At 40.2% G+C, this 134685-nt stretch overlaps 2 protein-coding genes across 4 annotated transcripts; one reads left to right on the top strand and one right to left on the bottom strand.

Annotated features, from left to right (window-relative positions):
• Positions 1 to 15262: 15262 nt before the first annotated feature.
• Positions 15263 to 24835, top strand: LOC123354468 (CCAAT/enhancer-binding protein gamma). Of its 3 annotated transcripts, XM_044996573.1 has the most exons (3): positions 15263 to 15387; positions 16960 to 17026; positions 23601 to 24835. In XM_044996573.1, the coding sequence occupies exon 3, from the start codon at positions 23718 to 23720 to the stop codon at positions 24168 to 24170; it is 453 nt and encodes a 150-aa protein (XP_044852508.1). In that variant the 5' UTR covers positions 15263 to 15387; positions 16960 to 17026; positions 23601 to 23717; the 3' UTR covers positions 24171 to 24835. The 3 variants fall into 3 exon arrangements, with proteins under 3 accessions (XP_044852508.1, XP_044852510.1, XP_044852509.1); XM_044996575.1 differs by lacking the exon at positions 16960 to 17026 and having other exon boundaries at positions 15265 to 15387; XM_044996574.1 differs by lacking the exon at positions 15263 to 15387 and having other exon boundaries at positions 16588 to 17026.
• An 11277-nt stretch (positions 24836 to 36112) lies between these two features.
• On the bottom strand, positions 36113 to 128628 carry LOC123354471 (xaa-Pro dipeptidase-like). Its single transcript, XM_044996581.1, has 8 exons — positions 128611 to 128628; positions 127840 to 127856; positions 121688 to 121756; positions 110956 to 111033; positions 83399 to 83547; positions 61354 to 61538; positions 45937 to 46128; positions 36113 to 36803 (listed from the first exon to the last, which is right to left on the bottom strand). The coding sequence occupies exons 3-8, from the start codon at positions 121720 to 121722 to the stop codon at positions 36657 to 36659; spliced, it is 786 nt and encodes a 261-aa protein (XP_044852516.1). The 5' UTR covers positions 121723 to 121756; positions 127840 to 127856; positions 128611 to 128628; the 3' UTR covers positions 36113 to 36656.
• Positions 128629 to 134685: the final 6057 nt, after the last annotated feature.

The following is a 134685-nucleotide window of genomic DNA, read 5'->3' as shown; positions in this document are numbered from 1 at the left end:
GAAAAGAGTAACAGCTTGATGGACCGCCCTTCCCTGGTGATCCCAGTGGCTTTTGGGCCCCCCCCCCAAGCCAGGGATGGTGCCTGCTTCATGTGACTCAGCTGAAAGCAGCACTTCCAGTGAGCCAGGGGAGCAGCCAGAAAGCACAGGGGTCTTCATTCATTAATGAAGGACCTCGGGTATGCAGCAGATTGGCGGCAGGCCATGTTGCCTACTTCATATTAGCCTGACCCAATAGTAAAAGAGAAGTTTTCCTTGTGGATAACCCCCTTCCCCCAGAGGTGCTCTTCTGGGGGATTATCGGTGGTGGGATGATCTGGATCACATTCTCTAACATCAGTGGACAGGAAACTCCCCTCCATACTCCCCACCACCACAGATGATGGAGATCCTCAGAGGAATGGGTCTCTAAAGCGAGACCCCAATCCCATTCCCATGGAAGCCAGCGAACTAGCATTATCTGAGCACTTGGTTAACCCAATAGTAAACAAGAATCACTTATAACAACATCACACAGATGTCAAACCTCCACTATCTTTCCCCATTCCAACTTCAGAATCAATTCTCTCCCTTATGTTACACTCACTGTACCAAGCTATCCCCTGGAAACATTTACCCAGTTCCCTCTCGCCTTGATTACTACTCATCTCTTCAAAATTGTAGCTTCAAAACCCACCATGTTTGCAATATGTTAGTCTGCAGTCCTGCAAAAATCTGGCCCTAAAACCATAAGCCTGTTGACCAGTTCATCAAAAACACTTTTTATCATTACCAATCCTTTACTTACACAATGCCTCTTTTATTAAAATCTTATTTGATTTACCATTTAAATAGTGCCCAAGATGTGTGGAGGGCTTTACAGACATAGAGTAAGACAAGTCCTTGCTCCAAAGAAATGACAGTGTAAACAAACAAAACTCAAAGGTGTGTGAGAAAATGTGTGACAGTTTTTTCTCCCTCCGCTTTCTTTCCTTCCCCAGCTACCTCTATTACATTTTCATGGGTCTCTCAGACTTCACCCTGTAATTCTTTACAATTTTATTATCAGTCTCTATCCATTATCAATTTTGTTCCATAGTTCCCCCACCTCCACCCATTCATCCATCCATTCATTCATTGCCTTTCAACCTTTACTACAATCTACCCACTAACTCTCCCATCTCCTGCCTGAACTTACTCTTCAACCTTCTATCTTGGCTACTTATGTAGTTCCCATTACCATAGTACCTGACTGCCTTACAAGCTTTAATGGATTTATCTTCACAACAGCCTTCTGAGGTACAAAAGTGCTATTATCCCCCATTTTACAGGTGGGGAGCTGAAGCACAGAAAGAGGGAGTGACTTGCCCAAGGTCACATAGGATGTCTGTGACAGAGCAGAGAACTGAGCCCAGGTGTCCCAAGTCCTAAGCTAGCTTGCTAACCATGGCACCATCTAACAATTGCACTGGTGCAACTTCTTAAAACCTCTTCTCTCCCTCTTTCCCCACAGCTGTAGCATCTGTTTATTTCCCCCCAAAGATTTGCTGAACTATGCAAATAAGCCAAAGGAAAAGTTAAATTGACTTATCTTAAAAGCCATTTCCTTTAAAATAAACGATCACAGAAAACGACATTGCTTTCTTTTTTGTTTAATGGCACTTTATGGATTAACAGAATATATAGGAAAGTAGACTTTGTTCTTCTGTATCCCAATCCACCCTCCATTGAAATCAGTAGGAAGACTCTCATTGACTTGAGTAGGTGCTAAATTGGGACCTTAAATAGCATCAGAACATGCTAGCAATTATAATACAACAGAACAGCGCCAGGAGAACGTACACTCCTCACTGAGTCTTACTCTGCTCTCAAAAGCATTCCGTCCCCCACAGTCCAAAGGCTAGAACCCCTGATATCTGATTGGCTGCATTTTGTGGTGCCACCTGAATTTAGTCCATCAGAAATTTATTTGGCCTACAAATAAATCCAGCAAGCAAATAGCCTAGAATGTTACATGTTTAACTGACACTGTCATGGATAAAATCAATCTGGACTCTAAATCTATCTGCTTCACACTATCCCCAGTTCATAGGTGCTGGAACTAGAGGTGTTGGTGGTGTGGCCGCACACCCTGTCTTGAAGTGGTTTCCATCATACGCAGAGTTTATAGTTTGGATCAATGGCTCTCAGCACCCCAAACACACAAAACAGTTCCCACACAGTTTTTAGAAATTCCAGTTAGTTGAAGGAATAGTGTCCCCTGAAGTATACATATAATTTCACCCTGATACCATGAGAATTCTTATGATTACCAGCTCCCCTCATAAATTCTAATTTGCAATGTAAACAGGGGAAATAGCTCTATACTTGTTACAAATAGCTCATAATACAGAATGTGTGAACATTCTAACATAAAATTAAATTGCATTAAAAAATTGGGAAAAAAACCCCTGCATCTTTTCATTTTATTTGCTGTAGTATATTTAGGCATACAAAACTATTCTTGCAGTAAGCCTGCAGCAGAGATATTTGAATTTGCTGTCCTTATACAATATTTAGATGACTGGGCTATCCATAAAATTGATGTTAGATTACCAGCAGGGACACTGGGATTGAATAAATCGAACCCAAAACAATTCTGTACTTTTTAAAAAGCATATTTACAAAAAAATGGGTTAATGTTTTACATTTTGGGAAGGCCTGTTAAGTAAACAGGAACCTATTACTGGTTTAGGTACAACTTCTTATTGATGTCATTGGGGACTTAAAATAAAAAAAAGACCAATACAACAGGGCCCTGGATTATCTCAATATCCACCATGGACCTGAACTTTCAGCATTTGCAAAACCAAATTATTATTGTTATTAGTTATATGCTCAAATGTGCTAGGCACTGTACAGAAATATAGGAAGGCACAGTCTTTGTCACAAAGTATTTACAATCCAATAGTGGACATGACACAATAAGTCAGAGCTATAGCAATAGATAGGGAAATGGAAGGATGGACAGACAAGGCTTAAAAAAATAAGCTCATGCAATCAGGGCTGTCCCTATGGGGGAGCGGGGCCCGGGACAACCCCCCCGCTCTGGCCCAGGCCCTGCCTCTTCCTGCCCCTGCCCTGCCCCCATTCCACCCCTTCCCCAAGCCCCCACCCCGCCTCTTTCTGGCTTCCGCCCCCTCCCACGAGCAAAGCCAGGAGCTAACCTGCTACCCCCCACAGGCCACCCTGGACCCTGCATCCCGAAGCATGGGGCCCCAGGGGGGTTGCCCTGGTCCATCCTATGGATGGGACAGCTCTGCCTGCAATTATTTAATTATGCACATGTCCTTTCACAAAATATATTCCCTAACGTGTAGCCAAAACTCTCCTCTCTATACCCACTAAAATCCCCTTTCCAGGGAGGAGGTTGTTACAGGAAACCAAATGGCAGATTACAGTTTACCAGAAAGTGACTGTAAACTCTCCAATCAGGATGCCTTTCCCATTCCTCTGGTGCAGTGTGTCTGGCTGCTAACTTCAGTGGGAGTTTGGCTGAGTGAGGACTGTAGGATCAGGCCCATGATATAGTCAGGTCAAGAATCTGATCACACTGCATTTTTGTACATTTTTGTACATTGTGTTTTCTATTTATTTTACATGCTTTCCTGAATTACTGTAGCATGTTAGCACTCTCCCATAGCTGATATTTTTAAGTCCTGATCCTGCAAACACTGCATGTAAGAATGCTTCTGGGATTTGACTTTTAGTCACAGTAAGATAAAGACAACACAGCTATGGTCTAATCCTGCTTCTATTAAAGCCATAAAGAATATGCCATTGACCTTAGTGGCAGCAAGATCAGGCCCTGACTTGTCGCAAGTTAAAAAAAAATCAGGTTTTAATCACTCTAGATACTAACAACTATAGAATAAATTGTTAAAGTCAGATGACATTTTACATCTAAAAGCTTAACCTCAATGCTGCACCAAATTCTGCTTACTTTACCTTAGGCAAATTATCTTATTGACTTCAGAGGGATTACCAACAGGAATAAAGTAAACAGGATTTGACCCCCTAAGTGTAATGAAAAGTTTGACGGAATCCAGAGAAAGTAGGAGCCAATAGGGTGTTTTCTAAAATTCGTAGGTGTGTCTATGCATGAAATCACATCCCAAATGTTGATGGTCAAAGTAATAGTGTGTTGTAATATATTTAGCAAGTGTAAGGGAAACAACAGAAAAATACATAAATAAAAAAGAAGAAGTACATTCTCTGGCTTGAAAGCCATTGGAGATTTGGAGCTAAGCAACAGACACTGGTACTTTTGAGGAAGGAATTTCCTTGACTCTCTCCTACAAATAATTCCTTACACTTACATCGATGAGACTGCTGAAACACAGTTCTTACATTAAGCATTATGCTGAAATTTTCATTCATGTTAATGTAGCAACATCATGGCTGTACTCAAGACTGACCAGGGAACCAGACAGCAAGCCAAGGAGGATAGCATCCTCTCCCACCAGAAACATTTTCTAGTTGTGTAGGAAAGTCCGCTTCCATTTTTCAATTTAAATTCAAAAGGCCAGAAAACATAACAAACCAACCTGACACTCCCAAGCAGCAGACCTCCTCCCCTTCCTCCAAGTCTTCCCAAGGCATATTAAATATGCACAGTAATGTTCCGCATTGACCTTTGTTAATAAAAATACAGAGAAGTTACAAACCAAGCAGTAAGTCCATAAGAAATCTTTACATTTACATTTTTTTATTTGAACTGGAATATTATGCTCTAACTAACACCAAATCTTTATCTTATTTTGGGTGCAGTAACAGTTAATCACAAACCAGGCTGAGTCAGATGACCATTAATTTCTCCTGAATGAATCATGGTTCCATAGAAGTGCAGAAACTAAGGCAGAGATGCAAAGAAGAAATTCCAGAATGTTGTTGTAAAATATAAATTAACATATCAAATGGAGTAACTTGGACCAGCACACAATTTCCATTTCTTTTTATTAGTAGCATTGAGTGAATGCTCCAAAAAAGTATTTTCCATCACACATTAAACAAGTTCCATTTTTATCTAGAGGCAATTCACAACCATTTTGTTTGTTTTCCAGGAACATTCATGAGTGGTTTTTGCTTGCAAGAATGTTTCAGAAAGTAAAAATCTAATGAATTGTTGTACTAATGTGTTTATATAAAGTCTCATGTTGGAAGGGCTCACAAAGCAATATTGAAATCGCTCTGATAAAACATTCAATCGTCCGACCAAGGAGTAGAAACAATAACATGTGACTGAGGTGATCAATTAACATGCTGAATAGTGAACAACCAAATACATAGCTGAAGCAAATAGTTTATGGATAGCCCATGAGCTGAAATATGTTCTTAATTTTAAACAAATAAACACTTGTAAAAATCAGTCTGTTTATAAGTCAAAAAGCCTACATTCACAGAATACAGTTCCCATCCTGCATAAAAAAACCCTCCAAATAAATCTGTTAGTCTTTAAGGTGCCATCAAACTCCTTGTTGTTTTTGTGGATACAGGCTACCCCTCTAATATTTTATGCAGAAAAAATTCCTAATCAGACATAGATATAATAATATGTGTGTTTGAGTTGCACTGTTATAAAAAGAATCAATGTAACATGTTTTAAGTTCTGTGTGCTGTATCTGAACCATTTAAATCCCTCTTAAGTAGTTAAGATAGGGCTTAACTAGGACTTAAATGGTGCATAGACCTTTTCTGGACCCACTGCATAGGAATGAATTTAATCATTTATGAACGGATAAAAATAAATACACAGATGTTTGGTTAACCAAGCTTGGAATTTCTATAATACTGTAGTCTGAGGCCAAGATTCCTATCTTAGTTATGCAGGTGCACATCACTGTGCATTTCATAACAATGGATGCCACACATGCAAGCCCATGCAAGCTCAGCAGATGATTCTAGTAGATAAGCAACATGTGTCCATGCATCCTGGAAAAGAATCAAGCCGCAAAGTTCTTTGGGTGCCCAGGGTGTTAGGACAAGTATTACAATGGTTTACAATGTAACTAGATAATTATAATATTATCCTAAAGGAAAACAATTTATTACAGATTTTGACACACACTTAGGAATGACCTGGAGAGCAAAAGTTGTTGCTGCCTACCCCAAATCTGGCTTGCAAAGAACACAGAAAATAACTGTGTAGCACAAGCAGGGTGCAAACCTTGTATTATCTCCTAAAGCTCAAGCAGCTGCACTGCAATGAAACAACTTTGAGCTGGAAGAGGATTCTGGGCAGTGACATGCAAATGTGCATCTGTGACATTATTGATATAATCTGGGACCATATAGAACATGGTTGGAACCAAAGTCCTGTAGTGGCCTAGAATCTTGCATAAAGGGGGTCAAATGAGGTGTCTAAGACCAGGTTATGGGTTGCTGGTTATGATTATGCTGTCTGTATGCATGTGTCATTTTGTAGTTGAAGTTATGAATATTGGCTCTGTACTGTCTGTATTTCAAACTTGTGCTGTGCTTCTGGGTGACACCCCAGACAAGTTGGTGTTAGTCTGCCTAGCCTGCTTGATGGCCCATTAAGGACCATCAGCTATTCAGTTGACCCATTGAGAAGCCCTGTAACTCAGCAAAGTATGCAGGAACTTGTCCATGGGACTGCAGACTCCATTTTGCTGTAATTTTCCACAGTAAGAACAAAGAAGTGTTCCTACACCTGGACAAGACTATAAAAGGCTGATGCCTCATCTCCATCTTGTCTTCAATCCTGCTTCTTACCTCTGGAGGGACTTTGCTACAAACTGAAGCTCTGAACAAAGGACTGAATGACCCATCCCAGCAGGGGATGTACTCCAGACACTTGATTTGAACCTGCAGTTTATTCCATCACTGCTACAAGCCTGAACTAAGAACTTTGCCATTACTGTATGTAATTGATTCCATTTAACCAAGTCTAGCTCTCATCTATATCTTTTTCCTTTTATGAATAAACCTTTAGATTTTAGATTCTAAAGGATTGGCAACAGCGTGATTTTGTGGGTAAGATCTGATTTGTATATTGACCTGGGTCTGGGGCTTGATTCTTTGGGATCGAGAAAACCCTTTTTTCTTTATTGGGGTGTTGGTTTTCATAACCATTTGTCCCCATAACGAGTGGCACTGGTGGTGACACTGGGAAACTGAAGTGTCTAAGGGAATTGCTTGTGTGATTCGTGGTTAGCCAGTGGGCTGAGACCAAAGTCCTCTTTGGCTGGCTGGTTTGGTGCCTTAGAGGTGGAAAAACCCCAGCCTTGGGCTGTAACTGCCCTGTGTTAAGCAATTTATCCTGAATTGGCACTCTCAGTTGGGTCCCGCCAGAACCGCATCGTTACAGCATCCTAAGCATTTCACTTTACAGCAGAACTACTTGAACTCTTTCTGATCTTGAAATTAATTTACCCAGGCCAGATACAGTCCAAGATTAGAGCTTGGTGAAATCTTTCATCCAAAACATTTTTTTTTTGGCGGGGCAGTGGGCGGAATGCAGATTTGGCAATATGAAAAAGTTTTGTGAATTTGTGTCTATTCTGCCAAATTGTTTGTGTCAGAAGAAAAAAATTCTGAAAAAAGTCTAAACTTTTAGTTTTGAAATGATTTGTTTTTTATTCAAAATGACTTTTTAAAATTTAGTTGAATTTTATTATTTTTAAAAAATATTTAAAATGCTCAAAATTGAAATAAAACAGGGATGGGAATTAAATATTTTAACTTTTTGGTTCACCAAAAATTAAAAAAAGATTAATTTTGGGTCAATAAAAATGATAATTTCTTAGCTTCCAGAAACCAAAAATATCAGTTATTTGCGTGGATCTTGAGGGGTGTCTTCTGAAGTTTCTATGTTGAGGACCTGGTATCTATTTGAAATTTCTAGTGTGTGGAATTCAGTGCATCTAAAAGCACAAACACATATGCTATAGCTTTTCCCAGAGCTCAGATACCAATACTGCTATGGCATGGATTATCTGAGAGCTTTCTGGGTATTTCCATACTATTGAGAATATCACGCCTAGAAATAAAGCCATTGCTAACGGATGGCCATAGTATGTATGTACTGATGACTCTGATCAACTGTCCTTTAATATGATTAAGCAACATAAATCAGGACACACATGGATGGCAGCTTGGCCCAACCTGTAAGAAAATCAAGCTTTCCCGCAAAGAGTTTGCCAATCATCTAAGGAAGACAGATGATCCCTGTTGTAGAGTCACTACTCAGAGAAATCAAAAGAACATTCTTCAAGGGACAGGAAGACAACAGAAAGGTATGCTGTCTTCCTGGAACCAAGACACACGATGTCACTCTAAGATTGGATAGGCTTCTAAAGCTGATGCACAAGGACCTTTGGTGATTGTTCATATTGGCACTAATGACACTACAGCGCAGATAGTAGTTAACTTCAGGGAACTCAGAAGTGTGCTGAAGAAGAAGACTGTCCAAGTCTCTGAGCTATTTCCTGTCCCACATGCAAAGGAAGACAAAAAGCAGAAGATTCTAGAAATGAACCCACTGTCTAGGTAAGCAGTCTAAGATGAAGGGATTTGGTTTAGTGAAACATTGGGGCTAGGGTGACCAGATGTCCCGATTTTATAGGGACTATCCCGATTTTTGGGTCTTTTTCTTATATAGGCTCCTATTACCCCCCAGCCCCTGTCCCGATTTTTTACACTTGCGTCTGGTTACCCTAATTGGGCCACTTTCCCTGGGGAGAGGGAACTGTATAGGTTGGATGCCTCCACCTTGGTAGAAGGGGTGGGACTGATCTCCTCGGGAACAGTTTGGCTAGAGTAATCAGGAGGGAGCTAAACTAATACAAAATAGGAGGGTAAAAAAAAGAGGGAAGATAGGAGCACTCAGCACAAAACTGAGATGCTGAGAACAAAATTAATCAAGGAACCAAAGGACATGAAGAGAAGAAACTCTTGAATTTCCTATACTCCAACACTAGGAGTCTGGGTAACAAACAAGAGGAACTGAAATTTCTCATTTATGACCATAAATTCAATCTACTAGGTATTATTGAAACTTGGTGGGATGATGTGTATGATTAAAATGTTAAAAATCAATGGTCATAACCTATTTACGAAGGATTGAGTAAGCAAAAGGAAAGGGGGATTGGCACTAGGTCAAAAACAGCATTACCTCTTTCTGAGTCACTGATAACTTAGAAGAAAATGATCTTGAATGCTTATGGATCAATGTCCTACAGATAAAGCACAAGATGGGGTAATAGTTGGTGTCTGCTACAGATCACAAAATCAGACTAGGGACCATCTGCCTCCTTATGCACCCATCTATAACGTGTAGGAAAAACAGATGAGTACTCATGGGGGACACTTACTTGTGTGACAGAGACATTCAAATGGCTGCATGTTTTAGTGTACTAGCCTCATTTTACTGAGGAAAGCGTTGGCGTGCAGGGGCAGCTCTATGTTTTTTGCCGCCCCAAGCATGGCAGTCAGGCGGCCTTCGGCGGCATCTGCTGGTCACTTGGATTTGGTGGCATTTCTGTGGGTGATCTGCTGGTCCCGCGCCTTTGGCATACCCGCCACCAAATTGCTGCCAAAGCCGCGGGACCGGCGGACCTCCTGCAGAAACGCCGCCGAAGGCTGCCTAACTGCCGTCCTCACAGCGACCGCCGGGCCACTCACCACGACTTGCCGCCTCAGGCACGCACTTGCTGCGCTGGTGCCTGGAGCCGCCCCAATGGCATGACAGACAGCACACAAAATCAAGGGAGTCACACGTAGTTGCATTCCTCAGTCATTTTAGAACTTGTTTCCATTTCAAAAGGCTCAAAAATGGGGACCTGGCTCCTAATTAAATCAATGAGTTTTGATATTTACTTCGGTTGGAACAGGACTGAACTCTTGCGCTCCCTCTCGTTCTTATATAAAGATATGAAGTTACTTACATTTTCTTTGCTGGAGAGGAAACGTACCATGTGGTTAACAAAAGTCCTGATCTTGCTCCCACTGAAATCAAAAGCAAAACTCCGGTTGACATTAGCAACAGCAGCGGGACTGAGCACAATCACAGATTTTCTACTATTCACAATACGCTTTCTCAAATTTCCCTCCTGTATAATTTGTATCAGTCAAGTATAAATAACTAATTTTCCTGTTTGGGGGGGCTAAACAATCAGGCAGGCTACCCCCGGGGGTGACTAGATTGTGATTTCTTTTTCCCCTCTTTTAAGTAGCTGAATATTGGGGTTGTGTGTTATTTTAAAGATCATTGCAGGGGTACAATAAAACCATTGATGCTATGGAGAATAGTAATCAAGAATTAAGGAGTATTTGCCCTCCTCCTTCCTACAGCAAGGGACTGAACCAGAATAAACTGATCTAGGCCTCTCATATTTCATTACTGTTTTTATAGCTACCTTGTTCAAGTTGTTCTGATCCACCAAGAAGCTTTTAAACCGACTGAAGATTTATCCCTAAAACCATTAACACTGTTTTATATCAGGTGTATATGAATCAAAAAAATTCTTCATTAAAATACTCCCCATGACAAATACTATGAATGCCCTAGTAATTATGGGTGGGGATTTTCGTGCAGTGGCTAATCACACCTTGGAAAAGAGCCATGGCCCTATGGATTCAAATACTAAGCTATCTCAATCCTTGCAGCCCTGCTTTTGGGAATATAGGACAGGTGTGGCAGTTACTAAGCCTGGGTACTTGAGAATTCACCTTTTATTCTCAGGTGCCTGGCACTTATTCTTGTTCAGACTTGTTTTGGGTCTACTGAGTCTCATTTAAATCACGTGTACCTGTGATACATAGTATTTTTCTTTCAGGCCATGTAGCTACTTCATTTTTTCCCCATATGTAGCTCTTCAGCCTCGCCTCTCCTGTCACATTGTAGGAATGGGAACATAACAGATGGCAGTGAGAAACCTATTATTTATCCCTGTCCACTTAAAAAAACCACCCTTTTTATTTGCCTTAGATAACTAAAAAGCCTTATATTAAGCATAGTGCACACTATAAATACTGAGGTAAAATTAGCTAGGGCTGAAGTCAACAGCAAAACCGCCAATGATTTTAATAGGAGCAGAATCGGGCCCCTAGTTATCTAAGGCAAAACTGGAAAGAGTTTAAAGGCAGCCACAGTTTGATATTCAGTTTAAAACCTTGCTAGAACATGGCAGTCTTCTCCTCTTTAGATAAGGCAGTCTCAGAATGGCCTAGAAATTTAGGCACCTATGAGCAATGTGATGCACATATATCTTTCTTCCAGATCAAGCTGTTCTTAGAGAATATGGAAGAAGGGGATACAGAGGAACTTGATTCAAATTTTTCAAAGCCGAGTGCTCCAAATTAGACTCCTGTATCAATATTCAGCTGTTTAAATATAAGTTCCCTGATATTCATAGGTGTTGAGCATCTATAGCCTCGGTTGACGTCAGTGGGATTTATGCTTGCTCAGCACTCCTGAAAAATCAGGCCAGATATTAGGTACCTAACTTTAGGCACCCAGGTTTGAACATATTGACTCTTATATAATAAATTTCACAATAATATCAAAATCACGTGTCCTAACTGCATTCTTGTCTTATCTCAAGAAAGTGTGTGTTAGACTAGAGAAAAAAATATGCATCTTGTGACCTGGCATTAGAATTCTATTTATGAAAAAGCCAGCATGAAAGTAAAATTTTAACAGAAATATGCAAGACTAAAGACAAATTGCTAAATGCAGATTCATTAGATCTGAAAATGTAAGGAAAAATTAAGGCACATACTGTTTTTCTTTATGAACAAAAACATTTGCAGAAGAAAGTACAAATAATGAGCATAAAACTGGGATCACACAAAAAATCAAAATTATTAAAATAAGGACAAAATAGTTTTCACACTCTAGGTGATAGGTGGTGAACCTTCTTACAAGTGTTTGTAAGGCTTAAGGGAGAGTATGGCACTTTAAGTAATGGTACCTGCACTTTAATATAATTATATATATTATTACAATATGCACAATATTATAACTGGAACATTGCTATGGGAGCCCACCTAGAACCAAACAAATTGGAAAGGATTCTATCCTAGCAGGGATTTGGTAGTTTTGGTGACACTTGAATTCAAGAATTATTGCACATGGACCAGTTACCTGGCGGTAAGTTGTTAAGGTGTGCACATAAGCGGCATATCTAGACAGCATTCATCAATTTTCTTTCACTATTAGTTGGAAGGTTTCTTCAGTTTTCTCTATTTCCTGAAGGCTCAGTCTTGTTCTCACTAAAATGAGGAGTTTATCTTGCAAACGCTTAAGCATGCATGTAACTTTATTCATGAGTAGTTCCATTGAGTTGTTAGCATTGTACACTACTCATATGAATATGGTTATGTATGTGGTTAAATGTTGGCAGGACTGGATCCTAAAATGATGAGTTTAGTCTAAATTTTACTTACCTCAAATTTCCCTTATGAGGATTAATGAATGTAAGGCACAATTTGAGGTCCCAGGAAGGCATATTAGAAGCACACATTATTCAAGTATTATTAGGGCATGGCTAATGCTCCATATTTACCTTGAATTGTTGTTTATACCGTTGGTGTAATATGAATTAAATCACTAGTGAAAAGCTGCAGGCTGAAGATACCATTAGAGAAAAACATCAAACAGTTTCAACTGGGGAAAGAACAAAATTGAAGTTGAAGATGTTAAAACAAATGTTTGGCGATTGGTGAGGAAATAGTCCCAGGTAGCAGTGAACTGAGTAATTTTCCCAGACTAATCCTTAGAATTCTTCCTCAAGATATGTTTTCTTTCTACAAAGCTTAAAAAAAGACACATAAGACCAGAGGCCCAAAATCTTTTATTTATCTGGCAAAACCAAATTATTATATTTGTGCCAATTAATATTGCAATTGTGGATACAAATGCTATTACTAGCACATTTCCTTTGTGTATATCAAAACACTGTGCAGGCAGGAATAGGGACAATAAATCGTATTACACAGATTTTTGCATGCAGGAAAGTTCTTGGTTTACACGTGCACTTGAACACCTAAATTTGGTCAAAACTCATTGTTTCATAGATGCAAGAAACATAAAAAAATTAACATATAGACCTACGTTTTCAGAATTGCTGCATGCATTGCCTATGACTGTGGATACAAATAGCCAGAATTACAATAATGCATATGCAAATTAGATACACAAATAAGCACATATATATTTGTGTGCACAGTATTCAGGATATCTGGGCTGTTTCTGGGGGTATAAAAGCTGTTACCCCTATAGCCCCCACACACTGTCTGAGGCTTTGTGTGTGTGTGTGTGTGTGTGAGAAAAATCAGTTAACCCAATAGCCCTGTGCACTCAGCCTGGGACTGAGTGTGTGTGTGTGTGTGTGTGTGTGTGCGTGCACGCACACGCGCGCAGGGAGGGTAAAAGCTATTATGCCAATAGTCTCCCTCCACCCACCCACACTACCTGGAATTGGAGGAGATGGTAAAAATGCTTACCCCGATAGACCCCCCCCACCTCTGAGGTTGGGGTAGTGGTTAAACAGAAATCTTACTGTTTGGTCATGGGATTTTGATAGGAACATGGGTAAGAACGCCATCTTTCTTTGACACAAGAGGCTGTTAGTGGGAAGGACATTTCCAGAGAGGCGCTGGATGACATTTTTTCACTTTCAGCCCAAGAAGTTGAATCTACATTTGAGAAGTAACCAAGTTCCTCTTATACAGTGCTAAGAGGGAGCTCACCTGTTGCCCAGTTCAGAAGAGCAATAATGTTAGCTTGGTTTCCTCTCATTGTTGTCACTAAAATTTCTCCTGACTGAGGCCAGACCAGTTTGCTTTCAGGAAAGCAGTGTGGCAGATATGAATTACTCCTGGGGCAAATCTGCACCACTGCGCAAGGCAGAATTTTGCAGAAATTAACGTGTGTGCAGAATTTCCTTTCCTTCACAGAAATGGGCTGCAGTGCTGCTAGCTGCCACTAGGGACCATTGGACTCTGCAGAGACCAGCTTACACATGGAAGACTGCCGGGGGGAGGGACAGCTATAGGGTTCCTGGCAGCTGCAGTTCCCATTACACCCTGAGGGAAGGAGAGGGTGGCGTGTAGGAAACTCAGTCTGTGCAGGCCTGGGATAGAGCATCAAGCTGTTTCTCCCTCTGGATCCCTGGGCTCGGAGGAGGGGGAGACACGCGTGTCTGGGCAAGGGGGAGCGGGGGCCTGCGGTTGGGCTCTGGTGGGGGGGGGGAGGAAGGCAGAGAAACAGGAACTGGGTTGTCATAGGGGTTTCTCTACTCCTGGGGAAATTTTTATGTCCCTATTGTTACAGACATACTTGATGACATGTATTTTGAAATAAATTACCAAAATAATTGAAACTGGTGTGATTATATAGTGTTATTTTGACAAATAAAATTTGCAGAATTTTAAAATATTGTGCACAGAATTTTTATTTTTTTGGCACAGAATGCCCCAGGAGTAATGCATGTAGGCAGACATGGCATGTACACCAAAACATACAATTCATTTCCTTTGGGGGTGGGGGTAATATTTTTTGCTTTATGTTGATTAGAATGTTCCCCAGGCCTTTAATTAACATCTTACAATCTTATCTAACTGCAGCTGCTGAGTGGGAAATGACATGCAGCTCTCCGAGATCGTGGAGATACTGCAGGAAGGGTGCAACAAAGAAACTGGGATTTAATATCAAATAGATTGTCCAATATCTACTGATACTTTTGGTTGATAAATATGAGATCAGAACCTAAAACTGACGCTAGAAACAGCCACAGAAGGATCTTCAAGAAATGGGGGCTGCTGGCTTGCCCATTTCCCCTGGTCCATGGCTTCTTTAGGCCAGTTTGTTATATAAACATAGCTTATCTTTGTAAGGATCGAGTTTTCTGCTAGGATCACCTTCTAGACACCCCCCACCCAGACTCAGGCAGTTGGGGGGGTATTGGGGTAACAGCCCCCCGTGTCAGGCAGCGTGTGGGTGAGGGGCTATTGGGGTAATAGGGTTTTCCTCCCAGTGTCGGGGGGGGCTATTGGGGTATCAGCTCGCCCCCACCCGAGGGAAAAGCGCTCCCCAGGGTATGGGCGGGATGGGAGTGGGGAGGGAGCGCGCAGTGCCCAGCTCCAGGGGGTTTACCAACCCCACAAAAACAGCACCTCTCTCTTTAAGAGAAGCGGGTGTCTGATTGGCTCTGGGGACTGCCAATCGGGGCGGCTATTGCATCATCCCTGCGGCAGGCCGGCCTCTGATTGGCTAGGACGCTGGGCCGAAGGAGAAGGGTTTCGCAATCGCCGCTCGCCTTCACTCACCAGTTTAAAGAAAGAGACTCGGGCCCAGCCCGCGCCCCCCTCCCTGATCGATACCGGTCTCGATCCCCGGGCCAGGTGAGGCGCGGGGCCGCCCCGCCGCGCGCACAGACCCCTCCTCCCGGCCCTGGTGAGGGGGAGCCGGCCAGGCGCGGTACCCCGGGGTGGGTGGGGGGTTACACCGGCCACAGGCCGAAGCGGCGCGGGAGGAAGCGGTGGCTGCTGTAGAGGAAGGGGGCGGGGGGGGCTATAGGAGAGTTGTGGGAGGTTACGGGGGTCTGGGGAGAGTTGGCGGGTGGGGGTGGGGTCTGCTGGAGATGTGGGGTGGGTATGTGGGGCGGGGTCTGTAGGGTCGGTATGGGGTGGAGGCGGGGTCGGTGTGGGGTGGGTACGTGGGGGGTCTCCATGGGGCGGGCGCTGTAGGGGTGGTACGGGTTGGCTGGGAGTTCTGGTCGGTGGGGGGGGTCTCCATGGGGCGGGCGCTGGAGGGGTGGCTGGGAGTTCTGGTCGGTGGGGGGGGGTCTCCATGTGTCGGGCTCGGTGGAGGTGGTACGGGGTGGCTGGGAGTTCTGGTCGGTGGGGGGGTCTCCATGGGGCGGGCGCTGGAGGGTGGCTGGGAGTTCTGGTCGGTGGGGGGGGGGGGGTCTCCATGGGGCGGGCTCGGTGGAGGTGGTACGGGGTGGCTGGGAGTTCTGGTCGGTGGGGGGGTCTCCATGGGGCGGGCGCTGGAGGGGTGGATGGGAGTTCTGGTCGGTGGGGGGGGGTCTCCATGGGGCGGGCTCGGTGGAGGTGGTACGGGGTGGCTGGGAGTTCTGGTCGGTGGGGGGGGTCTCCATGGGGCGGGCTCGGTGGAGGTGGTACGGGGTGGCTGGGAGTTCTGGTCGGTGGGGGGGGGGACTCCATGGGGCGGGCGCTGGAGGGGTGGCTGGGAGTTCTGGTCGGTGGGGGGGGGTCTCCATGGGGCGGGCGCGGCGGAGGTGGTACGGGGTGGCTGGGAGTTCTGGTCGGTGGGGGAGGTCTCCATGGGGCGGGCTCGGTGGAGGTGGTACGGGGTGGCTGGGAGTTCTGGTCGGTGGGGGGGGGGTCTCCATGGGGCGGGCGCTGGAGGGGTGGCTGGGAGTTCTGGTCGGTGGGGGGGGGTCTCCATGGGGCGGGCTCGGTGGAGGTGGTACGGGGTGGCTGGGAGTTCTGGTCGGTGGGGTGGGGGTCTCCATGGGGCGGGCTCTGTAGGGGGTCGTGGAGAGGTAGGCAGAGAAGGGCGAGTGAGGGGTGTGGGGGGCCGGGACTTTCCTCGGTGTTGCGCGTGGAGAGCGTATGATGCAATCTCCAGGCAACTCTCCTCCCCGCTGGGATGAAGTCATGCTTGGCACGGAGGAGGGAGCCCGGCTCTGCTCCCCGAGTCCCCCACCACACCTGCTTCCTGATGGGGGAGGGACAGACACACACACAGCGCCCATCTCCCTCCCAACCCCGTGGGGCAGCAGTAAGAGAAGGGTGGGGGGAGAGCGAGGGAAAGCCACAGACACACACCCTCATGCTAGGACAAGAGTAAATACCGGCATAGGGATCAACAGTAAGAGGATGATTGGGGCCTAGAGCACAAAGTCGAATATTTTCTCCAGAAAGTTTATTTGTTTGCAAAATTTATAGTTGCTGTACACAAGCTTTTATTGCACCTTTGGAAATGGAAGATCCAGTCACTCAAAGACATCACAAGGTGGGCTAGGAGCACAGCATGTTAATAAAAATATTTACTATCCATATTTATGCATAACTGGCTATATTAGCTACTATGTTAAGTGATTCCTTCAGCTTTCTTTTAATACCTTAGAGATCAAAATAGTTTCTGAATAAGAATATAATCCTCAGGGTTCAGAATGAAACCCTCCTTTCCTGTTGGGTACTGTACTAGTCTAACTTCCTGGCAGGAACCAGTGTTGTAAAACAGCACTATGCAGGTCAAAAGGGAAGTCAAAGATAACCTTAAAAACAAAAAAGCAATTTAAAAAAAGTATCTTATATGTGGGGGGAAAAAGGTACTTTTAAAATTCTATTATGTTTTTAAGGTTTTCATAGTTTAAAATGGTAGTAGAGACTTGGGAATTAAAGGTGAAGAGCGATGGTTTTGTCAAAACATTACAACTTTTTTTGTAGGGTTCCCAAAGGGGGAAACTGTATATAGCTATTTGAAAACGTATGTACTGCTGTATTTCAGCAAAATTACCTCCTTAAGATCCTGAGAATTCTGAGCTTCAGACTTCTGGTTTTTCTTCATCAACATCACAAGTAACATGGATAAAAGGGATGAAAATATGGTGTTAGAATAGGGTAGTTCTTTTGAGGGACACTTTTACAGGGGCATGAGTCATGTAGCTAGAAATTTAGATCATTGGAAGCTTTTTAAATGTTTTTGTAAGTTGAAAAAAATTTCAAAGTGTGTAAACTAAAGAGTAAATTTTTTTAAAAAGTCCCCTGTATTGTTTACAACTTGCATGTTGGGAACTTGAAAATGAAACTGACTGTAAATGAAAATGAAATTGACTATTGACTGAGCCAGAGGAAAATATTGAAAATTAAACTGAATTTTAATCTTATGAAGTTGTTGGTAAGTATGTACACACCTTCATTTGACATTGTCCTTTGTTTATGGTACGTGTGATGTCCTCCTCTTTGCCAAAAGAACCCAGGAAATCTGCAGTTCAGATTTTTCAAGATTTTAGGGAGCTAATAATGATCTTGAATTAAAATACGGAGCCTTTTAAAAATGGGTATACATTTTTCCTCTTTTGGACTCTTCACATTTTGAGTATTTTCATAAAATCTTTGTTGTTCCCAGACAAACCTTCATATCCCCACATAAATATTTTAAAAAATAACTTATTTGCATTGAATATACCTGACTTTGCTTTAGGTGTTCAATTCTGAAAGGTGTCAGGAAATGCCTTATCAAAATTCCTTAAAACTTTTAAATGCAAAATTATTCCATATTGGTTGGAACAACAATTAGACACAATTTAAAAAAAAATGGGTCAAAGATGAAGTATTAGACTTGTTTTAAAATTGGTTAACTATTAAAGTAATCAATATATTTTAAAACCAGAGGTGAAATTACTTTGCAAGTTTGAAACTTTGTGCCTTTCCCATAACTTCTGAGAATCAGACTAATTCCTGTATCTTGTCCTACACCACAAAACTGATAAGATGACAGCTCCTGTATGATTTTTATTTTATTATATTTAAGACATTTGAAGTACTTAATTACATTTCTTCATAATTAGATGTTGTCATTATATTTTTATTACACTGTTTTCTTATGACACACACACAAAGTTGAGCTATCGAGGAAAGCATGGAAGAGGAATATTTTCTTTTGATCTTTTTTGTGACAGCAGTTAGTGGGTAGTGGATTTAGGGCCCTGTTCTGAGCAGTATTGGTTCTGTGAGTTGAGAGTGCTTAGCACCTTGCAGGATTGAGCCTTTAACTGAGGTGTACAGGAAATGTAGGTTGGAGCTTTATTCTGTTGTCATTTATACACCATTATCGGGACTGAGTACAATCCTGCGGTTTTAGCTCAAGAACAGTCCCACTGAAGTCAGAAGGAAATTAGAAATACTCAGCACCTTTCAGGTTCAGTTACTATTTGGGTAGTATAAACAAGAGAGCTGATGTAAAATTATACACTAAAGGCATTCTACCTAGATGATCATAGTCAACTCTGTCTCACCTCTCAGAAAATAGGCAAGGAACAAAACTAATATATGAAGTGCTGAACAAGTGGTAAGAATTGTTACTCAAAAAATGAGCCAAATTAACATTTTGTTTGTTATCTCATAAAATCTAAACAGCCATAATAGAATCTTCCAAAACAGTATATATTGACTTATAAAGGGACATTCTTAAGGACTTTGAAAGGGTTAATGTATTACCCTCCACTATTTATAACAGTATCTTATAAGCTTAGGCGAAGGGAGGAATATTTGTTCTCTAGTGTGACAAATATAATTTACCCCTTTTCCTCTGCTTCTAAGAAAATTAATATGACTAGGATCATTGAAGTCAGATCTTTGTATTCTAGTTGAATGCTTATTGGGAGTTAGAAGAGTGAGCACCTGTTTTATTATTTTTTTAAAGTCTCATTCTTTATCTGATTTAAGTACCGTATATACTCATTCATAAGCTGAATATTTTTGGTAACAAAGTGACGCATCAAAGAGCGAGAGTCAGCTTATAAACGGGTCTACACCAAAATTTGATGATTTTAAACTTTATGGAATCATTGAATTGAATATATAATACATTGTCGTTTTGTTTACCTGGAGCATCTGCAAATGGCACCACTTCCTGCAGCTCCCATTGGCTGGAAACGGAAAACTGCGGCCACTGAGAGCTGAGGGGCTCCGTGCCTGTGAATGCTCCTGGTAAACAAAACGTCCCAACCCGCCAGCGGCTTACCCTGATGGGCCCGGGAGCCAAAGTTTTCCAACCCCGGAAATACAGGGTTGGCTTATGAAAGGGTCATACAGTTTTTGCTATTTTTACCTATCCATTTTGCGGGGTCGGCTTATAAACGAATGGGCTAATGAACGAGTATATACGGTAATTCATATTTAGAGCCTAAACTGTTTACAATCAGTACTTAATGTACTCCTTAGTATCACTGAGTGTAGTTGGATCCTCACAAACACCAAACAATCTCTTACACTTAAAGCAATATACACATTCACATACCCTGCTGGTAACTGGAAAAATGATTACAGTTTGCTAGGGGATTTGCTTAAACTGCAGGCATTTGCATTGTGGTCTCCACTGGATAATGTTCAGGGTTCTACTGAAATTGGGTGCTTACTAGCTGATGCCTGTGGACCTACAACAACGCTCACTGAGCTATTACTACATATCTACTACACAGTTGTTCAAATTGCTTATTAAAGAGTTATTTCCTGTGAAATCTCTGCTTGTAGAAAATGGTAGAGAGACAGCCTGGGAGATCAGAGTCCTCTGTTTCAGAATAGGTGCAGTACAGGCAGCAGCAGTGCAGACTTCCCAGCACTGCCAGCCAACAGTGCTGCACTCTGAACTGGACAGATCTTTTGGGACAAAACAGTTGGTTTGATAGTCTTCGCAGAGAAGTAAAGGGCTGCAAGGACAATTGGTGCCAACTAAGGTGGAGTTTTTTGTGATGTGGACATCTCTCTGGCAAGAGTTGCACTTAAACCACTAAACAGCCATCAGCTGGTGGTAACCTACGATTACTATCTGAAGTTGGAAGGTGCCACAGTCTAAGAACATTTAAAAAACCATTTGAATAGGGAGGAAAATTGGTCTTTTCCTCCTTCCCCCAAGCTAATGCTAAAATCACATTAAATACTTACAGTAGGAAAACAAAAACACATGAGATCTGGCAACATGAAGAGACTTGTCAAGGGTGGGGTGCTTGTTGGGCATGGGCTGTCTGGGTCCTACCTCCTCTTCAGAATCCTGAAAAGTACAAAAAGCAGTTTCTGAAATTTCTGTTACTAACATGTTATCTAACTAGACTTGCCCAAACATAGTTAATGAGGGTCTTGGAGTAATGTACCTGGGTGCTAGGATAGGCTATGTCCCAAACGAGCAACATGACAAAAGTTACATAAATTGACTGTAATTAGAAGGTTCACATGGGGTCTGTTTGAGAGAGATAAAATTCTGAGAGTGTTAGAGCTTCAGAATATTATTTGGGAAGGTAACTTAGGAGACCTGGGATACCTTAGGCATGTCATTTCCCTTTTCTGTGCTTCAGTTCCCCCACCTGTAAAATGGGGATAATAATACTGACATCCTTTTATAAAGTGCTTTGAGATCAATGGATGAGAAGTACCGTACAAGAGCTAAATATTATAATTATTATCCGAGTCAGTAAAAGACAGGAATTCTCAAATGACTCCTTCCTTTATATTGGTGTGAAGTTGCATGTCACCTTCATTTCCTTATGGGAAAATTGACATATATGAATTGCTAGTGACTGAATGAAGCCAGCTAAGAAAAAAACAGGGACCCCACAATAGGAATTGTCCTCCGTATACACTGACCATAACCCTGAAGATACACATTTGTCTTTGCTCTTGCAGCAGACATTAATAAGCTCAGTGTCTCGTTTACAACCATCTGTGTTGATCTGTTATCTGTGTGCAGGAGTCAGATAATCCATCTATTGTGCTATGCTCTAAACAATCAGGTCTTGTCAGTGCAGAGTCATTTTATGCAAATTAGGTATTTTCCCTTAATCCAACATGAAGCGAAATCAATCCTGTTTTTGACCTGTCAGTACTTGTGGGTCCCATCTGTTTTTTAAATATACAACTTGTGTTTGCAGGCTCAGTTGCCTCAGTTTGTCTGTGGTTGAGGTAGTTCTCTTAATGTGACTATCTGTCACAGCCTTCACATGGTATGTGTGCAGCTTGTACATTCCTGGTTTGCCTGGATTTCTCACGCATCGGCTATACATCCTGCCTCTTTGCTGGGTACAACTGATTGTGATACTTATCTCTTACTTGCTTTCACTTTTCATGTCCTGGGTTGTTTTATGAAGGGTCTAGAGGATACAGTAGAGAAATTTGCAACTTTTTGTGAATAGAGTTTTGATTTGGAAACAGTAGAATTCATACGTACATTTAAAAACAATGCTTGAAAATGTAGTGTAGTTGTAACCCTGTCCGCCCCAGGATATTGGAGAGACTAGATGAGTGAGGTGGTAAATTATGTGTGAGATTGTATATGCGGTGACTTACAGATTTTTCAGGCATCTGTGCTGGTCTGTCTAAAGTGGAAGTCAGAGAACAGGAAGTAGGACAGAATTTTCTTAATGGAACCATTTAATAAAAGAAGACAGTATCGATTAGGAAACCAGTACTTTAATACTGTCTAAGTTTCTGGTGACATCACAGTCTTCAAGCTCTGGCCTCACTGTACAGACTGTTACCTTAATGCTACTTGCATTTATTTGAATGCATAATCATTCAACTAAATGCAGCTGTGTATTTCAATGCACGATGCTCCAGTTACACACAGTGCATTGTTATAAAGTTGGTTTTCTTTTAGGCTAACTTTGCTCTGATTGAAGTTAATGGTGTATACACTTAAGCACCTTGTTAACTATTTGCAGAATCAGGGCCCTAAGTTATTGACAAGCTTGAAAGTTTTTTCATCTTTATTTATAGTAACTTGATTCATTGCTAAAAGACCATCTTACACATTTCTTATATATAAAAAAATCACTTTTGTTCTGAGGAGAAGCAGAGAAATTCTAGCTCAAAGGGTAATTTGTTTGGAAAGTTATAAAAGTGTCAGAAAATAGGGACTTTGGACCTTCTTGGCCATAACTACTATAAATACAATTATACCCTTCATGATGACAGTTTGTGATCAAGAATATATTGTAAGTATTTCTTTGCAGGGCTACTTAGTCTCCTTAAAAAGAACAATTAGCATGTTAAGCTAACACTTTCTCATTAATCATTTTGGCTGCTACTTCATTTTGTCACAGTATTGTGAACTGAAATGGGAACACTTTATATCGGAAAGCATACATTCAGACAGAACAAACATGAACCAACTTTGTAGTTTAGACACATAGAAAATATTTTTCATTTACCTTAAATGAAGTAGTTATTCCACTCTATTTAGCATTGTTAGGCCTTAATTGGGGCATCATAGCTTCAAAAAACCAAACCTAAGTGAAACAAGTTAAAAAGAGGGCAGATAAAAGGTTTGGAAAATACTGTAAGACTTATTCAGCCTAGAGAAAAGGAGATTAATTCGAAACTTGTCTACATGTATGTACAGGAAGGGGTAGTATAAAGAGGTCAAGGATCAACAATTACTGTTAGGTCAAGAGTCAGACTATTAATAGGTTTAAGCTGCAGCAGTGAAAATTCAGTCTGAAAATTAAGAGGAACTATATAATTGGAGGAAAAGTTAGACAGTAAAACGCGTTGCCAAGATTGGGGTTATGAAACTGGAGCTATTCAAGGGTGGCTAGACATCAGGGATGGTTTTGGAATAACTGAATTCATCCAAGCATAATATCGGGAGGTTGACTAGATGACCCACTAACAATCCCTTCCAACCCAAATGATTCAATGAGACTTCTGAAATAGCTCAATAATGGCAGTTTCTCTGTTTTCAGCATAATAAACTGTTACTACCAGATAGATGTGCCAGCAGTAGTGTACCAGCACTAATGCTAGTGAGGTATAAGATCATAGCTGAACATGGCATTTTAAATGTTTCACAGAATTTATTTTTCTGTTAGGTTCAACTTGCCCTTAATCCATGTGAAGATTTGCTGGCAACATATTATAGAAGTTATTAACAGTTTTTCACCATCTCTAACAAATCATATTGTGGTGTTAAAGGAGAGTCTGTCCAAATGAGCAAAACATCACAGCAGAACACCACTACAGAAGCAAACGGTATAAGTGTGATTCACACACAAGCACACACAAGTGGTTTGCAACAGGTTCCTCAGCTGGTGCCAGTTAGTCCTGGTGGTGGAGGCAAAGCCGTGGCTCCAAGCAAACAGGGCAAAAAGAATTCCTCTGTGGATAGAAACAGTGATGAATATCGCCAACGCAGAGAGCGCAACAACATGGCGGTGAAAAAGAGCCGGTTAAAAAGCAAGCAGAAAGCACAAGATACGCTGCAAAGGGTCAACCAGCTGAAAGAAGAAAATGAACGTTTGGAGGCAAAAATTAAGCTCTTGACAAAGGAGCTTAGTGTACTTAAAGACTTGTTTCTTGAGCATGCACACAATCTTGCAGACAATGTGCAACCTATTGGCACTGAAAACACCACCACAAACCCAGATAACACCGGACAGTAGACACAATCTTCAAACTTCATAACCTCGTGGACTGAACATTAGAGGTGCAGCCCTCTCTGCACTACTCATTCAGTACAGAGAAGGAATGCTGTTCTAACTTTTTAAAGATCATTTTGTGGGTATTTTTTCTCCTTTTAGGTTTAACACTGAAGATTTGATACAAATAAAATGTAAACTGTTTTGAGTATGTTTTAAAGTGTTCAATATTTTCTGCTCTGAAAGGTTTGGTTAAACAAGTAAAAATGATCTAAATGGACAAAACGAGGAGCCTAATGTCAGTGAATTGGATTTCTACAGCAATGTACATTCACCATCTTATATTTTGCATATTGTAAGGAGTACAGCTGGGAGGTTTTACTGCAATACTGATGGATAAATAGATGAAATATCTGTTCAGTACCCTTTAAAATGTATTTCTTAAGCAATCTTTTCTACATTGTGTATTACAAAACTTCAAAGGCCAGGGCAGAAATTTGTTTTCTAATTTGGTGGGCTACTTCAAATGTGTAGCACAAGCCCTATCCAAGATAATGTAGATCTCTCTTAGGGTACGTCTACACTACGGGATTATTCCGATTTTACATAAACCGGTTTAGTAAAACAGATTGTATAAAGTCGAGTGCACGCGGCCACACTAAGCACATTAATTTGGTGGTGTGCGTCCACGGTCCGAGGCTAGCATCGATTTCTGGAGCATTGCACTGTGGGTAGCTATTCCGTAGCTATCCCATAGTTCCTGCAGTCTCCCCCGCCCCTTGGAATTCTGGGTTAAGATCCCAGTGCCTGATGGGGCAAAAATCATTGTCACGGGTGGTTCTGGGTAAATGTCGTCAGTCATTCCTTCCTCTGGGAAAGCAACGGCAGACAATCATTTTGCGCCCTTTTCCCCTGGATTGCCCTGGCAGACGCCATAGCATGGCAACCATGGAGCCTGTTTTGCCTTTTGTCACTGTCACCGTATGTGTACTGGATGCTGCTGACAGAGGCGATACAGCAGCATTCATTTGCTTTTGCATGATAGCAGAGACGGTTGTCAGTTGTTCTGTACCGTCTGCTGCCATTGTAAATTGGCAATGAGATGACGGTTATCAGTCCTTCTGTACTGTACTGTCTGCTGCTGTCAGGGTGCCCTTGGCTGAGGTCGGCCGGGGTCGCAAAAGACAAAAATGGGAATGACTCCCCAAGTCAATCCCTCCTTTATGGTATCTAAAAATAGAATCAGTCCTGTCTAGAATATGGGGCAAGTGTACTAGAGAACCAGTGTATCAGAGAACCAGAGAGCACAGCCGCTCCGTGTCAGATCCCGCAGAAATGATGAGCTGTATGCCATTCACAGGGGGTGCCCCTGCAACAACCCCACCTGTTGCTTCCCTCCTCCCCCAGCCTTCCTGGGCTACCGTTGCAGTGTCCCCCCATTTGTGTGATGAAGTAATAAAGAATGCAGGAATAAGAAACAGTGATTTGTTAGTGAGATAAAATGAGGGGAAGGCAACCTCCAGCTGCTATGATAGTCCAGACAGGACATTAAGCAGTGTGGGGGAGAGGAGCCCAGCATCCCGCTGCTATGATAGTCCAGGCAGTACAGAATCTTTTCTTTACACATGAAGGGCGGGGGCTGATGGAGCTCAGCCCCCAGTTGCTATGATGAAGACGGTTACCAGCCATTCTCTACCATCTACTGGGAATGACCGGGAGTCATTCCTATTTTTACCCAGGCGCCCCCAGCCAACCTCACCTGAGGCCAGCCAGGAGCACTCATGGGCTGACGACGAGGACGGATACCAGTCCTTCTGCACTGTACCGTCTGCCACCAGGTTGATGATGACGATGGATAGCAGTCATATTGTACCATCTGCCACCAGGGAGGGGGTGGAGAGGATGCTGCAGTTCACTGCCGCAGCATCGCGTCTACCAGCAGCATTCAGTAGACATAGGGTGACATTTAAAAAAGTCAAGAGACGATTTTTTTCCCTTTTCCTTCTGGGGGTGGGGGTAAATTAACGAGCTATGCCCTGAACCACCCCGGACAATGTGTTTGACCCTACAGGCATTGGGAACTCGTCCAAGAATGCAAATGCTTTTCTGAGACTGCAGGAACTCCCTCCATGAGCGTCCATTTGATTCTTTGGCTTTCCGTTACGCTTGTCACGCAGCAGTGTGTGGAGTCCCTGCTGTGGCCTCTGTCTGGAGATTTTTTTAAAATGCTTTGGAATTTCGTCTTCTGTAACGGAGCTCTGATAGAACAGATTTGTCTGCCCATACAGCGGTCACATCCGTACGGTCCATGCTGGAGCTCTTTTTGATTTGGGACTGCATCGCCACCCGTGCTGATCGGAGCTCCACGCTGGGCAAACAGGAAATGATATTCAAAAGTTCGCGGGGTTTTTCCTGTCTACCTGGCCACTGCATCCGAGTTCAGATTGCTGTCCAGAGCGGTCACAGTGGTGCACTGTGGGATACCGCCCGGAGGCCAATACCGTCGATTTGCGGCCACACTAACCCTAATCCGATACGCTAATACCGATATTAGCGCTACTCCTCTCGTTGGGGAGGAGTACAGAAACCGGTTTAAAGAGCCCTTTATATCGATATAAAGGGCCTCTTAGTGTGGACGGGTGTGGTGTTAAATCGGTTTAACGCTCCTAAAATCGGTTTAAACGCGTAGTGTAGACCAGGCCATAGTCATAGTTAACGGGGAGTGCCTACTAACAGTGCCTAGTAATGGTGAGCCAGGGTGCTTACTAATGTTTTCTAAAGACTACTACATTCTTTGTGAGAAATTGTAATGTATTATGACTGACATACACAGAAAATTGGCTCACAACCTGTAAATGGCTGTCTGGAAGCATCATGTATAGGAGGTAAAGTAGAACGACATTTTATTTTTATAACCCCTTTAAGCCTGTGTTCAACATGCTAGCATTATTCATATGGTGACTTTGGGTCCTTATAGCATCATGTTTTGGTCTCCTGAAAATGTTTAAGTTCTGTAAAATAATTGCTTATTAGAATCACGCTGCTGCCAAGATGCAGGTATCAGGATGAGAGTAACACGCGCACCTTGACTAATGAAAGGGCTAATGCAGAACATCTGTTCAATCACAATGTAGATTACTTGATCCTTACTATCAAACAATACCAGTTATATGGCTGTTGAGTTTAGCAACTGATATCCTGCAGAAATCCAAAGTAATTTTAAAAAGAAATGCCCTTAGTTTGAATAACTGATGCAGCAGACTTTCCTATAGACACCATTGCCATGCAAAGGAGTATCTTGAATCTTGTTTTATTTTTTTGAAACAGTTTCTCTCTAACAATGTTTTTTTCTTAAATTTGATAAGTCCCTTACTGTGACCCATAATGCAGCAGTATGTATTATACTGAGGAGTTAAACTAGAAAAGTGAAGCAGGAACTTTGATGTAACCTTAATTTATTTTCATTTTTAAATGTTCCATTTATGGTATGTGCGTTACATATAACCCGTGTGTCTGGCTAGTGAACTATTACCTTATTTTTATTTCCCTCCTACACTACGTGTTTCCATACTTGACTTTGTAGTATGATTATGTGTATTGCGTATGTATTTAGGAGGAGAACTTGGGTAAGATCTTGGTTAGATGCTAAGTTAGAAAATAAAACTTGCAAAAAATCCATGTTGAGTTTAAACTTTTACTGCAAAGGTCATCAACCAAGAGAGACTTTTACAGCTTGTCCTAGTTCACGGAAGTCTTTTACAGAAAGAAATTTTCTGGTTCTAGTCACAGCTTAAGTAGGTAGGGCTGAAATAACAGAAGCTAATAAAAATGTTTTGCCTCAGAGCCTAGATCATGCTGCCTCTTCTTTGCCCTCATGCTTAATAGAAGCAACAGCATATTGGGGCCCAGGTGGAGCCTCTACCTTATACCCATGACTTCCTTGCGTATTCCAATGAGGATCACTGCCGGCAGGGACAGGCTAGGCCACGGACAGTCTGAGTAGAATCCTTTTCAGCTAACCTTATTTGTACATTAGTAGCTCATTATGGTGACCTTGGAGCAGTTTAGCCACATTTTCACCTTTTATCTTTTCCTGAATGTATTCAAGAAACTGGCCGACTTATTTTCATATAATCTAAATGTAAAGACAACATCCATAGTTGGAAGGAGTCTGTAATGGAGCTTTTAAGGGAATCCAAAGCTATTTACAAAGGTGGATCAGTATCCCTTGCTATAAATTAGGAGAGTGAGGCAGAGAGATTCAGGGCCTGTTTTTTTTTAATAGGTGTTGATCAGCTCCATTCCCATTGGCTTCCACCACATGAACTTTACATGACCCACAGATGCTCAATACTTGTGGAGAGAACGCTAGGATTATTAGCCTGTTGTCCTGCAGCAAGTCAGCGTCAGACTAGGAATAGAATGGTAGCGATTTACATAAAATAGGGTTGTTCAACTCAAACTGCTGGCAAGGCGGCCATTGGAGGTCTCTGCTGTAGTGGGAGCTGGACTTATTTCTGGTATATATTTAGAACATCAGCTCTCCACTGGTGATTAGCAGTAATTTTCTGAAGAGTCACAGGGAGCCTGTCCCCATTTCTCATCTATCTTCTATTAAAAACCCTTTTATTCAGTCAATTAAGGCATGTCCAACAATTGTCCAAAAACCAGCTTGGTCTGAAGTCTCACTCAGAAAAGCTTCTAGAGTTTAAGTTCAACATCCACATTCCTGGAAACTGCACTGGAGCCAGCATATTAATGCTATTATGAAAACAAATCAGTGGGAAAAGGTGCCTTGGGAGTATTTCCTGGTTATTTGTGCCTACGCAATGGAAAAGCCACAAATGCTGAAGTTATTCACTTTAGTTGTATTTTCTGAGAAATGGTTCAGGCAGAAAAGCCTCCCCCCCCCCCCCGCCCACATTGCTATGGCTGACCTGTGGAACATCCCATTAAACATCAAATCATTGGACCTGTTTAGGCTCTGTATTGGCCCTAATTTCCCTACAGGGAATTGGTGGCATTCTCTTGCCAGCTTCTAACTACCTGAGGCCTGATTCTCAATGACAGTAAGTCCACTTTACGTTGCTCTGGCAGTGTAATGTAAGTGGGCTTACATTACATTTACACTTTATATTCACTTTTTGTAAAATGCATCCCCAGGGACCTTTGAGTACTACTCTGCTATAAATGATAATCTGTAAAAACATGTAAATCCTTGTATTCTTGTGAATGAAATCTAGCTTTTTATTTCAGAACTGAACATTGAATACTTTTGCACAACCCAGAATTCAGTCCAATTGCACACTAAGTTTAAGAAAGATATACAGTATGATTCTTCAAAGCTATATTTGCTATTTTTACTTCTGTGAATCTGTAACTTATTTTCCATTTCTTTAGTATGGAACAACCAGGTTTAAAAAAAAGTGGAGTTTTGCCAAGGCAAGTGTTGTGAGTTATTAAATCCATTGGGCATTAAGTTTTTCGGGAGTGGAATGTCTTATATTTAAGTTAACTATTGTAGCAAGCACCAAAAACTTCTACAAATGAAATTTGGTTCTGTTGCTATAGATGTGCTTCCTCTTACTTTGTTAATCAAGGCAACCTTGCAGTAATTACCCAAAAGTCCATTGTATTGCGTTGAATGTGCTGACACAGAATTGCTTTTTTACTACAGAATTTTTTAAAGGTCTCAAAAGTGCATGTGTTTTGAGGACAATTGTGTGGCCTTCAAAATGGCTGAGCCCTTAAAAGAGAAAACAATCTTAAGGATGCCACTCTTCCTCTGCTTATACGGAGGGTGAAATTTCCATCTTTTTTAACATTAATGCTCATTACAGTATTGTTGACACAACTCTTCTCAAGATGTGGGTGGCATAGAATAACCACTGTACTGTGTATCCTGCATAATTGCAGCAAACAGATAAGACACATAGCCAGGTATCTGAGGCAAGTATACTACAGCCCTCATTACACATTTTCATAGTTGTAGTTGGCCTCAGTAAGTTTTGGAAACATGTTCCATATCTCAAGTAAAGCTATAGCCAAATCATGGAAGGGCAGTTTCCCCTGCAGAATGCCATGATTTGTGCAAAGATTCCGGACTCTTAGCATTTACTGGAAAATTATAGAGTCTGTTTCCAATTTGTGTAATTTCCTTTTAACGCTACACTCGGTGGTTCTGATTCTAAGCCAGTGTAAATCAGTACTAACCCTATTGAAGTCAACTGAATTACACTGATGTAAAATGAGAAATAGGCCTTTTATAGTCATGTTGGTTGTGAAACTCATTACTCTAATTCTGAAGACAATTGCAAGGCAAAGTTCCCTCCTCTCCCCACTGCCCACCTTTAAAAAGCAGTATTATGATATCGTTTGTATTGCAGAAGCACTTAGGAGCTCCAGTCATGGACCAGGAAGGATCACATATTTAATCTATGTAGAATCCTTGTTCGATGATTCCCATCATTACTAAAAAGAGCTCTGTCTGCGTTACATACATAGACAAAGGCATACTCCATTCTTTTTGCCTGAGGTTCTTATATCATATCATGCCTTTTCCCATCCAAGCTGATGATCTAACATGTGACTCAGAAAGGAATTAAGCACAAGACCTGGCAGTCTAGCTATAATTACTCCCCACACCCAAAAATGTTTATTTTTGTCCTTTTCCTTTTCCACCATCTGCCATTGTTCTCTGTATCACAAAAACTGGAGCCTAAGCATCTGAGTGGTCTCTTACCTGTGCATTGCCTGCCAACTCTCCTCCAGTAAGCAAGGCTGGACAGCGTTTCATTAATTCTGTGTGGTGTTCATCACAGGCCTTGGTACTTCGAGATACGCACCCTCTTTCCTGGCAGCTGAAGATTCTGCTGCTAGGACACAGCACTTGGAGGTTCATGAGCTGGTCACTCATCTAGCTATTTAAATTATAGTGCCAAAAAGTTAGTATTTCAGACTTAAAAAAACCCCAACCACACACTCCAAACTCAGGCAAGACAATATCATGAGTTGTGCACTTATGCTCTAACAATGTGCTCTCCAATTTCTTCTAGTTTAAAATAATTAAACCCACTATGAAAGGGTTGAAAAGTGATTTGTTTGCATAGGGAACTTTCTAACAGCAGTCAATGCGCTTGCTTTACTCGACTAGAGAAGTGCCCAGACTGCAGTGTGTCCCTTTAAATACACAAATCCATTGACACAAGAGACTAAAGGCTCATTATTTTAAGTGACATGTAATTGGGGGATCAGTTTCAAGAGAGTTTGTGCTGAATCTATTGTTAGTTAAATAATACACAGCTATTGTCAAAGGAATAGTAGCATGGATCTTAAATCCACCAAAGGCTAGTCAGAGACAAGGGTTTCCTTACCTGGCTCCCAGCTGTTCCAGCACACACTGGCTATTTAACATAATACATCAATCTTACTTCTCTTCCTTGGAAACCTGCAGTTCCATGGGGTAATGAAGGGGCACAGTGGATTACTTCTATTCTTAACTGTACAACTCCGACACATACTGGTACTTTTCTCTTCTTCCTCAGTAATTGGTGGGATAAAGAGTCTTCTAAACTGGAGATTTCAGCGTGTACCTATTTCAATGGGGTTTTTCAAGTTCATTTTGGATTTTATGCATTAGTTATTCATGCTGATTATACAGGACAAGCATATCCCACATGCATATATAGAGATCTGTAAGCAAGTTTCCATGCACTCTGAGGCAAGCTTGACATAAATTTTGTGGCAAAATCCTCTGCATTTCTCTGTTTGTACAGCACCTAGCACAGTGGGGTGTTTAGGTAATACTGCAGTATAACAGATTTCAACATTTACGCCCCACTGATACGGTTGGGGCAATGCACTCCTCCCTTTAGGTGCTTTTTTCAGGCTGGTTGCAGACTCAGGTGTGTTACCAAGTTATTAAGACCTGCTAATGTAAGGTCTGATCTGCACACAGCTTTTGTAGCACTATAACTATGTCTGGTTAGAGGTGAGATCTTTTACCATAATAGTTATACTGGCAACCCCTAGTGTGGCTGCAGGTATTCCCCTTCCTGCATGGGAACAGCTATCCTGGTATAAGTATGCACATTAGAGGGACTTGTACCACTTTAACTCTCCCAGGAAAGCTAGTGTGATACAATCTGTATGTTTAGATGAGGTCTAACGTTCACACAAGTGCATTGCACCAATTTAACTAAATCAGTTCAGGCCTTGGCTACACAAACTTGCATCAAAGTAACGAATTAATTCACTCCCTTACTTATTTCAGTGAAAGTCTGTGTGGACTTGTCCATCCTAGGGGGAAAATGTGTTTGTAAAAACATGATAGCTAACACACTTGAAAACCCTAGAAGAAATGAGCAAGCTGCAGGTATAACCTATTCGCTTGACCAGCTAACATATTTAAAACGGTAGCTCTCACATCTAACAAACCAAACAAATCTTTCATACCCCTAGTGTGAAGACTTTTTAGAAAAAAACTGCCCTATTTTCATAGTTTTTAAGTTGGAAAAAAATTACTTTAGGCTAAATCAAAATAGGGAACTTATTCCTACAGAAGAGCGGCCACACACTCACTAGGTGTGAGTTAGTGCAGCAGTGAGATCTTTCAGGTGTATAGCCGCCCTTTGTTAAATCAGTACAGTGTGTGTAGACCAGGCCTTGGGCAGACATCTTTGCATGGGCTAGACTTGACTCATCCTTGGAAGGGTTTTTTCCCCGCAATCACAAGGCACAGATACCGTACTTAGTTTTTTATAAACAAAAGCTGAGATTCTAGAGCAGAGTTCTGCAGAAGGAGGTAGATTTTATAGTGACAAAATTAATGGGGCCCTGACTACAAAGAAAAATTTGAGAAAACAAAACTAGATTTAGAGAAACATCTGGGACATGTTTAATGGAAGAGGTATAAATATGTCAGTTGTGTGACATTTATTTTGTTCTTTCTCCTTTCAGAACATTTGTTCTTTGGTACATGTTGAAGCACAACCAGCTTTGCCTTCTACAGTATTATTTGCTCAACCTGTTCTACAGCAACAGGGAACAATGTCTGCCAAGATTAATCACGGAGGAAGGGGGAAGCCTATTAACTAGACACAGGTTATATTCTAGTTGAAACAAATCCAAAACTGTATTTTCTAAAACCTGTAAAAAGTTACTTTCAAATAATCAAAGCTATCCAACCAAAGCAAATGACAGTTTCAAAGTGCCCAGAGCAGCAGAGGCGTGAACTAATGGGTGTGTTCAGAGTATGATTACACTTTGACTTATTCAGGAATATAAATCCTGACCGAGGCCAGGAAGTGGTGACACAGGCACAGTCTTGCACTGGGTAAACTGGTCAGGGGGTTTTGGATGGAGGAGAGTCTAGAATGTTGTTAGACTCTCTCTCGGTATCTGTTCTTGTAGCTGCAAAGTTATTGCAGTAAAAACTGGAGTCCTTTTCATTAGGACGTTTCAATAGCTAGCAGCTTGTTAGGGGGCATAAAAAGCAGGGGAAGGATTAATGCAGTTACAGACAAGCCTGCCAATAGTTACAAGAAGCCCCGTCATCTCACCCCACTTCTCAGTGACTATTTATAAGAGCAGAAACCTCATTCTAGAGCTCATGAGACTTACCTTTTACAAGCCATATTATAGTGGAGTTACCACTACAAGATGAAATAGTCCCCACTTTTGTAAAACAAATTTACATCAAAACTAACTGAGCCAAGTATTCTAGACTAGAATATTTAAATGTATGTGTTTGATTAATCACTATTTAGCACAATTTTGTATTTGTCAATGGGTCACCCATTGACTAATCACAATGAGTGTGTTTGGGGTGCATAGAGGAACCCAATTAACATTTTCAGAAGAAATTATTCCAGACCAAGACCCAGTTCCAGCTGCTGATGAGAGCAGCAAAATGCAGTGCAGTAAGCAAGGGACCAAAAGTGGTTTGAAGTTGTATTCTGTGATCCTAGGCTGCACTGTGCCGGGCTAGTGCCCTGATACAAGTTAGGGTCTTTTTACAGAAGCTGCAGATTGCTGAGCTGTATCAAGGGCTCCCTGTCCCCTATGCCAGTCACAGGGAGTTTGGCACCGATGTCAAGAGCTGCCATTCTGGCTCCATGCCACCTGTTGATCCATCCACTTTGGGATCATCTTGTGGCAATGGTCTGGCGCACGGTGGCTCTAACACAGGAGTGGGCAAACTACAGCCTGTGGGCTGGATCCAGGCCGCGGGATTGCCAGCCCCATGGTGCACCGGGGCTAAGGCAGGCTCCCTGCCTGCCCTGGCCCTGTGCTGCTCCCAGAAGCAGCCGGCACCACGTCCCTGTGGCCCCTGGGGAGGGAGGGGGCAGAGGGCTTGGTGCGCTGCCCTTGCTTGCAGGTACCACCCCCCGCAGCTCCTATTGGCTGGAAACAGGGAACTGTGTCCAATGGGAGCTTCGGGGGAGGTACCTGATGGTGAGGGCAGTGCGCAGCGCCCTCTGCCCCCCCCTTCCCCAGGGGCCGCAGGGACGTGGTGCCGGCCGCTTCCGGGAGCGGCGCGGAGCCAGGGCAGGCAGGGAGCCTGCCTTAGGCCTGCTGTGCACTGCTGCCATCCCGGAGCTGCTCCAGGTAAGCGGCGCCAGGCCGGAGCCCGCACCCTGAACCCCTCCTGCACCCCAACCCCCTGCCCTGAGCCCCCTGCTGCACCCAACCCCCTTCCCTGAGCCCCCAATCCCCTGCCTCACCCCAACCCCCTTCCCTGAGTTCCCTGCCACACCCTAACCCCTTGCCCTGAGCTCCCAACCTCCTGCCCTGAGTCCTCTGCCACATCCCACAAACCAACCCCTGCCCTGAGCCCCCAACCCCTTGCCGACTCCCCTGCCGCACCCTGCATCCCAACCCCCTGCCCTGAGCCCCCAACCGCATTCCACACCCCCTCTCACACCCCAATCCCTTGACCCACATTCATGGCCCTACATGTAATTTTCCCACCCAGATGTGGCCCTCGGGCCAATAAATTTGCCCAGCCCTGCTCTAACACAAGAAATAATCTGGGCCCAGAAGTCTGGAAGTTGTATCAATGAAATTGAGCACTTGATGGTTATAAGATGATGCTGGGAAAGTTCTGAAGAGTATCAATAGGTTCTACCATTACTGTAGCTAACATCTGTACAAATTGAGTTTCTGAACAGATTAAGGTTATTGGGATGAATGATTTGGTTTTTAAGATTTTTACAATATACTTTGGACCTAACCCCCCTTTTTGGGCTAAAATAAATATTTAACGTGTTGTTTATACAACAGAAGAATTGTTTTGGTGACGCTTTGTAGTCAGACTACATGCAAGGTCACTACCCAGATGAGCCGACAGTCTAAACTGTGTTTTAGTGTATTCACAAAACAAGGAAACATGATCTGGATTTATTTGTTATTTGTAAGTAATGCCATTCTGTCATTGCGAGAAATGTACTTATTCCTTGCAGGCAATCTCATAAATATAAATGTACTGTATGGTAAGGAAATGTTCCTCTAGAAAATGCATATCTTGCATGCAGGGAAACTCAGTTTATAATTACACATTTACAGAGCATCAAAGCAAATTTTAAATGGATCCTTTACTATTATCAGATAGCTTTGAAAATCCCACCTGTTCTATAGGGTGTAGTCCATTGCATAACACTGAATTCCTGTAACATAAGACTCTCTCTCTATGCTGTTCAGGTGGAATTTGTAAGACTCCAGATCTGTAAACCATGGTACCCGAGATTTTAAAGGACAGAGCCAGAAACCGACATCTCTCCCTGCCTCTCTGAGCGAAGGGGACATGGCCTGTGTATGAAAATTCAGTGCTCTCAGTACATGGCGAATAAAACCTAGTTAATGAAGTGCCTGAATTTCCAATGCACACAATGGGTAGAAAGCTCAGATAAAGATACGGTAATGGACGACGGACGTAATGGGAGATGGAAAAAGTGATCTACACAAAGTTATGAACAACTTTCAGGGAGGATTTTTATTAGACATTTACTTCTGTCCATTCCATCAATATCAAGAAAAATGTAGGTGTGTCACTTTTTCAGCCACTCTCAATCAACAAAAAGACTTTGTAATAGTTGTGGTATAAGTTTCCAAAATAGGATTTCTAAGAATTTTCTTATGATTACAGGCAACATTCAGATAATACAGCTGTTATTTAAAAAAAAATCACTGCTATCAAAATGCAGATCTGATTGGAAAGATACAGATGAGCAGAGATGTTAAAGCTTTATAATTTCAGCTGTTCATGCTGTAATATTTTCCAGTTGGCACTTAGTAATATAAATTGTTGATTGCAAGCATAAAGACTTAGAGCTACCTCAAGGTATAGTGCTGAATCCTTCTAACTTCATTTCTAATAAAGTAATCATTCCAGCCTAATGACTTGCCTGATTCAATTTGCTGTGCAGAATTGATACATTTTATTTTCTAAGCAGTAGTGTAAAATCAGAACAATGGCTGGTTAGTGGAAGGCAGAAACCACTGTGGAGTTTACTACTTTTGGCTGGCCAAGGAGTCAAATGACTTGGTGCTGCCTTGGGCTTCTGCCATGAAAGCCTCTATTTCTTCCACAGTGCGTGGGACACACGTTAGTAGCTCCATTCCATTGGCTGCCACTGCAATGTCATCCTCAATTCGGACCTGTTACAGAGAACACACAGTTACCAGTATATTCTAGCGTGTTGCAAGAGACACACTAGTAAGCAATGGCAATTGGAGAGTAAAGTGCACGTTAAACCTAGCTTGGTTTAGATGAACAAGACTTCGTGAGCACCAGAACTTCCCACTGCTAGGAGAGAGGCACAGAAGTCCATTAGGGTGGAAATTGCCCCTTTGCAGGTGCCCATGCTAGTCTCTCAGGTTCACTTAAAGCCAGCAGGCAAAAGGAGGGAGTCTATCTGCACCAGGGCTGGTGCAACCATTTAGGCGTCCGCACTAGGATTTGGGGGGCACCATTTTCTTCAGCAGCAACCACGGTGGCCGGATCTTCGGCCGCCCCGGTCACCACCGGCATTTAGGCGGAGGGAGCTGGGGCAGGGGAGCGTGAGGAGGGCCGCCTGCAGCAAGTAAGGGTGGGGGGCGGCACGCAGGGGAACTCCCTGCCCCACCTCCTCCCCGAGCACGCCGTGGCTGCTTCACTTTCCCCGCCTCCCAGGCTTGCGGCGCCAATCAGTTTAGGCGCCGCAAGCCCGGGAGGCGGGAAAAGTGAAGCAGCGACGACGTGCTCGGGGAGGAGGCGGGGCAGGGGTGAGCTGCTTCACTTCTCCTGCCTCCCAGGCTTGCGGCACCAATCAGCTTAGGCGCCACAAGCCTGGGAGGCGGGAGAAGTGAAGCAGCGATGGCGTGCTCGGGGTGCTCATGCGCGGAGCAGGGGTGCCTCAAGGGGGGCACCTCAGGGCAGAGGGGGAGAGCTGCCGTGGGGGGGCGCAAGGTGGAAGTTTCGCCTAGGGTGCCAAACATCCTTGCATTGGCCCTGATCTGCACTTGGTGTGCCAGGAAGAGGCCTTATATGTATCCAAGAAACCCAAACCCTCAGGCACAGGGGGCAGCAAGGGAATCAGGCAAACCCTTTCCCTGGTTCCTCTGGCACTTCTCCAGCACACAATCCATTTACTCTAACTATGCTGGGGACAGATTTGCCCCTGAGTATGGTGCCATTCAAATGCTGACCCATTTGTATCTAGAGCAGCCATGTTGTTGTGCTGGATCTAGTCGTCTTTTTCACTTTACATCACGTTGTCTTTTTTTTTTTTTAAAGTATAATTAGCTCCACAATAAATTACACGTACCTGACAGTGTTTCTACCAAACCACTGAACTTTGACCTGACAAAGTCTTCCAGCAGCTTTTACTCCAACATTACTTTTAAAAACACGATCATTTACACTTTAAGGTTGGGTAAGAAAGTAGCAGGGGTTTTTCCTTAGCATTTCCAGCCCTTGTTCTGCTAAAATGAAAAGCTTGTACCATTTTCTATGCAGCTTTAATTTCCCATATCTCTTTTTACCAGGAAATATGCCTACCCAGTCATTCCTGTTATCTTATCAGAAAAATGCTAGTAAATCACTAAGCTGCAATAAAAGCAATTTTAGTAAGGTGTCAATCCAAGAGAACACAAACCAGGGTGACTCCCACCTTACAGTGGCTTTAATTGTTTCTGACCTCTTGACATTTTAAACTAAAAATAAAGCTGGTTAACATTTGTACTTCTGCTTGCAAAATAATCCATTTGTTCAAACAAAATGAGTCATCTAGACGTATTAAACCGTTTAATGATTCTTTGCCAGATTATTTCTTTTACATGGTATCAAGTAAAGTGTATTATAAAGCAGAATTAAATAAACTGTTGAGTTCACACAGCTGTAAAATGAAAGGATGTGACTCTCCTCTGTTTTCTCTGTATTTTCTGAAAAGCACGCATTTGGAACTCCACAAGACAAGTAGATGACATGGCATGAGCAAGTGCATGCACCTGAGAGAGATTTTTATTTTATTGTTCTTGAACTCATCAGTGGATCAGAAGACTAAAATGCAAGCAAAAGAATCCTAAACATTGCCATGTGATCTTTGAAGAAGCTGGCTGGTCAAGGAGACTAGGATTGGGTGATGGTAAAACTGGGAACCAGTGAAGGAAATGGGAGTGGGGACTTGGAGCCAGTTGCCAAGGATGTGGAGGGTAGAACAGGGACTGACTGAACACAGAGACTTGGACAAAGAATCAGGGTGGGGGGAGGAGAGACTGAGCTAGGATGAGGTGCCAGGGAGGAAGACTAGGTCTGGGACCCGTAGTGGGAGAGGGGAAGAAAGAAGGGATGGGGAGAGAAGATTGGATGAGGAGCCAGAAGGGGAAGACAAGAACTGGCTGGGCAAGGAGATTGGGACAAGAAGCCTGAGGAGTGGAGACTGGGACTGGGCTAGGCAAGGAGAATGAGATAGGGACAAGGAACCAGGACTAGGACAACAAGGATAGGATAGGTTTGAGGGGACAGGGTAGAACAGGTCAAACTTGCCCCCCCACTTCTTTTTTTTGAGGGGGGAGGGAGAGAAAACAGGCAGAAGAGCCTATATGCACTAGAGAACACTCCCCTCCAGAACCTGGAACAGAACCCAAGATTCCTGAGTCTCACCATTCCTCTGCTGTCCGCAAATATCAGTGAAATCTACAACAAAATGTGTGTTTCATCCTACTCTAGTGATAGTCCACACAGAGGATGACAACCTACTACTACAATCACTTACTTTATTGGCTCATGTGGCAGAGGTCTGAGTGGTGGATCTAAAGGTTGCAATGCTACTGATGACCCATGTGGGTTTCAATATGCTGCCACAGGATGGAATTTGGTTTTTTAGTTTTCTTTTTTAAAAACCTAGGAAATTATACACATACACATACACACACACACTATGTCGAGGACATTAAGATTGCAAAATCAAACACTCAAAAATTAGTTGCTTGTGCAACCTTAATTCAGCTTCTTTGTCACATGTACAGTAAATTGCAGGTGACTGGCTTTCAGCTACAAGTCTAGCTTTCGGATACATTGTACAACATATCCTCTAAGCATCTTTGGGTTTTATACACAAAATGACTTGTTTCAGAAATATTTCTGGAGAGGCAAAGTGACCAGTAATGTAGGCATTGTCCTTCAAACACCACTCTCCTATCAAGTGTGGTGGCATGACCTATTTAAATAGATAAGATTGCACAATTGTGTAACTCCAGCAGCAGACCTTCACGGGGTTGACTCAATGGACCAAATCCTGCCCGCAACAGCAGTCTCATGGGTAAAGCCAAGGACACGATGTGGGTTAAATAGTTTTCATCAGCTAAATATGTAACCAGCCTAATACACTGTTTTCCAGACTCACTAATATAGTGAGGTGCTCTGGCTGGATGTCCTGTGTTGTCTGCCAAGTGAAGGGTGCTGTCACACACATCTAGTTCTTATCGCTATAATATGTTAAAGCTTCTGAGGGTCTAAAAACACAGTTCTGATTCACACATACAGTTAAACAAACAGTTCAGGTTAACATTATGTCAGAACCCAGACATGGTTAGAAAAGTCACATGGGATACAGCTGCTGGGAGTCCCACCTGTGAAACAATGGAAAAATATGGCCCATAGAAGCTACTATGCAAATTAAATTAGCATAAACACTGCACTCAGATTAAAGGAACTGAGTGTCTGCCTTGAGAAGTTTGAGATAGCACTCTGGAGAAGCAGATGGACAGAGGTAAGGGGAGGGATTCTGATGCTTTCCACTGACACACACCAGCATATTTGTTATTTTTAAGGTTACAAGTTTATCACACAAGAAATGTGTATGTTTACACCAAATGGCAACAGAGCATTGAATAGTCTGCAGTAGTTATTTCTTATAGATAGTACAGTCTAGTATAAAATCCTACCTGCTGAAAATCCAAAGATTAAGACTGCCACATTACTACATTCCAGCATTACTACAGAGTGACACTTCCTCATTATCTCAGCCTGACCAGTCTTCCCCTTCCTGCACACAGCATGTTCTCCTTTCAGCCACACTTTCTATCAATGGTCCATTCCTAATTTATAGACAGTTAATAAATTAGTAGCTATCTTCTATGCAAAACCTTTATAAACATGTTTTTGGACACTATTAAACTTGCATGATGTGAAATATTAAGAAGCAGACAAGCATGTTTGTGATGATAATGAATCATTTTTCAATCATTACTAGTAATCTGTTTCATTCTGTAACATCCATTTACCACAAACACAGGAAGTGAGCTCAGCCTTATGTAAATTAAAAGTAAGTAGAACTACTACTACATTGCTCTGTGAACCAAATAAAAAAGCAATTCAATGCCCCTGTATAGGTGCAAAAAGGAAATTTTTCTGCTTTTTAATTGCGCTTAATGTTTATTTCTGAATTAAACAGTGACATTTTGAAAAATAATACCATAACATTAGCGTGTTTTCAAGGTCTTGGAATATGTAAAGCAATTTGCTTTTAAATGAGAACAATTTGCAAATCTAAGCAGGAAATAAATTTAAAAATCCATTTAAAATTCAGTTGTGATTCCGTGTTTTTACAGACAGACATACAGAGTTTACACATATTAATTTGGTTGCTAGCTCAATGAACAACTAATGCTATGGGGCAATATGAAGCCTGAGAAGAGACTGAACATAATAGGTCAAAATCAGATTGGATGGTTTTGCCGGGTTTTAGAGAAAACATCACATGAACAGCCTAGATCAGTAATCAGCTTATGAGAAATGGAAATCTCAAACCCCAATACATGTGAAAGATAAGCTCAGAGGGTACTGTTTAGAGCTAGGGTATCAGCCTTCCACTTTCCCTTGGGGAAACCAGCCACTTTTCCTGCACGATAAATAAAACCACAGTGGACTTTCTAAATTGGACAATCATTTGTATGATGGAAGCATCTAGAGGACCCAGATGAGACTGGTGCCACGTTGTATTATACACTGTACAAATATCTGATAAGACACAGTCCTTGCCCCACATAACTTACAATCCAAATAGACAGGACAAAGGACATGAGAAAGAAAAATCATCTTAATTTTACAGGTAGGGAACTAAGGAACAAAGAGAGAAAGTGACTTGCCTAAATTCACACTGGAAATCTGTGGCAGAACAAGGAATTGAACCCAGGTTTCCTGAGTCCCAGTCTAGTATTTTACACTCAGGACCATCCTTACTCTCCGAAGTGGCACAATTAATAATATAGACTTTAACTTCTTGCCTACTTCCAGGAAAACAGTGATGCAAATAAATCAATTTTTGACCCCAAATCAAATCATTAAGTCTGAGCACATTAGTTGCACCCATAAAGTGTGCATGAACCTGTCACACACATGGGTCATTTGGACATCTATGTATAGGACTTGCACTTGTTTTGCAGGTGCAGTTTAGGCTCCCAGGGCTGGATTAAATTTTGTGGGCCTGGCGCCGAACATATTTGTGGGCCCCCTTGGAGGCAATGGAGCATGGCACGGGGAGGTCAGTCCCCGGAGCAAGGGGCCAGCCAGAGGCAATGGGGTGGGGCATGGCAGGGGAGGCCCCGCCCAGCGCGAGGGCACTATTTACAAACCGGCAGTTGCCAGATGCACAGTGGCCCTGTGCTGCCAGCGTGCCCCTTCCCCTCATGCTGCCTGACCTCACAGCCCCTCCCCCCCAACTCCCTATGGCCAGAGGCCTCTTGGACCCACTATTCCCAGCGCCCCCCCAGACCCACCTACAAATGCACAGTGCCGTACACACCACCACCCTCCACAGAACCCCCACTCCCTAGTGCCCCAACACACACACAGATCTTCCCTGCCCCTTCACAGCCCAGCACCCCCCAGACCCACTCCCCCACGCCCTGCATCCTGGCCGCATTCACCAGCCTTGCTGGGAGGCGACTGTGTCTGCCTGGCTGAGTCGGCAGCGCAGCCAGGGCTGGTCCCAGGACCGGAAATCGCTCCGGCCCCTTGGGAGTGGCGCAATCAGCCAGGCTAGGACCTGCCCCAGCTGGGGTCCCTCAAGACGCACTTGCCTGGAGGGGCCCAGGGAAGCCCTCCACACTGTTCCTCCCCCACACACACCTGGGGCCCCACAGGTGGGGGGCAGCAGAGACTGCCCAGAGCTGGAGGTGCACTGGGGTCCGGCCGGGGGGCTGAGAAGAGCAGGGGGTGTGGCCAGGGGGCAGACAGGAGCCCTCGGCCAGCCGGTGGGCAGGCTGAGAGGAGCAAGTGGTGGGCCGGGGGAGCCAGCGGGGTCTCGGGGCACAGTGCAAGTGGAGCAGGCCGGGGCCCCTTCTGAGCATGGTCCCAGTTCCATGGAGCCACTGTAAACTCGGCACCGGGCACCCACATTGGAGCTCTGTGTTGTCTCTTCTTTCTTGCTTTCTCCTGGAGCTTTACTTGCATTCTGCTTCCTCTCTTTGGCCAACTCTAAGCATTAGTGGTTAGAAAAAAGGCCACAAGCCTTCCTCTCTAATTCTTTCTGTTCTCAACAGTGAAAAGACTAACAAAGGCTCAGGTTCTCTACTGATTGGGATGGGTGGGGATGAGAAAGAGGTCGTTCCTGCATGTCTATGCTCCACCATGCTACCTGGGAGACAAGAATTCCCAGTGGTGGGTCCTCTTCTATGGAAATTGCTCCTGCCAGAAATATGTCTAAGCCTTCTACTGACCACATTTAGAGTGTGATGAAGCATGCATGAGAGCTGTTCAACAGTTTCACTACCTAAAATCTCCCACAGAAAACAGTGCTGGGTGCTGAACAGTTTTGAAAGTCTGGCCACTTATTTACGTGCTCACTGCCGGTTCTGGAATCTCCTGTCTCGTACTGGCTAAGTTACGCTTTGCAGCATTAAATTAGGGAATTTGCTTCCTTTTTTGAAATCCTTTTTTTGCTATTCAATTTAATTTTTGTAAAGTAAAGCCAGACACTATAGTGATGAGCCTCATACATTATCATCAATTATTGGTACTGCAGACAACTTTCTGAGATCTTTTTAGTTTGTAGAGGATAATTCTCCTGAAATGTGTTTGGAAGCGGTATTAACTCAGCCTGTATAAATGAAAATAAACTAGAATGCAGTTACTAAGATCTAAGTAACATTCACTGGAGAGTATCTTTCATCTCCCAGTTTTCAATCACATTAAGAGCTAGAGTTAGAAGGACCATCAAGGTATTTTTATTGTATTACTTTTAAACTTTGCTGTAAAATTTAGACGTATTTTAGACGTATTTAGAAACTTATTTGGACAGACTTAAATGACACCAGCTAGCTGTGTTTGTTTTGTTATCTTAAATAATAAGTGAGGATTGGAAACTGAGGTTGGTGCTCAATCCTTTCCTGTGCACCAATCCCCTTGGCAAATTCAGAGGCCCAATCCAGTTCTTCTTAGATGGAAACAGCAGTCATCATTAAGGGAAATAAAAGCAAATATTAGGGAAGGGATTGGATTTGGGGGGCTCATGGAACCCCCTGGAGGGAAACATTTACAGTTCAACACATGAAGAGTGAGTTAGTTGGGCCACAACTTAGAAATGCTGGGCTCATGGATACAAGCAGAAAATGGACTGTTCTACTCCAAACACACCCAATGGGAGTCCATGTATCCCCCCACATGCTCTGTCCTGCAGAGTTAAAACACAAACATGTGTTTCTCCTTTGGGGTGTTTGCACCAATACAGTGAATAATGGGGGTTTTAGTTGAATATTTCCAAGATAAGAGAGCCAGGATTCAATCCAATTACTAAATGGTTCCCAAAGTCTGTTCTTGGGATAAGTAACAAAAACCCAGCCTACTTTCATGGTGGTGTTTAACTGGGAAAGGGCGTCTACATTGTCCCTTTAAAACAGGTTTAAGGGTCAAATACAATATGACACGCTCAAAGTTAGAAAATGCAGAGTTAAACATAACACACTCCTTTCATTCATCAGGATCATGACTGGCTGGCAAGTACTGACAAAAGAAATAACAAGGTAAGATAACATCCCAATTACACACCAGAGGGTAAAGTCCCACATCGTGTGATAAGATTATATACTTTGGATATAGTACTTTTAAAGCTAGTTGTATAGTAGAGTGGATGACTCAGAGGATTGGTAATGGAATATGGAACCTTTTGTTTCTAGGTTGGCGGTTCAAAGCCAGCTCAGATCAACAGCGGTGAAGCTGTTACTAGCAGATGACTGTTTGGTGGATTATGATAAATTAGTTGGTGATAGCAATACAGACAATTCCTAAATCACCACCACAATTGCCACTAACTGTTGTCCTTGCTGAGAGTCTCAGCAGATAAGCCAAGGAGCGCCCGGCTGAACTAGAAGCCTCTCCACCAATTAAGGGATATACTGACAAGGGGAAGCTCCAATTCCTACTGCTTGTGTTGTTTCTTGACTGTGGAAGAACACAGAATTTACAGTCTTCAGAGTGTCAATCTGACACCTTTCAAAAATGCTAAATTTGCTAACAAGAAAAGTATCTGAAGGCATCTAACCGGTTAAACGGGTTCTAGAGTGAAGTTAGTGAGGTGAGAAGTGTCACAGACAGCATGATGCTTATTTACATTCACACCAGTCATTAGGATATAAATGATAATTTGAGGTCATTAGTGGTGCAAGACTCATACCCCATAGCCTCTATTCTGAGACAGCCATCCTCCCCCATGCACAATCTGCCAGGTAGGCCTTGCAATATGGAGCCTGAGCAGCCAAGGTCAAACTTACATGCTCATGAAAACCCTGAACTTCCCTACATAGCATCTCACCATTCTTGGTGCACAAGTTTCAGGACAACTATAATCCTGCTCAAGTATTTTTTCAGTTCTTTACTAATGCCACGCTGGATTAAGGAACACAAGGCTTTCCTTCCACAGCAGAAGTGAACACTTCTCTTTGTGTTGCTGGCGTGAGGAGAAACTAAGTCAGCAATATGAACCTTAGTATCTTGTTTCATAATGTACAAGTTTCTTTGCCTCGCCCTGTAGACATGCCACCTATTTAACATGCAGCCAGTTAGTGATGGAGGAGAGTACTTCTATCAGTGAAGAAAATGGGCCTCCAGTTAATCTGAGGTGAATGAGTTCAAGAACGAATTAAGAAAGCATGCAGTTGGGCTGAGGGATTCAACTGACAAAGTGCCCTCTACAGAAGTAGTTTCCTTCATAATGTATTACATTTTCTAAAACAAATTTCTTCCTGCACATGCATGAAAAGACAAAGCCAAAAATCTGCCAGAACCATTATCTAACCCAGTGAAGTTACTCACCCCACCAAATCTTCGAAAACGCTGCAGCACTTCATTATTGATGAAACAAGACTGTGAAGGATCATTGAGTGCTTGGTCCAACAGGTGGTCAATAAAGTAAATGCCTGGTTCCACGGTCAGCACCATGCCTTCCTTAAGAATGCGGGCAGTTCTCAAACTTTTGAGGCCTGGCAGGTCAATGCGGTCAACTCCCTAGGAAAGAAGCATTTGTTTTAAATGACAGAAAAATAAACCCACAGTTAGCCTTTTATTATAACTCTTCTGTGTTGAGTCCTCTAAGGACATATGAAAACCCAGAAAGGCTAGAAATGGAGTTGGAAGCAGAGGACTGAAATAACACAATACAACCATCTCTATCTTAACTTTCACATCCATTTGCACTTCAAACAAATAGATTCACAGCTTTAAATTCAGCTGTGTAAATGGAGCTTTTTTTCCCACTGTGTAAATGCTGGCTCACCATTTTACTTGGTATTGAACTCCCACCTTGTTTACCCCTTTAGAAAAATAAAAACTATTTGTATTATTTCTTTCCCCTGCACCCATTCTAAAGCATTTCCAATGTAACATTTTAAAATAAGTTATAAATCTTAAAAAATGGGCCCATTTTATTGCTGAAGGAATTGAATTATGGAGCATGAGACAATTCTCTAAGGTTATGCAAATCAATATCCTTATTGAATGTTATTAAAATGCATTATGACTGTGATTCAAAAAGCAGTGAGTCTACAACAGTTCTCATCTTGAGTGACTTCACAATGGCTGTCCATTTGGAACTAGATTTTTTCAGATTCAGACTTTCAGGCAACATGGGGCTGACTGATTTTACTGAAAACATAGTCGAAGCAATCAAGTTCTGACAAGTAAAACATTCTCTTCTTTCCAAGAGTTGGTGAAGTACAATGATATATGAAGACATGCTTAATCAAGAAATTAGAAGCATTGCAGAGACTGGTTGAGGATATTAATAATCTTCCCCAAAATGTGCCAGGTATTGCAACACCTGAATAAAAATAAATCTCACTCACTTCAATTAAAACATCAAAATCCTTTGTGTCTTCAGCACAGTCTCAGCAGCAAAATATTGTGATGACCAATATATGGATGATAGGGCTGCAACCCTGCTATCACTTACATATGTAAAGTTAAGAACCTGTATTTCCACTGAAGCCAATGGGACTACTCATGTGAGTAGAGTCAAGCATGAATGGAAGTGTTTGCAGGATAAGGATATTCTCCTCTCTGGTCTTCACAGAGCTTTGCTAATTCATCCCTTAAAGCTAACATCCTTGTCCACAGTGTGCTTAGAACTGTTAGTACAGCTATTCATAATGGTGAAGTGAACACTTCCTTTCTCCAGGGATTAAGCAGGTTTCCTCTCCAGTACCCTCAGCCTTTGTCAGCTGAGGGGCAGAGGCTAGGCATAAAAGTGAAGCAAGGTATGTCAGGTGGCAGAATGAGGGGCCCAAATCAGCCATATTTTAGTTTTCAGTGAACTGTCTCCTTTCAAAGTGTATAATACTCACATTACCTCTATTTGCTCAAAAGCTCTGATTTTCAGTTCCGAGAAAGCTTATTTCTCATCAATACTAAATGGCAATTTCAAGCAATAAAGTCTATTTTATTTTTGCCAGTCACCTAAATTGTATTTGGGGTTTCCCGTTTGGGGTATTTAGTCTCTTCTCATGTATGATGTCTACCCTGGCCAATATTTTCAAAGGTGGGTGCGTAATCCATATTTAAGTAGCTAAAAGAATGGCCTGATTTTCAGATATGATTTTCACTTCTATCACTGACTTCAGTGGCAATTGTGGGTACTGCAGCCTCTGAAAATAAGGCCACTGTTATTTAGGAATCGTGTTTTGAACATTTCCAGTGTATAGCTGATAAACCCAGTCTCATTTGTTTGCTTTCGTGGGTTTTGATCAGGATTTTATGATTATTATTCACCAGGTTTAATCTAAAACAGGGCAGCTCAGATGTAATCATCTTGCTGAGCTATGATTGGGAGACAATCACTATTTAGAATTTGTATATGTCTTAAATGCTGAAATGATCAATACGTTACTTATTTAAGATCTATTTATAATTGAACAGAGATGGAGCATCTTTCCTTCATTGCTGTCCCGTGAGCTATGTCAACTTGGTCTCATTTTGTAATGCTTAAAGCCAAGGAAATAAAGGCATCCAGTTTTGTGGATTAATCTTTTTCATGAGCTGTAAAGAATTAGATTAGTAGAAGGGCCTTTTGGAGTTTTTACAAATATATCTAAGCAGCTTTATACAAACTTCCCCCAAACTAACAAACCATATTTGACTTTTATCTCCCCAATTTTGGTTTTAAATTCCTTTTTGCAAATCATTCCAAGCCATTTGCTAGATAAATTGATATACAATGAAAATAACCAAGATGCCAAAAAAACTCTGAAGGCATCATTGACACTGTTTTTGTAATTATTACTTTCCACTTAAAACAAATGAGATGAGACACGACACATTTTCTTATAAAAAAGTATTGGTGCTCGCTGTTAAGATCTCTAAGTTCAGCTTTTAGAACGAGGCACAGATGCTTTATCTGTCCTGCTTGCAGTCAAATATTGCATTTAATACTTCCTCCCAAGAGATGACAAATGTTTGCTATCAATACACACAGAGTAATTTACAACTGCTCTGTGGCAATCTGCTGTTTCTGACAGCAAAGTATTTTTGCTCTAAGTTCCAATCCCAGGTTCTTTGGATTTTAGTAGCGGCTGGGGACGTGGTTATGGGGTAAGGCTAAATTTGTGCACCAAAATGTCACGGGAGACAACCTCCAGCAGAGAGTAAAGATTGGGGAGATCAGATTTTCAAAGTTACAAATCAAGAACCCTGTTGCTGGGGCTGAAGTGGGGGAGTTAAAGGCACTCTTTGAGGGGGGTGGGGGGGCAGCAAAGTGTGCACTGGAGGGTTTGGCAATGTGTGCAAGAAAAAGGAAATAAGGCCAGTTCCTCCTCTTCCTCGCTCAACCCAAGAGCACCCTCCTCTTCCCATGTGTAAGGCAGAACTAGTTAGTAGCTTATTAGAGGCCTTGTGCGTGGGGAAGGAAAAGGGGCAGGGTATCAATATGTGACAGGCTAGGGTGGAAGAGATCTCTCTCTCTAGGTACATTCAGGGTATGTCTACATTACAACTGGAAGTGTGATTGCAGCTGGGTAGACATGCCCACACTAGCCGTAATCTAGCTAATGAGTTAAAAAAGGCAGCGAAGACATGGTGGCACAGAGCTTGGCCTGGGCTAGCAACATGGTAAGTACTCTGGGTTCCAGGTGCGCTTGTACAACCCATGCCACCATATCTTCACTGATATTTTTAGCCACATTAAGCTAGATTACAATTAGCACAGGTATGCCTACCTAAACTGCAATCCCCATTAATTGCAGTGTAGACATATCCTTATCATGCTCACCACTCTGATATTTGAGTACCTTACACGGTACCTGTTTTTTTAGACATACTAGCACTCATCTCATTGGTTATCAAATTAACCAGCCCAGGTGGCTGACAGCTTCTCTGAGCGTGTCTACACTGCAATTAAAAACCCACAGCTGGTCTGTGCTTGCCGGGCTTGTGGGGCCCAGGCTAAGGGACTGTTTAATTGCAGTGTAGACGTTCAGGCTTGGACTGAAGCCCGAGCTCTGGGACCCTCCTCGCAGGGGTCTTATAGCCCGGGCTCCAGCCCAAGATCTACACCACAATTAAACAGACCTTTAGCCCAACCCTGGTCTTTAATTGCAGTGTAGACATATCCTTTAAGTGCGGAGTCTGTTCAGGCTATTTACAAAAACTGGGCTAAACCAACTTTTTTCTGTAAAGCTGGCAGGGTCCCTGGGGCAGGCCTGAAAATAGGAACACTGCTGTTTCCAGGGCCACCCTACTAAAGACCATACTGTATTGGGTGTATAACCCGGCGGGCAAAATGTCCCATTGACCCCAGAATCCTCTGTTAGATTTTCTCCCTTTTATAACTGAAGTTTCCATATAGCATTCTCACCCAAATAACTAACACCTTGAATCAAGCACTGAATACTCTATAGCATTGCTGCTTGTTGAGAGCTGAAATGGAGGATCAAAATGAGAGTGCTGCATCACTAGACTTTATTATTTGTATTGCAGTAGTGCCTAGGAGCCCCAGTCATGGCCCAAGACCCCATTGTGCTAGGTGCTGTACAAGCAACAAAAAGGCAATCCCTGCCCCAAAGAGAAATGTAGAACAACAGTACAGTAAACATCTTAGCACCATGCACCTAAAAAGGTACATTCAGTGGTATCTTGGGAAGCCTTGCTTTTGAAGAACTGTTTATCTTATTGTACACATCAAGCAACAAACAGTATCCAAAACCATAGTCTAGCCCTGTGATTTTATTTTGAAGTTCTATTTGCATTTGAAAATTGGTTCAGGCCCACGGTAAGCACAGATGTATGACACTGTCATTTGCAAGCGTTCTCCTGCCAAGAACATTGGATTCCAATTAATGGTTCATGTAAGGTAACAAAAAACAGCAAGTCTAGGCAACAAGCACTGTCAAGGGAACAACAGAATTATTATGTAAACTGTGTATTCTACTATGTGATCAAAATAAAAGTTCAAATTAAGATAAGTGGGCAGTAATATGAAATACAGATTTCTTTTGGAATAAAAAGGAAATTCGGAGGTGAAAAAAGACATTGATTCTCTCTTAGTAAAAGGATCCAATTAAAACTAAAGGGCTGCCTCAGTACATGGACATCTTGCCATCATCAGGAGTTGATAAGAATAAAAATAACAATAATACAATATGTTATAAGTACTTTTTCCACTAAGGGATCCAAAGTGTTTTATTAACTTAGGGTCCAGTCCTGGTAACATTACCAGATGTAATGCTTATATGTAATTGGGTAGTTCCAGTGAGGTTAGTGTCCCCAGTCCGCGGGTCCTCAAGTTGTGCTTGGCACAGGACCTAAGAGGGAGCCCCAGGCATGTGCTAGCTGTATCAGCTGCTAATGGCTCCCCAGGGATTGCCTGAGTGTAGAGATGCTCTGGTCACATCCTTCCACAGCCCTCACAGAGAATCCATATCAGCCTGATTAGGATAGCTCAAAGTGGCTGTAGCAGGGACCAAGATCTGGTCCAATATCACTATTTGTAGTGAACTCTGGGCAATATTCACAGGGCTAGGCTCTTAGACTGTTTCAAACTATACATTGGTACTTTTTCTTATTAAGTTGCCATGGGATCTTTAGCTAGCACAAGTTGTTGGGATCTCAGTTTTAGATCACATCCAGTGCACTGCAGTCATGACTATGTTCTCTAATTAAAAATCAAATATTATTTAAATAATCATACTAACAACATTTCTATTATACTAAATCTATATTAAAAATAAGAGTTAAGTTGTTCTATCGGTCACACATTGTTCACATCTATGTCTAATGAGCTCATTTATTGTAGGGGAAAAAAAAGAGTCCTGAATGGCTAACAATAAAATAAAACCTTGAATTTCATACAATTTGTCTCTTGGTCCCTTCTCCCTAAATCCTTGGTTCTCTTGCTCAGTGAATTAAGTAATCTCCAGTTACCTGGGGATCTGTCTGGGTTTTATCGACAGCCCTAGCAGACTCCAGCCAGCTAAAGGAGCTGCTAGTCAATTGAGTTTGAAACTGACAGCAGGTTAGATGAGTACCTGCTTCAAGCACGATACAATTCTCCTGGAATTTGGGAGAGACAGTTTCCTTTTCTGGAGGATAATCTAATTACTTGTCAGAGCTTTTGGGATGCAACTAGAAGTTAACACTGGCGAAACTGAGACCACAATGTAATTTAGCTATTTTTATGTTAAAAAGTTTTTCTTCTTTTCATAGGCACCAAGTTCAAACTGCACTCTAAACTTTCCCTGCAATGACTGGAAGAGCATCAGGAAGCAGAATTATCTGTCATTTATTACAAGTAGCACTGGATGTTTGGAGTCAGGTACAGTGGGATTTTAATCTACTCCTGTAACTTGGTTCTGATCTCAACTTCCCATGTCATTTTTGCTTCCCCATTCTCAGATGTCACTAGGTTCCCCTGCTGCCATTATGAAAGTACTGGGAAATACTGAATGTTTTTCCTATTTCAACAGATTTAATACAACTCAGGAATGAGAGTAAGTGGCAGATACTGAATGGTAAAATCACCATGTTGGCAGCTACAATATAATCAGAAAGAATAGGAGAACATTAATACTCAATGTTTTAATACTCAAATGACTTTTTTGTGTTACAGACAGAGAACATCTGTAGGATATTCTGGGCTTTTTCTTTTGTGGGCCTTTTGTCATTAACATTGATAGGAATTGCCTTTGTAAGAACCCAAAGGCACAAAACTGGAAACTCACCCCATAGTAATACTTTTTACAGCTTATTTTCTGTATATTGTTTAAAAGATAACTACACCTCTACCCCGATACAACGCTGTCCTCGGGAGCCAAAAAATCTTACCGCGTTATAGGTGAAACCGCGTTATATTGAACTTGCTTTGATTCGCCGGAGTGTGCAGCCCCGTCCCCCCGGAGCACTGTTTTACCGTGTTATATCCAAATTTGTGTTATATCAAGTCACGTTATATTGGGGTAGAGATGTATATTATCACAATCTTTTACATAAAAATCATAACCTGCACATACAGTAAATTGTTCTGAATACACCCACCTATATGTATGTTAGTCCTTGTTAAAAAACAGAGATGGACTGACACTGCAAAATTCAGATCTAAACTCCCCCTCCCAAATGTAAAGGTTTTTTAACTGAGTATTAATTAAAAAGAAACACAAAACAAAATCAGTTTCCTGATATTCAAATGAAGGGGTAAAGATCCTGAGAAGTCAAAGTTTCATAACTCGGTTGGTAAGGGGCTGCACTGTATCATGAACGAGCTTTCTTCCTTTTCTGTTCATGTTAAAAACCGTTTTTTCTACTACAACCTGTAAATCCAAAAACTTTAGAATAAGCCCTCGCAGAAACGGCCCTTTGGGACTTGATAGAGAATGATAACTTTTCTCCACATCTGTAAAATTACATAGCCAGGGTATAATACTCCATTAAATTATATAGGTTGCTTTAAAAGTCTTATAGAAAGGACCTATTCTGTACTAAACACCTTGGTTTTTCAGGCTAATTTCTGTAGAACCTGATTGGTTTCATCCCTATTAAAGTCTATAGGATTTTTCCACATGGGAAGCCTTTGCAAATTTTCTTCTTGGCAATACTTTTCCTGCTCATTGCCAAGGTGGCCCACATGGCAGTATACTGCAGAAAAGGGGCTGAATTAAAATGAAAAGATAAAGAAAGAGAAGCAAGTACCTCCTTATCTTCACTCCAGATACACAATTTATTACAGTGATAAGGATGAACTCAGAACTAACCCTACACAAGTGATTGTCAAAGGGGAATCATCTTCAAACGAGTGAGCTGCTAGTGGCGTTCCACACGGATCAGTTCTTGGCCCTATGCTATTTTAACATTTTTATTAATGACCAGAAAGAAAACAAAATCATTACTGATATAAAGTTTGCCCATGACACACAAATTGTGGGAGTGATCAATAATGAGGAGGACAGGTCCCTGGTACAGAACAATCTGGATCATTTGGTAAGCAGGGTTCATGCAAACAATATGCATTTTAGTATGGCTAATTGTAAATGTATAATCTAAGAACAAGGAACATAGGCAATTAAGACTAGAGATGTTCAAAGTAAAGATACATTCTACAACTTTTTTTTATAACTTGAGATGTCCAAGGGACAGCTGTTAACCCAATTTAAATTAACTGATTTGTTATTGCAGAAAGCCTTAAAATATACTTAGCGTTTTACAGAGCCTTACAGTCAATCAATACAACATGAAATTGAAACACCTCAAGAATCAAGAGATTGGGATTTAAAAGAAAATTTCAACCATATCTTCTGATGTAAAATGTTTAACATTTTTCAACTGAACAGGCTCAAATCCTCATTTATATCCCATAAAGAATTTACTCAGAAAACAAATGAAAGTGTGTGGGAAAACTGTATCCATGATTAAATGCTACGGTTGACGCCAAACCCAATGCCGATTTCGTACTCTGAAGTTAGCTTTTTCTCACTAAGGGCCAGATTTTCCTGAAGTACTTAGCATATACCACTAGGCCCAGATATTCAAGCCTGCTCAACTCCCATTTAGGACCCTAAATGAAGCAGCCAAATTTTCAAAAGTGTTCAGTATCCCGCAGCTCCCATCAAGAAGAACGCTATTTAGGGCAAGGTTTTCCATGAGAGCGGCTCACTGCAGAGAACTTCGTAAAACCAGGGCACTTATTTAGGTCCTTAAATGGGAGCTGTTGGGTGTTAAATTCTTTTGAAAATCTGGCCATAAATGTAGTTTATATACCACCAACATTGTTTGCCAAAACTAAAAGCTTTTACAAAGCAACAAAAGAAAGATATTATATATATTTTGAACAAAACATTATCTTTATAGGATATTTGCATACATTTTGCAGTGTTGCTGTCAGGGTAAGAAAGTGCTTACTGAATGCTGCATGTGAAAGCTGCTTACTGGAAAAAAATATTACTGCCAATTTTGCAAAAACCTGATTACTAATGAATAACTAATCTAAGATAACAATGTCTGGAATCAGTTTTTGGAACACAGCATACTTTGTGAGGGATAGAAATTAGGAAATGAAAAACTTACTGTATTATTCCAAATTTAGCTGCTTATACTTGAAAAATAGTTGAATAATAAGTACTTGGAAAGTTTTTCTTTTTTAAAATAATTTGTAATGCTTTCAAAAATTCTCTCAGTCAAAAGCAAGTAACTTCTTAGCTAATTAGAAAATAGGACAGGATACGGCAAGCATGTGCATAGAGTGTAATAAGCACAGAAACAGCATTGTGAAATTCCTCATAAAAGCAGCCTACTTGGTAAATGTTAAACATACCAAAAGAACTTCACAATCTATAAAATATATTTAAAATGTATCATCTCCTCATAAGAAAATGAAACATAGCCAAGACCCTTCTTTTAGTTAACATGGACAAGCGCTGTGTTCATGCTGCAGTGTCCAACTGTGTATATTTATAATTTAATCAAGAAAAATACTGTAGAAAGGTTGATGGTTAATTCAGATGCGTGCAGAATTACTTGCATTGATTTCCTGATTCAACATTGGTAGTATTATAGCCTAAACTCTGCACAGAATTCACAGAGGCAGACGTTAAAGTGCCTCAGAGACCAAAATTTTAAAAGTTTTCTTCCTTTCCTCAAACCCCCAATCCATCATATTTTCAAAACCAAACTAATTTTGGACCTGTAATTTTACATGCTCAATCATTTGTAGATAGAGTTATCTAGTCATCTGAAAGGTGAACATAATATAAGAATAGCCATACTGGGTCAGAGCAATGGCCCATCTAGCCCAATATCCTTTCTTCCAACAACGGACAGTGCCAGATTTTTCAGAGGGAACAAATAGAATAGAGCAATTATTGAGTGATCCATCCCGTCATTCAGTCCCAGCTTCTGGCAGTGAGAGGTTTAGGGACACAGCGCACAGGATTGCATCCCTGACCATCTTGCTGGACCTATCCTCCAGGAACGTATCTAATTCTTTTTGGAACCCAGTTATATTTTTGGCCTTCACAACATCCCCTGGCAATGAGTTCCACAGGTTGACTGTACATAGCATGAAGAAGTACTTCCTTGTTTTTGTTTTAAACTTGCTGCCTCTGAATTTCATTGGGCGACCTCTGCTTCTTATGTTATATTCCTTATTCACTTTCTCCACACCGTTCATGATTTTATAAGTCTCTACCATATCCCCCACCTTAGGAGTCTCTTTTCTAAGTGCTAGTCTATACTACCGCAGTAAATCGATCTAAGTTACGCGAATAACTTACGTGGCTACATTGCGCTGTGTCGACAGGAGAGTGTCTCGTCAACTTCTCTTATGCTTCTCAGGGAGATGGAGTACACAAATCGATGGGAGAGTGCTCACCCAGTGATTTAGTGTGTCTTCACCAAACCCGCTAAATTGACATTGATTGGCACGACATGCATTGATTGCAGCAGTGCCAATGTACCGGTGCAGTAAAATGAATAGTCCTAGTCCTTTTAATCTCTCCTTATATGAAACCTGCTCCATATTCCTCCATACCTCAGTTTTGTTGCCCTTCTCTGTACTTTTTCCAATACTAATATCTCTTTTTTGAGCTGGGCTGTTCAGAACTGTATGCAGTATTCAAGGTGTGAGTGTACCATGGATTTATATAGTGCCATTATAATATTTTCTGTCCCTTTCCTAATGGTTCATAACAGTGTTAACTTTTTTGACTGCTGCTGCACACTGAACGGGTTAGGTATGCAAATGTTTAATTTGAGAATGAAATTCCATGACTATATGCACTCAATCTATATTCAACTTCAGTGTTTGTTCATAAAGTTAGCATACAATTATACTCATTTTACAAACATGCAACCGAGCGCTTAATGTATTTGAAATCTTTTCCCTAAATTCCTATGCACTCACAACTGATTGCATCTGCAAAACTGCAGACACAGATTAGTCAGAATTTGAATATACAGCCCTTAAAATAGATTGTACAATGTACAAGAGAACTAACATTTGTTAATTTTGATTTATGTATATAAACAACTCCTTTCCCGAAACACATAAGGGAAAAGAAAGCAACTCTGTATGCTATATGAGCGTTTGTAGAAACTGGATCACTGCAACTGAATGTGGTGGGTCCTTGTCCAGCTGGTTGGAAGTATAGGGGTTGTTTGCCCTTATATGGGGTCCCTTCTCCAAATGGAGGTGGCGAGCAGAATCTACCTGGACAGAGCAGGGAGGAACAGGAAGTGGCTGGATCAGGTGGTGGGGGCACTCCTTGTGGAAGATGTCTAGTGGAGGTACTTCTCACAGAGGGGATATGGTTCTCAAATGAAATGGATTGGAAGGGGATTTAGAAGAAAGCATCCCTTTAAAGAAGCTGGAGAAGTGGGGGTTCGGGGCTCCTAACATCTGGTGCAGGTGGGAGCCAATTCCCCATCCTTTTTCCAGACCCATTCATCCTCATATGAGGGGGCCCAGAAACAGGCTGGCTGGGACCAGGTTGGGTTGTAAGAGGGCTGACAGCAACTCTTCCAAGTAGAGGGGGAAACAATTAAGGAACTAATGATGACCTGCTCAAAACAATTTATTCCCAGATGTTCTACATGAATAAAGTTGCAGTCTAATTAAATCACATCCATTGCATCTTGTCTTTCTTCTGGTGCAGCTGGAACAACTACTGATTTGTAATGAAGAAAGGTCTGTGATGGAGCAGAAGGATCTGTTGCTTTATATCTAATTGAAGAACAATTCTGGGTTTTCCCGCTATATGTGAGGCTCTGGCCTTAGAAAATGTATATCCTGTAGTTAATTTTAAAAGTGCAAGAGATATCCTACTTTACTAATTCCTCTCACCTGTTCTAAAACTTACTTGGCTCTCAGGCCTGCAAAAGATTACACAAACATTCAACTATAAGTGGAAGTAGTTTCACTACTCATATTCTTAAAGTCAAAACTACTCACATGCTTAAAGTTAAGTATGGGCATAAGTATATGAAGCATAAGAATGGCCATCCTGGGTCAGACCAATGGTCCATCTAGCCCAGCATACTGTCTTCCAATGGTGGCCAATGCCATGTGCTTCAGAGGGAATGAACAGACCAGGGCAAATACTGAGTGATCCATCCCATTTGTCACTCCCAGCTTCTGTTAGAAGCTTATGACACCCAGAGCATGGAGTTGTGTCCCTGATCATCTTGGCTAATAGCCATTGATGGACCTATCCTCCATGAACTTATCTAATGCTTTTTTGAACCCAATTATAGTTTTGGCCTTTACAACATTCCCTGGCAATGAGTTCCAAAGGTTGACTGTGCGTTGACTGGGGTCTTAGATTCTGGAGTCCACTAGCAGATCTCCCTTGAGTCTGACAAGTTGCTCCTGCGATGAGTGTTCAATGCCAACATGAGGTGAGAGAACAGCATGGAGAGAGGGCACTAACTGTCTGTGCCATATAAGTTAGTGATGAAGCTTTGCACACAGCAAAGGGTTCAATTTAATTTTTGTTTCTTTTTCATTAAATTAAAACTGAAAAGCCCATTCCAGTACACTCGCATTTCTGTAATTTTGTGTCAGTCATTAACTATACACCGTAATGTTTAAAATAAAACATAGCTTCAAATGTTTATGTATGATTTCTTCCCTCGCCTTAAAAAGGCAATCCTCAAAGAGCAGCCATTATGTGGCATAACTAAGATAATGTGAAACCCTGTGGTTTATTGGGGAGAAATCTAACACAGCTTTCAAATGACATCTCCATCAGTATTTAACATCATAACTGTGAAATGTAGCTTTTAAAAAAGAAACATCCAATAGGATCGTGGTACATGAATGACCCCCCCACCCCAACATAAACATGATCCTAAATATATTAATATCATGCCTAAAAAGCTCCTGTAACTGATTTCTAACATTTCTAATAATGTATGATACATTATTGAAAATACTTTTTTCTTAAAATCTTGTGATACTAAAAAAATAAAAAACAAGGAAAAATCTTTCCGAAAATATTGAAACTAGCTTTATTTATTATCATATCAGCCAAACTCCTTGGCAGTTACAGTTTGTTTTTTAGACTGTTGCGAGCGTCTCATTGTTGAGTGTAGAATTATAGTATCTCTTCTTTCAGGCACTATTAATGAACCATCATATTAATTTTGGGGGAAATGATAACTACTGTCAAATTCACATAGCACTCAGAGAATGCATTTAATACACAAAAATAGTTCTTCTAATTCTAGGAAATGATGTTATTAATGCTCTGAAAAGCCTATCAGTCATTCTTCTATATTAGGGCTTGTCTACACTTAAAATGCTGCAGTAGTGTAGCTGCATTGCTAAAGCTGCACTGCTGTAGCACTTCAGTGAAGACACTACCTACACTGATAGAAGGTGTTCTCCCTTGGCATAGGTACTCCACCTCCTTGAGAGGCAGTAGCAAGGTCAATGAGAGAATTCTCCTGTCAACCTAGCACTGCCTACACAGGGGGTTACGGTCGATTTAATTGCATTGCTCTGGGGTGTGGATTTTTCATATCCCTGAATACTGACCTAATTTCCTTACATAGACCAGGCCTTAATCAGACTTTGCATTGACACACACATTACATCATTATTTAGTATATTTTATCATGGTTATTTTCTGTTATTATTCTGTTATTATTCTAGTCAGGCTTTAAGACATTTGTCACCCATCTTTTAAGAACAAGAGAAGTTGCATATCGTGCTTGTACTTGAGAAAGAAAACTTTTCAGTGCTCTTCAACTAAGTGGCCAGAATATGATTACATGTAAAGATCAACTAGTGACTGGAGAAAGCAATTCTTTCTGCATAGGTATGTGTGTACACTCACACCAGAGCCTTATGTTCTTCTCCTGTGTAGCCTAAACCAATTATTATGCAGTAGCAGCAGTTGTGGACTAAGAACTGATGCAAGAATCCCACTCAAGCTGACTCTCACACTAACAAACCACATTCACTTTTAAACTCTTTTTCCTTTTCAGAAAAATATACATTTTAAAATTCAACCGAAGAGAGAAAAATGTATGAGCCACACAGTGTTGTTTAAAATTAGCAATAAAAGGATAGAGAAAAACATTTTAATAGCAACCAGATTGCCTCAGGAGACTCTCCTTCTGCAACGTGTGTAGTATAAACACAACAGTCATGCTCTTAGGTTTGAAAAGATTGCAAAGGGTTGTGGAGAGACCTAACAGTCCAGTTCTTTCTACGCCTACTGCTGATCAATACACTGAGTGACACACTACAGCCAATGAATATATGGTGACCCATGTTGGAACTAGACTTCAATGTAGGAAGATGGGTAGCCAGGGAAAAGCCCATGGGCAGGTGTTTGGGAGGGACCGCCTCCTCCCTTCAAGAGATGTTTCTCCGTTTCGCAAAGTATCTTTCCTCTAAAAATCCCCATGAAAGAACTGCAGGGATGTGCATTATGTATTGACAAGGTGTGCGCACCTCGCAGGTGTGTGTTTTATTTTTTCAGGCATATCTGCATCTACTCTGGCAAGAGTTTGTCATCAGTCCCATTTAGGGCCTTATCCTGCATTGCTGCCAGAGGGTGGGCTCTGTCACCTCCAACACATTCAGACTTGAAGACACTCAGCTTCTCGCAGGAACCGTGCAGGTTCAGAATAAATGTAGACTTTAAAATGGCATTTCCTAGGAGGTAAATGTTTTTTGAAGCATGTGTCAAGGCTGGGAGTGTTGATACTGAGCCTACTCATAGGTAAAAAAACATTTTGTTTGAAATGTTGCATATTCTCAAATGTGTATTTTTGCATCAATCCCTCTAAAATTGCTCAGACCACAATAGAGGTGCTGGCTAATGATCAGAAGTATTAGCAATTATTGTTGGAAATGAAGGGAAACAGGGATATTGTGTCTTATGGGATTTCACAAGACGCAGGTTGACTATTGCTTCAGAGTACATTTTAAATTTTGCAGTGGAAAAATCAGAGGCCTTCATAGGTCTCACTGCTGCGTTACCATTGGGTGTTAGTCACATCTTTATCATACCCCTCTTCTACAACGGCAGCACCCCAGCTACCCAACCTCATGCTCTCACTAACAGAAGTTGGTCCAATAGAAGATATTACCTCTCCCACCTTGCCAACTTAACTCTGTCCATTGCTTTTACTCCCTCCACCTCCATTTCCACCCCTCACCCATGCAGTTTCTGTCCCCACTCCCTTCCCTTACTCCAACAATTTCTTCCTTTTCTCCATTAACAAATGTCCTCCTGCAAACTAAATTTTTAACATAAAATACATACACACGCAAAATGATGGCTCTACCAAGCGGTGTGCCAACTGTTACCCTGATAACCCTGCTTCAAAGTTGTTAATCCTTTCCCTCATCCTTAAAACGTTGGAGGTTTTTTTTTGGTGTGGTCTTTTTAGATCATAAACTCTTTGAGGCAGGGAACACATCCTGCTGCATGAGCACACTGCTGATCACGCAGCTGCTATTGAATAAATAGATGCAACAAATGGACCAACTGAAAATAAAACACACTCTTGGCCTTATTCATAGGAGCATTAGGAATGCTAAGAATCCCCGCAGCATGAGTAGGCATTTCATGTGTTGATGAAATTATCATTTAATTTCAGGAAAACCACATGAAATACCACACCAGCAAAGAAAAACTTCAGTGCACATTAATTCCTAACCAGAGAAGACACTACTCACTGTGAAACTAAAAGAAATGCCTACTTAAGTCAGAAGGGTTAATCTGCAAATCAGCTAGCACTAACCTCTGGGTAGCCTCCAACATCGTGCACATCAATTCCAAGTAGATGTCCAAGTCCGTGTGGCATAAATATTGCACCCAGATGAACCTTCACCATGTCATCTACATTGCCTTTCAGGATGCCAATTTTAGTCAGCTCTTCCAGATGGACTCTGTCTGCCAGACGGTGCATATCAGGCCAGCCGACCCCTTAGAGAGCAGAAAAAAGCAGTTGTGTTAACTATTTCTAGATATTTTAAAATAAAATATTCAGAAAAGCAGAAGAAATATACCCAGTGCCCTTCACATCTTTTTTTTTTTTTTTTTTTTAAAGGAAGTAGGTAGAGTATCCATTTTAGCAGGAAAACATTTCAAATAGAAACAAACAGCTAACATGGGTATGCAAAAATGGCTGATGGTCAACAAGAAACCAATGAAATATAACCGGATTTGAATAAGATTTTTTTGCTAAATTGTATGTGTTTGCTCATGTCTGTGCAAACATTAATATACCCATGAGTTTTCAGAAAGACCATCAATGGGTAAAACATAGCCAGTTATTTGAAATGCAGAGCATAAAATATTAACATAATTATATTTAATTATAATCAGTTCTCTCATGGTGAACATACTGGTTAGGACATTTGAAATGGCTGTCACTTTTCTGTGTATATACCAGATTTATAGCCTGTGTCTTTCTGGCAAAAACACTTTCCAGAAATTAATGACTCCCTTGTTCTTTCCCCCAGCAAATGGACTGTGTAAAAGTCAAGTCCTCCAGTACGTACAATAAAGGACCATTACAACATACTGCTGGTAGCCTATAAGTAGAGTATCAGGACACATTACATATCTATTATTTTTGTGTATTATACAATATCATTTCACTAAAACTGCTGAGAGGGTCTTTTCAACTGTTGGTAACACAGTATACTATCTTAATTAGTTCACCAAGGGTTTGAGTCATCATCAATAATTACAGTTGGAGAACTAAGGTAACTAGGGGTAAAGTACAGCAATGAGTATTTTCCTTTTTCAAATTTGGCATGGCTACACAAAAATCAGCAATTTTTATATCCAGCCTCCCCACTTCAACTACCATTTGTTTTACCCCAGTGGAACATCCAGCTTTGAGGTCCTGTTAACATTACTGTCATGTCATAATTACAATAGAAATTTCTGCTAAATATAATAAAGTTGCAAAGTGAGAAATACTTCACTCCCATAGCAGGGCTCAAATAAAATTCATACTTGTCGTGTGTCTTTGGAATAAAGGTCAGGAGCAGGATGAGCAGCACTGTATGTCTACTGTCATCAGATTTGTTTAGCATTGCAAACTATCCAAACATGACCCAATGCATCCCAAAGAGTTTCCACTAATAGGAACTGCTCAATTGATCATAGAGTCAAGTTAGGTGACATGCAGAATCATTTATTTCAGCTATCGGATTAGTCCCACATTGTTAGACTTTTACACTCTTTCTTCAAGTGTTGCATAGATCTGAACACTGGTTACACTAATATTCAACTCTCTAGGTTTGTCTGGTATTATTCCACAGCTACTTCATAACAGATTCCACATCTATTATATGTTAAATTGCATCAATATAATCTTGGCTGTATAGTAAATTATTTTCAGAGTGGTAGCCGTGTTAGTCTGCATCAGCAAAAAGAACGTGCAAAAGCTTACACCTAAATAAATTTGTTAGTCTCTAAGGCAGGGGTCTCCTGAGGTGCCTGTGGGTGCCATGGTGCCCGCCAGGGCGTCTAAGTATGCCCGCGTATTGGCCGGTGGACGAGCATCTGCTGAAATTCAGCAGCATTTTGGCGGCAACACCTTTGGATGACGCTGCTTGTCGGCAGCATTTCTTAGATGCTTGTCTGCCACCACGGTCCTCCGTGCCTGCCAGACAAAAAAGGTTGGGGACCACTGCTCTAAGGTGCCACAAGTACTCCTCGTTCTTTTTAGTAAATTACTGTATCATGTCTGTTTTTCTTCTGACTTTGTAGACTTAGAAGTATATGCTTCCTGTATTCAATTTCTATGTGGTAAACATCACTGTTCCCACATATCTCTGACTTCCTGACTCCCTTGGTATCAGTCTGAGCTTAGGAGGTCCAGTGATGAACCTTTCTGGTGACCTCTGGACATACAGAATTCTTAAGATGTTTGAGTCCCTGGTGTTTCATGTATTCCTTTGTTTGGTCCAAGAAAAGCATACTATGGAAGATTTTCAAAGGTACAAATGAGAGTTAAATCCCACTGATGTTCAGTGGGAACTGGGAGCCTAGTGAAAATCTCTCTTCTGCGTCTGCTTTTTAGGTTAGGACTAAGCCCTGGTCTATACTATAGAGTTAGGTTGACATAAGGCAGCTTATGTCAACCTAACTCTAAGTATCTACACTAAAACATAGCTCCCATCAATGCAACTCGCCCACTTCACCAACTTAACTCCACCTTCCCAAGAGGCGTAGTGCTTAGGTCAATGTAGTCAGGCTGACGTAGTGTCAATGTAGACACAGTGTTGCTTACACTGATTGTTGCTGCCTTTCAGAAGCTGTTCCACAATGGTAATTAAATTGGTGCCAGCGCTCCTGGTGAGGATGTGCACCGGCCACACAAGGAACATAGATTTGTGTGAAATGTCAGTTAAATCTCGGTTTCCACACATGAAAATTTGTGAAGTAAAACTAAAATGAGATTTTAAATTACATGGATTGAATTATACCTGTGTATCAAAGAAAGAATAGGCTTCTCACCCCCCTCAAGCTCTAGATAAATTTCACTCCCTGTAATTCTGCGTCACCGAACTATAACTATGTAACTTCACTTTATGGAGCACCCATTTAGGATTCTTGACATTTGGTGAGTTTCAGTGTTATTTGCACAATATCATTACCAGAAATAGACTAAGAAACTAGTAGATATGCAAAAAATGGTAGAAAAGCAGCTTTTAAACAAATAGAAAATAAAATAAAACTTTCTTGTTAACATTAGGAATGAAAAGACGTGCTGTTCACTTAAATTTTCTGGCACAACTGTGACTACAAGTTTGCTGATTGGTTCTTTTAGAGATCTTTAACTTAGACTAAACTCTCAAATTTTAAAATCAATCCTTTGATATTAGAAAAAAATCTGCATGGAGATGAAGTTGAGTAGCAATAACAATCTGCCTTGAGATACAGAATATGAATTTTTCATGTCAGCAGTTCTACTTTCTGTACATTGCTAATACACAATCATGAACGTTTCATTTAGGACCATATTCAGTGCAGCTGCAGTGGTGTAACTGAGGTCAGCATTTGGTCAGCGTATGAAATGGAAAGCTCTGAATAACTTGTTTCAATGAATTTAAAATGAGGCCTCTCCAAGCACTAACAGCATCTGGTATTTGTAGAGTATTAGAGAAAAATGGCACTGAGTAGAGCAGACTTCATGTAAACAGGCAAGGTGCAAGCTTCCTTATACAACCTTGTAGAATATAATGCACCTCAATTCTGACTCACAACATCCCTTTGCCTTTATTTGGCATATGGAATCAATTATACCAAACTACGGGTGCATTTTTGTGATGTGAAGAAGCATCCACATGAGTCAAAACAACAATCTGAAAATTACATAGAAAGTTCTACTGCTAACAACAGGCATTAGGAGACATTTTCCAACCATAAATTAAATCTTCAAAAATATACATCCTTTATAGGCAATAAAGTTTGAGAAAGTGAACCATTAAAATGCTCTAATTAAGAAGTGCTTTACTGATTATTTTAAATGCAAGTCCTAGCTGAGCATTTGAACCAACTGCTGAGAACAATTTTGGACTCTTTCTTTTAGCTGAGAAGGAATTAAATTTTTTTTTCCAGAACATTCTGTGCATCTTCTCTCCCCTGGTTTCCCACTACTGAGTGTTCCTCATATCTAGTCATGCAAATAGAAATGTATCAGAACCAAAGCTCCAGTTCGGAATGATCCTTGAGTTCAGAAAAGTTAAAGTTGGAGGAGAACTCTGAGGCTTGGGCCTATTACAATATTTAGAGGTGAGAGTGTTTAAAAAAAAAAAAAAAAGAAAAAGGAGAGAGAGAACATGAAATCTTCTTTAGTGTTGAGTCATAGGAGAGAATCACTTCAGCTCCAATTCTCTGAATCGCACTCTTGTAGCCGTAAATAGCACTGGCAAAGCACTGGCTATAGGGAAATTAAGTACTGCCTAAGAGACCCTTTTAAATGATTCATGTATCATTTTGCAAGCAGGCCTGTAATGTAAGTATTAAAATACATCGAAGATTTTTAAATGAAAAAATAAACAAAGGCCGTGAAGTGCACAGACAGCTATATTTGCTATTCCGCTGTTTGTCTTTATGTTTCATTTAATGTGTTTGTCTTAAAAGGGTGTTTGTATTTTGAACAACTCAGCTGCCTTGTTTGCTACGAGTTCAAATGGTTCTAATTCTAAACTGTAAAATATTTCACCTGCAGATTATTTTATCTGGTTAAATGTATCTTCTCTGGGGAGACAGGAACATGTTAAGACCTTTGTTAATCTACTGCACAGTAGAATGCGATCATGCATTACTGGTGTGGTAAGGACAAACACCAGCAGTTTTGAGCCAACTGGAGATATTGAACTAAGTAGAAAGAACTTGTTGCTCTTGGAGTAAAAAATGCTGGAGTCATCGTCTTGCTAGATATGAACTGATTGTCATGCTGGAGATAAGCTCGGATAATATGGTGCAAACATAGTTTTTTTTTTTTGTTTTTTTTTTAAACAGCAAATTAACAGAGTTTTTCCAGTTATAAGCTTTTCATCAAACCTTTCCTAACTGGTAACCTTAAGATAGCCTCAAAAACATTAATTTTACTATGAGAAACAAGTGTTTCAGAGTAATCTGACAAATATTTAAAAATGTTGAGCACACAGTCTACTTAAGAAACAAGTTTGGAAAACTAACTCAAGCAGGAGAGAGAGAAATTTGTATGCAAATTTTGTGTTTTTAATATATTTTAATGTTTTATATAATATAAAAACATATACTGAAAGTTTAATTTGAATCCTAAAATTGTGTTGAGTGAAACTGACAAGGGTTGCAGTTATAACTAAACAATCAAAATAGAATTATGTTTTTTTAATAATACAATGGCACATACAAATCTGACTTTAGCTGACCAGCAAGTGTCCCCCAGCAAGATTCTAAATTAATTAGAAAGTGCATCTGGGACTCTTGGCTTTTATCAGAGTCCCCAGTTTTGATACTCTGCTCTCCTGACACATGTTGGCAACGGGAACATGGAAGGGGAAAAGAAAAAGAAATATGATAGTCAAGGTTCACCATGGACAGCTGAGAGCAGAACCTTGTCAGTAACCTCTTTTCACATTACAGCAAAATCACTTAACAATTTGGATGAGACCAAGGGGAGTATAAAAGCAAAAGATGCGTGCATCAATCTTGTTCCAGCTGACAAAGCATTATTTACATGCATTATTGCAAATGTAATCATAACAATTGATTGTGCTTTAATACCATTTTGTATTAGTCCTGCATCCCCAATCACCCTCTGAAATGTTTCACTGTTTGTATTATTCAGGATCTTTATTTATCAGTTACTGAGAAGTTTATCATGGTTACCAAAATGTTATTTTTTTTTAAATGTAGAAAGGTTAGTTCAATTATTAGCTTTAAACCAATTTATAAGCTGGTTATACCGCACTGACAGATCAGGTTTAGAAAGCTAGATTGAAGCGTCCTTGGACTTTGGAAGTTAGTACCAAGAGAAGTCTGCACTCAGGAAAATCTGCTGATGATGCGTCTGCTCTATTCTTAATTCACTGCCAAATGAGATACTGTGTAATACAGGTCAGTGAACCAATGACTGAGCTTCTCACTGAAGTCCAGTTACCAAGGCTCATTAAGTTTTGATTGGTTAGTTGCCATTCAGCATGTTTTTGGGCAAAAGGCCAGGATAAAAAGCACCTTTTACAGTGATACATGCAATGTAAATATTAAAGAGTTTTAAATATACATTCTGAAATATATAACAATGACCAGGCTGTTGGGCAATTCAGATAATGGAATGTGACAGTCCAGGGATTAAGTAGCAAAAAATATAACATCAACAGTTGTTAATCTATAGAGAAAGCTACTGTGCTAAAAGTACTATTATTTTACAGTTTTGTTATATATGTGGTATAATGTGCTTAAAAATGGCACAATCAATACATTTAGCACAATTATATTTAAAAAAAAGACAGAGCCATATCTGTAGATATAGATATATATAGATATAGATATAGTTATATAATTTCCAGCAATAATCTGAAATTATCAGATACCTTTAGTTGAGTATCTAGGCATAGTATTACAGAAAAATAAAAAGACACCTATGTTTTCTTTCTTTTAGAATATTTTCCCACCAAACCCTAAATTGCCAAACTACTTTGTAATATTTTCTAAAATCTACCTTTTAAAGACTTAAAACATCACACGAAAACACTGCTCTCACTCACTCTCTCTGGAAGTTCATTTGGAGCCAAGAAGATTTTGATATAGAAAGGAGAAGAATGAGATCAATGAAGTTGAGAATTAGATACAATATTTTAATTTCATTAGATGTACTGTAACTTTGTAACTGACATTCTTAAAAGGCGGGATAATCCCATTATTTATCTTAAACAAGCAATTTACAAGAATATCACAGTAAGAAAAGGTTTTATAGTTGTTCATAAACTACTGCTATCCCTGTTATCTTGTCAACCAAGTAATCTGAGGTTATTTACTTAAGTTTTATTAGAATATAAAACAACAGTATACAAAAATAACTTGGAATTACTGCTTGGTACTTAGTCACTTCTGTTTGGAGATTGTTCTCAAAAGGTCTCACATAGTAATTTTTTTGCTGCTAGTTAGGGTATTTTGTGGTTATAATTGTGACAATGATTAAACCACAAGTGATTTTGCAGGGATTTGCCAGTACAGATGTCACAATACTTAGAAAAAAATACTGTGCAAGGTTATACTAAATTTCTCCCAAAACTGTGTTAAGGTTAGGTTATATTTAATTTCTGAGTGTCTACAAACAAGGGCAAAAGGTCCGACATCCCCTGGTAGTGCCACTAAAATGCAGACGAACTGTGCAATCCCTGTCTCAGTCAGTGAGCCACTGGAACATGTTAAGATTGGCTAGACACGTAACAAACATAGCAGACATAAAACAAAACTCCCTAAAAATGCTAAGCAAATTCTTATTAAACATTATTTAAATGTAAGATGATGCTTTCTTCTCTTTTCGTTTTGTTGAAAAAACTGCTACATTTCAGATTTTCAAAGCTTCCTTTTTGCACAACAGATCAGACAGCAAATAATTTATCAGTTTTCTAGATTTGGTTCCTAAACAACCTGGCTTGGCAAATGTCCCCTGAACATCAACAAAAACAGATTATAAAATTACATCTTATTATAAATAGCATTGTCCTGTTGTTGAAGTGGCTGAATAAACTAGTTTGCTGAGCATGTTTCTTAGCCTTCACTGGGTAGCTGTGACAAAAAATGGCAAGTAACTGCTAACAAGAATCTCTATGTTCTAAAAACAAACCAAAACAGTAAGATGTAAGGGAACTAAAATCTACAACTACATTTGATGACCAGAAGTGGGCCCAAAGTCAAATCCACAAACCTTTGAATTTTGGGGAAATTTTGTCAAGAACCCCCAAAATGTGGGGAAACTGTTACCTGATCTCAATTTTGCATAGTGGGTGCATGATTACTTATAAGTTACCTAAATGCACTACATATCCAGGTGCCTATCCTTTAGTCACACAGTTTTGAAACTTGGGCCCTATTTTGCACTGGTAACCAACAGTTTGTTGCTATATGTCAATAATGGTCAGTTACTTCTTCCATTATAAGCCCTATATTTTGATGATTTTTAATGCGTCAAGCCACCAAGATAATTCTAAACTAGGATATCGTTTTTCTTAAAACACAGTAGCCTAAGTCCACTGAATGGATACAGCACACCCCTGAGTTCCTTTTATATAACATTTTATCTGGGAGCCTGAAAAGGTGCAATTTTTGAAACAAGCTGCAGTGAAGCCCAGCAGAATGTGTCATGCTTAGTCAGTTTCACCACAAGATCTTCAACCATGCACATATTCGGGGTAAGAGTAGCAGCACGTTAGGGTTTAGTTTTAGTGGGGAAACTCAAACTTTGAAAAAAGAACAGGAGTACTTGTGGCACCTTAGAGACTAACAAATTTATTTGAGCATAATCTTTTATGGGCTACGGCCCACTTCATCGGATGCATAGAATGGAACATACAGTAAGAAGATATTTATACATACAGAGAACATGAAAAGATGGAAGTACCCATAACAACTGTAAGAGGCTAATTAATTAAGAGAAGCTATTATCAGCAGGGGAGAAAAACTTTAGAAGTGATCATCAAGATGGCCCATTTCGGACAGTTGACACGAAGGTGTGAGGATACTTTTTAACATGGGGAAATAGATTCAATTAGCGTAATGACCGAGCCATTCCCTGTCTCTGTTCAAACCTAAGTTAATGGTATCTAGTTTGCATATTAATTCAAGTTCAGCAGCTTCTCATTGGAGTCTGTTTTTGAAGCTTTTCTGTCGCAAAATTGCCACCTTAACGTCTGTCACTGAGTGATTAGAGAGGTTGAAGTGTTCTCTTACTGGTTTTTGAATGTTATGATTCCTGATGTCAGATTTGTATCCATCTATTCTTTTGCATAGAGACTGTCCGGTCTGGCCAATGTACATGGCAGAGGGGCATTGCTGGCACATCGCTCAGACACAGACAAACACCTACAAGATCTCTATCAAGCATTCTTAAAACTACAATACCCACTGCTGAAGTGAAAAAACAGATTGACAGAGCCAGAAGAGTACCCAGAAGTCACCTAATACAGGACAGGCCCAACAAAGAAAATAACAGAACCCCACTAGCCGTCACTTCAGCCCCCAACTAAAACCCCTCCAGCGCATCATCAAAGATCTACAACCTATCCTGAAAGATGATCCTTCAGTCTCACAGATCTTGGGAGACAGACCTGTCCTCGCTTACAGACAGCCCCCCCAACCTGAAGCAAATACTCACCAGCAACCACACACCATACAACAAAAACACTAACCCAGGAACCTATCCTTGCAACAAACCCTGCTGCCAACTCTGTCCACATATCTATTCAAGTGACACCATCATAGGACCTAATCACATCAGCCACACCATCAGGGGCTCGTACACCTGCACATCTACCAATGTGATATATGCCATCATGTGCCAGCAATGCCCCTCTGCCATGTACACTGGCCAAAACAGACAGTCTCTACAACAGAAAAGCTTCAAAAACAGACTCCAATGAGAAGCTGCTGAACTTGAATTAATATGCAAACTAGATACCGTTAACTTAGGTTTGAACAGAGACTGGGAATGGTTCAGTCATTACACTAATTGAATCTATTTCCCTATGTTAAAGTATCCTCACATGTTCGTGTCAACTGTCTGAAATGGGCCATCTTGATGATCACTTCTAAAGTTTTTCTCCCCTGCTGATGATAGCTTCTCTTAATTAATTAGCCTCTTACTGTTGGTATGGCTACTTCCACCTTTTCATGTTCTCTGTATGTATAAATATCTTCTTACTGTATGTTCCATTCTATGTATCCGATGAAGTGGGCCGTAGCCCACAAAAGCTTGTGCTCAAATACATTTGTTAGTCTCTAAGGTGCCACAAGTACTCCTGTTCTTTTTGCTGATACAGACTAACATGGCTGCTACTCTGAAACCTGTCAAACTTTGAAGTGTAGAAAAAACTTAGCTCAGATAATACTCAGGGCAATTTTTATTCTGTCCAGACAAAATCTTCTGTTTCTAGTAGGTTGGTCCTCTAACAGCTACCTTGATATAGTATCAAGCCTGAAGGACTCATGCACCTCCCACATCAATGAAAATTACAATGTACAACACAACAATCCCTTGAATATTGGATTGGAAGTAAAGTACTGCAGATCAGACACCATGTGAAGAACAATTTAATTCTCCCACAATGACAGTATCCAAAACTTGTATTTGCAATGTCACTGCTATAGCCAGTAAGGTGTAATGGGGAAGTTATTTTTCAAATTTAAAAATAGAAACATAAAACATAAAATCAATATTAAATAAAGAGAAATGCTAAGAACAAAAGTGAAAAAGTAAATTCAACCCCTAGTCCTTTCACACACGCTTCATTTAAAGTTGCGAATAGTGCCATTGAAGTTTATGGGAATACTCACATGCTTAAAGTTAAGCACATGAATAAATCTTTGCAGAATTTGGGTCTATTGTAGGTCTTGCACAGGCTGCAGTTCCAACTGGTCTCAGATCTCTACAATACCTAAGCCACATGGGGAAAATTCAGGGACACAATGGCAGCCTTCTCTCAGAAGTGCCTTGTTTCATAGGTTTGGGAATACTCTGTTATTTTTGCCTCTCTAATGTTGCAGTGGTCACTCTGCATGGGTCAACTGCTGTGTGTTAGTCTACAACTGAAAAGAACAGTTCCCAGTGGGGTTCGTAGTCAGAGACTCTCAGTCTGAAAGCTTGCATCTAGGGAAAAAAGGATAATCTTACATTACAACGGATTGTTTCTTGCTTTGAGGGACTGAAAGATTTGCTGAATTTGACAGAGAGTAATGCCCTTTTCTTTCATCTCCTCCTGTTAGCTAATGCTAACTCTGGGCAGTTAGTCTGTATGGTTAACAGTGACTCTCACCCCAATACAACAGGATTCACATGCATTAGTTCATAGACTTTTCTAACAATTTAAAAAAAGTTGTAAGTTTTCAATTTATCAATGAATGTTGCTTGTTGTTCAATATTAGAACTTTGTCTGCCTCCCACTTTCCAAACCCCTTCGGGGATGGACATGCCTCCTTTAGCAAACAATTTATGTTGATGAATTCTGATTTAAGTTAAAATGGGAAGCCACGATGCCTTTTCTGGGTCACTCACACAAAACTAACTCTTAAACAGAGTGCAACTTGTTTATGAACAAAGAAATAATTTTATCCTATGAACAGGAAAAGACTATAGGCATAATTCAATAGAAAATGGACAATTAATTTTGGCAACATTATATACAAACAAGAGTTAGATTCTTTCCAACTGTTTTTAACACAAGAGCACATTCTTAATTGAAAGGGAAAAAGTGTATCGCCGTGTCATCTGTTGGGATTCATTAAATATCAAGGCCTAGTTATAACACTCTGAAAGCACTTATCCTTCAGGGGAATCAATAGGAAATCCTCAACTTAAGTTATTAATGTTCTATGCCTAAGAAATATTGCCATGCTTTAGATATCACAGAAAATTAAAAATGACTTGCAGTAGTTTGCATGAAAATAAGAAAACCTGGACAGAAATAATTCTGTAATACAAGTAGGGAAGATAGAAATTAATAAACAAAAATGAAATAATCTCATGTCTTCCCCAGTCCCTCTCTGTAATGCTGCTGTCAAAAAGTCCAATTTAGAGCATGACAAAACTGTATTAATTCTTTAAAAAAAGAAACGATTGTCCTTAGAAAGCACAATTGACAGGCAATATGTGCTTATAACTCAATACAAATTTGGACTACACAAAATAAAAAATAAATAAATTTTAAATGGAAAAACCATATACTGAATCTCTCATGGAGAGAAACATATTTTAGTAAATTTATCTTGTAGTCAACAGTATTTATGAATGAGATAATTCTTTTTTAATAGGATAATTACAATGATATTCCTCATGTGTTTTAAGTGTTTTTCCTTTTTAGCAGAACACATAGGATGAACAACATTATAAAACAGCATAAGAAACTGTAATATACAGAAATAAACCAGAGCTCTTGTGAGATATGGAACTATCATGCTTCAAAATAAGTGTTTAATAAGTAATCTGTGACCTTGCAATTTCTGAATTTGCATACACTCCTGACTATGTGTGCGCTCAATTTAATAACATGGAGAACAAGTCATCAATAGTACAATATCCTATGTCAAATTCTGTAGCTATTAGAGCCTTTAACAGGTTCTTAAAATTATTTGGATTATTTCATGCCAAGATCTTATACTATCTAAACTCAACAATCTTCTCCATTCTGTTCCTTTTGGAATATACTTAAGTAGCAAAAACAGAGCAAAAAAAATTGAACCTTAGAATTTTTCAAGTTGATTTTTGTATAAAAAGCATTCTCTACATATTATTTGTATACAACAGGTGTTACTCAGCACAGTAGCTCTTGTTCTCTGAACATACGTCCTCCACCGAGTTGTGTGCCTGACCACTCAGCGACAAACCCTTTTCAAGGATGCACATCAATCAAACCTTACATTCTATTGTCTAAGGGAATCAAGACCACACCCTGTATAGCCATTACTCAGTTCTTCCCAGCCTCCAAAAGCATTAGGTCTTGAATTCTCAATCATTCACAATCAGTGTGGCTCTGTTAGAGGCAATATGTTCAGAGTACAGGAGTTGTTTTGGTAATTTGTTCTCATAAATGACATTGCCTAGAAGAACCCAAATGCAGCAGACTAGCTAGCTGTAACCTCCCTGTCAAGAAGAGGGCTGAGTTCTTCAGTCAATGTTCAATAGGCAGAACCGCTCTCCCGAAACCAAAATCAGTTCTTGATGTGACACAGAGTGATTTGTGAAGGTGCAAACCGAGCTCTACACTTTTCAGATAAGGGCACGTTACAGATACAGGCGACTGAAGTTGCCACCCTTTGCCTCAGCCCTGAAATATCTGCCATCTCATAAGATAATGTACAGCCCTATCTATTTAGGTAGGATGTGAGCTGAAGTGGCCCAACCTTTACATTTTTCTTCAAAGATCATAAACATTGGACCATCAAAAAGGTTTATTTCTAAGCGGGGATTGACTACTCTCTTGATATCCAGGACATGCAGCTCACCTTTCCAGGACAGCTTAGGGCTTTGGGGAAAATAGAGGCACTGATATGCATCGATTTAGGTGAAAATTTTAGATGAAGCCTAAATACCACCTTCTCCCTATACAAGGTGTTAAAGGGTGACCTGACCCCATAACAGCCAGTAACTCAGAGATCCTAATAATCAAGGTTATGGCCATCAGGACAAAAAACTTTCCACAAGAGGTGGTAAGTGAGTGAGTTCACATAGGATCAAAGGACCTTTCACATGTTTAGTTAGTACCTAATTGAAATTTCAAGGAGCATTTCCCCCTGTAACATAAAAGAAGGTGTCTGAAATTAGACTATAAACTCTTAAGGGAAGGTACTGTGCTTTCCTATGTGTTGTACAGCACCTAGCACATTGAGACCCCAAGCCTAACTCGAGCCTTTGGGTATTTCTCCAGCACAAATAAGAAATGACAGTGATACAACTTGCAGGCCCCTGCTAACTCTGGAGCAAAACCTCAGACACTGGCTCTGAGTTCTAACATGCAAGTCCACATCTGGATGACCTCAGGTCAGTAAAGATGCCACTGAGGGTTTGAACGTCCACTCAATAATCTACCTCCTCAACTCAGGTCTTCATTCATGGTGGTTTTTGTACCTGCCAGAGGGGGTTTCTTTGTTTTGGATTCATTGTTCCCATGGATTAATTGCCTTTTGATATGACAAGTGACCATGTGCTCACTCTGTTGAGGTATTACAGGACAACCATATTGTCCATGACTGAGAACCAGCCCGAGGGGTCCTCAGCACTAGAAAATTTACATGGAGCCTCAACTCTGAAAGGCTATCAACAGTCAAGTTTACTAATTAAGCACCTCACACTATACCAGAGACATCTGTGTCTATCATTATCTGAGGCGCTTGGTGTGAGGAGAACCTTTCCGTGACTACTTTCCCCAACATTGTGCATCATAGGAAAGTCTGACCTTCTCAGAAGGGGATTCTGCCAACTCCATCTGGAGAGGTAGAGGGGACATGGGGTTAACTCTTTTGGAAAGGAGAATGGAGGGCTCAAGGGATATGCCCACACCCCTAAATGCCAATGCCAACTTTGAAAAGGTCTGTGGCCACCAGACTCCTATATGTAGATCTGTAAATGCAATGTCATTAAGGAGAATAGCTTTCACATTGCATATAAGCTGGCTTGGTGAACAACTTTTGTGCATATCTGGAACAATTTCGCATATTTTACTGAAACAAACATCATCAATCAACAGATATGCCCAGCTGCCCAACTAATGTCTGATTGCAATTTCAGTTCAGTGGGGACTTGAGATACAATCTTGTTAAATCATACAAATGTACAGATAGGGAATTGAATGGTAGCCAAGTTGGCCTTAGCTGTTGCTTGTGAACAGTTGACTAGAGAAAGAGGAATTTAGAACAATGGACCTTACTGAAAGAGGTGTTTAATTCTCTTAATATCATATGGTGGGAAAATGAAATCAAGAACTAGAGAGCTACTGAACAACACAGAGTAGTCATTTTTGAAAATGTCCATACATTTAAAAATAATGCTTGGAATGTGATTGTATCTCACTTTACAGAATAGATGTAGGGCCTACAAGTTAAGGATCGTAGAGTATTTAACTTAAACAGGGAGAACAATGGAAGGTGCACTGTATATCCCTTATTATCTAGAACATTAATTCCAAGTAGTTTCAAAGACCTAAGTTTTAATATAAGAAATAAAAAGTTTCCATCTATCAACCTGGGGTCTAAAACAATAATACATTTAAAAGATGTAATGTCACCAGCATTATGGCCTCAAGAATTGGGATTTGGCTTGTAGATGTGTATTTATTAACATCTTCTAAATACTCATTATAATAACCAAGTAAATACCTTTATAAGTCACCTGAAACAATGGTGGTGGCATAACAACACTATCATTTGTTATAATCTTATAAAACAGACCATTCCAGCGGTTCTCAAACTGTGGGTCAGGACCCAAAGTGGGTCACAACCCCGTTTTAATGAGGTAGCCAGAGCTGGTGTTAGATTGCTGGGGCCGAGGACTGAAGCCCAAGCCCCACCACCCGGGGGCCAAAGCCTGATGGCTTCAACCTGAAGTGGTGGCGCTCAGGTTACAGGCGCCCCACCTGAGGCTGAAGCCCTGGGGCCTTGGCCCCCACGCCCGGAGCAGCAAGGCTGAGGCAGGCTCAGGCTTTGGTCCTCCCTCCTGGGGTCATGTAGTAATTTTTGTTGTCAGAAGCGGTCACAGTGCAATGAAGTTTGAGAACCCCTGGACTATTCTATAGAAATTTCCCAAATACCACAGTTTTCAGCAGTCTTGCTACTGTGTGGTGGGTCACTACTGGAACATTACTAGCCTTTAGGTAACAGTATTCACGTGAGGATGGTAAAGGGCTTTTCAAAGATGGGTAAGTATGAACCCATCTCTGACACAGGAAAACCGAAGCATAGAGAGGTGAAGTGGCTTGCAAAAGGTCACATAGCAAATCAGTGCTAGAGTGAGGAATAACTGTAGTCCCTTGGCACTAAGCAACAGACCATGCTGTCTACACAGTTTTGTTGTTTTCATTACATTTTTATTTGTACATCACAGGTCATATTTTCCTTTTATTCACATCTCTTCATTAAACTGGGATTTCAAAATGGTGTCAGAAGAGCAGTCCTGTTGTGAGATCATAATTATTTACAAGAATTCTTTGACTATTTTAGGTTAATGGGAGAGGGCAAACAGAACGCAGACCTCACTTTTAAAAATTTTTGATGAAGAGTTTTACTGGTTGCTGAAACATAGTGAGTCTAACCCCTACCCTAAAAAAAACCCAATGTACAGTAAAACTAGTTTACAAATCCAAGAAAGTGGCTGCAAAAGCTATGGATATTTGTATGGGATCAACACTAAGGCCCTGATTTATCAAGGTATATAAGCATGTGCTAACATTTAACCACATGAATCACTGAACTCAGTGGTCCCACGCTTGTGTAAGCACCTTGCTAAAACAGGGCCTAACCAAACAATAAATCATAGAACTGGAAGGGACCTCGAGAGGTCATCTAGTCCAGCCCCCTGCACTTGTGGTAGGACTAATTATCTAGACCATTCCTGACAGGTGTTTGTCTAACCTGCTCTTAAAAATCTCCCATGCTGGAGATTCCACAACCTCCATAGGCAATTTATTCCAGTGCTTAACCACCCTGACAGTTAGGAAGTTTTTCCTAATGCCCAACCTAAATCTCCCTTGCTGCAATTTAAGCCTATTGCTTCTTGTCCTATCCTCAGAGGTTAAGAAAAACAATTTTTCTTCCTCCTCCCTGTAACAACCTTTTACATACTTGAAAACTGTTATGTCCCCTCTCAGTCTTTTCTTTTCCAGACTAAACAAACCCAATTTTTTCAATCTTCCCTCATAGATCATGTTTTCTAGACCAATAATCACTTTTGTTGCTCTTCTCTGGACTCTCTCCAATTTTTCCACCTCCTTCCTGAAATGTGGTGCCCAGAACTGGACAAAATACTCCAGTTGAGGCCTAATCAGAGCGGAAGAATTACTTCTTGTGTCTTGCTTACAACACTCCTGCTAATACATTCCAGAATGACGTTCGCTTTTTTTGCAACAGCGTTATACTGTTTACTCACATTTAGCTTGTGGTCCACTATGAACCCCATATCCCTTTCTGCAGTACTCTCTCCTAGGCAGCCATTTCCCATTTTGTATGTGTGCAACTGATTGTTCCTTCCTAAGTGGAGTACTCTGCATTTGTCCTCAGTGAATTTAATCCCATTTACTTCAGACCATTTCTCCAGTTTGTCCAGATCATTTTGAATTTTAATCCTATCCTCCAAAGCACTTGCAACCCCTCCAAGCTTGGTATCGTCCGCAATAATAATTATAAATATCCATTTAAACATGCCTATATCTTTGTTAGTTTGGAGGCAGAAATAACCTATTTGGGAGTACTCGTATTTTAGGTGAACGTGTATGAGAAGATATTTTATTAGGAGACTAGTTATGTGTGTCCATTGGGGCTCTTAGCACTGCCCATTATTATGCTTTCCTGAAACTTCTCACTTTAAAACCTGGCTTTCAGTTGCTCATTAACTTCACCAAAGCTTAATTATTTGGGTTAAAATTTTCCATCGGGGGTGACTGCCTCCAGCTGTTTATTTTATTCTATTATTTATTTTGAAATTTCAGTCAAAGTGTCTCAGTCATTTCTGAGAATGAGGCTAGAGAAAGATATATTTTGTCCTTGTTAAAAAATTCTGGAGACCTTTTCTTTGAGAAGCTCTAGTGCCCCCATGCATTGGAGCAAGGACTTGAAATGTGGCAGGAGCTGGTCTTTGTGTTAGGAATGGGCCTTTTGCTGTTCAGAAAATCTGCCCAAATTTGGCCAATTTAAAAGCCTTTGAGAAAATTCCAGCTTGTGCATGCTCAGTCCAGACTTGAAAGAGCATGCAGCTAAATTCCCTGAAGATTCCATCTGCAATGAGCAGGACCCGCGTTAGACTTGCTGGAGCCCAGGGCAGAAACTAAGGAGTGAGCCCCACCGGCCAGGGCCAAAGCTGAAGCCCGAGCCGTCACCTAGGGCTGAAGCCTGAGCCACCTGGTGTCTCTGCTCCCCACACCCCACAAACGTTCCTCTGCGCTCCCCTAGGAGAGTGCGCCCCCCCCCCCCCGCCAGCTTGCAAACCTCTGCTTTAGTGTGATTTAGTTCCACTTTTAGGGATTACTGTAATATTTGCATTACCCACAGTGATTCCGTAGATGTGTTGTAACTTAGCTTCGTTGGGCCCCAGGCAATTGTCCTGCTTGCTGCCTCCTAATGCCAGCCCTGGCAATGAGCATGCTCAAGCCCTCTCCAACTTCTTCTGCAATTGCTGCTCTGGTCTGCGGAGGGGTAGGCCAGGTCTGGGTCCAGACATTGGAACTGTAAGCAGGGAGAGACTTTCTCCTGTGCTCTTGGTATGGAGGAAGCTGCCTGATTCAAATGCAAAGGTGACAAGAGTACTCTGAAAAATCATGATTTAGGCATCTCAAACCCAAAATTAATGGATACTTTTGACCTTAATTTCTCTGCCTCAGTTCCCCATCTGTAAACCGGGGATAATACTACACCTTCACCTCACAGGGGTGTTGTGAAAATAAACTAGTTAATATTTCTGAGTAATTAGATATTATAGTGATGAGAACCACTGAAATTAATAAGGAAGTTAATAATTCTCTCTTCAGAGCAGGTGCAGCAAATAAGACATGGGGCTGTACACTTAATAATGAGGATAAAAAAATATAATAGCTGCTCATTAAGTGTGCACCATCCATTATGTGCACTTAATAAGGCAGGGGGTCTGTGGCAAAAATTGTATGTGATCATGTATCTGTGTGTGTGTGTATATGCATATTAAGATTTGTATTCGAGATACAGATATTTGAAGCAAATACCTGATGAATCATGAAATAATTAAATTATGTAAATTTCAGGACTTTATCTATATCTATATCTGTCCCCATATTTCCCTTCTGATTTTTTCCATAGATTTAGCTGAGATGGTTATGAAACATTAAGAATATAACAAGTAGAAATGCAGTTTCTTTCCATTGCTATTTTTGGAATATTTTATCATTAACCTATCAAGAAAATTGATACAAATGTCTGCTCTAATCCCATTCAAACGTCCCTTTTCGAATTTTTCTCCACAACTACTATTCTTCAAACTTTCATTTTTAATCAACAACGCAGTTACATTTTTTTTTCTTGGTAATATAGCTATCATCAAGTGGTTCCAAGGTTGCTGCTTGTGCAATAGAATTGAATATGCCTTTTTTCCTACAGATCAGTTTTGTGGCATAATCGCTGTTGTACTTGAGTTACAATTCCATCATGATGGTTTCTCAATTTGCAGAACACAGTATTTGCAACCCACAGGGATTTTTTCTGTTTTGTTTTTGGATTGGAAACTAGGATATACAAACTTCTGAATTATATGTATTTTGACCCACACAGAGAACAGAGTCAAATGAATGCTTTGCTACAATAGAATCTGAAGCTTTGGGAACCTTCTGAAGTTATTCTTTAATAGCAGATTAGATTTAATAGAAACAAACAGAAGCAAAATCAATTTTCAGAGATGATATCACTAACCTCATTTGAGGGCCAAAGTTTCAAAAGTTAATTCCTAAATTGCACCAGTAAAAATCCTGTACACACTATTTTGCAGTGCTAGCTTTCTTTAGCAGCACGTATTCTCCGTAAAGATGATGTGATGTAACCAAAAAGAGCATTTATTTTATATCTTTATATAGTAATAACTTATTTTTATTATCATAGTATCTAGAAGCCCTAGCGCTCTCTCTCTTTCTAATATTCTGAAAATAGTTCTTTACTGGCATCTCTAACTTCTGTAAAGGCTAGTCAAAGTCCCAGTTCTACAACTGGAGAGAAATATCATTTTCTACAGAAAAAGTAGCTGCTGATTTTTGTTGTGTATGTAAATTCTTTTTCTGGAGCCTGCCACATTAGGGGTTTGTAATCGTATGATTTTCTTTACATAGTAACACTTGGAAATGGAGGTAGAAAAAAAAAGCAGAAGTGAAATGAACAAGGACTTTCAGGATCCAAAAAAGGCTGATTGAAATATGCTGGAGCCTGGCTATATTTAAAAGACCCTTGAATTGACAAGTTTTTTGCTTCCTGTTTCCTAACAGGCAGAACTATAATGCTTTACATTTTTAGGCGGAAAGGAGATAATTTCTGTTTATTTCAAAATATTATAAAGATTACAGCTCTCTCCCTCACTCAGGTTCCTGAACATTTTCATTCCTCCTCTATGATTTTATTGAAATTATTTGACCAAACTGTAGTCAACACAAGAGTTATTAGAACTGGTCAAAACAATTCAAAGGGAGGTTTCTTTGGTAAAAATGACCTTCTATTTGGGAAAAAAAAGGTTTTGTTTTTGAGGATTTTTCACCAAAGTCAGGTCTCCCACCCACGCCATCATCTCTCCCCTCAAGTTAAAAGTACAGTTGGGAAAATAAAAACTTTCAATAACAATTTCAATAATGTGTTTGATATTTTTAAAATAAAAAAAACTGTGAATAAAAAATGTCAGTCTGTTTTGTTTACTTCAAAATGGAAATGTTAACATTTTAATCAAAACAGGCTTCCATTTTTCAACAGCTCTACTTTTCATGCATGTTTGTAGAACACAGGTAATCAGTGCTTCTGCAAATTCTTTTCACTTAACCGCCTTTATAACATGCTCCCACATCATTTTCAGCAGTAAAGATTATTAGGACTATAATGTGGCCAGGGAAGAACACATAGGAAGGGAAAAAAGGGTAAAGAAACCCACGAGGTTCTGCTCTCACAGCTTCCTTCATGTTTACTGCTCAGGGAAAAGGGTTCAGGAGCTGCTCAGGGAAAAGGGTTCAGGAGCTGCAACAGCCCTACAAACTCCCAAAGGGTTTTGTCTCTACAGTGGAAGATTTTGTATTTTCATGGACACTTCCCATGATCACAGTTACATGGATGCATCATAATATTTTGGTACATACTGGCAGCAACATCAAAACCAGTCTGCAGCACATGCATTCAATCTGCTTTATGTGCCACTTTTTGCGATTACCAGCCTTAAAAATGTACAATAAATATATTTGCACCAATATTCCAACTAGACAAGAAGCTAAAAGCAACATGGTGTTTTCAGGAAGAACAGTAAAGATTTGATACCAAATATTTGATTAGCAATATTAAAATTTAAAATAAATTCATCTGGAAGACTGTTTAGGGGCTTGGTACATTCACAAAGCTGGCTGAGAACCTGGCAAGTAGTTTCAGAAATATAACTTAATTCTGTGACCTTGTTAAAGTAAATGGGTAAGTTAATTTAGAAAATCTCTATATTATTATGAGCATAACATTGCTTTAGGTTTCAACTCCCAAAACTAATAAGCAACATACTAGAAATTAACTTTATCAATACATATTAAATGAAGCAATTAAAGCTTGCAATAAAATGTAGAGAAAAATATGAAGACTGGATGGAACCAGGACTTTGAGGGGGAAAATTAGATAGATGATGGAGTGTGTACATCATTATTAAAATGGCAAATACCTAGACTTCATATCCAGATAATCTTGGCTTGAAGTGCAACAATAAAATCCTATCTGGATGTGCAGCCCTTATGTGTGCAGCCAGCTTGTATAAGAGGGAAATAACATGTCCTAACTGGCAAACTAAAAAGCTTCCCCACTCTAAGGTCTGGTGGTTGAAAGCTAGTAAGGTAATGTTAAAGGAGAAATGTACTTTGTGCATTAAGTACATTCTCCACTAAAGCTAGTCTATGACTAATACTTAGAAATGTTCAAGTACCTTCACCATTAAAATATTCAAGCTCACAAAAACAGCTTTAAAAGCATTTAGCTCTAAAAGCATTTATTTGCTGAACTGAATGAAAACAGAATGACAAAAACCAAGATTTTCACTGCAGTGTTTTCTGCAATTACTGCATGCAGATGCTTCAACTATGAAAATGTACAATTCACTAGATGAACTGGCTCACATATAATTTAAGGACACAATGCATAATATTCAATAGTCTGTATTTTCTGATGCCCTCTAAGGTAATTAAGTATATTCCCAATACATATTCACTCACTTTTTAAGCAAAAGTTTTTTATTTAATTAACCTGGAAACTACAAAACCTAAATGCTTGAAATAAACTTGCATATTGCGCAGTTTTGAACCTGGCAATACTCACTAAAATCCCCACAAAATGTTGCCAATTTAAATTGATATAACAACCACCACTGCCACCTTTAAGGTATTCAGAGAAAAATGAATATTAATTAATACAGATATTTCTCAACGTATGTTATTTCCTGACAATACTGGGCTGGATGAGCAATATATATGATCATTTCTATGCTCCACTAACAGCTATTTAAACTTAGCAATAGGACTCTCACCATACAATTTTATTTTTATTAAACTATGATCTGGTGATCAGTTTCTTGCTTTTTCCAACCCTTTGAGTCCCAGCATAATTGTTTTGACAGCTTGAATGATCCCACTAAGCTTGTCAATTTCTGTTGACATATAGCAATCTTTTACCTGGTTTGATTGCCTTCATTACAGCACGAGATGACTTAAGCACTGCTTCATAGATGGCCCTCTGGTCAGGAGTGAACTTTCCATTTGCTGGAAAAGTGCAGGTAATGTCAGAAGCATAGCAGTAATATTCTCCTCCCATGTCAAACAAGCTGAAAAGAAAGGGGGGGGGAAATGTGAAAAATGAAATGCCAGAGTAGTAGTAGTAGAACAAACATACATTTCTTTACATTCCTGGTTTAAATAAAGCCAGATTAGGCCAAAATTATCACCACCCAAAAGCGCTGTTCTGTGACCTAAGTGAAATGAGTTGGTAGTTGCACAGTATTTCCTTGTAGGCAGGTATTCACATCACAGAGAACATGAACAGGCACCCTTGCTGGAAATTTCAGCACAAGGTAAAAAGAATGAATGGGGATGAAGGCAGTTCCTTTAAAAAAAAGATTTAAAGGCATCCATGGCAACCTCTCAAGTTATAGCTCCTCTGACAAAATGGGATATTTTTGTGACTTTTTTTTTAATGAATCCTGTGTGCATCTCAGTTTCCCACTGTACTTTGCAATGCTATCCAGTGGGGTGGTGGTAGAGAAGGGCTCTCAGGGCATCACAAGAGACAGTTGGAGAGTGTGTGTTGCTTTGCTGTCTGGAATGCAATGAATGGGTTGTTAAGGAACTGTCTGGAACCTGCTGAAACCAACCCATATCAATGCAGAATCTGAAAGAGACAATGGGAAGCCCCAATGACCAGATCATGCCCACCTACAATCAATGACCAAGAAGAAGGAGGTTTTCCCTTCACCTCTCAGCAGGGTAGCTGAACAGAGACCAGCTCGAACAAAAGGACTGAGAGGTGACAAGCAAGGTATAAAGAGGGGGCTTCTGGAAGAGGCTAGCTGCTCTCACCTGGGACTGACAAAGAGGTCAGAGAAGAACACAACCTGAAATAGAATCCATTACAGCTTGGCTAGTGGATTGCTCTGGCTTGGCAGAATGGACTATGTCTTAATGTTTATTTCTCTGTGCTAACCTAAGGAATTCTGATGCTGTGTTCCAATTGACTACAAAATCCTATTGCTTTAGAAATGTTGCCTGGTGTCACTGCAAATACTTGATGAGGTACATTGGTCCCTGAAGAATGTAAATGTCTCTGACCAGGAGCTCACAGTGTGAAGCAGAAGTGTTTGTGCCTAGAGACTCAGTCTTGGAGGTGAGGCTGCATGGCCTACCCTGAAGGAAAAATGAGACCCTTTGCAGTCTCTATTACTGAAGGGATTCCTCCAAGAGACTGTTTAAAAGCTAGAGTGTAGCACCGATCCTGTGGATTTGTGACAACCGACATGAGGAAGTTTTCAGATGAAGAAACATCTACTTGTATCTCACTGAAAAGAAGCTAGGGCTTTTCAGGGAGGCCAGCCCCAAAACTTAATAGAGTATAAACATAAACATTAGACATAGTCCATTAAACTATGGCCATTTGCATCTAATTGTCAAAATCTATTTCTTGTTTAAACTCAATTTCTCTGTTAAAGGTTGAATGCCACTGCTCTGAACACTCATGTCCCTTTAGGACAAATTTGTCCAATAGGACTTTAAGAAACACATTATCTGCATTTTGAGGTGAACCAACCAGAAGAGAGCATTTAATACATCTTTCTGCATCAAAGACAGAAAACACTGGAGGTTTTTTTTTCTTTTTTAAGCACTTAATAGGAACAGTTTTACTGGGGCAATAAAACTTGTGCTGCCCTTTGAGAAATACATTTATTCCACATATGAATCAACCATTTACCATTTTAGGACTACAGCTTAATTCTTGCTGATTTCTAAGTGGTACTCTGTGTCCTTGTGACAGCCAGATTACACATTTGCAATATTGTGCCAGTACAACTTTCTGATATGGCACTGCCTCAGTTTCAGCAAACCTTAAAATTCAGCAGCAAGGCTTATCACCCCCAATCACCCCCCATGTAATGGGTGCTCTCTCACAATCAATGTAAGACTTTGTATGGTCTTGACCCTTAGCACTTAAATTATCTCCTCATTTCCCATGTAATGAGCCACAGTTGGATATCTGCTGATATAGGTCTTCTCACTGCTCCTATGCAACAATTACTATTTCAAACAATATGGATTTTAGAGCTTTTAGCTAGTGTGTGTAAAGTTACTGAATTCTCTTTCCCCAGCAGTTCATAGTGGAGTCAATTAAACAAAATACTTTTGTCCTATTTTGCTTTTTTCCCTCTTTTCTGTTTTAAAACTCAAATACTTTAATTTACATTATCTGTGCAATGCTGTGAGGTACCTTGGTATAAAGAGCAATATGTAAGCTCATTTTATTATTATACAACCAAAGAGGAACATCTTTAGTTTCAACCAACATTCACCCAGTGGGCTTCAAGTGTTATACACTTGTTAAGTGTCGATAGCATCTCCTTCTATGTTAGCCAGAGCCCTGTATATTCCACAGCACAATGGGTCCAGACTCTATCGCAAGCCCCTTTAAAATCTGCAGCATTGTCAATTGATCTTATCTCCATGAAACAGAATAACCTTCATTCCAATTCCATTCCACCCCAAACATACATGATTATGGCTCACAGTTGAAAATACTCAGTCATGAAATATTTGTCAGTGATTATTTTCAGCAATTATTATTTTTGATGCTAGGTGGTTTTTTTGGGCTGTGTTCTCCACATGCTTGGGGAGAGGGGAAATTATAGTAGGCTCAGTGATTCGTCTTTTCAGTTCCCCATTCATTGGCTGCTGCTTTATCCTCTAGGCTGCCTAGCCTGCATTCCTGGCTCCATGACCCTTTCCCTGGTTCTATAGAACAAGTGAAGGGAGAACGCACTGTAATATAATTAATTAATTCTCCTCTGTGGAGAAAGTTACAGAAGAGGCCACTCGCAGGCAGGTCTCAGCAGGACAGGGAGATAAAACAAAATATTGGATGCCTGTCCACTGCAATAAATGCATAATTTTGTTGTATCTCAGAAAAATGTCACACTCCATGGCTACACAATACTGGAGGCCAAGGGTTACCAGGTGAGGTGACTGGGGCAGTTATCATCTATCATTCATTCTTTCAGGAGCTATGAAGGCTCAGGATGGACACTTATAAACTCAAAAATGTGAACTCTTTGCAACCATAACTATTAAAAACTTGTTTTTAAATGGACGCAGGGCTTCTGGAGCACAAGACATTTGCCTTAGAATTCATCCCCTTGCCAACATCCTTGATTTTGTGATCACGAAATAGATACAGTCCTGATACCACCAAACAAAAGAAAAAACAAACATTTGAACATATTAAATTAAATTAGAATCAACTAAGTATTTGCCAGAATTAAATATGAATCTTTTAGGTGGCAAATGTACTTATTAAGAGTCATTAATGTACACTCTGAGGGTGAAAACCTGGCCCCATTCAAGTTAATGGCAACATTTCCATTGATTTCAATGAGGCGAGGATTTCATCCTGAGTTACTACATTATAAACAAATTCTATTAATCCCTTAGCTCTCAAGCAACATGTGCTTCTTTATAGGCATGCATATAGGTCTCTCTTGGGTTTTTGGTAAGATATTCAAGCAACATTTCTGAGACACATTCACTTCAGGTTAGTCTATACTACAAAGTTTTGCTGGCATAGCTATGTTGGCTAGGAGCATGAAAAAAATTACACCCCCTAGCTGACAATGTTTTGCTGGCAAAACCACTAGATGCAACTATGCCGACAGATGAGTGCGCTGTTGGCTTATATAATGTTGTTCAGGGATATGGTATAGCTCAGAGGTCCCCAATCTTTTCCGGGTGGCGGGCACTGGACGACGAGCCACCGAGGACCATGGCCAGCGGACAAGCATCTGCCAAAATGCCGTCGAGAAGCGGTAACATCAAGAGGCGTCGCCACTGAAATGCCGCCGAAAATCAGCATCATTTCAGCGGCGATGCCTCTTGATGATGCCGCTTTTTTGGCAGCATTTCAGTGGATGCTTGTCCGCCAGCCAGTACATGGGTGCACATAAATGCCCCAGCGGGCGCCATGGCGCCCATGGGCACCATGTTGGGGACCACTGGTGTAGCTGATATCCTGGCCAAAGAACTCCTGCGGACTTATGCTGCACCTCCAGGGGGCTTGTGGCTAGCTGTAACCACATAGACTCTATAACTATAAATCAAGTTAAATACATTTGTACTAGTAGCCACTGACATAAATTAAAGTTTCTGCTTTGATATTTTAGTTCTACGAAAGTTGCTGTAAGGGAGGATATTTATTTTAATATTAATAATGTAAATAACTTACTTTGTAATAACTTAATACATACATTATTTGACTGAAATCTGTTCCATTCTTTTGTGACTATACAAAAAGTTGTAATAAAATAATGTGTAGAAAGATGATACTAGAGATACCAGATAAGGCCTATTTCAAATCACTCAAATGACCAAAGAGGTCACACCAGCATATCAGAAGGGAATAAACAAGTACTGTGTGGGAAAGACATTACATATCCATTGAGATTGATATTATCAAATATGGAAAGCAAGTAGATATCTGCCAGGGTCTCAAATCTTGTGGTTCGGTTATAGTGAAATAATTACAGTATGAGTTAGTACCAATCATAATCCTACTATTAAGATCTATATTGAAATTCATAACATATGACAGATTGTGTGATTTGGTTTGCATTCAACAAGGCAACAGTTCTGGTCCTACAGAAGACAAAGTTAAGTTTCGCCATTTGTAGGGGAAAATAACTATTAAAGTTATTTTATAACTTTAATAGCTATAAAATATTATAACTATATTCCTATATTCCTTTATCAAAGGAAAAAATGGTGCGTTCCCTTTGATTCTTTATGATGTATGGGTTTAAGTTTGTTTTCTGCTTGTTTTTTAACCCTAGAAATATCTCTGACCTTATTTTCACTGTTTCAGCTAATGGTCCCCCATGAAGGGCCCCAGAAACAAAGCAAGAGCTCAGTTGTTCATTGAAAAAAATGGGAGTGCTGAATCATTAACAAAGCTCTCTCTTTCCAAGAGTTTGTGAGGTGTTCAAGTTAAATAGGTTTTAATGAAAAATAAGAGGTATGAGATTTGTAATAGTCTGACTACAAATCAATTGCTTATTTTAAAAAAGAAATTTAAGATTAAAATATCATAATCCCACAAGTTCTCCACTTGCATAGGAGGTTTTTAAGAAACAAGTAGAATTATATAACCAAACTTACTTGCAGTTTGTCTTTATGTATCAAATGAGCAAGTACCCCAGTTATTTTTTCTTTATAAGTCACCTTAAAACACTGAGTCAGAACATAAATAGCCCAATTCTCTAGCTCACATGGGACTATTTTGAGACCCTGACTTTTGAGATAACTAGGGACAGATGGCTAAATCTTGTGTCGTAAAGTGCCTTGTGGCTAAGCCAATGAATATTTTATATCTCCAATTAATAAATGAATTATAATTTAACTTTAATACAATGGGTTAAAACTGAACAGTCATAATTACTACTTAATGTTATATTACAATAATGCCCAAAGACCAATCAGGCACTGTACAGATATATACAAAGATGAGGTTAAATAGGTTTTAACAAAAAATAAGAGGCACAAGATTTTCCATAGTCTGACTAAAAATCAATTGCTCATTTAAAAAAAAAAGATTAAAATGTCATAATCCTACTAATTCTCCACTTGCCGTACCCCAACGAGTTTACAGTCAAAATGCATAAATCAGACTGTAAATCCATGCTCTGTGTGGGCAAACCTCTGTGTCCATGCAGGACCCCACTGAAGTCAATGTTGCTTTGCCTGGATGCAAAGGTCCACCCATACGCAGCCACTTGTAGGATCTGAGCATTAGAAATAAAACTCCTGTTTGGAAGATTTAGCTATGAGAATGTAGGCTCATGTTATTTAGGAAATTCTCACATAGTTAATCATTAAATTAGTGTGTGTGTGCGTGTGTGTGTGTGTGTGTGTAAAGACATGATATTTTCTAGATTATACACAATTAAAATGTGAAATATATTTTTAAATATAAAACGTTTATTTTATTGAAGAATTAAAGTTGTAGAAGAGAAGCCATTCCCACAACACAAAGACAAGCAATTTTACCATTATTTCACAAAATGGTAATTACATATGAGCTCAAACCAAAACCCAAGAGCAGTAAAACCCACAACATTGCTGAAGCTGGATATTATATTTATGGTTCAGGCTCATTTCTAAACAGTAGCAAACTAGACAGCATATATATAAAAGTGTTGGCAGATGGAGAAAGTGTTTGATGTAATTATTAATATTGTTCTCAGTAAAAAGGTGCCATGTTCTTTAGGGTTGCATTCTAGATAGTACTGGACCCTGAGAGTGTGAACCAATCCCAAATTCAGAGGACAGACACTAAAAATTTAATTTTGTGAAATTCAAATTTTCATAGTACTTGGGATTTTCAAAGACGCTGAACATTGGCCTAATTTTGCTTACACTGAAGTCAATGAAAGTTTTACCACTGATTTCAATGTGAGCAGTTAGGCCAACACTGTGTTCTTCTTAAAAACCTGCCTACTAACTATCTGAACTTTGCATTGTCTCATACATTCAACCTTGTAACAATTTTAGAGCCTGAGCAGAAATTATTTCCTCTCTAGTCACATAGATGTTCTGCATTTTTTGGTAATTTATTCTTATATTTTTACCGCCTATTAGATCTTATATGATAACAGATGTTTGACCAGTTACAAATCTTTCACAAAGGAATAAAATTCTTGCTTTGAAAGACGAAAGCATTCAAGTACTTATCCTTATGTGTTCAAGTTTTAATGTATTAGGATTAATTATCCTCCTGTTTGTGGTATATAAAGCTGTAATGTTGCTAAGTAAAGGCTGCCGACTCAGTATAATTACAATTCCAGAGGCATTCCATAATTTCCATAGATTAACAGGTTTCAATAAAGGCAATTAGGATTTAAATACACCACAATTAAAATAGCCAAAATCTTAAGGTTTTAAAAAAAATTTTTTTTAACATTACTGTCATCATAGAGTTTTACTGGTTTTCTTAAACCAATTATAATTACAATCACCAAACAATATTAATAAAGAAGGCTGGGTTACTGCAGAACTGAGTAATGGAAAATAACCAAGTAGATGCTACACAGGAATAAAAGTTACAGACCAGGCACTACCATTTGAGTAGGCTCTTGGGTTCTGGAAAGCCAACTCGTGCAGTGTACGTCACAGTTATTTCCTTAATTGCTCACACCTACTTGGGAGGGCTGATGGCCTGACCAGATGTCAGACAGCCTGTTGCAGGGACACCAGCAGCCTCCCCTTGTATGAGGGTTAAGGGCATCTGGAAAAGGCACAGGGCTGTCTGCCTGCTGTACAAGATGTTAGATGCCCCAACCCTTCTTTTTCCAGCTCCCTTAGAGCATGCCTCCCCATAAATCCACTTCCAACCCATTTACCAGGGAACTGTATTTCCTCAGTAACTAGTACCTGCACCAAGATCTGCCACACCTGCCACCTACTAAGTTGTGACATCTCAACCTAAGCACCAGGTCCATGACCTGCTGTGAGGAAGATGAAAAAACCCCAGCCTGCCGTGGCCAACCTGGAGGTGAGGGAAACATTTCTTCCCAGCCCCAAAAGAAAAAAGGCAACTAGTGCCAGCCACAGCATATCATAAAACTCAGTCCTGTTCTGGGTTGAGGGTAGGTGCTGCTGATCTGAGAGAGAGATCCCTCTGGAATGTATGAATGGTGGGTCAATGCCCCCACCTGGTTTGGCCATTTCCTGTTCCCCCCTCCTGGCCTCCACTCAGGTGTGTCCCTGTTTCCCCTCCCTTAGACCCCAAATGCAGGAAGGATCCTTAAAGGAGTATCATCCTCTTTTTTCCTGATACCCAGGAAAAAAATCAGCACATTCAGTTGCGATAGAGCACACTGACCGGAGACTTTAAAAGCTATATTTTCAGACAGACACACGAATGCCCACTAAATATGTGCAACTACTGCGATTGTGTGTATGACCGCAGAGTATTTACTGTTACTAAATGTGGCAATTGCATAAACACACTAGACCAGTGGTGGGAAACCTGTGGGCCGCATGCGGCCCACCAGGGTGAGCTGATTGCAGGCTGCCTGGGAACAGCGAACCACGGCCACTGGGAGCTGCGGGGTACCGTGCCTGCGGATGGTCAATGACTGCAAAATGTGTCGTGGCCCGCAATCAGCTTACCCTGATGAGCTGTACGTGGCCCGCAGGTTGCGCACCACTGCACTAGATGAACAACTGTGCCTATCATATTGAGCCTAGAGGACTTCTTGATCAATTTATTTTTAAGAATAGTTCGATGCACAGTAACAAATGTAACAACACACCATACATTTAGTGTTCTTAATTTTCAGTTTTTATTTGGAAAAAAAGGGGGGGGGAATTTTTCAGTGTTTATTTTCCAAACATTAAAACCAGGATGAAATGGGGTTAAAAATAAAATCGTGGGGGAAAAAAGAAAACCAAAAAGCTTTTGTAATATGCACATTTTCCAATAGTATAATTGAAACTTTTTTTTAAAATGTACAAAGGTATGCATTGTCTCTCTCAGAGCTAGTAGTTTTTCCAGAAATCCTGGTTTGCGTATGCTCACATAATTTTCTTCAAAATATCCTCACTCATGTTGAGCCTTTTGCGGCCTTGGAGGTAGTCCAATTTTGAAATATGCATCACTAGATCCAGTGGATACACTCAAAGCTCACCATGCCATTTTGCTGAAGTGTGTCTTGAGGACTGTTCCACAAAGCCAGCACATCCCAGTTTTGCATTTTCAGGGTTACGCGAGTTCATGTAAGTAGGAAATTTCCCTTTCAGATTTGAAATTTCATCTTTAGTGGCAAATGATTGAAACGCTCTGTCATAACGGTCATAGTCTGCTGCAAAATTCACCTTGAGGAAGGGGTGCAACACCTGGATGACATTCCAAAAAAAAAATCTTCGGTACCAAACACTTCAGGGTTCAGATTACAGGCCACAGTCATCTCCCATTTCTTGCTGAGCATTGTGTTGAAGGTTTTGAATGCTTTTTTGGTTCTCTCATGTTCTGGTGTCAGAAGGATTTCCTGAAACAGCTGGGTTTTCTTTCCATATGTTTCTCCTGCAGCTTTCGTGCTCAATTCAGCTGAGATTTTGGTTGTCAAGATCCAGTAAATGTCTGTATTGGCAAATGTGTTGGAAGTAGTCAGAGAAAACTCCAGTGTTTTCTGTGTGTCACACAGTGATTCCAAGTTTTTAACAGTAAACATTACCTTGGTGCACAAAATCTGGTGATCATTTTGGTTATTTGCCAGGCTCTTCAAAGTTTCTGCTTTAGAACCAACCAATTTAGGATGATATAGGAGAGGCATTACCACAGTCTATGCATTATATTTATGACAGTCAGCAAAGTACAAGCTCATTTACTGATGTGGCACAACAGGGGTAGGTAATCAACACTCTGCACTCATCTCGCACCGTGTAAAACAAAGCCTTCAACTTGTTCGCGTGCTTGAAAACAGCCCTGAATGAAACGATGCAAGATTTCACGTCTTTCATTTCTTCTGTAGCAGTAGATGCTAACAGTGCGACATTAATCAGGTGAGCAGGACTGGTAATATGTAGTAGAATCATAGAATATCAGGGTTGGAAGGGACCTCAGAAGGTCATCTAGTCCAACCCCCTGCTCAAAGCAGGACCAATTCCCAACTAAATCATCCCAGCCAAGGCTTTGTCAAGCCTGACCTTAAAAATCTCCAAGGAAGGAGATTCCCTAGGTAATCCATTCCAGTGCTTCACCACCCTCCTAGTGAAAAAGTTTTTCCTAATATCCAACCTAAACCTCCCCACTGCAACTTGAGACCATTACTCCTTGTTCTGTCATCAGGTACCACTGAGAACAGTCTAGATCCATCCTCTTTGGAACCCCCTTTCAGGTAGTTGAAAGCAGCTATCAAATCCCCCCTCATTCTTCTCTTCTGCAGACTAAACAATCCCAGTTCCCTCAGCCTCTCCTCATAAGTCATGTGCTCCAGCTCTCTAATCATTTCTGTTGCCCTCCGCTAGACTCTTGCCAATTTTTCCACATCTTTCTTGTAGTGTGGGGCCCAAAACTGGACACAGTACTCCAGATGAGGCCTCACCAATGCCAAATAGAGGGGAATGATCACGTCCCTCGATCTGCTGGCAATGCTCTTACTTACACAGCCCAAAATGCTGTTAGCCTTCTTGGCAACAAAGGGCACACTGTTGACTCATATCCAGCTTCTCGTCCACTGTAACCCCTAGGTCCTTTTCTGCAGAACTGCTTCCTAGCCATTCGGTCCCTAGTCTGTAACAGTGAATGGGATTCTTCCGTCCTAAGTGCAGGACTCTGCACTTGTCCTTGTTGAACCTCATCAGGTTTCTTTTGGCCCAGTCCTCTAATTTGTCTAGGCCCTCTGTATCCTATCCCTACCCTCCAGCGTATCTACCACTCCTCCCAGTTTAGTGTCATCTGCAAACTTGCTGAGAGTGCAGTCCACGCCATCCTCCAGATCATTAATGAAGGTACTAAACAAAACCAGCCCCAGGACCGACCCTTGGGGCACTCCGCTTGAAACCGGCTGCCAACTAAACATGGAGCCGTTGATCACTATGCGTTGAGCCTGACGATCTAGCCAGCTTTCTATCCACCTTATAGTCCATTCATCCAGCCCATACTTCTTTAACTTGCTGGCAAGAATACTGTGGGAGACCATATCAAAAGCTTTGCTAAAGTCAAGGAATAACACATCCACTGCTTTCCCCTCATCCCAGACCCAGTTATCTCCTCATAGAAGGCAATTAGGTTAGTCAGGCATGACTTGCCCTTGGTGAATCCATGCTGACTGTTCCTGATCACTTTCCTCTCCTCTAAGTGCTTCAGAATTGATTCCTTGAGGACCTGCTCCATGATTTTTCCAGGGACTGAGGTGAGGCTGACTGGCCTGTAGTTCCCCGGATCCTCCTTCTTCCCTTTTTTAAAGATGGGCACTACATTAGCCTTTTTCCAGTCATCCAGGACCTCCCCCATTCACCATGAGTTTTCAAAGATAATGGCCAATGGCTCTGCAATCACATCCGCCAACTCCTTTGGCACCCTCGGATGTAGCACATCCGGCCCCATGGACTTGTGCTCGTCCAGTTTTTCTAAATAGTCCCGAACCACTTCTTTCTCCACAGAGGGCTGGTCGTCATCTCCCCATACTGTGCTGCCCGTGCAGCAGTTTGGAAGCTGATCTTGTTTGTGAAGACAGAGGCAAAAAAATCATTGAGTACATTAGCTTTTTCCATATCCTCTGTCACTAGGTTGCCTCCCCTCATTCAGTAAGGGGCCCACACTTTCCTTGACTTTCTTCTTGTTGCTAACCTACCTGAAGAAACCCTTCTTATTACTTAACATCTCTCGCTAGCTGCAACTCCAAGTGTGATTTGGCCTTCCTGATTTCACTCCTGCATGCCTGAGCAATATTTTTATACTCCTCCCTGGTCATTTGTCCAATCTTCCAGCTTCTTTTTTGCATTTAAGATCAGCAAGGATTTCACTGTTAAGCCAAGCTGGTCGCCTGCCATATTTACTATTCTTTCTACACATCGGGATTTTTTTTCCTGCAACCTCAATAAGGATTCTTTAAAATACAGCCAGTTCTCCTGGAATTCTTTTCCCCCTCATGTTATTTTCCCAGGGGATCCTGCCCATCAGTTCCCCTGAGGGAGTCAAAGTCTGCTTTTCTGAAGTCCAGTGTCTGTATTCTGCTGCTCTCCTTTCTTCCTTGTGTCAGGATCCTGAACTCGACCATCTCATGGTCACTGCCTCCCAGGTTCCCATCCACTTTTGCTTCCCCTACTAACTCTTCTCCGTTTGTGAGCAGCAGGTCAAGAAGAGCTCTGCCTCTAGTTGGTTCAGTAGCTCCAGTTTTTGACTGCAATCTCCTGTGCAAATTTAGCCATGTAGGAAGCAGAATCTGTGTTATGGCCAGATTTTCCCAAATTGGTTGGTACATCTCAAACACGTCAGTTAAAAATCAGACTAGACACCACATTTCCATCAATTCGTTCCATCAGTTTAGATACTACAGCACTGTAATTTTCTTTCAGATACTTCTGAGTGAGGTTGTCTGCATTAGGAAGGGTTTTTGCTGCTGGACAGTATAGTCGCACAGTCACCAATAGGCTCCTCTGCAATTAACAGCAGCTGTCCAGTGAAACAAAGAGCACTCACAAATTCATTGACACAATCATGCTTGTGTCCTCTCTTTTATTAAAGCCCTGCTGAAAGCTCCTGATACTGACTGTTTATCCTGAAGCTCACTTTCTTCTCTAACCTTCTTGTGTTGCTTGCTTTTGACATGCTCCTTTATTTTATCAGCGTGAGCGCTGACTGCAGTGCTGCAGTACTTGCAGTGCAATGCAGCCTCTTCATTCCCATCTTTACTTTTCTTGAAAATTTCTAAGCACCGATTTTCTTGTTGGTATTCAGGCATAGATTTGTATTTTTGCCCCATGCTTTTTACCTTATCTATCTGTAACCCGCAAGGAGCTTACCTAGGTTCCTGGGGCTCTGTGTGCTTGTAGTTCAGGCAGAGGCTTACTGTCCATGGTAGGGAGGGGGAGCCAAGGGTAGACTGAGTCTGCTAGGCAATCCGGAGAGAGAGAGGAGAGACACTATGTAGAACAGAGGCCCCTGTGGGTTTGGGGAAGGATTGCAGGCATGCCTGCTTAGAGGAGGGGGCAGAGTCAAATGATCGACAAGGGAACGCCCGGGAAGAAGAGCTACCCTGACCAATAAGGAGTGAGATGCCCTATCCTGGGAGTCCTGGAAGGGACAGAAGCAATTTTGGAGGTAGTCTGGAACCAGCTACAGAAAGGGCAGAACTGGCTGTGTGGGGATCCAGAAGAACCCAGTCCTGCCCATCCAAACCAGTAAGGAGAGTGGCCCTAAAGGAGGTAACCAGGTGGATAGGGGGCCCTACATATCTTTATCTGTGGAAGATTGATTGTTTAAGTTCAGTGCTCCCACTACTAAACGGACGCAAAGAAATAGGCAGGCACTATCTCCTTGTGATATTAACGTTTGATTTTCTGACCTCCACTGTGTGTGAATTTTGTGTTTTCCACTGTGGAACTGCTTCAGTTTCAGAGCTGCAGGACACAACAATCACGTAAAGCTATAGTGCTTTAAAAAAATAAATACCCCAAACAATACTGAGTGGATTGATAAACAGGTGTAAATCAGTAAAAGCTGAACCCCTTTAATAAAAACAAACAAAACCACCAGTAATTTACCAGTAAAAAAAAATCACTAAAAACTGAAAATGTGGAACACTACATATATTGCATACTACAAGTCCCTAAAAATTGTGATTCTTCACTGAAGAAAAATATACACAGTATATTTCCATTATCTATGTACCTTGTTCACTTCACATTTTCTGCAACATGAAGATATATTTTCTACATTTTTTCCCCAGAATTGACTAACCATGAAAGAACAGCCAACCAACAGAATTACAGGCATCACTTTCCCATTTTCCCTTCCTTGTGGTTTTAGCACTTTATAAACAGGATTGTTCATACCTGGTTGACATCTGCCCAGGGAGAATGTGGCTGAGGTTGCACAAGGTCATTGCAAACTCACCTCTACCATGTGTCTGCAATGGACAGTTCAGCTAAAAAAGCGTCACTGATCACATGCTGAGCATGATCAGTGTGAGTGAAGCATCGATTTAGCTCATACGTACTGACATCTTTGCTTCCAAGTCCTGAAGTCCTCACCCGAAAATAAACTTTATTTGGCTTACACCTGAGGGAGGGCAAGTAACAAAAATCCTGCCTGACCTTCTTTGTGGGTGAACCCATATGGTGTGCAATGGTAGCTAATGGTCACTGATTCCATATTCCCCCACTTATTTTCCCCCTTTTAATAATTTTTATTAATAATTTTTGTCTAGTTCTTCAATTTTTCTTTTTAGAAGCAAATATGGAAATATACCTAGAATCTCATATAAAAGGTGCACAGTAAAAAAAAAGCACAAAATAAAATATTTTGTGGGAGTAAAGGCAAAAAGTGTCTTACTTGTATAGAACTGCATGATTTGATTTTTAGAGCTCCCATGCTGGTTCTAGGTCCACATGCATGTACTTTATAATCTTCCTTCCCTCACACATTGCAAAATACTGTAAACATTATTAACTAAAGCTGGACAATGCAAAGTATGAGAAAAAGCAGATAACCTTTCAGGTGCTTTCCTGACAGACTGAATTGCTATGTATCAGCAATGTAATGTTAGCTAATAAGGTCAAACAAAAGGTAGGCTGCCTTTTACATCTGTTCTAGCAGTAACCTTCAAAAAAATCACTAACTACATTTCACTTCTTTTTTCACAGGCAAAAAGCCTGATCTCACAATTTAAAATTACTTTGAACATAAAAGAGCAAAGGCCAAAAGTGGCACAGCATGTGGCTTATTCCATAATCTTGTGATTGTGTTAGAAATAAATGCAGAAAGGAACTAATAGATATTCCTCTCTCTTATATGAAACCTTTCAGTTATTCAGTGGAAGTTTGGAAGGTCCTAGGGTTCAGTTGCTAAGCACTAATCTGCACTCTCCATTTACTACATAGGTTAGGTTCCATGCTAATATTTAATATAATTTAGGGACCTTGGAAATAATTTCAAAAACACCCAAGTCCATTGACATTCAATGGAATTTTAGGCATCCAAGTCACTCACATGCTTTTGAAAGTAATACCTGTTACTATGGGCCAGATCCTCCACCATCAGAGTCATAGGTGGGACTACTGGGTGAATAAGATGAACAGGATGTGGTCCTATTACTTTCACAGCACACTGTATGGTAAAAGGTAACTTTAGAGTTATATTTTGGGCTTTAAAATCTAGAAAAATATTTTGTGGTTTGATAACACTGATTAAGAGTCTTCAATACTGAATGATCCCAGTGCACTTTGCTTATCAGTTTAAATTTGTAAAATATGAGGTGTAAATGGACAGGTTTATTTTCTCCATATATATGCATAAAGTCACTGCATGAGATTATGTGTTAAATGAAAGAACCGTCTCTTTCTAATGTTATGTCAAACTGCCACCTTACTTTATAGATCTACTTTCTGTGTTTGGCCAAAATTAAAGTTAGATCTCCTCTGTAGTGTGGTGCAGGATCCACTTCCTTACTATCTTTACACACAGAGAGGGCTCTCCAAGCGTGGAGATGTGGCCAGTCTTTCTGTTCCCTTTGCATGATTCAAGTAGGTCAGAACATGGGGTGAAGGATATTAGATTCAACACTGGTAACAGAATATTGAGGTTTTCACTTCTAAACTGGTTGTTCAAAGCAGGTCAATTCAATAGTGACTAGGTCCATGGTCTATACAGGGAATGCGGTTATGTATCCAGAAAATGGCTGCATAATTAACCTTTGTCACATAAATCTACTTGTGCTACATATATTCACAAAAAGCTGCCACCGTACACTCCTGTACTTCTCCACTTGCTGTCTTCTTCCTTGTCTGGTTGCTTTGTGTTTTCACCAGAAGAGGGAGTTCAATCAATTTCCCACGCTGGTTATCATGCTGCTGCCCTTCAAAAGGAAGCAGTGACAGACTGTCCAAGTCTCAGATAGCTTTGCCAGATTTGCCAGCCTGCCACAACTCTCGGTGGAAGGGTGGTGGTGTGAGAGATCCTCCATGGAGCTTTACAGTCTGTACAAAGTTAAAGCATGGCATGCATAAAGTGAGGCATGCAGAACTTTCTGGCTACTTAAGACCTTGCAGGAGAGAAGACTGTATGGTCCACTGAGGAAATAGGTGGCAGGGTACAAGGGCAGCTGGCTGTGGAAGGGTTCTCAGTATTTTTTTTTCCATAGGGACATTGGGAGGCGTGCAGGAGAGCTACGGAGCTCTGGTTGGCAAACAGCTTCCCCAGGAACACAGCTCCTAAACTGCGTAGTGGGGTTCCCTTTCAAAAGAGTGGAGAAGGTGTGGGTTCACTGGAGCAAGGGCAGCAGCATTTGATGGGTACAGAGAGATTTGGAGAAATGGGCACATTGCAAAGCTTCTAAGCTGCTGGAGCAGTCTGCCCTTCCACCATCCTGTCATGGAAGAAAACAGTCTCCAAAGACAGCAGCAGCATGGGACCGCCCTCTTTCTCCCATATTCACTGGAATTAAATATGGATTTTGGAAGTTAAGCCCTGTTCATCTCATGGGCATCAATTCTAAACCTCATTCAGTTGGATGCTAAAAGCTGCTTCAACAAATACCCCTCTACTCTGGTAACAGCCTATATACACTTTCTAATTCCCTTCACACAAGGGTAAGAGAGATTGCACTTGGGTTTTGCCTTGTTTTAAATGTTTGCCTTTTGTGAAAATATCAGAAAATAAAAAGTAGCAATAAAAAAACAAAACAATCAAACAAGTCTTGACACTCTGGTACAGCCCTGTGCACTACCATTGGGGAAGCTTTGTACTGGTGGCAAATCACAAGTCCTAACTTTCTCAGTATAGATGCAGCCAAAGGCACCTTGGTTAGCTTGTCCACAGCTACCATCTGCTATGGAAGCCAGTCTCCCCTTCTGAGAAAGCCTTTTCATTCTCCATGACTCATTGAGTTTTTGCAGGGAGATGGCAGCTCAATACAAGGAAGAAATGAAGAGCAGGGAGTTACTGCTAGAGTCTCTAAGTGCTTGGGGTTGCTGGGCAAGAGGGACTGAGGCAGCAGTGGCTGCACTGGAAGCTGCAGAAGAAGAGTGTCAGTGTTCTATTCCAGCATCTCTGCTATTGAGAATATTCATGAGGTTAGGAAAATTTTAGGGAAAGTTCCTAGAAGAGGTTACCTCCTTTACAAGTCTACCAGCTTGCTGAATCAGTGTGTTTTCTGCCTCTGGTACTGCTCAATAGGCTATAGCTATGAAGATCTTTAACAGAAGCAGTTCTCTCCTGAAGGAAAGTCAGGTCTGCCTTGCCCTTAGTGCTTTCCTAAGAGTGGCTGCAACGCTAGCTTGTCATCTGCTTGAGATCTCCATCTCGAAACAGAAGATTCGGAAGCATCATTGTAACACCTTTCTTTTGCAGAGGCAAGGGTGAGAATGTCACAGCAGCAGAAGGCCGATGAAAGAGAGTGCAACCCTGTACATTGGCTGCCTCTTCATCAAGCTCAGGGAGGAAACACCCCATTGGTTCTGACCTGGTGAGGTGAAGGCTAGAGAATGCCAGCACAAAGTAAATGATTCACATACGGTTATACATAGGAACCAAAGTTTTGCATCTAATTTTATAACAGATGCCTAATAAATGCAACTATTTCCAGAGGTACTGGGCACCCACAGCTCCTGCTGAGCTGTGCACATTCAGTACCTTTAAAGTCAACCCACAGTTATTTAGGTGCTAAAACTTCTATTTAGATGCTTAACTTTCAGCACCAAAGATTGTGTGCACTAAACAAATATTGGAGCTTAGAGAAATAGGTGAAATGTCAGACCTTTGATTGTTGATTTTACTGTAAATACTCTCAAGCTCTCATATATGTAAAAGGTTAGTGCTTCCCACTTTTGTCCTGGATAAAACTGAGTCAGCATCAGACAGTGAACAAAGCAATACTTCATTTCATTTCAGAAACATCTCATGATTTTTCTTGGCTTTGAAGCAGGTAACCTTAGAGTTACTTAACCCTGTCATTTTCCAAATTGATCCATTATTCAGACACTTCACAATACTATACATGCTGTAAGAAGACAAAGCCAAGAGTTGCCAGCCTTCCTACTTACATGGCCAAATGTGCAAGCCAAATTTCCAGCAATCAAGACAGTAGGCAGTAATTTAGAACAGCAGTGCCTGAATGTTCATGAGCCATGAGTGTATTGCCAGTGACAGGAAAGCACATTTTTATCTGTTGGGAAACAAGGTCTATTCTTCACGGCAGCACCTCAAGAGGATAATATACCACTGCAATTGGGAAACATTCTTGCCTTTGAATAGCTCAGTGGTGCCATTTAGGGGCAGTGTAGACCTGTATCCCTTTAGAGGGAGCACTGGAAGGCATCCAGCCTTGGAAAGCATGCCTCAGGGAGAAAGCCTTCTGGAGCTCCCTGCTACTGCACCTTTTGGGTGACACCTGCTTCTGGGTAACAGAGTTGGAGCAGTCCCTCAACTGCCCTGAGTGTAGAAACTGGGACTGGACTTATCCATGGTCTTTATGCAGGGCATTCAAGGGATGGGCTGGAGGCTCCCTGTTCTCTTCCTCTGAACTGTGCACCTGTTTAAGAGTCAGACTGAATCTGTATCTATGCACTCCAAGGCTACTGTGAGTTAACTTCTGACACCCAAGAAAAGAGAGAGGGCTTCAGGAAGCTGATTTTCTACTGAAATGCAATATAAGCACTAATCTTTTTGAGATCATATTTTAAACATTATTTGCCTATATGTGATTATAATAGAAAGTCACTTGATTTTTGTGGGTGTTATTTCTTATTATGCTAAATAATATACTTTAAAACAGGAAATATTAAATTCAACTGTCCTTCAATAAAACACGAGACCTAGTCCTGCTGATCTTATTCAACCAAACTCCCAATGACACCAAGCCCACGATATGCAAAGCAATGCTCCAGTCTTACTTAGAGTACCAAACAAAATCTAAGAGTCCATAAAAATCTAGAAAATAAAACTAATTTTCTGAATGTGATAAAAAAGGAGAAATAAATTAACATGGTGTTCTAAGGAGAAAGTTAAATTAAAAGACTAAAATACAGCACTTAAATGAAAACTGAAATGTTTTTACAATAAAAAGCACATTGTTGCTATTGACCTTTGCTTGGTTTAGAATGCTTGTACATTTCAAGCAGAATTCAAACTTGGAATGTGGATTATCCAGTATGAACAGAAAATGTGTTCAATTAGAGAAGGAAATCAATTCAATAAAAGGCCTACTAAATACATTTTTCTATTTTTAATCAAGTTCAGATTTTGTGAATTAACATAAAATTAACCATGCATATACCATAAGAAAAAAAATCAACGAATTTTTACTAAAAATATAAACTAACTGCAGATGACTGAATAAAATTTAAGGATTTTTTTTTAAAGAAATGAACAGCCTGTTGCTTCTTCATTCTACCATTAAACAAAACAGTTACCAATTTAATTCCTTACATTACTTCTAAGAAACACAACAGTAACAGAGAAATTAACAAAATGTTTCCAAACTGCATCAGATTAAAAAGTTTAAAAAGTCTATCAGTTTTGTAAATCATTAGTGCACTGAACCTCAAAATCCATAAAAACACACAAAGCCAAGTGAAAATACTTGGCTTAGCCATAGCAAACAGCTCAGGTTTTACATTTGATATGTTAATGTCTTGGGATATTTGCAGGCCTTAAATTTAAAATAAATAAATAAATATAGAAGAATAAAATATCTATCATAAAGTAAGCTGTTTTAATATCAGACAATTAAAGCAGTCTTGGGGAAAACTATTTTTTAATACAAAAAGATTAGACTCAGTTCTCACTTTTTAATGCAATATTGCCCCCATCTGGACAAAATCATTTTTGGTGTGCAGTGTCTGGTGTTAAGTGTTGCAGCACTAACAATAAAAAGCAGCAGTTTTTCTAAAACAGAATTAAAAATACATGACAAACAATTTTATCTATCCTTTTGTTTAATATATCTGTTTTAAACATTCCTCTGGTACTTTCATAAATGAAGACTTTAAACAAATGCTTTCAGTATTTTGTACTAAAGAAATAAATGTTAGCTGCTTGGTCAGGGCCGGTGCAACCATTTAGGCGACCTAGGTGGTTGCCTAGGGAGCTAGGATTTGGGGGGCGGCATTTTCTTCGGCAGCGACCGCGGTGGCTGGATCTTCGGCCGCCCTTGTCGCCGCTAGCATTTAGGCGGAGGGAGCTGGGGACGGGGAGCGCCGGGAGGGCTGCCTGCAGCAAGTAAGGGGGGCGGGGGCGGCATGCAGGGAAACTCCCCGCCCCGGCTCACCCCTGCCCCGCCTCCTCCCCGAGCATGCCGTGGCTGCTTCATTTCTCCCACCTCCCAGGCTTGCGGCGCCAATCAGCTTAGGTGCCGCAAGCCTGGGAGGCGGGAGAAGTGAAGCAGGGACGGTGTGCTCGGGGTGGAGGCAGAGCAGGGGTGAACTGGGGTGCGGGGCAGCCTCCGGGCGGAGAGCTGCTGCAGGGGGGGGGCACGTCACGGCAGGGGCTTGGGGATGGGGAAGGGCGCAAGATGGAAGTTTTGCCTAGGGCGCGAAATATCCTTGCACCGGCCCTGTGCTTGGTGCTCATGAAAAGCCCTAGTGTAATGGAGAGAGAGAGAGAGAGAGAGATTTCCCCTCATTCCCCAAAAATAAATAGTGTATGATTTTCAACAAATTATAATAATAATTTAGTTATGGAGAATATTCGGAGGTATTTCAAATTCAATAAATCCAGAATTTAAGGCATTATGGTATTGCTTTTAATATTAAAAACCAATATTATGCTTTTCGATCAAAGAAGGAAATATGATAACTAAGCAATTATAGATTATCTGTTCTGTTTTTGAGGGGCTCAGACAATGTACAAACACTCATATTTGGTTGATAACAAGAAGTAACCTCGTTTCTGCCATATTCCTCATATGTCTAGAATAATCATTATCAACTACAAGTGTCCTGAAAAGTGTCACGAAAAGTGTCCCATGTATCTTTTCTATGCATTTATGTAGATACACTTAATTGCTCAAAATATATTATTTTTTCTATTCATTGTATTCATCCTGCTTTATCTGTTTGTGATCTTCTTTTATACTGCCAATTCAGTGCCGAGATTCTGAGTGATGAGCAAAACCAGCAACTTCCAGAATGGCAGTTGGTGGGAGGACCAGTGGTTAAAACAGGGTAGACACTTTTAATAGTGAAACTATGAAAAACAAACAAATGTGAATCTTGAATCCCCTTAAACTGCAGATTCTTAGTTATGCCAAACAGGAAGAAACAAATTGAAATTCAGTATTATTATACAAGAGGAAGACGTAGTTATATACTAACATACTATACAAAAATGTTTACACTTGCATGGATGTTTCAACTTTATTCTGGAGATTAACAATTCATTGCTAATAACATCAGGTAGATACATTTATTTCTATGGCAGGACTCTTTTTTCCCCCCAAGAGACAATTTATAATTAATTTTTGTGCCCGCTGTGCCAATATTATGTTAATAGTTTAAACTAGAGATGTGACATTAACTAAAATAAATCTGAATAAAATGAAGTATTTCTTGCTGTAGATTTAAATTAGATAGCTTTCCATTCCCACTATCTACTACAATTTGCCTGCATAAATAATTGGTGCTTGGTGATAGAGTGATGGGCATACTTAAAACGCCTAAAATAGACACTTTAATTATGCTTTATTGGGACTGTATTAAGGCTACATTTTTATGCTGCAATTCTTATGATAAAAAAAATTATTTGAATAAAACTTGTCTACAGCACTCAGGTTTCAGAATTTAAGTACTAAATAAAGCTGTGATTAATTTACTGACATCACTGTGTGGATGTACTAGCTCAATGATGGCAGCGAAGGGGTGTGATGGGACAGTAGCTCTCTTCACAAAAGATATTGTAGCACTTTCTAATATTTTCATTGAAATCAGTGAATTAAGAGCTGAACATATTAAAAATGGTCAAATAAAGGCAAAAATATCACCTGAAACGCCAACATCCTCCCATTTAAACTTTTACAGTTAATTTTATTGTATAAATAATATATAGCTCCAGAGTGAATACAAGGTTAACATTCTCTCTCACAGGTCTGCTGCAGTTCATAAGTGGTTCATGCTGAGCTCTCATTATTTATGACTTCATTTGAGTCCCCCCTAATGAATTACATCCTTGGATTTGCTTTAGGGCTGGCTAGAATCCTCTATGTATTTCTCTTCAGTCGCCTTTTCTACAATCGGGCCCAATCTTGCAGACTTCATGCACAGAAAACTCCAACTGACTTCACTGTGAGTTAAGTGTACATAACAGATTCACAGGATTCTATTTACCAAAGTGCATGCATTACAAATGCACATGGGGGGAGATCATACCACTAAGAATAAAGACCACTTCTGTGTTAATAGTGTGAACTACTACAGGGATACCTCCAAACTTTTTTTTTTTAAATAAAGCAATTAAATAGACTTTGTGATTATCTTTAGTATTCTGCAAGCAAGAATACATAAATCAGTCCTAAAAATGTTATCAGATCCTTAAGGCTGCCAAAAATAGCTAACTTACTAAATGCCAAATTTTCTTTGGGGCACATCTATCAACAACAATAAAAAGACAGAAACATGCACCTTAAAATATAGACACAAAACAGTGTCCAGCAACAGCAGCTATATTCTCTTTTTGTGGCATCTGGGTTCAAATGTATTTTCAAGCATTTAAAACATTTAAATTTGGATTTCACATATGAAGTCTTTATGTTAGGATTATAGGCATAATTTCCTAATTATCAAAGGTTACAGGAACCCTGCTGATCAATTTCAATAAATCAATGAATTTATAAAATTCCCTCAGAAATCTGGCAGTAACAGTAATCAACAAAAAAATATGTTGTACTGTACTAAGAACCTACCTAGCAAACTGAATATAATGAACTCAAATTATTCTACGGGATACATCTCAGAGTCAAAATATAAAAGTATCAGAGGGGTAGCCGTGTTAGTCTGGTTCTGTAAAAGCAGCAAAGAATCCTGTGGCACCTTATAGACTAACAGACGTTTTGCAGCATGAGCTTTCGTGGGTGAATACCCACTTCTTCGGATGCAAGACCCACTTCGGATGCATCCGAAGAAGTGGGTATTCACCCACGAAAGCTCATGCTGCAAAACGTCTGTTAGTCTATAAGGTGCCACAGAATATAAAAGTACACATTATAGATTTAGCATCAGCAGGGTTTGTCAAGCTCAAGTTACCATCTGGGACTGTTCCCATGCTACACAGTTGTGGAGCCAGATGCCTATCTACTTCCTAGGGTAGAATGGAGAGGGGGTGTTTTGAGGACAACGAAGTGGGAGAGGAGCCCAATGTGGGAAACTGACATCTTGCCTGATGCTCCCAGAAGGCAAAGTAGGAGTCAGACTCCATCCAGTTTAACTGCCATATGCTCAAGGGACAGATAGCTCCAAACCAAAAGAATGTCATTTCCCCACATTGACACTCTATTGCTTTACAAATGTCCCCTTGCTGCCCTCAAAGCATCCCCCCGTCCCCCACTACACCCTAGTCTTCTTTCTATCACCAGCCTCCCCCTCATCCCATAACTGTCCTGTGGCTCTGTGTCCCACATGACAGCATTGGTAGGACTGGGTCAGAAGACACCAGAGAACTGGCAGTATGTCACCCTTGTACAGAGTGGTGGGCTCTCAGTCTTTCTAGCCCTGTCTCCCCTCTTTAACTTGAAACATTACAGCTACAGCATGGCTCCAGGAACAGTGGTTATCTTATGACAAAATAAATGCTGCAATACCTTGGCATAATGTAGCAAATTTCAGCCTTAAACTCATTTTTTATCCATGCTGTTGATGACCAAAGGAAACCAGTGTTTTGGCTTTACTTGACTTATGTTACCAGAGCGGGCTACATTTTTAATACATCAATTTGACAATATTTTCAGGTATAAAGATTTTGTTTAAATGTAATTTCAAATGAAACTACTGCATGTAGGCTTGTGATCAACATGTGTAGTGAGCATACTGGTTCATTTGCATGACCTTTTTGCTTGCATGAATAATACATATTTGCTTTATGAAAACAGCTTTTTTAGTAGACCGTATTGATTTACTTGTTCACTATGTGGATTTTAATTTAAAACATCTTAACTTGTATATGGAACACTGGTTTACTTTAATAGTGATATTTATAGTTAATTAAATGTATTGGGTTATAAATGAATTGCGCATTGGTCTATAAAATACATAGATTTTCCTAATACAATGCATTGATTTCTGTGTATGACACTTCATATGCTTTGTGCTAGGCTGCTACTGTGCTTGAGAGCAGCTAAAATCATAGGCCTGCACACTATTAGAGATTCAGGAATCCTTTTTACAGCTCATCAGAGGATAGCTGGTCCTCTAAAGGGGTCAAGGGCTTAGCCTACCTTTGACAGGATTCACAAAAGGTAATGAGGCAAGTCAGGTTCACTTGGGATTACTTAACTCACTGAGTAACTGGGAGGCAGTTACGGTACCTGGGCATGATAAAAAGATAAGGGCCTCAGTTAGACAAGGGCTCCTGAGGAGAAAGGAAGATCCAGAGGAGGTGAGCTCCCAGGGAACATGAACTAGGAAAAAGCTCTCCAGGCATGGAGGCCTACGAGAGACCCTGAACAAGCATGGGAAAGACGGCAGAGCCCGTAACGGAGAAGCTTAAGGCCTTACAGCAGAAGGAGCTGGTGCTGGAGACTCTAGGGGACTTCCAAGTTTTATCTAGTCTCTGAGGTAAAAGCCTTTGAACCAACATGCAAGTGTTCCTTTCAGAAGGATTTATGAAAGGGGGATATATGGCTGTAAAGCAGAGTGTTTGGCTTCTCCCTGACCAGGCTCTTTAAGAAACCTCATTGAGGGGGGAAACTGAGGCAGGCCACAGACGCGCCACACTTGGCCATAAAGGAGTGCTCAGCAATAGTGATGATGTAACAGATTTAAAAAACTGAGCAGGCACTTAATTGTTTCTTCCAAATTCAGGTTTTTCAGTATCCAGATAGTTTATGGAGTTGCATATTTATTGCAATGTTCTGTTTAATATGTAATATTTATAACAGATGCAGAATTCCACTTATATCAACTGAAAAAAAACTAGGAAAAAAAGTATAAAATTCAATTGAAGAATATTTCATAGAAATCATTGTATTCCTACCAAAGTCTTACTTCAGATCCCGTACGATTAATTTAACAACTTATGTATCAATAAGCAGGCAGAAGCAGAAATAATCTTTCACCACTTCTGCCTTCATCTGACCAGACAGAGAGATGTATTTTTTTTTCTTAACCTTGTGTATTGTACTGTAGGATTTCCCAATCTTTTCCAACAGAGGGCTCCCAGCAGCCATTAAAATTTTTTATAAGGAGTCAAATATCAGAACTTATAGGTACGTTAAAATAAAAATATTTACATGCAACAATATATATAGGATTTTCATGATTGGACTATATAGCATTTTCAATGTGCCAGTCCATGAGAAAATTAGAGCTAAATTGGTTGCTCATTAACACCTAAACAAATGAGTTGGAACTTAGAAATTTGATAGAATACCCAGAGAAGAACACTCTGAAGTTTCCTGTTGCTATAATAAGCTTTACTGTGCTACAGCAAGGTAGCTCAAGATTTTAAGAAGTGTTGCCTACAAAACTGCTTGAGGGAGGGAGGGAGGGAGGGAGAGAGAGAGAGAGCGTGTTTAAAAATACTTTTACAAAATTTTGTTAAATTTCATACCGTGATTATGAAAAAGATCAGATTTCTATGCTAGTGTTCTGTTGTTCTTTTCCACATTAAGTACAGAGATAACAAAAGCACAGCCTGCCAGCACTAGGGATTGAAATCCTGTAGTCACATAGCAGGTACAACATGAGCAGCAGTAGAACAAGACCACAATCGTTGGGCCATCAGTAAGTCTCAACACTCCTTTGGGATTTGTTTGGACCATGAAAAATGGTTAACATATATTAGGAAAGCCTGATATAAACTTTGACCTTTTTCCTACTTGTAGCTAGATTTAGCTAAGTCAAGTTGCAGCCCAGCCTTCTGTCTACGTGACAACATGACCAGTTAAAACTGAGCTAAAGACGGTACCCTACATCTACATTAAGAAAAAGGTTCATTTGAAGCTAGGCTTAGCTAGCATATAGTAAGCTAAGCCCAACCTAAGAGGCGCGGGCTGAGGGATGTGCTGGCTGCTACTTCCTGCAGCCCCTATTGGCCTGGAGCAGCGAACCGTGGCCAGCGGGAGCCGCGACTGGTGGAACTGCAGAGGCGGCAGGTAAACAAACCAGCCTGGCCTGCCAGGGTAAGCACCCTGGCGAGCCGTGTGCCAAAGGTTGCCAATCCCTGCCTTAGGTCATAAATAAGTGGACTGCATTCATAACATTGGCCTAAGAAGTCACCTAATAACATTTCCCACCCTCTTTAAAAACACTTTTGGTTAAATTATAAATCCATGACATCATAATACATTATGGAAACACTTCTTGTTCCCTCAGTAACCACTTTATGGAGTACCTGAATGCTGCATGCTGACATTTGGAAAATTTTGATATAATTCATTAGCCACTACTGTATCGTGTTCATATATCTTACTTAATCCAATTAGCCACTATAATATGATAAACTTCTCTATATACTCTGATACAAAATGGTGACAAAACAGAATAATAGAGTAGAACATTGGATGGCTTTCAGTAGACTATTCACACCAGACAAGAATAACAGACAACATACTACTATACAAAAATTATTTAAAAATGTTTCTACCCTGTTAATAAAGACGTTACCTACCTAGCTCAATCTGCTGCATCTGCAGAAGTGCCTGTGACATTAGCCAAAGAGGCATATTTGTGCATCTATGATTCAATTCTATTCCTTAATAGCTTCTGAGCTTATTAATATAACTTTCTACACCTTTGCAAACAAATGTGAAAATATACACCTGCATGCCTGTAGGGAGCAATCCTGTAATAGTATGGAAATGGACTAGATAATCTAGTAGATGTTTTCGATCTCTAATGTCTACCATTAACTCACCTAGAGTTAATTATAGGTGGACTTCTCTTTTTGAACGTGACCCCTTGACTTAGATCTTGAGAGGAAAAATTCAAAAGCTGCCTTTTGTTATATCATGCACCACATCATCTACTTTTTATACACTCACAGACATGATTTTACACCAGTTTAACTCAACGATGATTATATTTGCAGTTTCATCTGCAATATCATCACTAAAGTATGCAGACATATGCTACATTGTAGAGATCAGGTCGATGTTAAAATTTAACCAATTATTTAACTAGCAACCACAAACAGTAATAGATGTGGACTTGAACTAAAACCCCAGATTCAAGCACCTCCTTTGAAGTTACAAATACAAACCTGGATCTAGATTTTGCAATTGGCCTTTATCTCTAAAATACACTCAATCAAAACCCTGGACCTAATTACTCATTAAACTAAGTATTTGAAATCTGGGTCCTTCCTTCCCACCCCACCCCCAAATTGGAGAGACAGGTGCCCAGAACCTCCGAAGAGAAAAAAAAGAAACAGGTCAAGTTTGGCACCCAAAAAGCCACATCTCCGAAAGTTGTACACCACTTTTAAAGATGTGGACCCTAATCCTTAGGTGGCCATCTTTTTACTGCTCAAATTAAGACTAAAGGAACTCAAATACAGTGCTGAGATTGTTTCTTTTTAAAGCTAAGAAACAACACTAAACAATCCTTTAACTTACCACAAGTCTCCATCTTCAACAGTCTTGTCATTTGGGGCTCCAGCATGTCCATAGTGCAAAACAGAGGAATTGTTGCCACTGACATTGAAAAATAAAATACACAGAATTAACATAAAAAACAATTAAAAACACAAGGAGAAAGAAAATCGTGAAGTGTAAAATAGTTTTCTTTAAATACCACCAGGATATTTTAAGGCCCAATATCGTGCAACCTGTTGAGGCTGACCTAGAACTGGCTCCAGAAACAGTCATAACTGCCAGCTTTGTATCCCTCGGCTGAGCACAGAAGCTATTGGCATAGCTGAAAATCTAGGTTTTAGAATGTAAGCCGTTTGTGGGAGGGAACATATTTTGTGGAGCCCCATATATGCTACAGCGGTATATATGTAACAACATAAAAGTAATTTTCATCTAATATGCTTCTACTTCCTTTGAGAACTTCCTTACTTTTTAAAATAACAAGTTTCCCTGTTCAAGCTTAAATGTTACTGTGGTATAAAACTGAATCGTCACTATAAGATCTGGGATGTTTAATAACTCCCTTGGAGCTACTGGGGCAGGAAAAAATTCAGTTGTTCAAGTGAGCTGTTCAAACTTACCTCTAGCATGGTTAGGTATGAGCCCTACAGGAATGAATACATTCCAGATTGTTAGGGGATATTCCCAGAGTGCAAGATGTCAGCCATGATACAAGGCATAACAACTAACATATTTACTTTTTTGTGGAGTAAAAAGAGAAAGTCAGCTTTTCATTGTAAAAAATACATTTTTTATTTTTATAAACCAGACTCAGTAAACTGCTGAATCACTGGGGAAGCAAGAAGTCTCCAGAGAAGTACAGGCACTTGGTTCCACATTTCTGAAAACTCCCGATCCATTCAGTGACCTATTTTTGGTCACAGTGCCTTGTTTTGTCTAGTCTGCTGTTATTCCTCTGGATCTATCAAATATTGAGTTAAAAGATAGGAGAGATCTCAAGCTCTACTTATTTTCATTTTGTTATTCTTCTCAGATAGGTGCTCTCTCATTTTTTACTTCACAGAGGCTAAAAGAATTGTTTTATAGCTAAAAATACATGTGTCAGAACAGATATACTGGTAGCATCTTTGTCACTTCTCAACTTCAGCTGTCAATGTGTGACTAACCTTTTATCAAAACCTTGCCAGTTCAAATAGGATTCTTTCAATTCTGGTCAAGGGGTGGCTTAGTGTCTTGGATGTAAATCATCCTAGGCTTAACTCCAGTGAATTCAATGGAGTCACATCAGAGAGAAAAGTATCCCTCTGAAATATTTTTGAGGACAGATTTTTTAGCGCTGTACACATGCAGTTAGAGAAATGAAAATACACATGCATTATTTGCAGAGCTTTTACCATCAATGCATATTTAGTAGTTGTGCACAGAAGTGGCCACTTAGATGTCTAACTGATCACTTGTCCATGAAATTAACATAACTGTGTGTACATTCATAGCAACTGCATGTACAAATTCTGCATACATGCAGTTTAAAGGTCTAGGCCCTGTTAACATTTTTGATCAATAACTTTTTTTCATTGCTAAGGATTTTCATATTATAAGCACCAAAATCTGAGTGTTGTGGGATTGATTTATGAGGAAAGGAACTGTCAAATGTTAAAAGAACATTACAAGGTTACAATGTCAAGCACTCAAAAGTTAAGAAATGCCAGAATTAAGATTGCCCAAGCAATCTTAATTTGGCTCCCTGCTGCATATGCATGGTACAGTCTTTACTTACATGATCATCCACTATTTTTTTCTCCACAGGACCCCTGCCTCATTCAGTACAAAGATGTGTCGGTGCTCACTTCATGAGCAGCTATTCAATATTTTGTTTCATTCTCACTGTTCAATGTATGGCTCCAAGCCTTATTTACTGCATATTACCCAAGCCTGCTCCGAATACAAAATTAATAATTGCTTCATGGGTTTTTCTATGGTGAATGTCACTACAGCATTTGAGTTCTTTACAACTATTAATTTATTTTCACAAGACCTCTGTGAAATGCAAGGGTGATATCTCCATTCCACAGATGGGGAACTGAGGCATAGAGAGATTTAAGGTTAAAAGTATCCACTACTGTTAGGTGTCCAATTTGACACATCTAGTACCTGATTTTTCAGAGTTCTTAACATGCATTTTATATGTTCAAGGACAGCTCCACTGAACTCAATTGCAGCTGTGAGTACTCAGCACTTCTGCAAATCAGACCCCAAGGTTTCAAATCAGGCATCCAGAAAATGAGGAAAAGATGCAAAAAGTGACCACCTGCAAAAAGTTTGGTTTCAGTGACTTGACTAGCATCACATAGGAACTCTGTGTCAGAAGCAGAGAATCAAATTCTACAGGGCAGCATTCAACTGCCTTAACCAGGAGACTGTCCTTTATCTTCCTGCAATCTCCTGCCTCATTACTACTTACCTTCCAACTGTAACAAATTAATACCTCTGCCTTTCCCTACCATACGACTACCAGTTCCAGTCTCCTCCCTTGGGTCCTGATCTCAGTACCAGTCTCCTTTTCCAATCAATCCCAGCAGGGCCAGCTCCAGGCACCAGTGGAGGAAGCACGTGCCAGGGGCGGCACATGCTAAGGGGCGTCATTCCCTCCATTCTTGGGACGGCACAGTCCGTGCGCTTTTTTTTTATTTTTGTGCTTCCGCAGTTCGGGTGGCTTTTTTTTTTTCCTTGGGGCGGCAAAAATGGTAGAGCCAGCCCTGAATCCCAGTCTCCTGGCCCAGTCAGTTCCAGGCCGCTCTAGCCGAGGGCTCTCCCCCACTCTGCCTCCTTGTCTCAATCTACTCTCCCCGTTCCATGGTCGAGCTCTTGTCCCCTCTAAATTTGAATCAGGCAACTTCCTTCTTCATACTGCCTGGATATCAGCAGGGGGGTAAATTGAGAACACAGGAGAGAAATCTCTTTGCCTTCCATTCTGACTCCAGCACAGCTTGGAGCTGCAATTGCAGAGAAAGTCCCACTCAGTTCCAAGCTGCAGCAAACTCAGTGTGGATGAAATCTTCTGAGTTTTCAGCTGCAAAGTTCTAGCTAGTCTCTACTGAGCATGTGCAAACAGTGATTTTTCCTCAAAGGTTTACAACCTGACCAAGTCTGGGCAGATTTTCATGGGATAGTAAAAGGCACATCCTTGACACACAGACCACACTCCTCTGCCATATTTCAAGTCCCTGCTGAAAAGCCTGGAGAGACATATTTTTCCTAAGCCTTATTCTCAGACACTATTGAACCATTCTGTCTGAATTTGTTTCAAAAACAGTTCAGCCAGAGACATCAACCTGCAAAATCCGGCAAAGGTTTGGCAAAGTTATGAGCGACTGAAAACAAACAGTCTTATAATGGGAAGAGTCAGACAACCTTAACAGTAGACAGTGCTACCAGCCCCACTGTTAATTACTTGGCCAAATGATGAGGAGAGGGTCAAAGAAGAAAATAGCTGTACACATTTATATGAAGGTTGTAAATGCCAAGGACCAAGAAGAATTGTGTAGGTTGATCTAAGATGGTGTAACTAAACATTTTTTTTTTTTAAAGAACATACATTTAGGTCAAGTAACAGTAAAAATTCCTGATGATCAAATCAAATAGACTATGGAATCCTTTCCCAAGACAAGTGTTGGGAGTTCTAATTTTTAGAGGGCTGGTCCTACACATCTTACATTGGCAAAACTCCCATTGAAATGGGAGCTTGAGAGAGTAGAGTTAGTAGGATTAATCCCTAAGATTTTATGATTCTATTCATTCTTGGTAAGTATGGATAATTATGGGAATAAATAAAAGTGAGAAAAAAATTAAATGCATCATCTTCTACTATAAATAGCCCTACAGCTGGTTAATTTCTAGTGTATGCATGGGTTGCAATGTTACATGCATACATGCATGAAAACAAGCCCTACAACACAGTTTGTCATGATTTTAGCTGTGTTATTTCAATAATATAATTTTTAAAATATTTTTTACAAAAAGTGATGATAAAACAAGATATAAATATTGTATGAGCAGTTTTAAAAATATATATTTAACATGGCACCTCAGGGCTTGATTCTGACAATGTATCTGTAGAAAACTAGTTTACATATAACCACGTGATGGGATCAGCTTTGAGTATCACGCAGCATACCAGTTATGCATATTGATTCTCCTAATTTGTTTTACATGATCATATCAATTTATAATTTTATTATAATATATAAAATGTAAAACAGTCTTCAAAAATGCATGTACTGAAAAACTATGGTGACTATGGAAACATGCATTACGCAGAATGTTTTTAGCAACAGGTATTCCAAATCCAACAATGCTGGATTTCAGGTTATGGTTTAATTGTAGAGGTTTATAGTAAAAAAAAAATCACTCCTTTATTAATGAGCATTAATTACTATATTTAAGCCCTTTCTTTAATTTAAATGCGTAGGAGCAAATATTTTCCTTCAACTGGAAGGACATTTCTGAGGACTTGTCTACACAGACAATTAGTTTGCACCAAGTTGGGATGTTAATCTACCCACACTAGTCTTCTGGGATTTCCTTTCATTCAGCCTATGACCCACTGTCTTCTAGTGCTTCTGTCAAGAGAGAGAAGACGCATGTCCTTCTCAGAAGTTATCAACATCAGCATTCCATGAACCAGACAGGAAAAAGTGCTCTATGAGTGAAGTTACAGAAGCCTGTCCATCTGGGACCTATAGACATCACCTCCAGGTTTAGTGACATCAGCCCACGGGGAGAAGTTCTAATATTTCGCCAGAAGTCAGCTCAAATATAAGGCTGCAGCTACACTTTTAGGCTGACCTCAAAGAAACTTTCAAAAATAAAATCTGGATTTTAAATCAGATGTTCAATGATTTGCCAGTATTAGTCACTTGTGGTATACACAATTCTTAATTTAGAAACAATTACTTTGCTTCCAGACAGCAAAGGTTTTAAAATGGTATGTGACAAATCTATATTTAAGCATCCTAAAACTTCAGAGGTGCTCAGCACTGACTTCATATGATGTTCAAAACCTCTGAAAATCATGACACATATTTATGTACCTGAATATGGATCTAAATGCCTATCTTTAGGCAACCAAATTTAAAAGTTTTGCCAGAGGATGTTTTGCCTCTATTTTAATTCCTTTAACAATTTTTCCAAATTGTTACTAATCTGAAGAATTGGAAAAGACCGGATAACTTGGTAAATTCATGCCACTGAGAGAATACAAACTGCAGGAGTCAGAAAAGTTCAGAACATATTGTCAGTCAGAAAGGACTGTGAAAAGAGAAATGAGCAGAAGGAAGAGAAGTGGAATGTAATAGCAGCAATTAAAAGAGAGTGTAATAACAGCAGCAATTAAAAGGGAAAAACTATAGCAACAGACAATTTGAAACTAACAATTAGCTGTATATCAGGAAAATCTGAATTAAAATTAAGATACCATAAACTACAACAGCAAGCTACTTCCTCTGTGATTTAGAGAGAATAATTTTAATCCAAAAGGGAGCATTAAGCAGCTTCTCTACACTTCTGGATCTGAGAGAGACTGGAAATATTTTTTATTATAATTAAAAGAAAGGGGCAGAGAGAGTTATTAACTCTACTAACATGACTCAAGAGGATTTATAAAGGCCCACAGATACAAAGAGCCGTTTTACTTACCTATTCTTATATAACTAGAATCATTTGATGTGGGGAGCTGAGATAACCAACGGAGGAAACTAGTACCTGAGAAACACCCATGTCTAAGGTAACAGCTGCCAAATAGCTGTTGATCACACCTGTGAAGTAAGAGACTAGAGCTCTTGTAGCTGCACCTTGGTCAATCTTTCTGGTCTCTCAGAGTGTTTCCCCTAAGGTGTTCAACCTCCAGCCCTTACCCATCTCAGGATGGAATCTCATAATTCTTCTACTCCTAGCTCAGGATCTGGGTACTTTGCCCTGTGTATCCCATTGCTTAGTACTGTCCAGTAATATTGGAAGAAATGTATTCAATAAAAGTATATAATATTTGGATGTCCTATAGAAGTTTTCAAGTTCAGGTGAGAGATTGCAGAGCTGTGATTCTCTAATGCTGCTTTTTCATTCTTGCAATATCTGATGCTTTTACTAAAATGCTCAATATATCATTTCAATGTATGTTTTAAAATTTCTTATGACATTATTTTGGGCAACTGTTATAAAGCAAGGTAAGGTAGACAAGGGAATATCTTTTATTGGACCAACTTCTGTTGGTGAAAGAGATACGCTTTTGAGATAGAGGTCTTCTTCAGGTCCTGTGTGTGTAGCTCGAAACCTTGTCTCATTCACTGGCAGAAGTTGGTCTAATAAAAGATATTGCTTTCTTGTCTCTCTAATATCCTGGGATCAACACGGCTACAAGGATACCTTTCTTTATTTACAGTGTTCATTTAAAAAAGCATATGCGGCTGCAAGGTGGTTGCTTTAATCTTTGAAAGAGTGACACTGTGGTCTGAAAAGACTGGGCCTGGGAGGAAGGAGCTCCTGAGTACCAGTTCTGGCTGATTCACTGAGTGACACTGGGCAAGTCACTTAACTTCTCAGTTTTCTCCAATGTAAAAATGGCTACTTACTTATCTCCCAGGGGTACTGAAAAGGATAATTAGTTAATGTTTACACAGTGCTTTGAAGTAGTAAAGTGCAGATATATCTGAATATACACATTTAATTATCAGTAACTAACAGGGTTGGCATGCACCTCACATGGGCGCCCCCTTTTCTCTGGCTGATATACCTGTAATCACAGTCTTTTTTCAGGGTGGCACCAGCCTCTCACAGGCAGCCCCTCTTTGGTTGGTTGGGTGTAATCCTGCTTTTGGTTTTAGTTCTTATATCGAGGTGACACCCAGCTCTCAAGAGCACCCCCCTGGCTGATAGTTCTCTTGGTGGATCTTCGGCGACTCAGCCCTCTGGCCGATCTGTATAAACTGTCCCTTCTTCCAGAGAATACAGTCCCGAGTTCTTAGCATAGCCTTGGTATGGGGCTATCGCTCTTCAGCTTTTTCCCCAGAGGCACTGCCTTCTTCAACCCAGCCAGGGTCTATGTCAGTTGGTGGTGTTTCAGCAGCCCTCTCTGGGCTCAGTCTTCAATCAACAAAGCGGGGCCCACCTCGATACCTCTCTGGCCAGGCCAGGTTCTGTGCTCGGTCCCCCTGGGCTTCAGCCTGCCCGCACTGGCCTTCCTCCTGATGCTCTTCCTGCCAGCCAGGCACCTGGTCTTCAGCAGCCTTCTCTGGGTTTCAGTCCTGTCTGCAGTGAGCTGTCCTTGGTACTGCTGCTCTTTCAGCCAGCCAGCCAGTCTTCACTCCTGGAGCTCCACACAGCAACTGAACTTCTCTGCTCTGCTGCTTGTCTTATGTAAGGCCCTTCTGGCCCCAGATTGGCCATTCTTCTGCAGCCACTCTAGGCTGCCTGGAGGACTTCTCTCTGCTATATTCTCAGACAGGCTGATGCAGAGCCAGGAGGCCTCCAATAGGGCCTCCGGACCTAGTCCATCCTGCCACAGTAACCAAATACTGGTATTCTTATTTAATTGCATTTATGCACATCTACACTTAACATTACTTTTGAAGTGACACAGTCTTGGTTGAAATTACCTAAAGACCTTCAAGGTGCAGTCTGATACCCAAGTGTGCATTCAGCCGTAATAATAGTTAGTAAGTTAGTAGTAAAGTTTATTGATTTTTTAAGGGTGACTAATCTGTATGTAAACTGAAATATTTACTCCTACACCTCTACCCTGATGTAACGCCACCCCATATAACACGAGTTCAGATACAAGGCAGTAATGTCGGCTCTGACGTATATGCACACCTTAAACATGATGGTTACTAAACATGGTGTTCAACAGCCTGAAAACCCACACATAGGGGATCGCTTTGGCCAGTTTCAGTAGCAGACCATCCTTCCAGACTGTTGTAAGATGCTGACAGATCGATGAAAGCGGTATCTGTCTTGAATTTTCATTTGAATTCAGCCTCGACGTTTTTAGTGAGAGCCAGAACCTGGTTGCAGCAACTTCTATGCGGTCAAAAACCAACTTGCTCTTTGGATAGGCTGCTGTCCACAGTGGGCCCGATTTGGTTCAGAATCATATGCTCCATCACCTTGTAGTTGATGCTCAAGATGGAGATTGGTCTGTGATTAGAAGGTGATCTGTAGGTTTTCCAGGCTCTAAGAGTGCAATGACCTTGGCTTCTCTCCAAACACAGGGGATTTCATTGGTCTGCAGGATCTTGGTGAAAAGGTGCACCATCCATTTCCATGCAAGTGGACCCAGGTTACCTATGAACTTAGGATAGATACCATCTTTTCCCAATTTTGTGGCTGCAGTGGTGGCATTGATGTTCTTACTTGTGTCCAGACCACTAGGACAACGGAGTGCACGTGGACATTACCTGCCGAAGTTGATGCTGGACTTGTCTCTGATACTGTTTGTTCACAGGCTGTTTTGACGTCCACTAAATTTTAGCAGTGATGGCACTGGCTTTCACCTGCAGGCTAGTGGCATATGTGGGATTTGCAGCCCTCAGGTGTGTCAGCAGGTTCCAGGCGCATCTGCTCCAGTGTGCGAAGTTTAGACCTTCTACACATTCAGGCCACCATTTCCCCCTTGCTGCATCCATTTGACACCAGGAGGGCTTTTCCAGTGTCTGTCTCTCTACATTTGTCATATTTGTGGAGGAGCTCTTGGCTCTCTGAAGTTCAGCATGGAATGTATGACGATCTGTGTCTCAGGTGTGTATTCTTCTTTGCAATGGAGATTAGGAGTGCAGTAAAACAGTCAAACATCTTTGGTGCGGGGGGAGCAGAGGAGATTGTGTTGTCCACAGTCCTAGTGAAAATGGTCCAATCTGCTTTTCTGATATTCCAGCGCTGCGCCAATCTTGAGTAGAGAACTGGGATTTGAATGCCAGTATGGGTCAGTACTGGTCTGTACTGGCTGTTTGGGAAATTATGAAGGATGATCCACAATATAGGTATTGGTGTGCCTGAATCATCTTTAGAAATAAACATCAGATCAGGGCAGTATCCTCTGCCCCATCTTACAGAATGGAAAGTGATGCACTGTTCTGTATCAAAAAGGAGGAACATATCATTTGCCAACATGCAGTGTGTCAGTTCTTCACCTGCAATGTTGCTTGCTGCATAGCCCCATTGTATGTGGTGACTATTAAAAGTCGTGCACAAATACAGCAGGATCCTATGCATTCTGAAGAGCTGGTTGAGGCCACTGTGTACCAGTTGGTTTATATACATGAATGATGGTTAGCTTGCCAATGCACATGGAGATTATAGTTGTTTCTTTTGTGTGCTATAGGAAGTAGAACCACATATTACTGGCCTGCCAGTATTTTGGATGGTAATTGCTGGCTATGAATGTATAGCCATTGATTTTGTATTAACAGAGACTTTTTTTTCATTTGCAACATGGATCGCCTGGAAGACAAGGCCATCGATGTTGGTCATTTTCAGTATTTTCTCCAGGTGGTCACACTAGGACTGTGAGAGGCCTTCAACATTCAACTGGCAGGTTCGATCTGCGTAGTGTGTTGGCCCTGAAAAATTTGGCTTATTTTGTTGCTCTTTTTACCAGGAAGATGATCGCCTTTACAAAGTCCATCCTATTAAGTGGGAAACCATGACTAAGGTCATCAGACTAGTGACTGAAAATCAACTGTTGACCTCCCAGGAAAAGAGCAAGAACTCTCAAGTCAAATGAGAATAAAGGGCAAGTTTTCAAACAAATTAGGTGCACAATTCAGTACCAAAATTGCATATGCAATTACTATAATTTTACATGCAAAGAGAGTAAATGCATTTACAAAAAAGCAACTGAGCATTTTCTGCAAATGGCAGAAAAAAACCAGCAATCCTTAAAGTGCCCTTTATCATTTTTGCCCACGAGTGATACTGAATGCAACAACAACTTTATGAACCTAAAGTTTAGTTTACTTTACAGCATAAAGGCCATTTTATACTATTTGATACAGCAACCCTTTCATGGTAATCAGTGGGAGATCTGTTGTGGACTGAAGGTACCATATGGCTCTAATTTTGAAAATCTGGTCACGGATTACAATGAAAAATGCAGTTAAACCCTCTTCACAGAATGAGTTTTACATCCATGTAGTAAAATATTTACTATTTTCTCTTCTAGTTCTACATATTAAAAAAATTTATGTTTATAGAATTACAAATTATATTTTAGCAATATTAACAAAAATATAATTTCAACAGCAGATGTTCAGCAAGCAAAGAGAGATGCAGCAAAATTTCCTTAAAAGATTAGTTTATTTGCAGTGTATAATAAATTCAGAGACCAGGAATTTTGAAAATGATATGAAAGCCTTTTTTTTTTTTTAAAGAAAGAATGTTTCAGAGAAAGTACTTTTTTTTAACTACAAAGAGAAGATACTAAGTCTTTCTTCATATGCTGTCATTAAAAAACCTACTGCCCCACAAATGTGAGCATAAATGTGATACTGGCAATATTGGCAATCATGTAATCTCCTGAGTGCAGCAGAATCTGTAACCTATCTAGTTTACACAGTGCTAGCCATCTCCCTGATATTTTCTCAGTAACAAAACTTTAAAGCTCACTTTACTTGTTTCCAAACATATATGGTAAAAATAATTTTACACACTTCCAATGGGATCTTGATGATAAATATTACAGAAGTACACAAAAAGATCTTACCTGCCACAGATACAAGTGTAAGAAGTATGGCGCATGCCACCGCGAGTATAGCAATAATGCTGGAACAGGCTGCAAATAAAAAAATATCAGTAATTAATAATTTATTCAGAAACACCACAAAGCAAGCAAGCAAGACTGCAATGAAGCGAGACCTGTGTGTGCAAGTCCCTCTACTACCTGACAAATATCTCCCTGAATTTCTGCTCAATTTAACAATCAAATTAACCTACATTCTCTCATCTCAGCCAGTTTGTGTATTTTTCATCATGTACCTGTCATCAAGCCTGGTATGAAACTTTGCAACAGAAAAATACTGAAACTGCAGTGAAGCATGTTTAATTTCTGAAGAATGGTAAATTGCTTTCCTTAGTAACTCAGCACAGTAAAACAACTTTGGAACACACTGGTTTACCTGACCTTAGAACCAAGTAGCTAATAAATAGTTAAAGGATCAAAGGCTGAAAACAATTGTTAAACTGCCTGGGTCTAAGATTACAGAGTTGAATAAAATACCTTCTTCTGGCATATCTGAAACACCAACTACAAATACAATCCACATTTGTTGTAAACCCCTACCTTAATATTTTTCAAAAAGGAAATGCAACTCCTCAGATAGGCTAGTTCTGTCCACCAACAGAGGCCTACCTAAACAAAGGTAAAGGAGTTTTTTCTGGAGTGGACTCAGGGGTCCCACTGGGAAAGATGATCCAAGGCTAGCCCAAGCCTTTTCAAAATCTCAGAGTTTCAGGTTTGCACACCACTGAATTGGCTCTGACACCTACATGTGGTCCCCGCTAGTGCAGGTTGATGCAAACTAGCAGTGTATGTGGGAACTTGCAGGACAGCTGCCCATGCTGCACCTGTTCTCCAGATAAAAAGACTATTCTCCCACAATCCGGCACATTTTACTAGTACAGTACTACAATCCACAGTAAGCGTAACAGGAAAAAAGTGTGTGTTCTATTACACACTGAAAACATGAAACTACTTATTTTCACTTAAGGTGCTTAAATACCTCAAGTATCAGAGGGGTAGCCGTGTTAGTCTGGTTCTGTAGAAGCAGCAAAGAATCCTGTGGCACCTTATAGACTAACAGACGTTTTGCAGCATGAGCTTTCGTGGGTGAATACCCACTTCTTCGGATGCAAGAAGTGGGTATTCACCCACGAAAGCTCATGCTGCAAAACGTCTGTTAGTCTATAAGGTGCCACAGGATTCTTTGCTGCTTAAATACCTCAGTTATCTTACCATTCAAATGTGAGCAATGAAATAAAGATCTGGATCTCAACACCAAGACTATACTGTAGTAAATAAGAGCCAGATAAGGAAATATTACAAAAGTGCTTGCTTTATATATGAAATAATGCATTCTGGAAGTTTATGCTCTTTGCAGCACTGTCCTCCTGGGGGAGCTATTTAGCCTTGAAAGCACAAAAGAATTTTCATCTTCACAAATATTGCGCTGTAAAAGTCCTTTGCACATGAGGGCAGATGTGCCCACAGCACAATCACTACAGGATTAGGTGCTATAAGAGCTAAGCACATATCACGGACTCTTTTATTCTTTGTGAAATATGCTCTAATTACAATCCAATTCTCTTCAATATTGAATGGATTCGGAAAACTCATTTATTGTAATACCAAAATCATTTCATTAACACACAGTAATAATGGTGCCATTCAAACTTCAGAGACGTTATGATTTTGTCCTTTTGTAATAGCAGCCCACAGAACACAATGTTCATTCTTTGAAGGACATTAAGACTATTACTTAAACAACCATAGAGTCAAAATATATTTCAAAACTTCCCAAAGGGATAATTAATTGAAAAGATACACACCAATCCCCCCCAAAAATTATGCACACAAAGGAAATGAAAACAGAACCATCTCTCTAAGGACTAAATCCTGACTTTTCAGGGAGATGGATTTTATAGAATTTTTCCTCATCTCTAATTACAATATTTTACTAGTTTTGGATCTCTCTGGAAATTTAGAAGTGTGCAAAGAGAAAGTCAGAAGGAGAGGATAACAATACAGGAGTCTGGGAGATACTCTGAAATTAAGAAATCGGATAACAAGAGCCCTTCTAACTTTCGCAACTGGATGCTATAAATTTTCCATTTGGCAGTCACACATTCAGTTTCCACTATCACTTCACCTTATGGACCTATGTTTCTTTCCATTTGCAAATTCTAGGTTTCTGCAAATCAGAAACCTAGATGTTCTACTATTAGAACATGCACCCAAACATTTTGCCCAGTTCCATCTTATATTTATATGTATGTATAGCAGGGGTAGGCAACCTATGGCACGTGTGCCGAAGGCGGCATGCAAACTGATTTTCAGTGGCACTCACACTGCCTGGGTCCTGGCCACCGGTCCGGGGGGCTCTGCATTTTAATTTAATTTTAAATGAAGCTTCTTAAACATTTTAAAAACCTTATTTATTTTACATACAACAACAGTTTAGTTATATATTATAGACTCATAGAAAGAGACCTACTAAAAACATTCAAATATATTACTGGCATGCAAAACCTTAAATTAGAGTGAATAAATGAAAACTCGGCACACTACTTCTGAAAGGTTGCCGACCTCTGATGTATAGTAATGCTTATTTAAATAGCTTTCAGTGTTATTTTTATAAACCCCTACTTAGTATTTAAGTGACTGAGTGAAATATTTCCTTTTCTCCAAGCTTTCAGTAACCTTCTAAAGTGCTTTAAAAATGAAATAATGAAAGCTGTAAACTTCCTTCTATCTTAGATGATATAAAGATAGCAGGGCTTATTTTTCCATGTGACAAATGACCACATATTCGTAAAGCTGGAACTTATATGAAACTTCATGCAGTAATGTAACAGTTATCTTTTGCTGCATTCCCAGTTTAGCAATAAAAGGTAGTAAAATAAGTTAAGAGATGCTACATATAATCTACCTTTTGTCTGAACTTTCCATTTCCTTCTTCCAAAAAATGGTTACATTGGTTGTTTCACATGTTATGGATTTCTTTTAAAAAAGAAAAACTAAAAAGGCATTGTTAATGTGATTGAGCCAGGGATAGTATATCTTTACTGGGTAATGTATTTTCCACTAGAGACAGGAGTAAAATTATTCACATTGTTGTATTACTTTCTCAGTTGAGTGATTCATTATAAACTATATGCTAACGTGGTTGCCATAAAAAAAGTCAACATCTGCCAACAGTGGCACCTGAATTTCCACAGTTATTTCTTATTGCAAGTATAAGATATAACTGTAGCACTTCAGATACTACTGCTGGCTTTTTCAAGTTAACAACTGTATGTCCAGCATCTTAAAGGTGGCCTCTATCACTCTGGGTGAAATCCCGGCTCCATTACAGTCAGTGGGAGTTTGAGCCATAATTTCACCCCATGTGCTGTAGTTTCTGTAAGAATTTTGCATTGAACAATGCAGCTTAGAGTTATATGAAACAGAATATATTTTTCTGATTAATAAATTTGATGGATCTTCATGGCATTCTCCAAGTGCAATGCAAAAGTTAAGGGAGCGAAATACTGCAAGTTGGACATATGACTTAGGGCTTGTCTACACTTACTGGAGGATCGATGCTGTGGCTATCAGTGCATCGGCACTATACCCGCTAAATCGACCGCCGATCGCTCTCCTGTTGACTCCTGTACTTCACCTGACCGAGAAGAATAAGGGGAGTTGACGGGAGAGCGGCTCCCGTTGACATCGCGTAGTGTGGATCCCACAGTAAGTAGATCTAAACTACGTCAATTTAGTTATGCTATTCACATAACTCAAATTGCGTAGCTTAGATCGACTTTTCCCTTTAATGTAGACAAGGCCTAAATCTGGAAATCCATATGCAGTTATATTGGAAACACTGTGTCTGGCATTTAGGCTAGCCACTTTTATGACCAGCTTCTATGTATGTTTAATATGGTTTTATGTTGAATCTGGATCATCTGTCTAAGAATTTCTAATGCATGCATCACAGGTGCTAGCAGTTGGCACGTCTTTTTTTCCCCTTTAGAGTAAATGTATTTTTTGTCACCCTGCACACTGTATATCTTCATGGTGTATACAGATCAGTCATTGGTCTATTTACGTCAGATGTTACTCTGTTTATCCACATGGTTCTGTTTGAACTTGTATCTTCTTTTTACTGCTTTGAAACGACAATTTAATTTTTAAAAGAGCAAATACTATCAGGTAGTTTTCATTCAAAATTCAGCTTTTTAAAATTATTATAACTGACTGAAAGCGTGTCTTCTGGAGTTTAAGGATAATTTTAAAAAACGACCTCTTTGTCATTGATTTAAAATAGGGCAAACATTAGCCCCTATTTTATTACAGCTGAAGAAAATCTAAAGTATGAGCTTACTCTTTCTCAAATCTGAAGCATCAGGTAATCTTATTCCCACAGCTATGCCTATGCTTGATTACTTTATTGACAATGCTAATTTAAGGGACAAGAAAATTTACCTCCTAGAAATGTTGGGTTTTGAGCCACTGGAAACAACAGAGAAGCACTGTCACAGCTACAGGGTGACCAGTGCCTTAGCGGGAGTTTTCCAATAAACAGCTTTTCCATTATTTTCTTCGTGACTCTTATCTTAGCCATTGTTTCATTTCCTGTTGGCTTCTCTCTTAACAGCCTTGTTTGATTTAACTTCTGGCATTCAGATAGGTTAATATCAAACAGATAACTTGAGGAGCATCTTTTATAAAAAATAATACACAACTCCCTCAGTTTCCACAAGCACATACCAGTATTTTCAGTATCTTAAGCGGTTATTGCATACAAGTAAAGTTAAACTGCCTTATTTTATTGTAAGAAAATTTTAAAGACCACCTGATTGTTTAAGGGTTTTTCAAACTATTTTAATGTAAAATCTACTTTGGATTATCTTTTCTGTCAACAAATGATTAGAATCTCTCGTAGCATATTTTACACTTGCTGTGTGTGCTTTTATGGCAATCCTTAGGTGGGTTTCTAATGCAGTATCTTACACGCTGATAATTCTAATGGGATCTCTTGACCAGGAAAAAGGAAACTAAATAAGGTATCAGTTTAATTTTAACATAGCTTCACTTAATACCTTGCATGCATGGAATAAAGGAGCAAAATCCAGGAGTATTATCAATATTCATTAACTACTTTTTTCACTTTTCTCTTCTTTTGACATCTTCCTCTTTGTAATATATGACCTATCCCCATACATTTAGTATTTATTTCCCAGAAAGAAGTGAACGTTGGGTGAACTGAACAAAGAATATGTTATTTATGATTCTTGTCAAGGGTGTTCTTTTTAACAGATAATGGATGTGTAGAAGAGAGCAGTATGCTATACATCTCAACTAGTCTCTTTTGAGACTAGATATTTTTGGACCAAGAAACTACTATTTCTAAATCACATCAAACAAATAAAATCTTTTGAGTCTAGTCTAACAATCAGTACCACGTATAATTATATCAATAGAAACAGAATGGTAGAGAGAAAAAATATAGGGGACAGAGTGCAGAAAGTAGAGTCCTTTGTTACTTTTTCTATCAAGAATTTAACTCCAATTTCTATTCTTGTGACAGATACATGACAGTGCTTCTTATGCTTGACTTCCACTGAGCCAAAGTCTGATTCAGTCGTCAAGATAGTTTATTTAATGCTGCAATTGAGTTAACAAACTTGGGTAAGTACAGAGAAAAATTTTCATCCAAAATGAAAGAAACCAATGATGCTTCATTGGCTTAAGTGAGATTCTTCAGTAAATACATGGATCTTGTACTGCAATGCACACATATTTCATTCATTTCTACTGCTTTTCAGCTTCCAAGTGGTATGTTATTGCAACCTTCTGTGTTATGTACAATGGACAACTCCCATGGGTTTTTCAGGCAATATCAACATTTCCAAACATTTTCCTCTCCCTTCCCCATTTTGATATGAACAATTGGAGTTATGGCCCTCAGCATGTACTCCTTTTTAGGACTTGGGGGATAAAGGGAAGAGTACTCAAACTTTCCCTTAGCGATCATGTAAATGCTTACAAACATACTTAACTTTAAATTATGAACTTAAACCCTGCTTTAGTTCTTCAGTTTTGTATGTGAAATTGAAAAGCCTGACATTTTCCTCCTGGCCCCAAATCCTTCCTACCTTCCAGATTCTTTTCTCTATTTGGAAGGAAAAGTACAAAATAAGTGAAACAGAACGTCCACACAATCCTCCCCCAACACACACTCTTCCCCGCCAAAATTAAATTGTCACCTACTTTAAATGAATGCTAACTGAGCCTCTTTGTCCATATTTCTTCTTCCCTCTGCTCTTCACCCTCCAAAATATCCCTTTCTACCTTCAGGTTTCCAACTTTTAGTATCTGCTATAGATCTGACACCCTGGTAGTCACTCAGAAAAGGGAGAGGAGTCTTAGCTGCCAGCCTTCTGCCCCTCTCCTTTCCACCTCTCCTCCTGTCTCCCCTCATCCTTACAGCCAGATGCATACAGCCCTTAGAGGCTGGTAGAAGGCAAAGATATAAAGAAATCAAAAAAACTTCCTGGTGTCTGGCCAGAAACGTGAAGAAATCATCAGGTGAATAGAATCTGGAGAATAGTGCTGCAAGTCTGAGAGTGAAATCCTGTCTCCATTGAAGTTAGTGGCAAAAATCCCATCAATTTTAGTGGGGCCAGGATTTCACCCTACATCTTAGAATCATAGAATATCAGGGTTGGAAGGGACCTCTGGAGGTCATCTAGTCCAACCCCCTGCTCAAAGCAGGACCAATCCCAAACTAAATCATCCAACATACAGTTCTCTGTCTTAATCAGGCACTCAGAAAACAAAGAAATGGCATCATCCACATCTTTAAAAAACAAGATGAAGCAGAGTGTCATCAGCCTTCCATGGCACTATGGCCCAAAGAACCTTACAGTGTCTCCTGGACAGGAGAGGCCCCAGAGTACGCGTGTGACTTTGGGGTGAATAAACAGCTACTCAACATTCTCCTCCAAGAGCTCCCTGAAAGGATGGAATAGAACACAGAACAATCTGGTTTGCTGCTTCAAGATTCTGGAGTCATTTCAACAAAACCTCTTGCTCAGTGGTAGTTTAGGAATTCATTTTTATATGATGTAGCAGTATGGTGTAGTAGGCATAAAAATGCCCCTTTTTGTAGAATACATAATATGTTGAATGGTCCAGGAAGATACTCATTGGGTTAATACAGCATTAAAATATTTGTACCAAAACCAAATATTTACCTTAAAATAGTTACATGAGTTATCACTGTGCAGTTTAAGACTTTCAGATATGCAATAATTAATCAGTGTACCTTTGAGGAAATTGCCACTTAACAAAAAAACCTTTTCACATTTCAAAACTATTGTTGTTTGAACAGATCCTCTTGAGACTCCCTTTGAAATGCAAGCAGGTGGTTTTGAACTAAAGAGTGGAAAGAGAAACAACTAATGTGAGTTCTGTACAGAATTCAGAATAAATGTTTATGTGTGGAGTTGTCAGTTTTATGGGTGGAGTGTGGAAGCTGTGCACTGAAATATTCTTGAATTGCAAAGGATGAATATGAAGCACCCTTACCTTTCGTATAGTATAACTAGCACACACGGCCAGATTTTCCAGAACTGGTCTCCCTTTTTTATGCTGCAATTGGTAGCCACAATTTTGATCATTTAGACATTTACGTACCTGATTGCACCCACAGATAAGGTGCTTACAGAAGCCTAAATAGTCTATAATTTTGCATCCACATTTACCAGTGGGTGCAATTTATCTATTGTATCTAAAGTATTTTTAAGGCACTCACCACCATAAATATGCAGAATTGCAGACACAAAAATGAAAGCACCCGTTTAAGTCTGGCAGATAATCAGTATCAATGAGTGCATACACTTTTTTGCTGCTTTTACAGATCCAGACTAACACGGCTACCCCTCTGATACTATACTTTTTTGAACAGTACTTCATTTTCGATCCTGAGATATGAGCATAAACAGCATACATAACCAAGAATTAGCAACAGAAAGCTTCATAAGTGAAGGGCAATTTTCTTAATTGTCCAGGTTACGATGAGAACCTTATTGGTTATCTGGGGCTAACTAGCTACTCAGATTTAGTTGACTGAAACTCAGTCTCATTTAACTTTTAATACACTGGTGTATATTTTCAGTTTTATATACTATGTGCGCAGAATTTTTTTCATACAAAAATGTTATACATAAACTAGTTGGAAGAAATAGTCAGTGAAATTAAAAGAAAGAAACCGTCATGTCCACCGGGCACAAACAGTGAGCTCAAGGCTGATGAAAGAACAAGTAACATTAGTACTAACTGTATTCTGAAGAGTGAAGCTTTATCCTATAGCTCCATGGCAAATATACCCAACAATTTTGTGAATGAAACAATACTATTTCAATGTCCTGCATGATATCAGAAATTGCTCAGAACATAAGTTACCACCCCATCAGCAAGAGAACTATACATAACAGCTTTACGTTATTAAAATTGCTACAGATTAATTTCTAAAATCCAATCACTTGCAAGTTGAACTTCCTCTAATGAAAAAGCTTCTTATAAATTTAAGACCTGAGTGGGGCGGTGTGTGTGCATGCACAAATTTCTAAATTTCACTCTCACTTTTGAGATTTTTAGTGCCAGTCAAGGAAGAAAAAAAAAAAAAAGGTAAGAGATTGTTCCTCAGACTATGTTTTAATGTCCTGGAAAACTTGCAGAAAAAAGGACTGGTCAAACTCAGGGACTGATTCTTGATTTCAGAGGGGCTGTTTGAGGTGTAAGGGGATGCTTGAGTTGAGTAAAGGTGCCAAAATTAGAACCTTAGTAAGTAGGCATGAAATATAACTGGTTGCATGTCAAATGAACCATAAACAGAACATACATTCCAAAGGAGGACTATAATAGCACTGAAGATGTGAATTTCAAGAGTAAGAAACAAAATGTTTCTACAGCACAGATTTCCGTACAGCTTCTGCTTTATTTCCAAATATTGTCTCCTGTTGGTTTTCCAAGAAGTTGTGCCACCTTTCTTGCACTCTAACCTCAAAATAAATGGATACCCATCCAGAGTTCAGGACAGGAACACAAAATGAAATTACCAAAAAGATTAAGAAAAAAGTTATTTATGAATGACAGTGCCTGGCAGGTGCAAAACAGAATACAAGACAATAGGATTGTGGGCTTTTAAGATCACAAGGGAGCTAAGCATACCATGACATCTGTTTCACCAAGGATTAATATCACCTGGAAATAAGAAACAAGCAGAAAGTCCATAAATAATACAAAATCCAGCACTGTCACAAATGTTATGTATGATTTGCAATGATTGAAAGAAAATGATATTCTTAGTTTAAGAATGGAGTTACTTACGTGAAGGGTAATTAGCATATTAATTGGATAATTGGGAATTATAAATTGTCTGTCTTATGTTAAGAACAACTGAATAGATGAGATGACATTAGCTGATATTTCTTTGATCTTTTTTGATTAAACTACTCATCTTCCAGGATTTCCCAATGGTATTTGGGAACGCACAAGGCAGGAATAAATTTTGGGTGAGAAGAGTGAGATAAAGAGATCCCATTTTTTGCTAATTGCATTTTGACAGATTATACTTAAATTTTCTAGTTAACTTTGTTGTTTGTTTGACCATATTATATTGATAGAGGCCATCCTAACAACTCTTCTTGAGTTTAAATTTAACCTGTTGTTTTTAGCTGTATGAGGGGTGGGAAAATGCAATTACAGCCAAGGTTTTTAAGAAGTTCTCTAACTTTCCTCCAAGTACTGCAGGTTTCACAGAATTATGAATTTTGTGAAAACTTCCTTCACCCAACTATCAATATTATACAAATATTCCTTTTATATGGAGATTCAGCTGAAGCATTTACTATGTATGTGAAAGCCTGGAAATGCAAACAATGAGTGTGAAAAGTATAACCTCACATGGTACTTGTTCTTCTTCAGAAACATTATTATAATAAAAAGGTCTGGGGTGGGAGAATATGTTCCCTTCATTTCCTGTGCGGGTTGCATAGTGCTCAAGGATTCTACAGTAGTTGCTGTCTTGCCTGCACACCTGAAGCTGACCTACCTATCGAACAGCACCACAATATCTCATTGCTACTCAGTACATTGTTATTTTCCATTCATATAGAAGTTGTGAAGCCTTGGCCCAGAAATCCATTACTACAACTATCATGTAAGAGTCTGAATCTGGAAGAGAACATACACTGTGAGAGTCCTGTGTTTCTAAAAACATAACATGGACCTGGAAATGATGCATGTAAAACAGGAAGAAAGTGAAACCTCTTATTTGATAGCATTTCGTTTATAGAATTGTTTTTAAACAACCACCTCATGTTCTGTGCTTAATGAATCACAGAGGAAGTGTCAGATTCTTACTGCAATCTGTAACAGTTTCACTTCAAAAACAACAAACCTTCCAAATCTCCTTGGAGGTTTCAGTTTGAGGGGCAGGTTTCTAATGGGAAAGCTGGAAAACTCAGCTGGACTTCAGTTTCAGCCCAGTGAGATTGTTTAATAATAGAATGTCAGGGTTGGAAGGCACCTCAGGAGGTCATTTAGTCCAACCTCCTGCTCAAAGCAGGACCAATCCCCAGACAAATTTTTGCCCCAGGTCCCTAAATGGCCCCCTTAAGGATTGAACTCTCAACCCTGGGTTTAGCAGACCAATGCTCAAACCACTGAGCTATCCCTCCCACACAGTGAGGGGAGGACAGACCCTTTTGAAGCATTGCCCATTCGTGGACAGTCATCCAGTGAAGACAACCATTGTCAACGGTTATCCTCATTGGAAACCTCCCTTCTACTGTTATTGAAAACATTGTAACTGTCAGTATGAATGAGATTAAAAGTGTTTGCCATTACAGAAGAGTGATCAATACCAAATTCACCACATCTCTCCCCCAGTTTCTGGAACCACTTTGAAAATGGTTTTGGCTAATCCACTCTCGCAGCTAAATAATTTCCAACTGAGAGGAATCTGGAGTTACGGTGGACACCACCCTTGCTGACAACCATTTTCAGTAATGGGTCATTTTCCTTGGGCATATGTCTCAGAGTTTTCAGTCGTTCGCAAAATAAATACTTAAATACATAGCATAGTAGTCTTTGTACCATGAAAAGGGTGGTCGACAATAAGGATCTCATTTTAACTTCTTAACCAACTGTAAAAGCCACTGTGTTACAAGCATTAACAGTGATACAAAACTGCAAGTACTATCATGGTCTAATAATTTCACACTTAATCTGATATTATATAAAGAGATGGCATAAGATTTTCTAAGACTCATTGCTCCATTTCTTCTCTAATAATTCTAGATCTCAACTGGCATATTTTAAATTAAATTTTGTAGTTTAAACCTATTTATCAACAGCTAATTAATGAGGTCTAAATCCTTTGATGACAGAATGATTAAACAGCATTTTAACTAATCCATCTTTAATTAAAATGCTGCCAGCAAACCATTTCTGAATGTATATAAAGGACACATTTATAGATGCTCACTCTTTAAATATGCATTATGTAAAGCCAATAATTAGAAGAACTCATGATTTCAATTATATTTTAATTACTGTTACATATAAAACATACTTTAATAGATGTAATGCAATACATTTTCTTTCTTTATGACTCAGTAATCATTCTTATTGGGGTGACAACCAAATAAAAGGAAGTTTAATATATGCACTAGTACACGAATATTGTTTTAGGTTTGAGCCAATTCTCTCTACATTTCTTCTTTCCAGCAGCAAGGTACTTAATTATCTCAATCTAAAATACAAATGAATCCTCGTAAATTCCTATTAAAAATCATAAAAGGGAATTAGATATAACTGGCCATAAATATAAGAAAATAGGGATAAATGCATTTATACCTATTATTAAAATGGGATTTTCCTGGAGCTTCCTAAACTGGTGTAACACTGGTGGTACTTAGATAAGGTGACCTCTCTGTCTTCAGAATTCATCTAGTTAGAAAATTATCCTGAATACTAAACTGAGATTTTAAACCTTCAGCTGGCTCATACCAGCTGATTCAGGCATGCAAGTCTTGGACTAAGGGGTTGTTTAATTGTGGTGTAGACATTTGGGCTTGGGCTGGAGCCCAGGCTCTAGGACCCTGCGAGATGGGAACTGTACACCACGGTGAAAATAAGTGATGGTCACATTCACACCACCCTATACCGAAAACCTACCGACCGCTATGCCTACCTTCATGCCTCCAGCTTCCATCCCGGGCACACCACATGATCCATTGTCTACAGCCAAGCACTGAGGTACAACCGTATCTGCTCTAACCCCTCAGACAGAGACCAACACCTACAAAATCTCCATCAAGCATTCTCAAAACTACAATATCCGCATAAGGAAATAAGGAAACAGATCAACAGAGCCAGACGTGTACCCAGAAGCCTCCTACTGCAAGACAAACCCAAGAAAGAAACCAACAGGACTCCACTGGCCATCACATACATTCCCCAGCTAAAACCCCTCCAACGCATCATCAGGGATCTACAACCCATCCTGGACAATGATCCCACACTTTCACAGGCCTTGGGTGGCAGGCCAGTCCTCGCCCACAGACAACCTGCCAACCTGAAGCATATTCTCACCAGTAAGTGCACACCGCACCATAGTAACTCTAGCTCAGGAACCAATCCATGCAACAAACCTCAATGCCAACTCTGCCCACATATCTACACCAGCGACACCATCACAGGACCTAACCAGATCAGCCACACCATCACCGGTTCATTCACCTGCACGTCCACCAATGTAATATACGCCATCATATGCCAGCAATGCCCCTCTGCTATGTACATCGGCCAAACTGGACAGTCTCTAAGGAAAAGGATAAATGGACACAAATCAGATATTAGGAATGGCAATATACAAAACCTGTAGGAGAACATTTCAACCTCCCTGGCCACACAATAGCAGATCTTAAGGT

Source organism: Mauremys mutica, chromosome 21 (genome assembly GCF_020497125.1).
Source record: "Mauremys mutica isolate MM-2020 ecotype Southern chromosome 21, ASM2049712v1, whole genome shotgun sequence".
In the NCBI taxonomy this organism is placed as follows: Eukaryota; Metazoa; Chordata; order Testudines; family Geoemydidae; genus Mauremys; species Mauremys mutica.
The sequence above is the reverse complement of the archived record's forward strand: the minus strand, read 5'-3'. Positions and strand labels throughout refer to the sequence as shown.

What these genes read in the sequence shown, in the direction of transcription:
- LOC123354468 (XM_044996573.1), top strand. Translation starts at nt 23,718, where the DNA reads ATGAGCAAAACATCACAGCAGAACACCACTACAGAAGCAAACGGTATA.
- LOC123354471 (XM_044996581.1), bottom strand. Translation starts at nt 121,722, where the DNA reads ATGCGCCATACTTCTTACACTTGTATCTGTGGCAG. An exon ending in TACACTTGTATCTGTGGCAG is followed by an intron (nt 111,034 to 121,687) that starts GTAAGATCTTTT and finishes TTTCAATGTCAG; the next exon opens with TGGCAACAATTCCTCTGTTT. An exon ending in GTTGAAGATGGAGACTTGTG is followed by an intron (nt 83,548 to 110,955) that starts GTAAGTTAAAGG and finishes CTTTCTTTTCAG; the next exon opens with CTTGTTTGACATGGGAGGAG.